Source organism: Centropristis striata, chromosome 3 (assembly GCF_030273125.1).
Source record: "Centropristis striata isolate RG_2023a ecotype Rhode Island chromosome 3, C.striata_1.0, whole genome shotgun sequence".
Lineage (NCBI taxonomy): Eukaryota > Metazoa > Chordata > Actinopteri > Perciformes > Serranidae > Centropristis > Centropristis striata.
This window is the reverse complement of record NC_081519.1, coordinates 20,695,830-20,840,008: the sequence shown is the minus strand read 5'-3', so window position 1 is coordinate 20,840,008 and position 144,179 is coordinate 20,695,830. Positions and strand designations below refer to the sequence as shown.

General features: G+C 39.2%; 1 protein-coding gene across 2 annotated transcripts; it reads left to right on the top strand.

The window, feature by feature from the left end:
• Positions 1–52,387: 52,387 nt before the first annotated feature.
• cntn3b (contactin 3b) lies at positions 52,388–114,914 on the top strand. 2 transcript variants are annotated; one of them, XM_059329024.1, is made up of 23 exons: positions 52,388–52,725; positions 60,786–60,921; positions 64,715–64,850; positions 76,710–76,885; positions 81,768–81,866; positions 84,494–84,697; positions 87,209–87,311; positions 87,690–87,874; positions 88,244–88,380; positions 90,853–90,982; positions 91,628–91,778; positions 94,826–94,953; positions 96,983–97,158; positions 101,875–101,992; positions 102,817–102,975; positions 103,110–103,259; positions 105,251–105,321; positions 105,717–105,951; positions 106,365–106,474; positions 107,735–107,921; positions 109,662–109,768; positions 109,870–110,035; positions 110,558–114,914. In XM_059329024.1, exons 2-23 carry the CDS (start codon positions 60,867–60,869, stop codon positions 110,647–110,649), a joined length of 3,075 nt encoding a protein of 1,024 aa, XP_059185007.1. In that variant the 5' UTR covers positions 52,388–52,725; positions 60,786–60,866; the 3' UTR covers positions 110,650–114,914. The 2 variants fall into 2 exon arrangements, with proteins under 2 accessions (XP_059185007.1, XP_059185006.1); XM_059329023.1 differs by having other exon boundaries at positions 109,656–109,768.
• The last annotated feature ends 29,265 nt before the right edge of the window (positions 114,915–144,179 follow it).

Here is a 144,179-nt window from a genome sequence, read left to right as displayed (position 1 = left end):
GTTCATATCCTTTTGATGTTCACCATTAACTTTAAACAAACCTCAATCAAGCATTTTATTATTTACACATCCAAGAGAATTGGAGCAACATTAGCATTCATTTGGAGTGAGGTTTCATTGTACCCAACTAGTGCAGTACCCATTCAAAATGTGTCTGTTGGAAGGGGTTGATTGCTGGCCTCCAGTTACTGCTCGGGGCTTTCTTGATAACCGCTTTTCCACGGTTACAACTTTAAACTCAACACTGCACTTTCTGTGGTCCTTAGCAATCCAAATGCCATGACATAGTGGTGTGATGCAGGGATTGGCCTTAGGGGGCCTGGCATCCCCACAGAGCTGCAGTTTGCAAATTCTGGCACAGAATAAACAGATACTGTTGTGGGCACCGTATTAGTTTGGATCTGCACACAATAATACGAGTAAAGTATACTTCGAAGAACACAGGGAGTGTGTTGTCCACTGATGCCTTGCTCTTGATTCTCTGGATCTTTCAACGATGTTATTGATTGTAGATGGTGAAATCTCTAAATTCCTTGCAGTTCTGCATTGACAAATGTTCTTAAACTGTAGGATTATTTGCACACGTAGCTATTCACAATGTGGTCAACCTCACTCCATCCTTGCTTGTGAACTATTGAGTCTTATTGAGGATGCCCCTTTCATTCAGTTCAGTCAGTTCAGTCAACTTTATTGTCAAGTATGCCACATGAACACATGACACAGATGAAATTGCTGTCCTCTCAGACCCACGGTGCAAACAACAAAACAACAATACAGACATTCAAATAGTGCAAACAAAGAGGTAGATAGTGCAAAAATATATAATAAATAATTCATAAACAATATAATACTATCACCTGTTACCAATTTATGTTTTACACAGCATTCCAACTTTTTTAAAATCTGGGTTATATTTCAACCCAAACCTGATCTTTTCCTAAACCTAACCAAGTAGTTTTGCTGCCTAAACCTAACTACATTGTGACTGTTTCAAACACGTCATTAAATCTTTTTTACAGTGTTCAACAGAATAGTCATTTACACAGTCGCCCACAAAGTTGGAATATTTTTTGTTTTCAGACACAATCGTCTCTTAATTGTGGTTTCATTTCCATTGTTGTATGTTTGGAAGAGATTTATTAATACAGTTGAGAATGCAAAATAAACAGTCAGTCTATGATTTTAGCAAAATCAGTCATCATGGATATCATCGCAGTATGATGCGTCCCACAAATCACTTCTGGTAGGAGTCTAAATTCTGGTAGGACAGTACTCCTTTGCTGAGAGGCTCAGATCTAGACCCAGGGCATCCTGGGCCGTCTGACAGAATCGGCGGTGCTTATTCAGCACCCAGAGACCAGTAAATCAATGATCCTTTAACTGTTAATCAATCACAACTCACTGCTATTCTCCTAAGACCACTATAGCTTCATTACTGTTCAACAATTAACACTGCCAGGAGAGTGATTGGTACACTGACTGCCATGATTAATGTGACTATAAAATGGGAGGGAGTCCAATGAATTAAAATTTAGATGTTAATTAATTACAGGAGAGTCATTAATTAATTATAGGATAAGGTTATAGTTTGGTTGCTTCCTCATAACACATATCAACATGACTCGGACTGGCAGCAGCAGGATAAAATAAAGGTTATTTGGAATTATGCAAAATTCCCTTGAATTGTGTATCGACAGGTGAAGCTGTGTGTCTTTTTTCTTTTTCTTTTTTTTATCTTCTGCAAAGACTCCAAAATCACAATAGTGCTGGATCTGTCCTTTTTCGCCCTAAATCTTGTTAAAGTCTGTCACAAATCAGTGAGCCTGGTAATTGCTATTTGTACTCTCTCGTGCTGGGTATCAAACTGTTTTCAAGCCGTACACTTTTGGAGGTCTTGGACTGTTGCAATTGATTTTTTAGTAATCAGTTGTTTATAACCAAACCAATGTATGGCTCCAAATGAGATCCTAATTGAAAATAATTACTGAAATGATTAAAGAATAGCAGGTAGCAGGGAAGTTGTGAATTGTGTCCCACAGACGAGATGACTCAAGACAATATCACAGCACCTCCTACACACTGTTGTCCCAGATGGCACATTTACATTTACACACATAGTCCCTAGCACTGTCCCTTGTGCTAGATCTCAACATTTGCTTTGTGCAATGTATGTTTTCTCAGTCTGTATTTATTTGCAGCATGTGTCTTGCTAGTCCCTGGGGTTAGCATTATAGTACCTTGAGACTTGAGATCTGATAACAAAAACAGCCAATAAAAATAAAGCATCTTATCAGCTCAGTCATGTCTTACAGTAATGGGTGAGACTTTATCTGTTTTTGGACAGAAGGCTGTGGAGGACATCACTGTGAAGTCAATAAGTCTGGCTCTGTGTTCATATCCTTTTGCATCCAGCCTCAGTTCATTGGCACATCGAGAACTCAATTTTGCACATTTGCATCGGTTCTATGCCAAAGTGCTAATCACACAGGAACCTGTACCCACATTTCCCAGCAAAACATTGAACGTTGATTACATTTTAATAGAACAACCTGCAACAACACATGTAAAGGCAAATGCCAAACTGAAACAACATCCATCAAACAGAGCGATACATGCCTTGTTTTAAATGAGAGCCGAAAAATGTGTGAGCTGCAGTTTTACCATGCCATAATACTGTAAAATAAACTAAAAATGTTCTTCTTGTTGACTTGCTGATGGCTTGCCTGTTAAAACAAAAAAAATACAAACTGAGGCAGGGAGATGGTGCAACTTCCAAAACAAACTTCATATCCAAAGGTCTATCAGTTTAGTCAGAGACACCTCCAATACAACCCTCAAACCTCAACCTGTTCTGAATGTGTCAGTGATGATGTGTCAGGGATTATGTCTCATGTTCAGGGCTGGACTTGTCATCTAGCATACCAGGCAAATGCCCTGTGGGCCGGTAGGTCTTTTGGGCCGAAGAACATTTTTATAAATATTTTTTAAAATGTATTTATTTATTTTCTGGGTTGACTGATTGCCCACTGGCCCACTCTGCTGTCAATCAATCAAACAATGAGTCACGCCAAGGCCAAACAGGTCTATCAGGCCTAACAACTGTTTGCTTTTTGGTTGACTGATTGGCCATTGGTAAAAAAAAAAAAAGAAGAAAAAAGAAAAACAAAACAGGAAAAATGGCCAAGAGCTGCAGCAGAAAATAAGAAAGGGGAAGAAATGTATAGGAGTTGTGGAAAAATTACAAGAAAAAAACAAAAACAACCCCTTCAGGCAGATGCTGCCAAATGTGCTGAACTCAGTGACATGTTTAGCAGCAGCAGCTGGACCTTTCCCGGCACCTGCAGCAGCACTGGCTGCAGCTGTGAATTACTTCCTGTTGCTTAAAACGTGTAGCTTTAAAATAAGCGCACATTTAACAGAATCCACCACAAAATTTATAAGAAGACTTTCAAAATATGATCCTACTCATCAGTTAGGCAAACTCATTATTTTAAGATCAGTGATTTTTTTTTGTCCCAGTCCAGCCCTGCTCATGTTACCCTATTTACATGCAAAGTGGCTTTTCAAAATAAACTTCCATGTTCACAAGAAATGCTTAATCTTGAGCAATAAAACCCCTTGACATTACATTACATGTCATTTAGCAGACGCTTTTGTCCAAAGCGACTTACAATAAGTGCATTCAACCTGAAGGTACTAGACATAGACCATAGGAATCAAGTAAGTACATAACTTTAAGAGCTAACTGTCATTGCTACAGGAGTGCTATATGTTAAAGAAGAAAAGAATAGAAAAGAAGAAGAAGAGCAATTTTTTTTTTTTTTTTAAAATATATATATGTGTTAGGTGACCATGGCTTAACCGAGGTATTGTTGGAAGAGGAAGTTTACATGTACAGGCTGTCTGAGGTCCTGATGTCGGTGGGGAGCTCGTTCCACCATTTGGGAGCCAGGACAGAGAAAAGTCTGGAAGTGGTTCTGAGGGAAGTTGACCCACGCAGGGTGGGAGTCGTCAGCTGTTTGGCTGATACAGAGCGGAGAGGACGGGCAGGGGTGTAGGGTTTGACAAGGTCCTGGATGTAAGTAGGACCTGAACCGTTAGCAGCAGAGTACGCCAGAGCTAGAGTCTTGAAGCATATCCGCGCAGCCACAGGTAGCCAGTGGAGGGAGCGGAGGAGGGGTGTTGTGTGTGAAAATTTTGGAAGATTGAAGACCAATCGAGCAGCTGCATTCTGGATGAGTTGTAGAGGTCGGATGGCTTTGGCAGCAGACCTGCCATGAGGGAGTTGCAGTAGTCCAGTTGCCTTCTGAGTGAGAAATGGGCGGATTATCCTGATGTTATGCAGCAAGAATCTGCAAGATCTGGTGGTGGCGGTGATGTTTGTGGAGAGGGACAGTTGGTTGTCAAGAGTCACGCCAAGGTTTTTGGCGGTTTCTGTGGAGACAACCACTGTGTTCTGGACAGTGATGTGGAGGTCAGTGGTGGGGGAGCCCTTCCCTGGGAGGTAAAGTGGCTCAGTCTTTCCCTTGACTAAGGTAAGGGTAAAAGGACAGGGTTGGGCTTAAAAAAACTTCTCCACTGAACTACCAGATGCAGGTACACTGATTGAATTCAAATGACAAAATTGTCTTTTGGTTTCACATGGGAGTTGAACAGCAGTTGCCTACGTCAAAGTCTTTGGTTTGTTTGATTTTACGGAAAGAGAAGAGACAAAATAAGACAGGTCATTAAAAGAGGAAAAATGTAATTTCGTATTACTGGGACTTTAAAGACCCCTGATAACTTTTAAAACACCCTGGATGTAATTGTTTCGAGTAAAACACTCAAAATTCAGTTAACTGCTCCACCAGTCAATAATATAAACAAGCAACCCACAGCTGTCATTAAATATCCTAAAATCAGTGTAACAGCACAAATACAGAAACATTCTTGCATCCCTTAATCCCCACACTCCCAGGTTGTATGTAATCTTTAATATTATTACTTTAAGTATAAGTCTTTAGAGGTAGTCCAGAGGACTCCTGTCACTAAAACCTACTTACAATCAGTCAGCTGTTGTTGGTAATGGATGGATTCAGCCAATTCAGCAACATATCACAATGGAGATGATGGTTTGCACAACTCTTCTTGACAATATGGAGCACTGATGATCTATGCCTCAGCTGTCTATCTGATTTACCCATACAACCAAAATTGCTCTCTTCAGATGCTAATTTGTATGAGAGCTTATCAAGTGCATACCAAATTATCACCAACTAAAATAGATAGGGTTGTCCAGCAAAACTGTTGCTATTTGTATAATTACTACATCAAAGTCTAATGTTTTGTCAGCATTATCTTATTTTAGGTTGTCTAGTCCATTCTTGTGAGCGCAATATCTTATCTTATGCCCCATGGATAAGGTCATTCAATTATTGTGCTAACATTTTGCACAAATGTTTGATAGGATAAAACATTTAATTGTCAAAGGTTAAAGGATGAGGTCGTTGTGACTTCAAGAGACAAGATGAACAGATTGGAATTATGACAAAATTTCACACAATCTATCTAGCATGATACAAAGATTTTGACGTTGTTATATCCAAAATGGTCAATACGACATAATCGTTTTCTGCAAAAACTGCTGATTGTGCAGATCTTCTGTGCTGCCTGGATGGAGATGTGTGTGAAGCATCCAATTTTTGCAATTTGTAGCTTCTTTACCCCATTATCCATTTCAGTGTCATGGCTTCATATGATTCTTGACAGACATGATGTGAACTGAAACTTGACGATTTGGCGGAGTCACACAAATGCCAGGTGGTAATTTTACTGCATTCTTTATCTACTTAGACCAGACCAGACCAAACTGGTCACCTGTGAAATACCAATCCATATGGCCATAATGAGAAAGTTCGTTCATGAAATATATTGCCATCCATAGCAATGGGGTCAACCCGGCCTCTTCTGTCCTTATTCTTTCTTTTAGCTGAGGAGTGCTCTTTGTCCCTTACTAAGAGTTGCTCTGCTTTGTCAAGAGGAAATTCTTTGCTCGGAACTTTTAGAACCATTTAAAGTGGCAAGATAAGATCATTTCTGAATACAGCCCCTGATTTTCATTTGAGTCCCACTTTAAAGTCCTTTGATGGACCAATAATTTAAAAGTCACCAACACTACATTAGGAGGGAAAAAGACTTTCTCTTCTTGTAGAGGAAAATCATTGGCTGTGTACTTTGAGAATGGATTTAGAGCCTCTCCTATTGACCTTCATAAAGAAAAAGTATTTTTTGGAGCCAGCACCCAGCTGTTTATAACAAATTACTGGTCATTCTCAGTGTTTATCAGTGATATTCCGCAACAATATGAATGCTATGCATTGTGCATTGCCTCTGCGGGCAGAAAGTCTGTTCCTGGTGTTGCTTCACAACAGGCCTCTGTGGAGATTGAACACCCTTTTATCCCTTAGCCTCAAGTCGCAATCAGATAATTGTTTCTCAGAGCAACCATTTGAGACTGCAAAACCATGTAATCCCCAGAGCTGCTCTGATGGCGCTACAATAGCAGGAGAGAAACTCTAAGGGTCTCATTGTGAGCTTGTTTCTGAGAAGGAACGCTTTTCAGAATTGCTTAGGTTCAGGTAGGAACCACAAACACTTAATTCATAGCCAACTTCCACAAAAGACAAGATAGTTTTTCTAAAGGTTGCACTTCCTTTCGATTTTGGTGTTTCTGTGGAAGGAAGGAATTGTGTCTGTCAGCTTTTGTTGTAGCTTGAAATGGCGGAAAAGCAGAATTTCTTCTTCACTTAGGACCCAATATCTGCTTCTGCTACTATTTGAAATCCTGCTTTTGCATCATGCACATTTCAGTCCTACACGGAGAGTCCCTCTGGCATTCATCATTACTATATTACCTGTCAGCTCTCTACCTCTGTCATGTTCCTTCTGTGTCATATGGGAATTTCTGCATGCATGCTCTCAACCAAGACAATGTTGTCCTGTGTGGGCTGCCTTAAAGATATACTGCTGCAGGTAGAGCTACATGATCCCCAGTAATATGGTGGCCTTTCTCTAGGAGGAGTATGTGTCACAATGTGAAAAAAGTGGAAAGACAAACAAACAAAAACCCTGCAAGTACATTGGATGTTGTCACCTATCGGTCACCAAAAGAGCTAAAATGAAGCTTAGTATGCTGGCTTAGACCATCGCCATTTTGGCATTGCCTAACACCCGGCTAATCCAAAAATGCACTTACAGCTTAAAGTTTGCACAACTTTAAGCCTAAATTGAACCTTATAGTGCCACCGTCATGATTACATTACTTTGTTAGCTAGAGGCAAAACATAGGAATAACTTGAGGCAAACACGAGTAGAGTAGTAAACTACATAACCTTCTAAAAAATGACATAGTGCTGTGTTGTTGGCGGCCAAAACTGAAGTAGTCGGGGCTCAGCTTCAAATTTTATGGCTCACGTCACCCTCGTAACTACTTCACTGCCAGCATTTACATCCATTTATTTCCTCTTTGAAAATGCTTATATGGGTCATTTTGACAAACGCTCATATGTGTAGCTATGGGTTGTATTGACAAACGGTCTACTCTGTTGTTTAGGTTGGAGATCTTGTTGATTTTATCTCATGCTTCCACTGGAAAAATAAATTGTAGACAACTACATATAAACGTGATTAAAGGACTGGTCTGTCATCATTCGGTTAATGGTGTCTCGTCGTTGTCTTCACACTTGGTTTTCCAGGCAGGTGTTTACTGTCACTATAGGTAACGATCATACCTACAGAGCGAGTTACAGAACACATTCAGAGAAACCCTGTTTTCTTCAGCGACAGGCTGATGTGTTCAGGGAATTATTCTGCCTCCAGCTAAGCTCCACACCCCAAAAAACCCTCATAATGATTACTTACTGAAAAATTATTATTTATTTAATTATTATTTATAATTATCATTATTTTTAACAGATGACTTGCATAACAATCCACCCCCTCATAATTGTCATGAAGGAGGAAATTGACCACAAAGACCTAAACCGTACGTTGTACCAGGCTGTAAACGTGTTTGTTTCTGCTGTACAGTTGGGCATTTTAAAATGGGGGTCTATGGGGATCAACTCCCTTTTGGAGCCAGCCTCAAGTGCCCATTTTTGGAACTGCAGCTTTTGGCACATCCGCCTTGGCTTCATTCTTCAGTCCCATAGGTTGCTGCTTGGAAAACAAAGAAAGGAAGAGAAGTGAGGAGGAGAGAGAAGAAGGGAGAAGAACCTTTAGATTGACCTTTGGAGACAGACACTGTGAAATCAAAGCCATGGCATTTCAACTAAGCCAAATTATATTTAGAATTGAAATGACTAATTGCAATAGAGAGCTCCAATTCCCAGCTCTCATTATTTATTTCAGCTAAATCATTACTCAGGGTAAAGAATTGATTGAAATGTATCAAGGATTTTTTTTTTCTTTTTCTTCTCCAAGAAACAGCCTCAGCAATACAGATGTATACACAATGTTTCGTAGCAGGTTATTGCTCACTGAATGGCTCTATTGTATGACTTTGGAGAAAAAAGGAACAGAGGGAGTTTGCATTCAGGTGTAATTTTCCATCGGTTTTCTGTTCTGGTGTAAAAGCTATTTATAAACCCAGCGAACATGGCTACTTTTCAGTTTTTTCTGTTTAAAGTGTTGTTATTCCCCATGGGCATTTGTTCACGAGAGCTTTTGGTTGCAGCTCTTAATGCTTTTGAAAGCATAGTGCGACAAAAAGCTTTCCCGCAGATTGCTTTTGTTTTTCCTATTTAAAATTTAATTTTAAAGAGTAAATTTGCTGACTGCTTGTGGAACAAATGTTTCAAATGGTGAGAAGTGTTAGCAATGGAATGTAAACAGCACTCTTGTACAAACCCTTTTTAAATCAGCATCTATTTCGTTGAAGTTTACAAAGTAAAAAGTTACATTGTGTCCTCAGCGCAGCACATTCATTTTATCATTTGTGCCCAGCTTTTGTGTTGCTAATAAGTCATATTCTTTTCAGATTTTTCTGCTGCAGAAAAATAAATCCTTCATGTCAAACTGGAGGAAAATGATTTCAAAGTCACTGCTTTCTGTAGATATCAGCCAAGGCCACCGCCTGCAGGTGTTGGTCTGTCTAACAGCAATGATGAGACACACAGTGCTGTGTGCGTGTCTCCAAGGTGCCAGTCAAGTTAGAAAAGAACCAGTGTCTAGGTGAGTCCCATTCCAAGCCTGGAAGCCTTGGGCCCTGCTTCTGCAAAGCTGACAGACAGGTGCTCTGCACATGAGCCAACTCTAAAGGATGCTACGGAATCAGACAGAAGATAGGATTCTTCTAGGGGAGATGCAATGGCCTCTAAATTTGTCATACACTAAAGAAGCCCTCTGGATCATTTAGACCTCAACAAAAAATAAATATTTATCAATAGGAATTAAGGCATTTTAAAATTAAGAGCTAAGACAAAGTGGAATTATTAATGAAATATGGTTGGGCGCATTGGAAACAACATTGTTCTGTTATGAATCAATAAGATATAGGCTGTTGTCTCTAGTTAATTATTGTGAGGGAAAACAATGTGTAACAGTTTAAAAAAAAAATCTATATGAACGTTTCCACCTAAAAAAGTAGAAACTATGAGGTTAAAAATCAATATCCATGTGAATGTGTTCACCTCAAACGAATGCTTGGTTTGACACTGATGAGGTTAAAAATAAATATCCATATGATGGACCACAGTTGAGCCTTCTAGCTGTTCAAAGGAGCAAATACAGCAAGAATGAGGATAAACAGTGGAGAGCTGGATAGGTGGTTAGGGTTAGGGTTAGGCTTCATTTTTGGGGAGCTGTCATGCCGTCCATCCTTATTTCTGTGGGTCAGTTGGACCAACACAATATGTCTTAACTTCAATCTATACAGTGCAGATCCAAACACCCAGAATAACATGCTATACTATACATGTCCTATATAGTCATATGTCTTATGTATCTCATTTATCTTTTCATTGTGTGGAAAACCGATGTGGGTGTGTCCTGTAGCAGGTGGCAGGTCAAAATGAGTTGGCACGCAACATCTTATGCTGTGAAATGCTCAGAAGCAGAAACGGCTGGAGAAAGTAGAGAGAACAGACTCACTCTAAAACTGCTCTCACATATCCATCCCTGTGCACTCTCAGAGGTTGCGCTCAAATTTTGTTTTGAGCTCTCAATTCTTTTGTCTTTAATCTACTTCCATATTATTCATGTCTCTTTTTGAAAGATTAGCGTGGTACCATTCCTCTGCATCTTTCATGATGCACACTAATCACAGCTGACTGTGCTGTATTAATCATTTGACAGTGTTCTTCAGATATGAATTGTATTATCAGGCACAGCCTATGTAATATACATACTGTAGACCTGACACCATTCCTGAAAAATTAAACACCTGTGAATCTTTTTTCCTGCAGCTGAATCTCTTTCACTGACATGTTCATGATGGTTACATGCTGTGTTGTGTTATCAAGGAAGATTTATTTTAGCATTTGAATATGCCTCAATAGGCCTATTTGAATAAAAATGCCTGCCTGGAATGATTCACAAGCACGACACAAAACTCATTTTTGCAGTGGGATTTTCAAATATCACACCCACTCGAAACTCCAAATAAACATTTCAGAGCCTCCACACTTGTGATCAAATGTTGGTATCTCACAATGCAGTGTCGTTGGTGTTACTGCCGCTTTCTTCGCAAGATGTTTCTGTGATATAAATCACAGGCTGCTATGGTGCTGTTGCCATTTTTTAGTGATACAAATCCTGGCCCACTCAAAGTGGGTCACAGTATAAATTAGAGACTAGAGTTCCTGTTAAGCAACAACTTGTAGAGCCAGCTGGTTAAAGAAAAACTTGGATTTCTTACTGAATTTCTACATTTTCTATTCTACTTTCAGTTTATATTTTTTTTACAAGCTAGACAATAAGACAATAAGAAGGAGGAGGTTAGGGGAATGCACTGAACAATATTTCAGTTCGCTCACAGCACCCTGTGCTGTAGTAGGCCAGAGTGAGTCTGGACAGTTTTTATACTGCTGTGTTTGTGCAGGCTACACAAAGTCCACAGCTTACCTTACAGGAAAAGAAATGGGGCTAGCAGGTGAAGAGACCGACCTTTATTGCTGCACCTATAACTTGGTCATGTGCACCACTCAGGAAACTCCCTCTGTCTCATTTATCTCTCTCTCCCAGTCAGTCTCTCTTTCCCTGCAGTACAACACTATAATTGTAGTGTGGAGTTTTGTCTGGTAGTGTGAAATGTGACTGACCTGGCAAACTTATCCTCACACATTAGTTCGTGTAAAAAGTATCATTACTCCTGCGAGTTCAGCCCTGTCTCTGAGAAATTACCTTTATATACAGTACTATAATGCAGTGGGCTTGAGAGCTCAATGCATTGAAAATTAAGAATAGTCTTCATTTGATCTCAGTTTCCAACACCATGGCAACAAAGGTATTTCCAATACCTACACTACCATACTGTTTAGTATGCCAGAGAAACATTTAGTATGTCCCCAATACACATGCAGTATGCCAGAGTACCAGGGTGTTATACTGCATCTAGTCACATTTTGAAGTATCCATTAGTATTAGCATTTCTGAGCTAACAAACAAACGGCAGGCTTTCACCCAGGAGAAAGGGGTTTGTGTTGCTTTTGAAAACAAAAGACAACTTTTTACATAACTTCCTTTTTTTATAATGTAACTTCCGTGGCTCAGTTTGTAAATCCCCTTTATTATATAACTTTCGTTCTTTATGTAACTTCTATTGTTTACTTCTGTGGCATCACCCTAGTAACTACTTAACTTCTGGCATTTACGTACATTTACTTAATGTTTGATCTGTCTTTTATAACGACAAACCAGGTCTTTTGCCCTAAACCTAAGTCAGTAGTTTTTGTAGCCTAAATTCACAGAGAGCCTTTTTAACCGCGAGCCATATGTGTATGTATAATGATGTGTGTGCTATATTTAGAACGTTCCACATAAGCGCAAGCCACGATACGCTCATATGTGTCATTATGGGTGGTGTTGAAAAACGGTATATTTTGTCATTTAGGTTAGAAATCTTGTTGACGGTGGTATTTTAAAGTTTTTATGTCGCCAACATTACTATGTCATGAAATCTTTTCCTAAGCCCAACCCTGTATTTTCCCCCCAAATTAAACCCAAACCCTGATCTTTTTTGTACACTTAACCAAATGATTTTGTTGCCTAAACTTAACCAAGTACTTTTGTTTCCTCAACATGACCAAGTAGTTCAGTTTCACAATGTTTATAGTCACGTGACATGTATGTGTTTAAAACAACAGATGTGGGACTGCTCTTGACAAGCCACAGACATGATGCACAAAGAGCTTAAAATGTGTAGACATGACACAAGAAATGTCCTTGAAGTGGCGTACTATTTGTATGCTTTCCCATGAGATCACATTGAACACTTAGCTAACAGGTAGTGTTGGGACAATAAAGCTTCGTGAAGCACTTGCTTTATTTACGGAGTTTAACAAAGGGCTGAAAACACAATCAATTACCATTGTTGAAGCCTTTTTTTTAAGCCAAGACCGCCACCAAGTGGGGTCAGAAAATAAGGCAAATGCTTTACGAAGCTTTGTTATCCCAACACTACTTACAGGGTCACTATCCTAGAGACACCAAAGAACCCAAATATTTTTCTCCATTTGATGATTAAATAACGCCACTGTCCCAGCATTTATTTTGAAAGTAGGAGGAAGGTAGCCTGGGTATACCCAGACTGCCTTGCGCGCTCGATTTAATTTCAAACTGCCAAGGGGTCTGGCAACCAGAGAGGTTTCTTAGCCCTGTTTTAGGGATCCAATCACAGAGCGGGGAGGGACGGCAAGACCATGACGCGTACTACCCGGCAGACGGAAGCTTGTAGTTTTCTTGCGGATCCAACATGGCTGCAGCAGACGCGAAACTCTCTTTAGCTGTAGATGGTGTTTTAAATAGTTTAGAGCGAAAGTTGAAAGGCAAAAGGTCTCTCGGCGGCTCCGCTGTCCCCTGGCTCGTAGCGAGATCACCGATAGCGGGGCTAATAGCGGTAGCGTTACGCTACCGTTACGGTGGCTATTAGCTATTAGCCCCGCTACCGTAACGCCGGTGATCTCGCTACGAGCCGGGGGACAGCGGAGCTGCGAATCAGTGGATGTGTGTGGCTGAATGACATGAGGGGGAATAAAGCGTGAAAATAAATAATCTTGCAGAAAGCGAGAACTGGAGAAGCAAAGCAGCAAGCAACACTCTCACAGACACACACACACACACACACAACAAACATCCATTTGTGTCACTCTACTACGTCATCTGGTATACCTGATACGATTGGCTAAGAGCTACCTACAGACGCTTTTGATAGATATTCTAAGCGCCCAATAAATGGCTCTGGAGGATCGTAAACCACGCCTCCTCTACAGAGAAATGAACGGCTGGTTCCCAGACTAGATCTAATTTGAGATTAGTCTGGTGTTAGCCAGGCTAGGAGGAAGGGTAAAAAATGACGACCCTTCACTTTGAGGTCAAATTTAACAGGTGACGCTCTCTCAGCTTGAGTTTGAGTCCACATGTTTCAGATGAAGTGAGCACAAGCACCTTTGATCAGTACAAGCATGAAAATCCTTGTTGCTGGCTAAAACGTCTGTTTTGAATCACATGTTGCGCTCACGATTCTTTCCTCCCTCACGCACAAATCTAATTCTGCTCTTACTAATCTGTGCCTGTGTGCTTTCAAAGGTTCACATGCTGAGTAGCGCTCAAATTTGTTTTGTTCTCGCTCAAATCTTTTGTCATCAGTATACCTCAGTAGAGGAATGACAAAGCAATGTGCTGTAAGTAGGCACGGTATGTGGTTTCATTTGCTTTCAAGTGCTTATATATTTGTATCATTTCATTCTATTGTCTGTTCCCTCCATCTCCACACTTTTACCTTGAAAAGAAAGAAAGCTCTGCAGCAGAGGCAGTAAACCAGCGTGTGCTACCAAAATGCTTATTTTCCTGCCATCCAGATGAAATTGCAGAGCTGTTTCTCTATTTCACTGTAAATTCATGTGCATAGATCAGAAGGCTATCTGGCCCCGGCTCTGTGGGCTAAGATTGTTGTCCAGGCCTGCCGATCTAATCCGGGCCACACTACTTGTTGTATGGGAAGAGTAATGAGCAAATTCTTGGCTGATGCTGTGAGCATGCCAGAGGCAGATCTGCCCTCCATGTGTCTTTCCAAGCATGAACACTGTGAACAGGGAGACCCCAGAAGTTTCCCAAGTGCACTGAAGGGTCATGGACATAAGGGAATATGATTGAATATAGTTTGAGACATTTTTGAATACAGTAAGAGGCTTTTACTGGTATATTGCTGCATTATGAGATTCTCTGGGGTGAAATATACTGAGGAATTACTGTATGTAAATGTGCCTTTGAAAGCTGAAGCCAATACTGATTTATTTTGTATTGTGGCAGATATGTTGTGGTAATATTTAATATATTATGAAATACCAATAAATAGTATTTTTTATTCCAACACCTTCACAGCCCATTTTTCCAGAGACTGCATTGAGATATGGACCATCCTGGAGCATTAAAACCCACATGTTACGTATCGATTGGCCCTAACTTTCACAGTTTTAACAGCTCTCCCTGAAGGTACCCTGTGGATGGTTTTCCCACTACTGACAGTCTGATGCAATGTTGTAATGATAGGCCTCCTGTTTTATTCGTGATGCAACATACATTCCTGCTGCTGCCGGTTTCAAGCAATTGTCAGTCACTGACCGAATCCCACCTACCCAACCATTTTTTTTATTCCAAACCACAACTTAGCTTATGGCATTCTGCAGAATCCGTGTCTTTTCTATACACAGGACATTAAATTCCTAAATATTGGCGCTGTCAAATCATAATTCTTAAGATTTGACCTGTTTAAAAAACAATAAATAATAATAGTATATATATATATATATATATATATATATATATATATAAATTATTATTATTAAAGTTTGGGGCTGTAAGGGGCTACGTTTCAGAGATACAGTGAAGGCAATATTATCATAAGAAACCAGAATACCGAATAAATTCATTGGTTTTTGGGGCTAAACAACGCCCCAAAGTTAGGCTCAAGTTATCTGAATCACAATGGGTTCTATGGGTACCCACAGCAGTGCAGCAGCACAAACGCTGTCTGTGGAGACAGCACTTTGTTGCGGGCAGCAGCAGTTTAGCGAGGTAGCCGTCACATGCTGCTCACACAGGTTCTGTGGCCTGGGCCAGCAGATGAAGAAAAGATTCAAATAAAAAAATAAGATTAATCACAATACATTTTACATTTTTTTTATTGATTGACAGCCCTAGCCTATATGCATGAAAATTAGCTTCACAATACAATATATCATCAAGCAATATGTCTTGCACTTTGTTCTATTGCAATATAAAAGATACATCACATCAAGCCTCAATCACAACTATTGAGAACAAATAAAAACCCGGACATATTCTCCCCTCTGAACATTTGGGACATTCCACAAGTAGCATGGTCAACAGTTGCATCATTTGGGTCTCCTGAAGGCCATGGGGAAACAAAAAGTAACTTCACTCACTCTGTTTTCTGTATTTTGGATCAAATTGGCCCTCATTTATCAAACGAGCATACGAAACAAAGTGAGCGTAAAGTGGGCGTACGATAATTTCTACGCAAGCCTCGGCATTTATCAATATGGATGTGAGGGGAGGGTACGATCAGATCTCATGTCTGCTCTCAGCTCGTGTACGCAAATTTGAGTCAGCGTGAAGTCCACACGTCTGAGACGCAAAATTGAGCTAAGACTATTGTATCGATGTCTGGAGCTGATAAAACTCTGCCGTGTTTTTTTTTTTTAAATGGTGACAAACAAAAGCATGTTTAGGTTATATTATTTACCTGATTAAAAATAAATACACTCTGCGGCCGTGAAATTCTTTAAACAGAATACTAGTCGAGGCTATTAAATGTTGTTCTGCTATTTTCCCGTTATCCGTCTCGGACACCGGAGCGTCAGCGTCTCCTTCACCACCAGTGCTGCCTGAATAGAAACAAAATCCAATCAGCGCTGCCACACGCTGCTCTGACTGGGACATAATTCTTACTAAATGTAAAGAAGTGAATAATATCTCTCCATAATAATAACAATTATAATAATAATAATATTTGCATATTATATATGCTATTAAGCGTTATATATCACGATGTATAAATTAAACATTCCAACCTCACCGGGAGTTTCATGGTCCACTACTACTCTGATGACAGCACTTCTGATTTCCTCCCTTTTCACTTTTTATGCTGCTAAACAAAACCAGTTTGTTGTGTTGCAGCTGTTGGACGTCAGCGTTTCATTTTCTGCCTCTGAGAAATTCCTCCTCTTTTGGAATTAAAACTTACTTTAAAACATTGTTTACCTCCTTCCACCAAAAAGCTGTGAAAGTCCGTGCTCTGAATGTAAAATATTCACCGATCTTGTTTGAGTTTATAACTATAAGTATTTTTATTTCATAAACCTCCGTCGCTGCATATTTCTGTAATATGTCTATTTTGCTCCTGTTGTTATTTGTAACGGTGCACTTTGCTAATAAAGTTGACTTTAGGGGGAAAAAATCCTCTTTTTGGCCGTTTGGAGCCTTTTGGTATGGTAAACTCTGGAGGCGAGCCATCTAAATCGGGTATATATTAGGGCGTAGTATTTAAATTACGCTTGTTTCCAGCCTCCACATTTATCAACAGCCGATCATTCATTGGCGAGATAGGTTAGTTTGATAAATCACACGTGAACCCTGTCATAAGACGAAATATAAGCTCAGATCTGCGCTTGTTTGATAAATGAGGGCCATTGTGTTAATAACTGAAAAGGTCAATGTCAAGGTACAGTCCTGTTATTTAAATTATTTCTAAGATTTTGCAACCTTACGTGGAACAATGTTAAACATCATAACTCATTACTCTGTTTGCATACACGATTGCCCATGAAGTTGGAATCAAATGTTGTTTTTATGTCTTTCCATGAAATGATTGTGACAATGTGATTTATTATTATAAGACAAAGTGTATAGGCCTTCTTCTCTGAACTTTATTAATCAATCTCTTCCAAACATATCACAATGAAAATGAAACCACAGTTAACAGTGGATTCTGTCGAAAAAACTAAATTATTTGAACTTTTTATGCGCGACCGTGTATTAACAACATTCTGAGGAACATAAAGAATTTAAGAGACATAACAGAAAACATGCCAACCTATACCCCATAAAAGTCTCTGCTTAATCCACCCAAGATTTTACTGACACTGATCCAGCAGGAAATGACGACACACCTCAAGTGTAGTAGGACAAATTAATTAAAATAAACTTTATTGAGCATTCAAATAAATAAAAAACATAAAATAAACAGCATTGACTGGCAGTCACATGAAACATAACTACATAACAGCTTGTTCTTGAATAACCCCAGGATTGATGGACACTGCAGATAGATATTAACATAAAGAGATTGCAGGGCTGTATATGGGCTAACCTCACACATATAATAAAAGCTGCGGCTCCCGCAGTACAATATGATGACAGAGCTGCAATCATGTGAACGTGGGAATATGTTTTGAATGCACTGCTGGGGAGCCTGAGGTTGGATTTGACGTGCGCTGGATGTGATTGATTGTGTTGTTATTGCTAAGGACTCTCTTCCGGCTGCCTCCGGGACCCTTTTCGATCCATCCACTGTCTGTTTGTACTGCTGCTCATAAATTTTACAGCCCATGCTGGAACCTACTGGGAGCTTAAACAATTGCTTTATTGATGAATTTCTCTCATACGCGGAAGAGCACCACACGAGGCTGGCATGGGACTTTTCAACCCACCAAAATTAATACTGCTGCTTTTTTCGCCCCATTTGTATTTAAATCTGATAAGTGCGCGTGGTTGTGTAGGTGCAGACTACCCTTGAAAATATTTTACCGGTGTTTTTTTTATTTACTGTGTTTTTTACTTGGTCTCTAAAAATGAAATGTATCTTTAGATGGAGAGGTGAAATCATGGTTTATGTTGTTTGCAAGGTCTAAGTTGTTTCACTACCTTCCCTGCGGAGAAATAAATGTAAAACTGTGCTATTAAACAAAGAGAGCCTTTGGAATTAGCATTAGAGGCTCAAGATTGTTCATTATAAAAGGACCTCAGACGAATTAATTACAGGGAGCGGTGTTACTCTGACGTAGGTGTTGTACGTGAGTGAAAAAGGGAGAGAGAGAGAGAGAGAGAGAGAGGCACAGTTTATGGTGTGTGTGATACTATTTATAGGTGCAGAAAGGCAGTGGGGGGATATTATGTTAGTGGGAGGATTATTGGTGTTATTAGTCTTGTTCTACTAACCTATATGAGAGAGAGCTGGGGAGATATATTGTGTCATTAAAGAGAGCATCTTTAAATGGACACCAGATCAAGCCCAGGTGCAGTAACCTCTCGGAATCAACCAATCAGCAAGGTGCTGGCTGTTTTTAAAGAATAAATATTGCAAAGAAAACATGTTTAATTCTCGCCAGGATCAGCTCCAGGTTCCTGGTGAGTCAACTGGGGTTTGGGGAAATGGAGTACTGAAATATTTATCAGAGTGTTGCATATTCAGCTGAGGGTCCTTTGTGCGTGCTCGTGTGATCTTTCACAACACGTTCACAAATTAAATATTTATCGCATTTAAATAAAAAGGCGAGTGCCGGGTCTCGGCGAGTCGTAGTGTGTGTGTGTGCCTGAGTGCATGAGGGGAGAAGGGAGTCGTGTGCTATCAGGGATGATTGGTGTGGAGTCCCGGGAGGTGGGGGTGTGTTGAGCCTGTCAGGATGGAGATATGAGACTCACCTCCCTATCTACTCATTCACAGAGACTGGAATCAGCCTCAGCTTAACCAGTGCGCTGTGGCTACTGAGGGGGCTGCAGCAGACAAAGAGAGCACTGTGTCTGACCCGATGCTGCAGTATGCCACTACATGCACATTTATATATGGAAATATGGCTTCCCAACTGCAAAATACATACACGCTATCACATTTTATTTACTTTTAATTTGTGATTCTCTGATAAACTGATTACTCCTTAATACACATCTTTTCCCCCCTTTTTTTTCTACTTGAGTCTCTCCATCATTGTATTACAGTGAAAAAAGGTAGCATCCCTAAATTTAACGGCTATTTTTAAAAATTTCGAAACAGTTTCCAAGCAACGTCAAGGGTGAGACGGGTGCACACAATGGGGGGTAGAAGACAAACGGGAACGGCTCAGAGCTTATGAGTATGGATGAGCTGAATGTTCCCAAGAAATGAGTGTTTGGTGCAGATATTGGACTTTTTTTTATGAGCAGTATCATTGGATTAAATGTGTCAATCAATCTGTACTCCTAATGAAGGGGAATTCTCATTGGGTATCTGTGCTCAATGAATAGTTCTCTTACTTCTGATCAACCAATGTAAGCTTCAATTAACGACTTCTGGTTGGGTCCCACCCACTTTAAGTTTAAACTCCACCCATCCCTAGTATTAGCCTGGGTATATCCATACTGCCTTGCGCGCTCGAATTTCATTTCGAACCTCCAGACAGTCTGGAAACCAGAGAGGTTTCTTAGCCCTGTTTTAGGGATCCAATCACAGAACAGGGAGGGACGGCAAGACGATGACGCGTACTACCCGGCAGACGGAAGCTTGTAGTTTTCTTACGGATCCAACATGGCTGCAGCAGACGCGAAACTCTCTTTAGCTGTAGATGGTGTTTTAAATAGTTTAGAGCAAAAGTTGATTTTAAAAGAAGAACAATGTTTGACTTTACACTGCTGTTTCACCACGAAAAAGGATGTTTTAGCCTTGCTTCCGACAGGATTTGGGAAAAGTCTAATCTACTAATCTACCTACTAGCCCTGCTAGTAGCGGGGCGCCACTAATAGCCCTGCTACTAGCGCCGCTAATAGCCCCGCAACCGTAACCCCGGTGATCTCGCTACGAGTCGGGGGACAGCGGAGCCGAGAGATCCGCAGCAGCTTGTTTATTGCCCATAAAATCAGTGGATGTGTGTGGCTGAATGACATGAGGGGGAATAAAGCGTGAAAATAAATAATCTTGCAGAAAGCGAGAACTGGAGAAGCAAAGCAGCAAGCAACACTCTCTCACACACACACACACACACAACAAACATCAGTTTCTGTCGCTCTACTACGTCATCTGGTATAACTGATACGATTGGCTAAGAGCTACCTACAGACGCTTTTGATAGACATTCTAAGCGCCCAATAAACGGCTCCGGAGGATTGTAAACCACACCTCCTCTACGGAGAAGTGAACGGCTGGTTTCCAGACTAATCTCATTTGTGATTAGTCTGGTGTTAGCCAAGCTACCCTAGTATAGTAGTAGTAGATAATTTACTTTGTTGAACAGAGGTCACAGCAGATCAGGGAACAGCAGATCTTTTAAGAGTCTGCTGCCCGGCGTCAATTCACACCGGGTGCGTTACAGCAGCAGCACGTCAGCTTAGCGAGCCGGTCGTATACACGCAAGATAACGAGATCACGCGATAATTCTGACCATACGGGAGACCGCAAGATTGCGTGATAAACTCTAAACTCTATTTATACAGTCTATGGATAAACTGTGTGTATAAAGTAAACAACAACAACAACCAACAGCTTACTTTGCTTCTCTGACGTGAAAGATCTGTTGATCTGACCATCTATCCTTATAAAAACGATATGTTATGTCATAAATGATTGTATGATGTTCCACTTCAACAATCAGTCTCTTGTCGTCCGTGTCGCCGATCCTCTGAGACCCTTTGAATGATTGATTGCTGATCTGGTGCCCCGGTCATAACATAATATTGATGTGAAGTAGTTTTAGGCTGCATGAACTGCGTATTGTGTTTTATTTTGAAAGGGGCGGAAGTGTTTTACGCTGATTCTGAGTCGGACTTCCTGTCTGGTGCGATCTGCTCTGTTGAGATTCACGCGATTTGGCAGCGTCTCGCGGAGAAATAGAAGTCCTACCTAATGCTCGCGTAGAGACGCTGACGTGACGCTGCTGTAACGCGGCCAGTGGAAATCAGGCTTAAGTCCCACAACAGGAAAATTCAACCTCTGCATTTGACCGCTTACATTTTCTGCACACCCGGGGAGCTGTGTGGGTGGGTTAGGTGCTTTGCTCGAGGGCACTTCAGTCCATGACCTGTCAGTCCTGTGAATCAAACCAGCGACCCCGCGGTTACATGCCTGATTCCTTACCTCTAGGCCAATCTGAATCACTAGAATCCTTGCATTAAAAAGATAAGTACAAAAGAATTGTTCATTGAATCATTCAGGGCTTAACCGGAGCTATAACAGTGTATCAGAACTCACTGAACTGAAATATGGCCAGGCGTTCAGTTCTGCTTGCTAAGTGAATTGAGAACAGCCTTATGTGAGTAAGCCAATGAGCTGAGAATTAAGTTGGATAAAGCTACAGTTTGCAAACTGAAAGCTGCTATAACAATCATATATTTTTGCAAAAACTAATTATTAAATACAGTAGTTGGCAGTACTTCCTACTTTGAGACATCAGAGAGGGAGAGAGGGGGTAAGCCTGAGCGACGGCGACTGTCTCCTGTACTTGTACTTGTACTTTCAGTGAACATATCACTGACTGACCATGCCTACAGGGAATGGCAGAGGGCGAGAGGGAGCTCTGGGGCAAAAGGGGGTAGTAGTGCGTCTTTGGCTGGTTGCGACCTGCCGGTAAAAAAGAGAAGATGAAAAAGAAGAAGTCTGGAGTGAGGGGCAGATTTGAGCAACTCTGTGCTCACACTACTTGGCACTTAAAGTCGAGAGAGAGAGAGAGAGAGAGAGAGAGAGAGAAACTATGGGACGGGAGTTCATCTGAACTTTTCATGAAGTGATTCAGTACGGTTTGTTCACCTAAGGGTTTCGTTCTTTGAATGAATCATTCGAATGAGACATTACTATCTTGGAAATTAAAATGAACTGAGAGGTTCCCTAATACTTTGTATTTGGCATTTAGCGATGCCAGACTACACTGTCACTTTTACCTTTATTGTTTATCCTTTGGTCAGTTCTTTTCTTTTTCTCTTCGCTGATTCTCCCCCACTATCTACCACAATTAAATATAGAAATAAAAGTTAAAAAAAAAAAAAAAATCCTTCTACTTCCCTAACTAATTGGCTAACATACTACTCACTGCAACACTGCCTTGGAAAATGTTAACGTAAGCTCATTTGGCCTTATATTGCTGGGAATCTGACCCAGGGATAGGCAATAAGAATGACTAGAATAAAACAGAAATATTTCTAATATATCTTCTCGTTGATGGTCCTGTTTGCTTATGTGGGGCATATATACCTTTATACCCCATTCCACCAAGATGGAACAGATTCTGGTTGAGGCAACTTATTTTGAACAGTTTTGTAGCATTTCAACCAAAATTGTATCGTTTTGGAACCTGAAAAGTATTTTTTTGCAGCTGGAATAAAAAAATAGAGTTTTCTTTCACCTTAAGTGCCATATAAGTGGGCCTGCCATATACCAAAGGCTTAAAAAAAGCAACCCGCCTGCAGGTGTAACTACTGCTACTCCTAACTTTACTTCCATAGTGCAAAGCCCTCTGTTCCACTCAAAACAGTTGATAATGCAGACAGGTTTGCTAGCTAATACCAAGGTTTCCAGAATACTGAACGGAACTGGTTCAAGAACCAGACATCCATATTAAATTAGGACTGTTATGCAGTTAAAAAACTTCCTTTAAGACAGATCCCACTGTAACTGTGTGTTTTATGAAGAGTGCCTGCATTTGTCAGGCTCTGTGATCAGTGTTTTGCTGATCAGTTTGATGTGTGTTCAGAGTTTCAGAGTGGGACTTGGTGACAGCTTATGACGTGCAGACTGATGGCTTCAGATGGAAAATGCATCATGTTGTTATACTTCAAAATTTTCAGAAAAAAAAAAGTGAGCAGAGTTTCCTATGATCCTGCATGTCTCATAAATAATATTTATTAAATCCTGTTGACACAATTTCTTATGAGTGAAGCTTTGCCTGTTTACACTGCAGTCATCTGAAATGAATTTCTACACTAATACATCTGGCATATACGGAGCGTCTGCTTATGCTGAGGTACAGTAACAACAGGATTTTTTATACATGCACATGTTACGAATATAATAACCGTGCCTCTGCGCTCCTCTTGTGCAGCAGTCAGAAAGCAGGAACTTCTTGCTCAGGTTAGGTCTTTTTTATACTAAAAATACATGTGTGAGAGGGTTCTGTGCTTTTAACCTATGCTGCCAGATGATGTCTTGGGGCATTCACTGTTCATTTCTCACTACCTGTAGAGCTTACTGTGATCGCTGTTAGAGGTATCACTGCTGCTAGCTGCCATTTCTCACTAGGGTTGCCAACTTTCGACTCCCAACCGAGAGATTTCTTCCTATCACTTTCAACAGATCTCACTGTGGACGGTTTCATGCGGACTGTTTCTTCAGCAGAAAATACTTCCTTGAAGAAGTTTCATTCTGGGGATTGTTTATTCAGCTCCGTTTTATTGAGCACTGATTCTGAAAATATTTAAAAAAAAAATTCTTTTAACTGGATAAATACCATAAGAGGTTGTTGACAAAAGCTATTTTAGTAGTCATACGTCCTTTAAAAGGCCGACATACTGTGAATAAAAGTAGCAAAACTTTTATATAATATATATGGTCTTCCAGAGGAAACATTTCAGACTTTTAAATAAAAATGGAGTTCTGGACTCAACCTGAGGATGGCCATTGTGTAATCTTGCATAACCAGACCTTTCTCCACAGCGCAGCACTGGACAATAAACTGACTGCATCCATTATAATTGCATGCTATGGGGAACAAAACTCTGGGTTGTTTGTGTTTTAACCAATCACAGTTTTCTTTGGTGTCAAATTCTGGGCCTAAACAATGAAGCCAATGCAGAAGTACCTAAAACCTGCATTCTTTCTAATGGCCAGTAGGGGGTGACACTGTCATTTGCAAAAAGAAGCCTGTCTCTATATGTAAGTCAATAAGAAAAGTTAGTGTCAAGTATCCCTCAATACAGCAAGATGTTAATTTTGAACATTATGGTCCCGTAAAATAGACGATAAAGCAGGGTATGCTTGGGCATCACTACCACGGTGTACTGTGTGTTTTCCTCTTTCACTTCATCAATTAAACCGTAAGATTTTGGTCTAATTAAAAGACACTGGGGAATCAGTTTTTCATTCAGAAGAACAATCAGTTTCCGATCAGTTCTGCACATGTACCAGTTACAAACAAACAATATGGTAACGGTCAAGATTGCAATGGCTAAAATGCCAAACTCGAGGCTTCACAGCAGCAGTCCACGAACCAATGGGTGACCTTACAATGACCATGTCCACTATTATGATACAATCTATGTGCAGCGCTAAACAGAGTGCATGCTGCAAAATGGACAGCAGAAGGGTAGGAGAAAGCTTCATGATAGACATGAGTGATGGCAGGCTTATAGCAAAGTCTACATCCTGTCAGGCCGGCCATAGTGATTTAACTGTAGCCTATAGACATTATGAATATAAACAGCCTTTAGATCCTGGCCAATCCAGTTTCTGTGTAATGTTGTCTGTCTAAGTTTTAGAAATGTTAGAGTGTTGCATACATACAGTATTCGTCTCTGAAGAGTAATTTTACTGTTTTTTTGCATGTGGCTTTGTTTCTAAAGACTGCCATTTTTAAAAGAATATTTTTATTGCTTTTTATTGTTGTTTGTGTACTATGCTTTTGCATCTTTTCTCTTCTTGTTTGAATTCTTACCTACATTATTTCTGTTGCTATATAGCCTTCTGAGTATCCTGTTTTTGCTCTGCTTTGTCTTCCCAAAACATTATGTAAATGCTGTTTTTAAATGTGCTATATACATATAAATCATTAGTATTATATAAAATTGTTGGTTAATGTAAAACCTGTTTATATGGCAAACATGCCAACTTCACGTTGTAGCCAATGCAAACTTGTTCATTCCTCACACAGCTACTTTTATCACTTCTCGTGGACACAAACATCATTAAAGCCTTAGAGAGGAGACTGAAAGAGTGTGTTGTTGTATTCACCCTACCTTCAAGTGCTTGGGTCTATTGTGTTCCAACCATGTCTCAAGGCAAAAACCATTGTAGCTTTCCCACTCTGTCTCAAGCCTTTCATAGCTTTAACTTGTGTTAGCATATATAGCTGTGCTATTAGTGAGTCACTTTAGTGACTTCATGGCTCTTGTTCTTGTGCCACTGTACCTCACTAGCATTATATTTTCACTTTCTTCCTAAATTCATGCTATTTTCATTTACCTATATCAGTGTCAATAGACTCCAAACAAACATGGGAAATCCATAATGATAACTAGATACTTAACTGGTCAATTTTGAGGTGACAAGACTAAAACTGCATTAATATGGAAACATTTTGGACAAAAGATGAGCCTCACACTCTTTTTTCTCTTATTCTAGTTCTTTTCAGTCAGTTGGCAAACCAGCTCAGATGTGCATTACCGCCACCAAGTGGACTGGGGTCGCTACATTATAATTCAAACATCTTCTGAGTGAAGTGCGACACAACTAGTGGTAAAATGTGGCATTCCAGTTTAGTCCAGTGTTTGGCTTAGGTCGTTTAGATGGAGATGATCTGGACAGAAAACGCAAAAGTGGCGTTGTGTTCTCACTTTTTATTCCGCGTTTAGACAAGCATCTTTAGGGGGAAATCTGCGTGACATACGGTGACAAAAACATCAATGTCAAACGTGAAATTCGATGGAGTATGCACGCCAGGTGGCTAGGTGGTACTATGATGCACTGCCACACAACACCACCAAGAGCTTGCACATGTGTAGACACTTCTCTTCTCTCCTACTTCTACTTCTCTTCCTGGTTCTCCCGAGTCTGGTCAAGCTTTCTATTTCGCCTCTGCCAAATTGGTGCATAAAAAAATTGCCTTAGGTAATTAATGTGCCTTCTCTGTTCTGTTATATTATGTGTGATAATTCTGCCTAACTGCTGAAATGACTAGTTATCAGAGCTGCTAGGGCAACTTGAATGTCTGACAGAAGGAAATAGTCCGACATGTTTGTTGTCATTTGTCTGGACTGCACATGGATGTTACGTAAACACGTAGGAGACGAGAGCATGCGTGAGCTGATCGGAGCACACTCTTGCGTTTTCAATCCTTTAGACAGAAATGCAACGGTGGAGCGTTTTTAAGATTTCCACTCACGAGGGTGGTTTCATTTTTTTTTTTTGCGTTTTTGAGCCCCAAAAACGATCTTGCCGTCCAAGCGAAAGACACATCTCATAAAATATTTTGTCGTTTTCACCCGAGAGTGTTGTTGTGTGAACAGGTCTTCAATGACAAACCAGTGTGAACATTACTACACAGGCAAAACCCTTTTTGGTTGCATTTAGGTCTTATATTCAGTGCTTAATTCCTAATCAGTAGGTCCAGGAGCACAAAGGACAGTGCCTCATGCTAGCAATTAAAAACAAACAATGCTATCATTACAATTAATTATTTACAGCACATTTAATAATCAGAGTAGCTCTTGTCGCTGTTGGGTCATAAACACCAAGATGAAAATAATTTGGTGGTTTACGACTTAAAAAGGTTGTCAACGACAAAGGCTAACAAAATAGTCTAGCTCACACATGCCAGTTGATAAACTTACCTCCATCTGCAAGCCAACCCTTAGCTACTGAGTCAACACAGTCTTGAGACATCAACGGAAATTCAATGTGCCATTAAGCTGTAATTGCCAAAGTCAGTGGGCAGAAGCTATAAAAATATTAAATGATACAAATATTGGATCTAAATCCTGTTTACAGCCAATGAGAATCCACAGTACTGTAGGTAAATAAGGTTTGTGCACACTGGGTTGGTTCTCCCCAGCTTGCTGCTAATTTCTAAAGGCCAAATGTCAGTGTGCTACCTCCTCGCTAATGACAGAACCAGGAATCAGTTTAATCGCTTTCAAACACATTCAAAAGTTCAACAGCAGCAGGGACATTTTAATCACAGCATGTTCAGATCACATCCTTTCTAATGTGGCAGATAGATTATTTAGTTTGCACACAGTCAAGTCAGGTCTTGAAGTTTCCTTCAAAGCATAACACGCATGAATATGGCTTTTTATTGTTCCTGGGGTGAACTTGAAGTATGGGTCAGCACGTGCTGTGAGGAGACCAGCTGGATAGAAAAAGGCCCAGGTTCTGCTTTAACAATGGCAACCATGAGCGGAGCCGACCCACGGCGGCAGAGACATCAAAAATGAGCCAAACATAATTAGCATTGAAATAGTCAGCATGTGGGGGTGTTTTATGTGCAAAATAATACCTCATCAACATCAACAACAGCTATTACGACATGACGGAATGCCTCTATTGATGAGCGCGGCCCAGCACGGAGCACACCGTAAATCTCTGTATGATCCCTTTGAGGCTTAAATTGGCCTCTTTTTTTCTGAGAAAACTGCATGGTTATGAATACAACTTAACAAATAAAGCTCAGGTACATTTCTTTTTTGTATCCGAGAGCAGCTCTTTAACTCTATTACTGATGCAGCGTCAGACAAAATTCTTGTTGACAAGGACAGCCTAGTGAGAGAAAATTGACCTCCTGGGAAGGGGAGTTTCAGAACAGCTTTGTCTTGAAAATGTAGCACTAGTTCATTAAAGGTTAATGGTGCATTGGTGATAAGTTTTATCCACCTCCTGTCTTTTGGACTAATGGTGCTCTGCTCGCATGCTGACATCTTTCAGATAGGATGGATGTTTGAGTCTTTTGAAGAAGGTGCAAAGGGGTTTGCAGGTGGCCGATGCAGCAATACAGTTCTTTGCAGGGAAACAGCTAAAGTTCTCAGAGACAGGATTTACAACTCAGGCACCTGTACTCTCGTCTCGACAGACACGTCAGTAAATCTTTTGGTATTGCAAGGATAAATCCAGACACTATGATATGTTTATAACCTTGTGTCTGAGCTTGCTCTAGGCACTGGCACTGGGTGTCATATAATGTTGCAGCACTGTAGACATTCTTGATCTGAGACATATGTCTAAAATATGCAAAAGTAATATTACAAACTTAAAATTTAGCTCTCCCACTGGGCATTTGACATGTGGTGGGAGGACGTACCTTTCATATTTCAACAACTGCATTGGCAATGATTACTGAGAAAAATTATAAGAACTTGGATGGATGTAATGCATAAGTTATAGAAGCATTATGTTAACTGGAAGTAGCTGGGGCCACTGCACCATTTATTTTCAAGCGTTTTAAAATGGAAAGTGGTGGCTGATAGGAGTTTATAGTGCTTATATATTAGCTCCAGAGGGAAGTGACTGCAGTTAACATTCCTGGCCACCAGCCATTGTGATCTAGCTTCTTTATAAAGGGAGAGTTTGGAGTTTTTGTTATATAGGGTAGAAATATATATGCACAGATATTAACTCCAAAGACATGTTAAACAATAGATGCTCTATTAAAATGTGTCAGCCAATTAAAGTATATTCTCGGTGCAATATACTGAAACATATTCTCCTACTTCCCACTCATTAACATACATTATCGTTTTTTTTAATTTCATTTCTTCAAAGTTCACTACACATTAATTGCACAAAAATAATACCTTGATTTGCCTCATCAGGCACAATACCAAGCGGAGATGTATAATGAGTCTGGAACCAAGCTAGAACACATAGACTGTATAAAGAAGTGGATGTAGCCTAAGATGTTTGATTGTATAGAAATCTATGACAAAACGACCCCACTTCTCACTTGATTTATGACCTCAGAAAACATTTTTCTCATGGGTTTATTGTCTCAATGGCTAGTTTTAAGTCTTCTGTAATACAGCATGATCTTCATTTGATAAATTATGAGTAAAATAGATAATTAAGTAGGGTATGCTTTAGGGGCGTGTTTACTTTGTGAGTGAGTCTTACAATCACGATACAGTCGTAGCAATGTGAATCGATGGCATTGTGTATATAAATAACTGTGAACTTGTTTTTGGTTAACCTTGAATTATGGAAGCTAACCATTATTTTCAAAATGTATATCATAATGTGTTTAAGAAAACTTCATAAGATCATAGACTCATTTTGAGAACATACAAACTGACTTCTTCTTGCACCCGGTGGTGGCACCCCCTACTGGCCAATAGAAAGAATGCAGGTTAAGGCATTTTAGGATTGGTTTCACTGTTCAGGCCCAGAAGTTGCAGCTTGGCTATGACTTGTGCCTGATCTTGCCCCATATAGGAGTCTCATCCAGTCCGTTGGAGACAACCTCGGATAGTTTTATTGAATAGCTCAAGGAAGCTGATGTGTGCTGCTCTTTATAGAGGGTGGGGAAGCTCAAAATAGATTGACTGGTCTCCGCCTAACCAGCCCACGGCCTGACTTGCAATGTGGCAGCAGTTAATTTCACTTATACGTGTGCGTTGGTGGCTATTTTTCATATTATTGTTTGGTAAAAAATATATTAAGGTGATATTGAATACAGTATATTAAAATCGTATGTGAGTTATTAACAGAGAAACAGATTGCGTATGCTACCTACGATTATTTACTTGCTTCATTATGATTTTATAACATACTGCAGATCTCACTCTGTGTCAGCAGTAAGCTATTTCAGATTGCTGTTGCCTGCCCATGCAGTCTGCACTTTAACTTCTGGTAGTGCACCCCCACGTTTCAGAAGCCCCCTCAGTGATGTTGCTGTGTACCTGGGCCTGCTGTGAACTACAGTCAGGTGTTTCAAATAAAAAAATTTTAAAAAAAGCATATTATATCCTGCAGCAAAATAAATTCAACCTGTATACACCTGTCCTTACCTTACCTTTAATCTGACACAGCTCAGCCACCGGACTACTGAACAGATACTGCTGAATTTAACATTTTAAGGTGTAACAACGCTGTGGTTAAGGTCTGGTTACTTTTAGGCACAAAAAACCCATGGTTAGGGTCAAGAAAAGATTATGGTTTAGGTTAAAATTATCACTTCACTTCTACATCAAAATACACTAATATAAAAAGGTAATTAATGTGTTTTTTTTAACGGAGCAATGAAGCTATGAGCAATAGGTTTTTGTTTTTGGGGTAATCAGCCGTTGGAATAATAGGACTTTGATCCCATTTTTTGGACTATTTGGCCATTGAAACAATGTGAGATCAGGACAATGGCATGGGGCACAATCATCTTTGACTCATCAAATCTCAGCAATAAAACCAACATGATCTCCAACCTAAACAACAGAATAGGCTGTTTGTCACTACCACCCATAACGATACATATGAGTATTTGTCAAAATGAACATTTTGCGGCTCACAATACAGAGCGGAGCATTCTAAAGAAAGCACACACGTCATTATTCATATACGTAGCGTTTGCAGTTGTAAAAAAAGCTGCAGTTTCTGTGAATTTAGGCTACAAAACCACTGACCTAGGTTAAGGGCAAAAAACCTCCTGGTTAGGCGTTATGAAAGACAGTCTAAAAATTAAAAATGTATGTAAATGCCGGTAGTGAAGTAGTAACAGTAAGTTGTAACATGAAAACATGATTCACAAAACTTGAGCCACAGAAGTTTCATAAAAAATGTAAATTACTAATTAAATTACTAATTAATTATTATTATTATTTTACTGTTAAATGATGATTCTCAATTACTTTTTAAGTTTTCTCTTTTTAAGTTTTCTCAGAGAAGATTGTTGTTTCTAGGTTTGACAGCAGCAAAGAAAATGTTAATACAAAGATGGAAACCGCCACATGCACTCAATATACCTCAGTGGCTGGCCCTATTACATGACATTATTATTTTAGAATTATCTATTGCTCGATCAAATGGGGCTATAGCAGATAATATTGAGATCCTCTCTAGAGCAATGGAGAAGGTTAGGCTTAAGCTACATAGGTGAAACTGATTGGCCAACAAGGTTTGGCTCTCCAAATGGGTTGGAAGATATAAATGTTCATGTAAAATTGTATTTTTTATTGTTCTTTACGGAATATATGAACAGATATTTACATGTATTTAGTATGTATGTACACCCATTTGGAAAGTTAATTCTGGCAGTGGGAATTAATTGGATCCTCCTTGTTTTTTCTTTTTACCCTTTTTGTTTATGTTTGGGTCTTGAATATTTCATTATGTAAAGAGGAGAGGTACAACTCTTTTTTCTTTATTTTTTTTTTTTCCACATATTTCTTATCTGTAGTAATTAACTAAATTGCTTGTGTAATTACTGTTATTTTTACTATTTATTTATATTCGTTATATTTAAAAAATATATATTACTATTATTATTATTATTATTATTACTATTATTATTTATTTATTATTATTATGTTTTTAGTTATTTTTTAATTTTAATTTTTTTTTATTATTATTATTATTATTTTTTATATATGACTGATTCCAGCAAAGGGAGGGGGAGGGAGTAAGCCAGAGGGATGAGGGAGGTATGGGGGGAAGAGGGGTGGGAAGGTAGTTCAGATTCTTGTTTGTTGTTCTTCTCACATGCTGCCCACAGTGGTTTTTGATATGCTGTACAGTTGGATGTGGGGTGGGATGTGGCTGTGTGTGGTTTGAAAGGAGAAGAAAATAATAAAAATTTGATCACAAAAAAAAAATGTAAATTACGTAAAAAAATGGTTTACTTTTGTTTGACATAGGACACGAACCCCGTTCTCCTGGGTGAAAGTCCCACGTTTGTTCGACCTAATCAACCTCCACTCCCTCCACTCCGCCCTGAGTGTGACATCTGCCATTTAAACTCTGAATCAGTCAATCATTACTACTACTTCAGCAAGATGGCGGTGAAGGACAGTCTATAATGTATATATGACTTGTATTTTGTGACCTATATTGTGGTTTTTGAGGGTAGACCAGTCTCAAATAAACTCCAGCACCTACTGGCAGATCCACAACATTTAGGCACATTAACAACTTTTTCCAGGATAGTTTTTCCACCAAACATCAACAGACTAAAGGACTTCTCCTTGTCTGTTATGCAGCATGGAGTAAAGTAAAGATGATAGGGGTAAACCGTTCCTCTTTGATGGCCTGATACATGGTTCACCTCCTGTTTCACACCTCCAATAAGAACTTACAATTTCCACTTTCACACTACTTATCTCCACTTACTAAGTGCGATAGCTAACTGTGCAATCATTTATGCAGTTACAAATAGTTTATAATATGTGTGACATTATGTGCACTGTACCTTATTGTACTTTAAATAGCCACTTATGGCACAGACTGTAATCTGTCAAACTCTAATACTGTTCACACTTGGATTTATTCTACACTTTTTTTTAACACTTCTCTGGAGCCAGGTTTTTTTTATATGTGTGTATTTGTGGGAAGCTCTGCACAGTTTGCTGTGCCAGAAGTTCAAATGTTGTGAACTTTAAACCCACCCTGGGCTAACCCTACTGCTGCTATCAATAATGTGCTACTGTCAATAATGGAATAGAAATAAGTAGTCTATATTTACAGAACTCAAATTTGTTGAATCAGACATGAATCAAGTGTGATACCTATTTGCATAAATGTTTTTGAACGTATTTGGGTAAAATGAAGCCATGCAGATGCACAGTTTATGCCATGCTACTTCAGAGCAGCTACTAGGAGTTTTTTTTTATTGGTTATGTAACAATCTTGATTTAATACTGATGCCTCTATATTGCCTAAGCAAACAAGGCAATCACTGAGAAGATTGGTTATTTCTCTATAGTTAACTTGTCATTAGGTCCAATCCCTATTACATCACACTAAGCTACAGCATGCAGGAAAGAATGCAATATTTTATTTTTATTATATTTTATTTATTTCAAGACATACAAGAACAGTTCAACTTGGAGATGCAGATGCATATATCACTATACTTGTTTAAAATTATATATGTAAATATGCAACATATGTGGTATTGACAAAGTAGTATTCAAAATAAATACAGTATTCAATACAAAAAACAAAACACAAGACATGCGTAATAAGAAACAATTAGAAAAATGAGGAAGAAATAACAGCAATAGTCGTAATATTAATAAAATAAAAATAATAAACTAAATTGAAAGCGGTGACTAGAGCTTGGGGCATTGCATGCATTAGTGGTGCTTATCGTTCTACAAACCCGCCGGTTCTTATATACTGGGAAGCTGCAGCTTCAACCAGAAAACTGTTACCATTTTCCTTTCCATTAAAAGCAAACTTTTCAGTAAAAAAACATGAATCTTTATCTGTCATGTTATCAGGAAGTATGCTCAATATGAAAAGTGCTGGATCAAGGTTAAAATTGATACCCAACACCTGTTTAATGTGTGAAGTCTCCCACCAATCCGCGACCCCTCCATCAGTTCACATGTATTACTGTATTTCTAAGTGACAGTGGAGTGATAAAATGCCACATTTTCACCTTCCAGTCAAATTCCCTCCACATGGACTGTTAGTTAGTTTGTGTCCTGCCTGGAATGTTTCCTCCCATTTTTCATCTGTTATTTTAATATTTGTTTGCAACTCCCACTTTTCTTAATTGTCCATATAATTATCATTAGATTCATGCTGTAGAGCTTTGTAGATTTTTGATATAAACCTTTTTTTTGTAGCCTACTTGACATCAATAGATCTTTTTGGATGCTGTTTTCTGAATATTCTCCCATTCGTTCTCAAGGTAATGTCTCAGTTGTAAGATTCATAAAAGTCATCCGCTGATTGATTGAATTCCTGTGAGAGTTGTTAGAAAGACCGTTGTGTGTGTGTATACATGACGATTGCAAGGCCTCCAGTATTGCTGCTTGCAGCTTTCTCAAGAACTGCTCATCCAAACAATTAGAAATGCACCTGCCAAGTGTGTAGTCAATCAATAGGAAAGTTGAGAAATTCAAAGGACAAAGGACTAACACAGACTCCTTCCATTTGAGTTAGATTAAATCAAAGCTGATGACACTAACAGCTGAAACTACTTCTACAACTACCACCAAAGAATACTGTTGTGTACACTAGTTTGTGTATGGGCAGTGGTATTTTGTGATCTTGTTGTCATTTTTGTTTGGCTGGAGCTTTTTAGCATCAAACACCCGACTGTCCCTGATATAATCTCTCTATAAAGCAAGAAGCGCGTGTGTGTGTGTGTCTGTGTGTGTGTGTGTCTAGGGCATCTCTCTCTGACCGTTAGTAAGACTGACCTACGATTTTGTATGTGGCTTGGCACGAAGCTGTGCATCCTCGATTTTGAAGATTTTTGAATTCATTTTTCAAAATATCATTATTTACGTAGGAGGTGTTGCAGCATTGCACTGTTTCTGATCGGACGCCTTTTAGGGGAGCTCCGCCCCATTGTGTGATAGGCCTACACCTGGTCAGTAACACAATTCGCTCTGGATTTACACGCCTGACAAGTGTGCTACAAGGTTCAATTTTCCAATAATATTCAAATAGTTTCCAGTGAATATCAATGTTCAATGTGGATGTGCTGTATGGTGTGCGTACCTTATGTAAAGTAAGTGTTTTATGGAGTTACAGACGTTGTAGTGTGGCATGTAATGTACAAATACATACTTCCTACAGGCACTACACTAGTACATTATAATTCCTTTGTGGCAGCATCTGATAAACCCCAAAAGCTAATCACTACATCAGGGTGCTGAATGTTCTGGCTGCGATCTGGCTCAGCCACAGCTCCATCACAGTTTCAGTGTCCACCTGAAACGTTTCATAAGCTGAGCATCTGTTCTTCAGCGGCACTTCTAATATAGCTTAGTGTTGTTTTGCCAACATTTTTTCATATTTTACAAGCATTAATACACATTTGCAGGTCATTTTGATGTGGTAACAGATTTGTAACAGATGGTTTGTTGCTTCTAACCTTGTCTGTCATCATCTTAAATGTCAGATTAGCCGATGCAGAACAGCTGCTTTCATTAACCTGTTTTTCGTTGTATTTTTCTCATAGTGTTCTTATTGTAACCAACTGGTTTAGTACAAGAGTGAGAAATAATGATTACAGGACTGATAAGTAAAAGTTGTGGCACAAGATGTGGAAAAAACAAGGACAAATGAGTAAAAAACGTGTTGCCTCATGAGAAGAGAGAACAATGAAAGCATGTTGATATTGTTACAGCACCTTTGGAGGCCCAAACCTCTCCTGAGTGACTTTATCTCTCTGAAATTGTGTAACCTTGGAAACCAACAAGAAGGCAAGTTGTTTGGCAGCTAATTGAGGAGCTCTGAGCTTGTGCCAGAGTTGTGTTGAGAAGCTCGTTCTGGTTTTAATTAATACCAGTGGACCTCCAAAGGCCTCTGAGTGAGAAGTCATGGAAGACAGGCGCTCACTCAACCATAGAGTTACAGAGGTCTGCACACAGTAGATAATTGTATTGATGTTTTGGTAAATGCACAGGGCTGCATTCATGTTGTTGGTGGAGGTTTTTTAGCGTCGTTACACTGTCCTCTGTCAAACACTCGTTTGTTATCTTTTGATAAATTGTATAATGGAACACTCTTATTTCAGTAATTACTGCAGAGCCCAAAGCATTTAGCAGTTGAGCTCTGCTTTGGTCCTTGTTGGATCCATGTGGTTTCTTAACTGACAAATGTGCTGTTTCCTGCACATTCCATTAGCCCACTGTTATTGAGATTAATGTTGTTGTGATTATTACCTGTACCATTGTTACAGGCTGGAAGTGGAGGACAGAGGAGTCAGGAGAGCAATGCTACATTTACTGCGGGAGGTGTTGTGAGACTTAAAGGGACAGTTCACCCTGAAATCAAAAATACAGTGTTGGCTATAGAGATGTCTGCCTTCTCTCTAATATAATAAAACTATACGGCACTTTGCACACAACAGCAATGTTCCTATCCAGAAATCATGACCAGGCTACTTAAGATAATCCACATACCTTGTTGTGAGCAGTTTCATGATAAAACTATTTTCTTTTCCACTGAACTACACGTACAAACCGTATCATGGTAAAGAATTCGATAGTGCTAGCTCACCTGTGCAAGCTAACTTTACAGCTCAGCCGAGGAAGCACCATTAATATTTACATCTCACGCTGTCATGAGCATGAGCCTCTCATGCATGAGTTAATGCACTTTTTTCTTCTGCACAGTGAGATGGATAGGAAATAGTTCCTACATGAAACAGCTCGCAAAAAGGTCTGTGGATTATCTTGAGTAGCTGGGCCATGATTTCTGGAAAAAGACATTGCTTTTGAGTAAAAAAAAAAAATGTATTTGAGCACCACAAGCTGAGTGCCAAATAGTTCCATTATATTTGAGACAAAGGCAGCGATCTCCAACTCTCAGGACCTCATACCCAGACAATCTGGATTCATAAATAGCATCACAGGTAAGAGGAAATATGTATTTTTGAGACTCTCTCCTCAGAAATGACAATATGGGGCATTTGTACAGGCAGCAAAATATGAATTAAATTTTCATTTTAGACTGTCCTCCACTACCATCTTGCTGAGGTAGTAGTAATGATTGAAGGCGAAAAGGCGGAAGTCACACTTGGGGAGGGAGGTGGGTCGAACAAACAGCTTCACCCAGGAGAACGGGGTTTGTGTCCCTTGTGAAAACAAATGTAAATGGAGTGCACTTATATAGCGCTTTTATCCAAATCGCTTTACACTACACACTACGCTCATTCACCCATTCACACACACATTCATACTGGTGGCCGAGGCTACCAGGACACACTGGTGCCACCTGCCACCATTGGGAATTAATTCACACACTGATGAACGCAGCATCGGGAGCAATTTGGGGTTCCGTTTTTTTCTTAAGGATACTTTGACATACATGTCATGGTCAGGGAACCACCAACCTTCCAATCAGTATGTGGCCGATCTACCCACAGAGCCACAGCTGCCAAATGTAAATTACTTTTTACATAACGTCCTAAACCTGGGTCAGTGATTTTGTGTCTTTTTTTTTCACAACCCTGAACCGTAGGTATAGGTATAATGACGAGTGTGCGATTTTTAGAACAATCCACTGTACCGAGAGCAGCGAAACGATCATATGGGTCATTTTGACAAACACTCATATGTGTCATTATGGGTGGTATTGACAAATGTTCTATTCTGGGTTGGAGATCTTGTTGGTATTTTATTTTTTTAAATTGAAACTGTCCCTTTTTACCATCACTGCTGACCCTGACAACCCCCTTTGTGCCTTCCAACCTGCAGGCTAGATTTCTACATTTCTACATCACTGTAAGCCCAGTGGCAGAAGGAATAATTAGTTAGATTGCTCTTTTTTGTCCAGCTGTGCAATATTATCCTGGCTGGATTTGGCCTAGATCAGCCGGCTTTGCTGCAGGAAACTGTTTCAGAGTCAGTATAGTGACTGTCTGATCAATTTTTCTTTTTCTCTTCTTCTACAGTTGGACACCCAAATTTTACTTCTGATTAGAAATTTTTCAGTGACTGATTAGAAACAAGATAACTTAATTGCCACTATGTTAGAAGGCTGCATCCTGCTTCTCTGTACAGGAGAGTGATGTATTAGATTCTTACAAGTTAGTCTTTAAATTCTTGTTTTTCAAACTTTCTTGCTGAAGCTACATATACGGAGCCGAGTAGAGATTGTGGATGAATAGCTATTCTCAGCTTACAGAGAGCAGTGAGGCCCGGGGGTGAGCATGTGCCTTAATAGATGGGTAGTGATATACATAATATTTCAGTTTTGACAGCAAATCTGTTCTTAAGTTGCCGTGACAGCCACTCAAATTCATGCCAGAAAGCTATCAAATGGAATGGATTATTCCCTGCGTTCCCTGTCTACAAACCAAACTGAGCAGGGCATGACACAGTTCCTCTGGCAGTGGTTTGTGGGGTGGCATGCTGCCAAGGAACAAAGGCCCAAGCTTGGCAGGGCCATGTGACGGAACAACAGGAACATCTTCATAGCCCCGGCTTAACTTTCAAAATCGCACAGGTAAAGAAAAACAGCTGTGCACAGCCATGGCCGCAGTCTCACTCCGATGTGAAAACACAGCTGCTTATTGTGCTCGGCGCTGGTGTGAATCATACCAATTAATGTCCTCATGATCCTTCCTTCCTGGCAAATCTGGATGAATGCCGCCATCAGTTATCTCGCTGAATCACATACAGTACATCTCCGTACATCAGTGTATCAACATCTGCAGAAAAGGCCATGTGTGATCACTGAGAGGCTCTCAGCTTCATGCACTATTTAGATTTCTCCCTAAGAGGTCTCTGCTCTTCCTCACCATTCAAGGAAATAAACATCCAATTCAATCACTGGTATACTTTGCTGTGCTGTAGTCATGATTTGACTATCAGCGCCTGTACAAGACAATTTCATTTACATGTGATAAGACTGTGGATGTACGACAAGACTTCTATTCAGTTCATCTCAAAGTTAATTGTGTGCAAAAGAAATTTAGTTTGCAGACAGGATTTACTGCGCACATAAGCAGAAAAAAACAACATAACTAGAACTGCCTCCTTACAATTTTATGCCTCTGCCAACCAGACAATTTGCAGTTTACATTCAGACTTTGTAATGTAGTGAAGACTGAGGGAATTTATTAAATGGTATTAAGTGGATGCTTCACACACATTTTCAACCTGTCAGCACAAAAGATCCATACAATCACTAGTTTTGAGGTGGGCACCAAAGATAAGCAATTTACTAACCAAATACTGACAAATACTTCCTCCTGTGTTCCTGAGTCAGTTCATCCTTGAGTCCATGTTTGTTCCAGGTTTTTAAAAAATCCCGAAAGGTTTTCCCGAGATGCTGCCTTCTTGAGAATTTCACAGATGTGAGGTCATAGTGGTGTTGACCATTGATCAACAAAATCTAATCAATTCATCCTTGAGTTCAAGTGAAAGTTTGTGCCAAAACCTAATCATTTCATCCTTGGGTCCAAGTGAACGTTTAAGCCAATTAGAAAAAATACCCTCCAGGTTTCCCTGAGATATCACGCTCAATAGAATGGGATGGATGTGAGGTCACAAGGACCTTAAACTTTCGCCACCAAAATTAAAAAAAATGTATCCTTGAGTCCAAATGAACATTTGTGCCAAATTTAAAGAAATGTCCTCAAGGTTTTCATTGTACATCATATTCATGAAAAGGAGACAACCATTGTGTTTTCATTTGAGTGACTGGCATTGTTCATCCCTCACTCAAAAGAAACCACACCCGTCTGATTGCTTGTGAAAACTTCAATCATAATCTGGTGCAGACCAGAACTACTGGGCCGAGAACACTTGCAGAGAGGGTCTTGGTCCGTTTCCAAACTGACCCTGGTGTGGTTCAGTTGCACTGTGAACGTAATCCGAGCAGAATCCGACTCCAATTAAAGGAAATTAACCAAAACGCAGTGGATTGTGGGGTACCTGCACTGGCATTTTGTGAGTTGTACACGAATAGTATTATAAAGTATTAAATTATTGTCCTTCAGTTTCACTCTGTAGGCTACCACTGAGCTAAAGCTATTTTGTCACTGCAGAATAATCAACATCTTGCTCAAAATAACTTCATATTTACCTTTGTGGTAGAAGCAGATCATGGTAGGAGCTTCAAGGCTCAACCTCTCTGATTATACAGGTGTCTGATCACAGAACATCGTCTGTGGAAATAATGGATCAACACATTGTTGACAACCGTCAACAGGTGCTCCTTCTGAGCGTTTCTCTCCAAATTAAATTGGTCGGAACGCCAGAGCAGGATCACGGTCGGTATAATCAAGCATATTCGGTTTGCACCTCAGTTCAATGTTGTTTATTTCCGTGTTTATTTTTTACTGCCAACTTTTCAACCAATAAGAAATAGCGAGTAGATTTCCAGCCCTCCACCTTCGTACACGCCCCTCTTCAAATCTTTTTATTTTATTTGGTCTGCTTACATTTCTGCAATGTGAAAGCAAACCAAACTAAATACAAAACAAACCAAATGTATCAATTTTACTCTGATTCAGACTAACCAAACCGACTTGGTTTGTAAAAAGCGACCTTAGTCCTGTATTAACACCTAAATTGGCAGCCAGAGGCTGTTGAGGCAAAATAAGAAAAGCATTAGCATCATGCTCCTCCAAGACTTCCTCACACCAGTAAACATAACTGACTGTTTTGACCAAGCTTCCCAATCTGTTTATTAGTGCCTCTAAGAGAAAGCAGCCAAAACAGAAGACACCACTGCATAGCAAAAACAAATAAAACTTATTTATCCGTGGCCATCTAGTGCAAGGGTGCAGAAATGGCAACATTAGCCACAAATGAGATAAAATGTCTATCTAAATATTAAAATATGCAAGCATGTGGAAAGAGCATAACCCAGGGGATAGGAAGTAGATGAAACGAGCCACTATGAGAGGACACCACTGACCCAGATACAGTGAAATCTGTCAGTACAGACACCAAATATGCTGTCCATAATGATCACATCTAACTTGACATGTGTGATTTATTGTTGTAAGCACTACGTGGTGGACATCTGATTCTGATATTATATAAGTTGAAACACTTTATTTGTCCCTCAGTATTTTCTCAGCACTGCAATGCGTCTGCTCTTGTAAATCGCCAACTCTCCAAATTAAAAGTTCTTTTCCAAACTTGTGTGATATTTTTTGCTACATTCCATCTTTGCAATCTCCCTCCTCTAATTCCAGTGTCTGCCTGCAGTGAATTAGTTTGTCGAAGGATGCTTGGAGGTGTATAATGGCTAATGTTTTCCAGACAGTCTAATTTGTTCACATTTTATCTCCGTCTTTATGCCTCCCTAACCTCCCTCTATAACCTCCCAGCCCTTTCCTTTTACTTTTTGCTCTTTTTGCACCTAATAGGGATGCAACGTTTGATCGGCCTAGCTATGCAGTACTTCAGTTCAGTGGTCGTAAGATGTCACTGAAGTTCATGTACAGGTCAGTGAAAGCTGCAATATTACTGAATCACAGTTGAACATATTTTAGCCTCGAGGTTGAGATTGAGAAACACTGCTTATTGTCTCTGCAGTACTGCCTGTGCGATGCCGTAGTTGGAACATTGTAAAATGAGGATGCATCCCTTCGAAAAAATGAAAACATAACTTAACAATGATGTATATTTTTAACATTACTTACGCAACATTCAGTGTTCATTATATTTGGGCCACTGTCAAACTTACTGCATTGTTTCATAGTTTGTTACTGAAAGAGAGTCAAGAATGCTGTATTGCTAGCTAGCTGTAAGATAACCAAAGCTAGCCTTAGCTTAAGACAGACCAAATTCACCAAAGGGTTTTTCCCTAGCCGCTCTCTGTAACTGAATAAACAGACATCTTGGTAATTCACTTTCTTATTACACATACGCAGAAAAATCCAACCCAAACTCCTGCTAAAGCTAACTAGCAGAGTAATAGTAGCCTATGTTCAGTTAAACTGAAATGAAAAAAGCTACAAAAACAAATTGTGTTAGCATATAGGACAGGTCAAAAAGTTGTTTTTATTAAAGTAGCCAACTGAACCTTTAAATAAGTGTTTGCTACATATAAGCATTGTGCACAGTAATTTAAAAAAAAGTCTTTCAGGAGCATAAATAATGTAATATAATATGAATTAACAAACAAAATGGTCAATGTCAGTGCAGCCAAATCAGCCTATAAATGTATATCTTTCCGCATTTTTAATGTTGTGATTCTGTAGCTTCATAGATTGTGGTTAACTTTATATATTGTATGTAGATATTCAGAATATCTAAGGCCAAGCACTGTATAATTGATGTTAGATAATTAAATTTGCATGACTAGGACATGTTCCAGCATCTATTGTGGGCAATTGTTGGTTTAGTAGTCATGAATAATTAATCATAATTAAGCTGTTTGTACAGCACAGTGTTATTTTTCACTTTGTCATAGCTTGTTTTTCAAATCAGTGAAGATGAGGTTGACACACGGTTTCTTCTGTTGTTTTGACTTGGTCATATTTTTAACAGAGGTCGTGATGAGTAGTAAAAAAGAAAAAACTTGCAATAATCACATGATCAGCTCTTGGGACTGTGGTGTCCCAGATATCCCAGTTGTTTCTATTTTAAAAGGCTGGTAGGTCATACGCCTCTGTCAAGGCACTTTTAAGTCATGTACAGAGGAAAATATAAGTTTATTTCTTCCGGGGTATTTAAGACTCCACTGAAATGTAACAACAAGGAAGTCAAAATTCTGCATGAAACTACAAATTAGACATTAGGCTTACAAGATACAGCATGTGGATTAGTGAGCTTTAGGGGGTGTTCACACCTCAGCTGTTTGGTCCGCTTGAAACAAACTGTGGTACATTTCGTCAGATAGTTCGTTGGGTTTTCGCTGGTGTGAATGCTCAAATGAACTCTGGTGTCGACTAAAGAATTGAATTCTGGTCGGCTAAAAAACATGGGTCCCTGTTCTCGTCCAAGTGCACCAGAGATCAGTTCGATGCAGGTGAGAATGCATACCAAAAAGGAGGGAATGAACCAAAACACAAAGCATTCTGGGTTGAATTTAGGTGGAAATCAGGCAAGGTAGTAGCAGGCTTGAAAAATGTCTTGTAGACAGATGTGGTCTAATGATGAAGTGAAGGCCCTTATCAAAATATCATCAGACAATGCGACAGAATGGTGGCTCATGGAGTCAATCACACAACAGATCAATGCCACATAAAAGTGAAAAAACTCATTACAATGCGATTTGCTTAGAAAACTGGCAGTTCTTTCCCTCACATGTTCTGTCCAATAGACGAAACCAAATAAAAAATGCAACTTCACCACTGAATCATGTCCACCAGATTTTAAATGTGAAAGCGACCTTAAACCTGATTTCCACCGGGCGCGGAATGGGCCGCGGTCCCCATTGCTGATCGCTGCCACTCTAATCAATGAGACCATTTACACCGGTCGGCCGCGTATCGTCTCAGCAGCGTCCCAGCCACGGCTTTCCGCTCTGCAGCGTGATCATTCCATAGCACTTCTATTTTGCTTAACCATGTTTAGCTCAACAGAGCAGATTGCACCAGACAGGAAATGTGACACAGAATCAACGTATTACACTGGAGGCACCAGATCAGCAATCAGTCAATCAAAGGGTCTCAGAGGGTCGGAGACATGGACAACAAGAGTCTGATTGTTGAAGTGGAACAGCATACAATCATTTATGACATAACACATAAAAAGATAGATGATCAGATCAACAGATCTTCCACGATGGAGAAGCAAAGTAAGCTGTTTGTTGTTGTTGTTTACTTTATACACACAGTTTATCATGGGATCATGTGGTCTCCCATATGTTCAGGATTGTAGCGTGATCTCTTTATCTCGTGTGTATATGGCTGGCTCGCTGCCCTGCCTTTACGTGCCCATTACGCGGCCAGTGGGAATTGACGCCAGGCAGAGGACGGAGCAAAACCGTGGTGGAGCCATTCTGTGGTCGTTCCACACCCGGCTGAAATCCCCAGTAAGAAGTGGTAGTATGCATCCTTATGATAAGCTACGCTAATTTTCTGATTGTTGTTGCTTCCCTTTAAGCATACGTAAAGTAGTGTGGTGCCATTATCTCAGGAAGAAACCAGATAAATGTACTTTTTTAAATGTCAAACTATTCCTTGAACATGATCTTGGGTCTTCCATTGTCTCCCAAAGCATTAGGGAATGTGTTTCCTCTATACCTGCTTGCTTATGAAATGATGAATCTAATCGAAACCTCCACCAAAATACATGAGAGACCACTGTATTAAGTACAACTGTTTAACTGCTCGTTAACACAAATATATAATCAGCCAATCACATGGTAGCAACTCAATGCATTTAGACATGTAGGCGTGGTCAAGACAACTTGCTTCCTGAAGTTGGAACCGAGCATCAGTCCCACCTACAGAGTGTGAACACGTGCTCAAGCAACAGGACGTTGACTACAGATCACTTAACACCCACTGGTGTCCTTAATAAAATGGATTTTAGGAAAAATCTACATTAGACCTTTAAAACTAATGAAAAAAGTAACAAATTGTGCATGTGATGCTGTGAGTCGCCTTCACTTTTCTGTTTGAATAAATAATATAATAATGATTCAGCTGTTGTCAAAGAACACATAAATATGCAATAGTTCAGTGAGAACTAAGAATGTCCATCAAGGTTTAACAGAAAGTGACTTCATAAATTGACTCAGTGATTGAATTGTCAGTGTATATGCTTTGTTTCCACATACTGTGTGGAAACACAATGTGAGTATTCAGGCTATTGCAACACCCAATGGACTGGATTTTCTACTAAAGATGAGAGAAACTGCGAAATGTGATGAAACAGCTGTCAGACTGTTTTGCACTCAAGAGGCCTCACATCACTACAGTATGTACTGTATAGAACTACAGTATGGTACACAACCTGACACCTTTTGATGCTTTACAGTATATTGCATGCATGTAAGAGAGTACATGTAGTGCAGACATCTCAACAAAAGACATTTCAGATTAATTATAAAAGACAACGCATTAGTGAGTAGTATATTGCCAGTTGTGGGGTATTAATGACAAATGATTGGGACAAATCATTCGGGTTTCAGGTTAACTGTGGGCTAATTGGCAATATTATTATATTGTAACAGCCTGAGTTGATAGAACTGTGCATGACTATCTCTGTCTTCACATTACAAACACATACATTTGGGAATACATTTGGGGCCCACTCCCGAACATAGATGTTCCAGATCAAGTAATCAAGTTTGCCAGCATTCTATGCATGGTGGTGGAAAGTGCTGTATTATAACAGATAGAATTCCATGCAAGTGGGCAGTACTTTGCCAAATGTCCATTTTAAGATGCCAAGATGCTGTCTTAGCTTGTGTTGGTTTGAACAATAGTTCAGGTCAGGAATGCACACATCACTCATCATTTGAAACCAACAGCTGTTAGCTGTCTCTCACAATATAAGTGAAAAAACAAAACAGTGCCAAATGAATGTATACTTGTTCCAAAATGTTGGAACCAAAAAGGTGGAAATTACCAATTGTTAGCCAATATAGATTTTAAATTATGGATGTAATCACTGTGATGTCACTGATTGGTTTGTGGACTTTCAAGTCACCGTCACCATCTTGGATTTGGCAGTCACCAAACTTTAATTTATGAGCTAACGCAAACGGTAGCTTGCTAGCTTGGTTAGCAAGCTGCATCTGTTCATGTCAAAATAAACAGCCTATTGAGCAGACTGTTTTAACTTTGATTAACTGAAAACACACTGATATGTGCCAGATGTGCCATTGTAGCAACATGATGATTACAAGGTCGTCTAACAAAGCATATTCTCCAAAAATGGTCTGTTTTACTCTTAATGGGACCAAAATTTACTTTATCATACTGTATTAAAATAGACTTGAAAGCAGTTGAGATGGTGAAACCATTAGGAAAATGGTTACTGAGGTAAAAAAAATCTGTTGAGAAATAGGGTCATTTTGCTATTGACTTTCACACAGTTGGACTTCTTTCTGCGACCATTTGAGTTGCCTCCTGCTGGCCGTTAGTAAGAATGCAGGTTCAACTGATCTCTGCATTGTCTTCGCAGTTTTCCTCTGTACATCTGGACATTGCAGGTCCAGCTTCCGGTTACCAGACTAGGACTTGACCTGAATGTTCAATTGGGATTTTGATTTTTTTTTTGTTTTTCATAGAACAGAATCCTTAAAAATAAATGGCTCTTATTAAAGCAAAAGACACACGTTTCAGCCCAGTTGTTCCATTTCAGCTCAGTGTGAGAGATTCTACTGCGTTTAGGGTAGTTTCTCTCCTCACCTTGTATTTAACAGGATCTACGTTTCCCTTTTTTCTTTTTTTTTTTTTTTTACCTTTCTTGACACTTCTTCGCAATGTGAATTCCAAGCCTGTTTACAGTTTTATACATTTAGAACAATCTATTTTTCTAGCTGACTTTTAATTAGCTGTACATGGTTGCTGTGTTGAACCTAAACTTGAATGTTGTCATGTCAACAGATAAACTCCAAAAGTACTACATTTAAGTAAGTCTGTTCTTTTCTTTTTTTTTTCTCATTCAGAAACATCTAATGTAGATATTTCAAAAAAATACATAATAAATATAATATTAGCAATTATATGGCCAATGTGTCTCTCATGCTGTTAAATAAAAGCCCTATTGCCAAGTAGATTGTATTATGTTTGTACCGTACGTCTACATCTACTGTATATATTTATATGTATATAGTGTATTGCACCTCTGTTGAAATGTATTATACATATTGATTTTCTTCCTTAGCATCCTCTGCACTCCATTGGAAACATCATACAGAATGTAACAATGTTGGTTTCTGTTTCTTAGTGTTTTTCCTTTTTTTCCCTCTACTTTCTCCACTTGTTCCACCTTTGACAAGTTCACTGTGAGGTGTTACCCACATCTCTTGGCTTTTCTTTGCAGCAGAGACCCAAAGTGCACCAATAAAACATAAAGTGTTATTCTCGCCAGTGGATGTTGTTATACCTCCAACTTTAGAGAACTGGCAGTAACAACAATGAAAGCAGTACTGTTTGCTGCCAAGCCGGGAGCTTAAAAAACTCACCAAAATCTCAGTCAAAGCTGTATATCTCACTGGGAAGCACTGCACTCCTTCAGGTGAATTTCATCTTTCTGATCACTTTCCACTTGTTTTCTTTTTCTAACTTCTCTCCTCATGCTGTGTCCCTTCAGAAAAACAAGTTCAATCCCGAGCAAGAAAAGAGACAGAATAATGATAATTAGACATGTAACATTTTAGTTCCAAGTGCACTCCCTGCTCATGGGGGTCAGAGGAGCCAGTCGGCTACACAGCTGCATGGGATTCAGTGCTGTGTTTAAGAGCAGCGATCTTAAAGCATGCCAGCCTTGTGACCTCTTTTTAAGATTTTTTTTTTTATCTGATTTGCATATGTTTGTGCCCACATATGGCTTCTTAAAGAATCTCTCAATTTGGTGCAGCAGCTCCTATCAAGCCAACGTTTTATACAGACATTAGAAACACAGAGTAGGTCTTGGCAATGCACAGCGGAGGAACCCAGATAATGCAATTTGCATCAAAAATCTTAGTCCTTTTTGTATTGAATCATAACTCAGACAAATCAGAACATGCAGCCTGTGGCCTAGAGGTTAGCAAGGCACCTAACCTCCCACATTTCTGGTCCCGGGGTGCAGAAATGTGCTGGCCACTGCTTCTAGCATGGTGTGTTCACTGGCGTGTAAAGGGTGGGTTAAATGCAGAGGACAAATCAAAAAATAATCATACATTTGGAATCAGGGACTTCAGTGATCCCTGTTTCCCCTATGTCTACAGTAGTGTTGAGACAGTGAAGCTTTGTGAAGCATTTGCTTTATTAACGGGGCCCAAGAGATGGCGCTCTTTGTTTAACAAATGGCTGAAAACCAACTCAATTACTATTGCTGAAGCCTTTTGGTTTTAAGCCAAGACCGCCATCTTGTGGGGTCAAAAAATAAAGCAAATGCTTCACGAAGCTTTGTTGTCCCAACACTAGTCTACAGCATCCTCATACTATCTGTCCATGTGATATCTTACAAAATATGATGACAGCTCTATTTAACATTTTGAAACAGACACATGGTTGCTGTTTAAAAATGTGGTTGATGTTGTCAAACTAACTGCTTAGGTTTAGGCACAAAAATGCTTTGTTAAGTTTAGAGAAGAGATCAGAGTAATGTAACTACTTCCCCTTGTCATGTTCTACGCCACATAGTTACGTTAGGATGTTAACTAAGAAGTTAACTTGCACACGTAACTTAAAATAACAAAACTGACTTTTGGTTTGATGATGTCCAAATGAAGCTTCATGAATGATTAGTTGTATTTTGTGGATCCCACTAGATGGCGCTTTTGCTTTTAAGAAAAAAGCTTGGGGAATGGGATTCTATATGCTTTCAACTCTTTATTTGAACAAAGAGCGCCATCTAGCCAGCTCAGAAAACAAAGAAAATAATTCATGAAGCTTAATTTGGACACTCGTTTCACAACATTTCACAACAGCTGTTTCCTGGGTGAAAGTCCTGTGTTCTTTCCATTGCCTGCCATGAAACATTACCCTCTTCCGTTTTTTAATGCCTAGGCTGTATTTCTTCTATCTTTATTCAAAGTAACGCTAAACTAGTGTAACACATTACTTTAAAATTAGTTACTAATAATGTACAATATATTGCATTTTGAAAGTAACCTGCCCAACACTGATAATATGATTCATCATTAGGATGAAAATGTGTCTATGGTATTTTCCACAATACCCACACACGGTATTTGCCAATGGTCAAGTGTGTGATGTATTTTTGTTCCCTGCCAGCAATGCTCAAGAGATTTATCGGAGCACACTGGGACAGCTTGGTTAATGAGGACATCCTGTCACACACGCAAACACAAATATATGGTCCACTTGAGCTCAGATGATGTGTTGGTTTTGTGTATTTCTACAAACAGAAAAAGAAGTAATTAAAGCAATCAAATGGATAAGAAGATACTGAACATAGCAAGGACATAAGTCAGTTTACTTTTAAATGGTTTCTGGAATTTAAACTCCTTCATATCTGTTGATTATTCTCAGTCCTGAAGCAGCTAATAGATGAGTTATCTTGAAAAGCTGAGCTGGTGATTAATTGTGGGACACACTTGGCTCTGAATACTATGATATTACAATACAGTAAAGATGTACAAGTGTGAGCTCAAGGGTGCTGTGCCTCGCCATTTTTCAGACGTGGGCCACACTTGCCTACAACTGAGAAGGTGCATGAAACTGCACTTATGCTGTTAAGATGGACTTCTCCCTGAAACCTTGATATTCTCCTCTAACTCTTCATATACAGATCTCTGCTGGGTTTGAAATCATGTGTTCATACAGGTATAAACAAAAGATTAATTTCACTTTGTGTTAAAGTGTTTGTTTTTTTTAAATAAAAAATTATCCTGGCACATGTGCAGTACTGACATGCCAGATTGTGACATTTTTGGGTAGCCCCAATTATTTCGAAAATAGCAACATGTCACATAATACACATGTGATAGTGACTTTTCTATGAGTCTGTGAATAAAAGGGGGAATACAGGCAAAAACAATTTAGGGGTAAATCGGTTAATAACAAACCAAATTTTTTTTAACCTTCAACAAAAGGTGAAATCTGACACCTTAAATATGTTAAAAGGGAAAACATTGGCATACTCTGTAAAATGTACTCAGATCCTGTGACCAAATGTTCATTTTAAGGCTTATTAAGTTTCTAAGTAGGTTCTGAAACTTTCGATGTAACCACAGATTGCTTTGTAATGTACAGTGTCACCTCAACATTTAAAAGTAAGAGAGCATTAATTTCTCTTTTGTCTTCCTCCACGGGGAGGTCAGAGTTCAGATTCAGCCATAAAGCAGTCCCAGACCTGGCTGACCTACAGTGTCTTCCTGCAGGACACTTCAGCAGGACCTGTGCTCTCGGGTGTGGATGCTTGTGCGTGCAGAATGGTCTCATTACTCATTTCACCACCTTAGTTACCCGTGGGTGAAGGTGGATTATCTGCAGTGGCAGTGCATGTGGCAGCCTCATATCTCCGCTGACCTTGAACTGTCATTTTTTCAAACACAAACCCCCACACCTAGCCACAACCAATCAGATACCAAATGACCTTAATTAATGGCATTTCACCTCCTCTGTATTTTCCATCAGTCCCACTGAAAACCCCCTGGAGTTCTCCTGTGCCCAGAAACATTAAATATTCATATCTCCATCATTTTAATATTTAAGTCAATCAAATGGATTGCACAAGATAAAACTAACAGCAATTATCTATGCAGTGATAGGGAGATTTATTTAGTGTGATGAGTGACAGTTGGTGAAACATGAGGCTGAATGTCTGCTGCTCTCCCTCTCCTTTGCCTATTTCAACTTTTTTTTTTTTTTTGACGACACTGCGTCTTCCAAGGCTTCCCTTAACTTGAAAGAGAATCGCTGGCACAGCTTATGAAGAGTTTTGAAAAAGAAATATCCACTTTTAACAAAAAGTGACACAGACCCTTTCACAGTGGCTGACAGCAGAAGAATTTCAAACTCTAGTGCCATCCACTAGATTATGGTGGATAAAATGGCTGAAAGAGCTAAAGTGGCAGCTCAATTTATATTGAGATTTAATAACAATGAGCTTCAAATGTTGGACTCCACTATTGTTCAGTTACTTGGATACAGTTTTCACTGTATTAACCTCAGAAAAGGCTGTAATGCTGCATTACCATTGTCCACATATCAGAAATCAAAACCAGGCTTTTCAATTGTATGCTCCTTCTCCTGTGAGAGGATGGAAGATATCTCCATGGGGAGGAAATATTGGTCAATTTTGTCAATTGACCCCATAAAGAATGGCCTCTATCAATTATTCAGAATAATGATGAATAGTATTATCAGTATCAGATGTATTTCAGTATCTGTAGTCAGGGTGAAAAGTCTGATACACTTCCTATGGTTATAAATCAAGGATACACATGACGTGATGGATTAAGTAATTTACTGTACATGATAATTCTTCCAGCCATTTTGTTATTGGAGATTAGTGGCAACTATTTTCACAATTTTAGATACACTAAACACAAAATATATATTTTGGCCACTTGGGGCAGCACACTCTAAGAAATAATGTGCTGAATTTGTACCTTTAGGGTTACAACGGCCTGTCACTGGTGCAGTACCCTCTAAGGTACATACCTCCAGGTGCAATAATTAACCCTATCAGGAACAGGGGCAGAGTAAGAGTCAATTGCTGTCCCCCAAAGTACAATCTACATTAATGAACCCCCAAAGGCTAATAATGGACTTCAACTAACTATGGGTACTTTTTTGAGGGCCAAAAACATGCATACAGTATATTTCAAACTGTTAATAGGAAAATATTGAACAATGCTGCCTGCAGCTTAAAACATAAGAGGACCTAATGACAGTTTAAAGGTCACAGTATGGGAAAAATACCTCATAGAAGTTATTTTGACTGATATTTCAATTGATTCACAATATTGGAGGAAATTATCAATTTTGCATCATTATTCTCATTTTCATTTTAATGTAATAACATAATGTTTTGTTTTGTTTTCAAGGATCTGTGCCATACAAAGACCTAGAATACCATTTGCAGGCTGGGACATCTCTGCAGCACCACAATACTTTAATCAGAATGGTATTTTTACATATTTTCTCTTTAATAAATATTGCACATTTTGCAATTTGGATATTGCACTAGTTCATATTGCAGTTTTGATAAAATATGGTACTGATGCAAAGGGCACCCTTTAGCTTTTGTATGAGAGGCTTTCCATTTACTGTAATTCAAACCCATCCGTGGCAATATAAGATGCTTAGAGAGAGTAATTGACATAATGTAAACAGTGCAAAAGTGCACTTTGGCAGGCAGGCAGGAGGGGAGGTGGATGGGTCAAACAAACACCCCACTTTGACAGTGAAGACCGGAGTTCATGGGGTTACATCGGTATCACAGACTGAGGAGCGAGAGTGCAAAGCATTGAATGTGTTGGAAGCCCTTATTATCACTTTAAAATGAAAAAAAAAACTATAAATTTTGCTATAGCTGCATCATCCCCAAATTAATTTCGACATCCTATATGCAGGCCGAAACCCTCCAGTGTCTGTGTGGTCCTCTACAGCACATCTCTCTAGCTGCTGTTCTTTAAAGTGCAGCTTCCGGATGAAACCCTCTCACACGCTACAAAGGCTCTGGCTGAAGAATACACCATGTGGGCTTATTTCATATCTAATAAAGATGACTCTTGATGTTTTTATTTGATGTATAAAAACCTCTTGTGGGTCAGATTCACTAATGCACACTTTTTTTTATTCTCCTCTCCTCCTTTTTCAATTGATCAACAGCAGCTGCAATTTACTACATTTACTGTACTGCATCAATTTACAACCAAAACAGTAAAAAAAAGTAAAAAAAGAAAGAAAAAACAACGGTTTACTCAGAAGAGAGACAGTTTGGTAATTGTGATAAATGATCATTTTTTTGCTAATTTTTTTTAGAATATCTGTCTTTTTTATACCAAAATATACATGTTAATTCTCCTTCTCTCTGCTCTTCATATATATCCTGAGATTAAATGTGCACTCACTTGAGCAGAGGAATGGCAGGTGCCCATAGGCTGGTGGCGCATTACTGTGCTGCGATGGGTGTTTTCACGCGTCACCAGTGGGCGCTTCTTCCTGCGTACAAAGAGAGCAGAGCCCGGGGATGCGCACAATGTGAGTCTGCGCTCAGAGGCACCGCTGTCCTCTCTGCTTCTTGGCAACATCTTGTGGAGTGTAATACGAGGAGGTCGAGGAGCATCCCGGTGCAGCGCGTAGCCTATCATCCTCAGCCAGCAAAAAAAAAAAAAAAAAACTCACTGATTGTGGAATTTACCGAGGTAGAGGCGACTGCTAGTTTCATCCTTAATAATAAGAAAGGAGCGAGAGACGCACTTAGACGGAGCAGAAATAAGTGCTGGAGCAGAGAGCAGCCTCTTCCTCGGCTTCTGCGAGGACAAGAGTTGCAGTGAGAAATGTAACATCTAACGGACACTGGAATTACAAAGCAGTTTAATGAAGAGGAAAAAATTGCGTCCTAGAACAAGTAAGTATCCGAGCAGAAATCACCCCTGCCATGGTTGCACGTTATTTTTCCACATTTTTATTTGAATATGTAATGATCTGTGTCCTGCTAAGTTTGCCGCGTTAGAAAAATAGTAGCAAATACAAGTTATATTGAATCAGCGCAAAATAAAATAAGATAAAAACCCTGTGGCGAGATTTGTTCATGCAAAAATCTGAGAAAAAAAAGAGGCACGGAGACACAGTGTGCATGCCGATCGTGGGCACACATGCATGATGCTGATGATTGCGTTTCTAGACGAGTCTCAAATGGTTTTGGATGGCCCTGGTGGGATTTCTACTGCTGGGGCTCATTTCCCTCATCTAGGACAAAGTCCATATGGTGCAGCTCAGCTCAGTCACACAGAGAAACAGCAGCAGGACTGTGGAAAAGCCTGGAGAAAAGCTCGCTTTCTAACTTGTTTAAGGCAATTATTGCAGTTTCTGCAGAGAAAGAGCGTGTGAGCTTGTGGATTTTTTTGAAATAGTGATTTTTAACAGCATATTATTCTCATATTTTTTGCATTTTTTGAAATCTCACAGCATTATTATAATTGCAGCCCACACAGGAGTTATATTAGAGAAATTAAGGCTCAGCTTCTATATTATTTTCTGGAAAAGCTAATATTTGGCCACCAGTCGGTTTTTTTTTTAGGGGAAAGATAGACTCAACAGTGAGAGAAAAATGCTGCTCCATTTTCAAAGTATCCTACTATTCAGCCGGGATTGTAATCATTCTCCTTTCAATTCATGTGTATTTATAGGTCCTTTGCACACAATTTGAGCAGTAGCCAAATGAGAGGTGAAACATGTCTTTGAATCATGCACTGATTTATATAACATGAGTTTGTAGCACCATTTGCTTGTGAAAAAATCTCATTTGATTAAACCAGAGTGGCAATTACATGTGCGGCCAGTTTCCTTTCCGGAAAGGCTGTGAAATGGATTGAAAAGAAAAAAACAACAAATGTAAAAGAGGCTGAGTGTCTCCTGCTCCTCATCCTTGACCTCCAGTCATGTGTTTGTGGGCTGTATCTAGGATGAGGATCTGGGGATGTGCCTGGCTGATGATGGGGTTGAGAAATGGATCGCTGCTCCCCCTCTCTTTTAAGTGCACTTACTCTCCTGCCCCTGCGTTAGGCAGCAGCTGAGGGATGCAGCCGTGTTTAACATAGGAGAGAGTCACTGGGGGCGTCCTGCCGTCTTCCAGGGATTCAGTGATTTTTCGCATGAAAATACACAGCTGGATAACTGCATTCTGCCCAGATGTTTACTTCTACTGTTCTAAACAGATATTTAATATGTAAATTAAAACATCAGAAGTGAATTTAAAACACACACACTCACAGTTTTTTAATTTATTTTGTGTGAAAACTCATATTTTGTGTGACATTCCAAAATCTCCCTGCATATTCATTCCCTCATTGTGATATGCTGTCCTCCAGCACTTAAACATGACCTTAGTCACAGCTCCAATCACGCTGTCTTATTTATACATGCATCATGTGTGAAGTGGCTACTTTTTTATATAGCCTGCAAGGCTGCTTGAAATAAAATAGAAGATCTCAGGAGAGAATCAACGAATCCATTCATGAATGTTAATGCAACAGCTGTTGAGACTGGTTTGTTGGGGCCAATTAACGAGAAGCCTTTTTATAACGAAACCTTAATACATAATTTGCCACGAGAAGTGTTACTCACTCATCTAAGTAATGCAGAGTTATGACGCAATCAATGCCGAACAATTAATCCTACTTTGCTTCTTCTTTTCATTCCACAAGTATCCTAAGCCCTGAAATACAGACATTAAGCTCTGCCTTTATTTCTTAATCACTTCGCTTATTTATTTTTTTCATCCTCCCTGGCTCGTCTGAAATAGAGTTTTGCAGGTCTTCAGTTAGTCAGAGTAAATGAGGAGGCATCAGTGCACAGTTGATTGTGAATTCTTCATTCATTGGCGAAAGCACAGAGCAGCTGTGTATTCAGATTGAGTCCGTCCCTGGTGGCGCATCCTCGTCTCCCAGGTTCTCTTGCTGAGTGATTTAATGGAGATAGCAGTAGATCGACATAAAGACAATAACTTAGTGGAAATGAATGAATCATAAACTGTAGTGAATTCTTACCCATTGTGCCACTGATGTTCCTTTCTGAGTGAGGAAGGGTTTGATACCATCTGATGTAGGATATGATGGTATATACAGTATCACGGCAGGAATGTGCCCACCCGTGGAGATTCTGACCTTAATCTCCATATCCATCCTCTTCTCCTTGATCACTTGACCTGGAAATCCATTGAGACTCGCCATCCTAAGGGACGTCCAGATTTCTTCAATGCGCTCCGAGATGTCAATGATAGAGGGAAGAAATATGAATGCAGCCCATGTGGAAGTATTCATACATCAAACCCATATGAACCATTCATGAGAACAGCCTCAGCAAATACCACTTGGCAAATGTAAGTGGTTTCAGGCCTGGGACATTTATTATCAGCAATTTATTGCGTATGAGAACTAATTGTTTAAGGCATAACATGTACATTTTAGACATGGAAACATATATACAGAAACTAAAATAGTCCATTAATCCTATAAAATTAAATTAAGATTAATAAATTCTTGCATCTCTTAATTTCTACGTGATCTGTCAATGTGAAGGCGTTTGTATGATTTTCTACAAAATGTGACAAGCGCTGTTTTCAACAAGATGAAGCGTGACAACTGCTCTAGCACAGTACATCACAATCAATGTGATCACCATCACTGTTTTAACATGTTACTAATTATCTAAAATGGCTAGGATTTGGCAACAAAACCACTTTTGTAAAAAGAACAGGGATAGCTTATAAAACTCTGCTTCAGGACATGACTTCTAACAACGGGTTACAGCACTTGTCTTCTGTTTGCAAGACTGGGTTTTTCCTTTCTATTATATAACTCAAGTGTTGTCTGATAAAGTCAGGTGTGATTATTTTAAACCACTTCTTAGTTTAATTAACATAACAATTACTGTATAGTGATATCTACCGTTGCTGTAATATAAAAGTGTACATGCTGTGTTAGAAGATTTTTGTCATGTCGCGCACCCCTAATGTTGGCTGAGTGATATAACGATTTGTATTGTTTCTATTGCCGTGTCAAAAAAACAAAAAACAGCAGATTGACTGAGTTAAAGCAGTTTTATGTCATTTAGATTACGCCTTATATTCTGATCTTTGCTCATGAGTGCAAAGCTGTAGCGAATGATAGAGGCACTGTTTTACAATATGGATTATACAAAAATAGTCTCCATATCGCCCAGCCCTACCTAATCTGATCTTGATTTCCCAGCTCTGTGTACTGCTTCTGATGTGAATACAGACCTTAAGCATACACACCCTTCAGATAGAAACTCTCCCTCCCTCCCTTATTAGATTCTTCTGAAATTATGCTGCCACATGGGGGTGTGATGCCTTAACCACCTTTCCTATCAATTATGTGCCAAACAACAGCCCCACTAACCAAGAAGTCATCTCATTTACTCTGGAATGCGTTTAGCCAATGACTTCCATTAGGTTTAGCTTCTGTGGAGGTGAAAGTGTGAAGCCTCATTACATTTGGCAGAGCAATCTTCTGCTCATCATTTCAGCAGAGAAAGACGAAGAAAGAAAATGCCATCTAACCTCCATCGCCATAAAGCCCACGAGGAGTTGTTTTCAGTTTTCTCTGTGTCCAGTTTGTTTTTGTTCTTTTTGTTTTAGATTTGCTAAACCTTCAGCTCATATGCAGCTCCTCAAGGTTTGACACTGGTGCAGCTTTTTGAAGGTCAAAAGTGATACAATTCTTTCTTCAATTTTAGCAGCTCTGAAATGGCTTTTGGAGTATCATGAGGCACTTAAGCTCTTCTCTGAGAGCCACCGAAAAGCTGTGCACTGAAAATGAAATTCTTCAAGGCCGGGTGACACACCCTGCTTACACAATGGCTTTGAAATCTGGCATAAATTGGACATTTTAATGAACTATTCAGACACGAATCAACTAAAAAGAAAAGTGGTTTTAAAAGAAAATGTCACTGCAGGTTTTAGAGACTGCAGAATGAAGCTGTGCTCAGGGGCAAACATCCATCATATCAGTAGAGACACAGTGCCATGAACTGTGTAACACCCAACTTGCAAAGAAAGTCTTTTCGAGGAGATTTTCCTCTCAGGATCTTGAGGCTTTTTGGACTGATGGGTTAGGATGACGAGGTCGGATTCTCCAGAAAGCGGATGGCAGTTAATACTGCACTCAAACTGAAAAATGCAGCACGCATTTTTTTTTCCTTTTTTGCTCCAGTAGAATCTCAAACCGTGTAATCCAATGTGATGGGTTTTTAGAGTGGCAAAACGCCCCCTAAATTTTGAAAGACACCAGGAAATCCACTCTGAATCTCACTGTGCCTGCAATTACACCAGATGAGGAACAATTACTGGCACCAGGACTGTCGAGTTAAGCCAACACTGGCCATTAAGTTGTGATCAGGCAAATGGGATGATTCCCACTGTGTCTGCTCAGCACCACGATGCTGCTTCATACTCCTCTGTAAGATTATGTAGCCATGCTTTTCATGTCAAACGCCAGCCACAATCCTACAGTTACAAGTCGGTGAAACAAGTGAGTGGTTGGTATGTTTCAAGAATTCCAAAGATAGCCCTGGGTTAATCCGCATAACAGGGTTGTGTTGTAAGGATGAGGGGTTGGGTTGAATTCTTAATCCTGAGAGGCGTATCAGTTTCCACTTACTGTGATGTAGGTCAGGGCTTGAGCAAAGCCCCTCCTGTGCCACTGATACTACAATTACAGTCTTCGTTCCAGCCTCTCATAAGAGAAGTTGAATGGCCATTTAGGTCATTGATCACTGGTCAAATGGGATACCTAATGCAGAAATTTGTGGTGTCAGCCTTTGAGTGTAACGGATAGGTGGGACATACTTGTAAGGCCAGAATCTTCTATTAATTTATATTTTATATCAAGATTAATTGATTCTGAAGTTTGCTGCAGCAGTCTAATGCCATAAAGCACTGTTATTAATTTATTTGCAATATTGCCAGCAGTGGCCTACAACAAACAAAGATATTAAATGTGTTCTCAAACAATTACACTAAGTATAATGTTTCCAAAATGTTCAGGAACTCAGATTTTAAAAAGAATAGTCAAAATCAGTGCATTATCTTTTTCAAGTTCCAAAACCATTGGATCCTACTGTTTCCATAATACAATAAGGTTGTAAAAAATATATTAGTATTGCGATATTATGTTTTGTGATGTATCAATAATGTGATAGGCTACTGTATCTGTAGGCTACTGTAAACCCTGTACTGATTTTGTAATTAATAGTTTACATGCAAGGTTTCATAGCAGACAGATTGCAAAAAAGTAGAGCGATGGTGTTGTCGTTGTTAAGTGAGAAATGCAAATGCAGATCTCACTGTTCTGACATAAAGTAAACTGTTTTTAGTAAGATATTATGCATATGGTGGTGTGTTCTTTGTACAATGACAGTTTTCCATAAAACTCGATTGAAAAATGGAAATATATTGCCTTGCCCTTTAATGCAACCATAAGCATATTTTTATTGGACACCAGAGGCATGTAACAAAGGACATTTTGTTTTAGACATAGTTGCTTAATTGTTGCTTATTACTTATTGATAAAGTTTCTAAATCACTTTACCAACTACACTCAGCACAGCTTCTTCAGCAGCTCAAAGCCACTACATGCACAGATTTTTTTTTTTTTTGTCCCAACTGGAGCTGGAGTGTGGCACCTTCCCTATAAATGAACATCCATGAGATTCAAGCCCCTGCCGAACAACTACACACAGTCCTGATAAAAGGGCCATTTATACCAAATCTGGCTATGCCATCACTGCACCTACCCACCAATGTTATGTTTGTGGTAACATTTGTGACACCTGAAGAACCCGGATCAGACAAAAATTGTGACATTGTCTAAAATGTTCATAAAACATTACAGTATGTGATTATTTGCTAATGTTGTGACATATTTTCAGTTGAACAATTAACTATTTTTTAATTGATAAACTTGTTTTAATAAATATAGATTACATTCTGAATTTTGAATATGATGCATTCTGTTTTTAGTGACATTTAACACAATGTACCATTTTTGGGGAAATTGGGGTCAAATGAGTAGTTTATTTACTCCACAACAACCTTGTTACATGAGCAGCACAGGAACTTGCTCACTCACTTACAGGTTTCCACAGTGGAGGTGCTTATTGTGGCTCTCTGATTGGTTATTTGATATATCAGTCTACCTGTATTACCCAATAGAGACAGAGCACACTTAAGCCTTACCCCCCACCGCAGGGGAAAACAATCCGTCGCTCTCCATTGACTTTGTATTGAATGAAGGAGCTCCTTTACAATTCCGTCTCTCAGCAAACAACAGAAAACAGTCTTAAACCTGCTGTGTGGTGAAATGCACTACCAATGAGTTAAAGAAGCATAATTAAGTTTTTAAAATCTGATGAACCAACAACTTTAAAGACGACAAAAGTAGATACAGTGGAAACAATGGGAAAAACTGTGCAATCCTGAAACTCAGTTTAACGTTAGCTTATGTATACAGCACATTTTGTCAATAAGTTATATATCCAGTCAGTTTTAGGCTAATCACATTTCTGTAAGTTAAGCTAAAGCATTTGACACGATGTAACTAGTAGAATGTGGATTATTCGGAAAGCTAAGCAGTTTTAATGCCTTGGCTTGCTAACATATAGCTAATATTAGCTTGCTATTATATAGCTAACATTAGCTTAACAGCCAACTTGTCCCCTCTGGCAGACATAGAGTGCTAAAATAATAACAGTATGTCTTATATCTAATGCATTTAGCTAGAAACAGACATTTTGTTAGCGTTTCAGCCCGTGGTTTTGTATTGTGGCAGCGATAATTTTCCTCCCTGGTGGACGTGGTTTGTATGACGAGTGACGCTCTGTCTCTACCAGAGTCTACCTTTACAGGCAGGAAGGGGCTCAAAACCATAACCATGGAGCTGCAGCTGCTACGTTTAGTGTTCCGCACTCCAGCTGTAATAGCCATTTTATAATTGATCTTGTTCCATTTATTTTCTGTGCCTCGGCTGCCTTCCCTGAGTGACAAGCTAACGTTGATGTAAGACAGCTTTACAGAATCAACAAACAGCCTTACCTTTATCAACGATTTTCCGCCTGTAGTGTTGAATTAAAAATGCTCTTTGTTAAACAACAAACCAGTCCAAACTGTCAAAGTAACAGCATTACTGGGTTTAATAACTGCTATGTAATTGCAGAATAGCCTACTCTACTTATTAAAGTTATCACAGGGCTGTAATGATTTGTTATGGAGCAGTGCCGGAATGCGTTGGAATGGCCCTTTAAAGGGATAAATACCTCGATAGAAAAGGTTACAGTAGATAATGTTGCATCAGTCAACATTAATAGCTGACAATGAAATGTACCATTGATATTGTTTTTGTATGTGTCCTTGTTGAATTTTCTGTGTATCTTAGGGAATGATGCATCTATATAGACAGAAAAAAACGTCAGTTTGCTTACATTGAGTCGGCCACCAAAGCTTTTGTTAAAGTATGAAGTGGCATTTTGTGGATTGCTGGTACACAGTCTGCCGGCTCCTATTAATAGTCAAATAGGAAGAGAGAAGTATCTTTTGAGGTCAATCATTTCCTTCCTCACTTATCTTTAAAGCTGCAGAATTGAGCTTGTTAGCTGCGATGAAAACACACCCATTTAGCAGCTGTTTCTTCTTCTGTGCCACCTGAAAATTGCACCGCCGGGTTAGTATCTTCAGGTTTCTGTCTGCTGCTGTTTCCCCCTCCCCACCCTCCAATCACTTCTTACTTCCTCAAGATTCACTTTCTCTTCACTTACAGCATCTTTCCCAAATAATAAGGAGTCATTATGTAACGCTGCAGCGCTATAATCATGTTTTTTGCTGATGAATGCTTGTCGTATTTGGATCAAAATGTCATATTTTAATCACATCCATAATTACTTTCCCTTCAGATTAAAATTCTCGTATTCAAGGGAGAGCATTCCATTCACAAGCAATTGGATGAGAGTCTTATTAGCCCTCGGCAACTAAAGATGATGTTACCATGGAAACAAATTGTTCTGCTATCAATCACTGGATGCCTTGCAGGTAAGATATTTTAACACGTATTATATTTGAGTCTCACTGCACTTGTTTATGTCACAAACAACTCTTCTAACATTTGTTTTCTGATTCATATTCATTACAGGATAATGTGCTTTTTGTGCATTGTCACACACTCTATGCATGTCTGTAATGTGAGAGGCTATAAATAGTGTTTCATCCTTATATGAAATATGGAGTTTCATCCATTAGCGAGGAAGAGACAGAATCAGAACAGTCCTCTCGCTCTTCTTCTTCTCCACCAAAAAGGTTACACTGATTAAGTTGCAGTCATTACATGTACAGTGTTCCAGCATGATGTCCTTCACCGCTCCCTAGAGCAGTGTCCTGCTGCACATTTACAATACACTGTCAGGGCCGACTGGGAGTCCGATCCCATTCCTGTTTATGGCCCTGTCCAGATCATTATCAGGATCCCATGCAATGAATCCAGCCCCGCATTTTAGCACAATCTACTTGCCACTGTGCCTTATTCTGCCCTTGTGTGGCCACCTGGGATTTGAGCAGGAGAAGCACAGACACTCTACCAGAATGTCAACCCTTGTTCAAATGACATTGTAAATCCCAATGAATGTTATTCAAATTGGCTCATGGGTAATTCACGCCCGGTACTCTAGGGAGACAGATCCAAGCGGTCTCACCTTCCTAGCGGACAAGTGTTTTTTAACAGCGCCTATAGATGCTGCTTCTTATTCAGTGTTGTGATGGAAACACTTGAAAATCACTACAGCTGATAACCATCATTATGACATCTGAAGTGACATTTTGTCTCGCTTGGGATTCGAGGGCCTCACAAAATACACTGACACCTTAGATGTTTTTTCATCCAAATTCACACAAGGCACAGCTTGTTAAGGTAAAAATAAATGGGTTTTTTTCATGCACTGATCGGTTTTGAGATTCTGGGTAGGGCTGCACGATTTGGAAAAATCATATCGAACTGAGATTATTTTGATTTTGATCTTACAATTTGGATATGATTTACAATATTAGGAATTATATATTCTTTCACCATTGTTCTCATTTCCATAAATAGATTATTCAAATGATCATGGCATGATTTTTTATAACAGCCCCTATAGATGCTGCTTCTTATTCAGTGTTGTGATAGAAACACTTGATAATCACTACAGCTGATAACCATCATGAATATGACATCTGAAGTGACATTTCCAGAGCCTCACAAAATACACCTTAGATGTTTTTTCATTCAAATTCACACACCTTGTTAAAGTAAAAATTCTTTGCTTTTTTCATGCACTGATTGGTTTTGAGATTCTGGGTAGGGTTGCACCAATTGGAAAAAACTATGGGCAAGTAGGGTCCAATGATAACAACCTACTAGACCTACTAGACCTACTAGACGGTAGAGTAGGCCCCTACTTGCCCATACTTAAAGGATGATTACCACTGATAAATGCCCATTCAATAGTGTTCTAAAGACCGCTGACTTTGCTTCCATGTCTTCTTTCAGACGACTGAAAAAACATGCAAAATCCACATTTGGATATTTATTGTACTACACTTTGACTATTAGCTTATGTAGATTTCTTCTAATTCACCAAAAGTTAGCATTAGACAATGCCACAATAAAATAGTACAAAAAAAGAATTGTGCTACTGTAAGTTATCAACTGGAGAAGTTTAATGGTGATAACTATTAGGCAAAAATGTTTACTCCATTCAACTGTAGTGTCTTGTGTAATGAAATGAAACTTACAATACAAATCTTCAAAGGCTGTTTTCTCAATATACATAAACTCTGAGGCAGAATTCTGCTCTTCAGTTGCACTTACATACACCACACATTCCAGTTTCATTCCTATCTGTTTTCTGAAGGTTTTTACAGAGGGCTTTTTTCATATATCATTCATAACCTGACTTTTATAACATTTCATTCCTAAAATGGTGATGTTTCTAGGAATGAAATGGCTAAACTGATCTATGGAGTGACAAAAAGAATGTTCCAAATTCCCTGATTTGTAAAAACATTTGACTCCAACATGTCAAGAAAATATCTGAATATATATGCAAATAAGCACAACTTTAATAAATAATGTCTCATTTGCATATTTAAACATAATATTTCAGAAAACTAAAAAAAAGTAAATGTCTTAATGAAAGTAAACAGCTGGGGAAGTTACATGGTGATATCTATTAGTTATTTAATGCTATTTGTTTGACCATTTATAAATCATAACATTTTTTCCCGCTATTCGGTATGAAGGTAACTTCAACTTGTCCATACTAATGATCAACCATCAAGCATTGCAGTGATTTATTGTCATGTCTTATTTCTCCAATGAAATATGTGTCTCTTCCGTGACATATCATCACCAGTTCAAAACCACGTGTAGAACTGCTAGCCACATGCTGCAATCTGTTAGCAGTAGGATATTAATTAGGCCTACTCCGGCCGTCTGTTGACTCTGCTTTCATTTAGTACCAGATTGTGTTCCACATCCTTTCCTTTTAAGCTGCTGGCAGATGAGTGCATCCTTATGGCCTCAATTAACCAGTGCATGCATGGTATGACATAGATGTTCTGAAAATAGATCACTCTGCTTTATTTATCAACCCTGTCACTTACAGGAAATCATTAATTACTGAGTAAATATGTAAAAACTGGCTTTCTTCATTCATAGTCAACTAGATATAAATGCTAACGTCCTCAACTAATATTATTGTTGACATGGTAATGTCAATAATGTCAAACATATGACATGTTTGCAGTATTTTCATTTACCTGTGTTAAAGCTTGGAGATTCATTGTATTGGACGGTCGCAAAAATATGATGATTTGTCATTATTATAAAGAGACACCATGTTCAGTGTTTTTCATTTCACTCTTCCAAGTGTCAGGTTCATCTAAAAAGAGAGATATCAGTATTAGCAGTTAATGCAAAACAAGGGTAAGTGGGATTTGTGCTTCAAAGGGCGTAAACAATGCAACTTGGGGACTGTCCTAATTACGGATGCACAAAAATATGTATCAGCCAACAATGGGATATTTATATTATTATGTGTTATGCCGATAATGACAATAAGTTGAGAAATAGAGTTGATGATACAAAGACAAATTAAAGTCATTGACTCAGCAAAGCTGTCGTCCAGCCCTATTCCATTTCTTTATAAAGCACACTCTCTATATACGCTTCTTTATGCCTTTTGTCATTGTGTTTTATCTGCTGACGAAGCAGCCATAAGCTTTTGGTTCTATTAATCCTTTATTTTTGTATTGAATATCGCAATGAATGGCATTTTTTTTATTTTCTACTTTAGTATTTAAAGGAAGCTTTGAATGTCTTTCGCCATATTCTATGATGTGATCACCCTAAAAAAATCCTCAAACAAAATCCTCTATTTGAATTAATTGATTTGTCATATTTATTCTCATTATTCTTCCTCTCAGGTGTACATTAACTCGAAGATAGGAACTTCTTTTAAATGTAAAAGTTACCTTATTGGTATGAACCATGAGAAAAAGATAATAATTGTTATTGGCTGAAAAAACATATTGTACATCCTACTGTGTGTCTTTGCTTTCCTTTGGAAAGAGCAGCACTACCCAGAGATACAGTGTATAAATATATATACAGTATAATGAAAAAGTAATATACACTGAATGTCAGAAAGTTGCTGCTGTATTTCAGTAAGATTTACTATTTGCCCTCACAGTATCTGTGCTTTCACTATATTTTTTCAGTATTTTCTCTTAAGGTCAAACAGACAATTTCTCTGGCTTGTACTACTATAGACTTTCTCCCCTTTCTCCCCAGCCTGTACAGAGGATGTCATATTTCAAGGGCCAAGATGGAGGACAGAGCCAAGTGACCTCATTTTACCGATCAACTCCCCAGACCAGCAGGCTACCATCACGTGCGAGGCAGAAGGGAGCCCTCCTCCGCAGTACAGGTAAATTACCACATCAAAGTTACATTCCCCCATAAACCTCGGCTCAGCCGTCTACCTGCTTTGGCTCCGCATCCACATTGCGTGGTGAAAATCCATTGCTGCTTAATTGCTTGTGAATCTTCATTGCTGCTTCCACAGAAATCAAAGAGAGTACCGATAGCGTTGATTGCTATTGATTTGTTAAAGAACAGCGTTTTCTGGACATAAATGCTCAAGAGAGATTACGCACCATCCAACAAAAAGACGGGCTTCAAAGAGCAACTGCTTAATTGAGCATCCGTTTCTAATTGAAAAAAGCTTATCTATCTGAGCCGAGGCTATGATGTAGAGTTAGAGTGAGGGAGCCGCCACTGTGGTTGATGAATATGCCAACATCTCCGATATGAGTGAGGTTAACTTTATTAATGATAAGATTTAAGCCACAGTACGGCTAAAGCTGATGATTTATAATATGGTGCAAGGCTTAAGAAATCATTAGGAGAGAAAAGGAGATTCCAGCGACTCATTTGCACCACAGATCCTTTGATATCTCTCCGACTATTCCCTCGCGGTGCAGGAAGCCTCCCTGAAAATGGCAGCTGGCGGTGTTTTTTGCGGTAGATTGTGTTTCGGAGCTTGGTCAGCACCATGTAGATGCACAGCAAGCAGGGGAGAGAGGCAATAACCTTGTGAGTGACATTCTGTTAAAATGCTTACATTTCCTATAATGTGTCTGCACTGAAAACATGGTCCAGGCACAGCAGCAGGGGGTATCATTATACTTGTTGTGCAACCTGAGCAGGATAGTCAGTTGAAAATAGAAACCATCACTTGCATTATTTCACCTGCAACTTAAAGTATTCTGACGTTCACTTGTGTTGAGGAGGAGATTTTCTCTTTCAGGTTCTTTGTGAAGCTGAAGGCAAGCTGTTTTAGCAAAAAAAAAAAAAGAAAAGCAAAAGCTCTGATAAAAGAACTTTAGGCTACTTGCCCTGCACAAAATGGCAAACAAAGAACATTAGCGACGAGCAAGTGAGCATAGTGATCCCCTCTTCCATCACTGTTGCTCTTCCTATTTCAAGGAGGGGGAGGGTTTATCGGTGTCTCCTTATCTAAATCAAGGATAGAGGCAATGAATGTTGAACATTTTCCACACCAAAATGTCTAAAAGTTTCTAGACCTGTGTATTTTGTTGAGTTGTGTACATACAGTATCCTATCCAGCCATTGGGTGCCTGTCAATGGCGTCATACAACTTTTACCTACCTTAGGTAGTTTAGGTATAGGTAGCTACTCCATATCCGACTCATCTAATGGTAAGAAAGCAAGTTAATTGTATGTTAGCTAACGCCATTTACAGTAGCTCTATGGGTCGTTCAGTCATCTAATGGTAAATTAGCAGCTAGTTAAGATTACATTAGCTAACGTTACCTACGGCTATTTTGTTGGAATTAAATTTCTGCCGGTGTTAGGTCATATTGATTTTTCTCAGAAATGGTTGTTGTTTCACAGTACAAACATCAACTGCCCTGATCCTGTGCCAATTAACAGTGCAATCAAAATCTGATTGAGAGATCCCTAGTGGTAGAAATCACATGGAGACCAAAACAAAGCTAAAAGGAGGGCTAATTACCCTTCCATATGTGTAGGTCACAGGTACACAGTCCCAAATGAGTATAAATCACAATAGTTTGTTAATTCATTAGCCAGATCAACTCTACAAGGTTATCATTTCTTATTTATTGCTTGACCCCAAGTTGAGCCCAAGTGGCCAAAAACAAACGGAAACAATATGATGCAGCTTTAATTTCTCTGAAAATAAATTCTAAGTAATGTAATGTTTACCAGTATATGGCTGTTTATTACATCCATAATGTTTTGTTTTTTTCCACGATTTTAATTAAAACACACTATGAAATATATTCCACCCCCTCTTAGAGAGACCTGGTGATAAAATACATTGTATTACCCTTTCTATTGCTCTTGTTTTATATAGGCTAAAGCTGCTGTTTAACTTCATCTTGCCTCTTGTGAACCTCGTGTGGCTCCACTCTTATTTATTTCCACTTTAAATGTATCCTCAGAACTGTAGTACTTGGAGTTCACTAACTTCCCACCATTTCAGAACACTCAGTTTCTGTTTGGAGTGCAAAACAACACACATATCTCACTCTGGTGATATTCATCTAGGTCAGTAGATCCCCCCTTTGGAGTCAGTACCCTCACTTATGAATAAAAAAATCTGAAACCAGGTTTAAAAGAAAAAAAATGATGTTTCAGAGAGCAAACTCTCACTACTATAGATTGACATTTTTGGTAATGCTTTTAAAGACACTAGATTTCTACCCTTAATCTTACTTTGAGGAAAGAGTCATTTTTTGAGCTTTATTTAGGTTGCATCAGTTTTTCTGACACTGATCGCCCTTGACTTGTTTCCCTTCGGGCAAGGAGAGGACTTTTTTGTCCTGATGATAACATACAAAGCTTAAATTCGTGGCAATTTATTTCATCAACACTTAAATTAGAACCTCAAAATGTCCTGAGCAGACTGGAAAAAAATGCCTTTAGGAAGTGGTCACGCTGTGACTTTCACTGCAGTCTGCAAACTACAGGCCTAGACCCTGCAAATGAACAGTATTTGTATAATTAGATATGCCAAGCGAGAGGGTATTACATTCCAAGCTCCACACTTAATTTCCTCAGTTACTGCAGCTATTAGGAAAAATTCATCCATTTGGTTTAATATCCATAGAAAAAATTAGGTCACACAATATTGAATTTGTCAGAGAAGATGAAGTTAACCCTTGTCAGGGCGCCACTGTAGCATTGAGGATAACAGTTCTTTTGCAATAGTGTGTTTCAGCTGTCCTGTATATCTTACAGAGATAAAAATGTAGGTACAATATTGAAATGATAAGTCAGATATAACCTGAATCCAGTGGACAGTGGCCAAATATCCCCAATGTATTGAAATTCCTGCCCAGCTACGATAAACTAACGAATATTAAGTAGCAAAACCAGGTACAATAGATAAAATAGTTGGTTATCTGTGTCATAAACATACAGCTGCCCAGCCCATATCAACTAATTTGTTATTCAGACAATAATGTAGGTCACCCTTGTCAAACAGACTATACTGAGAGACATTCAATATTACACAGTGCTTCTTGTTTTGAAAATGAAAGTCTTCATTTTCTTTTCTTCATTTTTATAGAAATTTAAAAAAAAATTATGAGTAGTCAATGCAGATGGCCATGCCCAAATCCCAATTTAAGCTCTTTACAGTAAAACTGTAGACAGTATAGTGTGTCTTAAAAGCAGTATATTGCATTCATAAATGAAAAAAAAAGAAAGCCTAAAGGATAAAGCTGGTGTTATTCTATATTTTTTTCATTGTCATGAACCTATAATATTAGATGAACAGGACATTTGTCTAACCCTGCAGACCTTCCTTACCAAATCAAAAATGGCATATCAACAGTGCAAGCAGCTTTTTAGAATACATAGCCAGACCTTTTCTCAGGGTTGTTTGTATTCCTCTTAATCAATCAGAATCGTAAAAGCACAGGATGCAGCAACAGGGCCCATGTAAAACAGTTGTAGCGGAAGAAGAAAGACTTGGCCAATGGCAGGTTTATCCCAACAGTATACATGCTGAGAGTCAGAAGAATAATGATACATATTAATGTTGTTAGGCAGAGATCTCTAGTGGCCCAGTAATTATGACAGGAGCAAAGAAGGAAGTTTGGTGATTTAGTATAAAGAGTGACAAAGTCCATTAAGGGATGGTGCAAGGAGGCTGCTGCTCCAAACTCACTGTTGGGTTATTTAAACTTTTGTACATAACCATATCAGGTACGTAACTGCATCATGTGCTTACATAAGTAACAAATGTACTTTTTAACCCAAACAATAAGCTTTTCTAAACATAACCAGGTAGCTCAGTTTCCCAGTGTTAACCACATGTTTGAAACTGTAGCATTTTTTTCTCAATGTTAAATGAAATGGTCATATATAAAATGATCTGACTGCTAGCTGATTCCCCTTTCTTGCATGACTCTTGCCTCCGAAATCATTGGTTCCTTCTTGTACAAATTGGTTTACAAATCTACAATTTTATTTGGGAAAAAAATATAATTAAACGGCTGGACATGTAGTTTTTAGCAAACTTATCTCAAACAGGAGTAAATGAGTCTTTGGGATTTTTTTTCAGCAGCGATTTAATGCTGCAGTGTAGCTGATGCATCTGCAAAGGGCCGGTGTGGCCACAGGTTTTCATTCCAACCAAGCAGGAGCACACCTGACTAAACTCATTCAATCACCTGAACTGTCTTCAAACAGCTGATTAGTTGTATCAGATGTGCTGTGGCCTGGTTGGAACGAATAGCTGCAGCCACATTGGGTCTTCCATGGATCAGTTTGACACCCCTGCTCTGGTGAGTATTTATTAGCAGGAGGACGGTGGATGGGGGTTCAGTGAAAATAAACTGCAGTGTTTGTGTTCAAAGTAATGAAGGAACATGTCACCCAGTGTAACAGCGTGACTCATTGATGTGTTTTTAACAATGTAGCCTGAGCACAGGGGGATTTAGATGCATCAGGATCTGGCTACACAAAACATACTTGTTAGTGGCACCACTTGATTGTTGTTTTTGGTCTTTTTAATAGGATTGATTGACAGGGAAAAAATAATCCATATCACCAGCCATATCCTTTTAATCATCACTAGTAACTGTGACTGTCAAGTGCTTTATAGGCTTTGCAGACACATCACTGATGCTCAACAGTCACACATGGGAAAATCCATCATAGAAAGAAAAAACCCAGCAGATCGGAATGTGATGCGGACTGGCATTTTGGAAAAATGTCGAGAAACCACCAAGTGAATAAAGGGAGGACAAAGGCGAGTGGAAACTGAAATGTAAACTAGGAAATTCCTCACATAATTGCTCCTGTAATACTGAAAATATGCTGATATTTAAGTGTGGTATGGAGGTAGATAAGTCATATAATAGGCCTGTTTGAGAGTACTGCCTGGTTGGTTTAAATATAAGAGTAGAGAGTAGAGGTGTACAGAGACATCACCATTTTGATTGGACAGAAGACAAGAAGTTGGTGTGATTTTTAATCAGAACTCATTTTACCTCAGACAAGTGTTGTATTTTTTAACCTCATTGGAAATGCAATTGTTGTGCCTTCAAAGCATCAATTTAATATAATATTGGCATATAATTCTCTCTCTCTCTCTCTCTCTCTCTCTCAATTCATTTTTATTTTTAACTAAACTTAGTTTTATAGACCCACTAAGACCACTGCACTCACCCACCACCTTTAGCTGGGGGGCATTGAATGACTGGTAGTTTAAAAATACATATTCAAGTCAAAAGTTTTTGGTATGCATTGGAAATATGAACTATTATATATTTATATTTATATTATCTGACATAGAAAGAAAAATATTGTTCAATCAAACTAAATAATTTTAAATGTCAATGATGAAGCAGTTGCATTTATTTATATTTCTACTGTTTTTTAATGAACAGAGGTTATAGCTAAACACTATTGAGCTTCATTTTGGTGTATAGGTTGCAGGAGTTTGAAAGAAATCCAGCTGTCACATCAGGCTTTTGTCTCACTACTTCCGCACATGATGCTTCCTTCTTTATGCAAGAGTTTTGACTCAGAACCAGCGGGTCCGGCGGTTCCAGAGGGGCTGGAGGATCCCACAGGCGAGTCAAAAAGTGACGAAGCAATGATTCAATTACCGTATTAATAACTTACAAAAACTCTGCACACAACCGTCCACCTTCTCTCTCCCTTTTTATTAACCAGGCTCTCTCAAACAACTCCGAGGTACATTGGACAGCGCCACGTCGCTCAGCAAAAAAAGAAAATAAGCAAAAGCAGGTTGTCTTTTGCATGTGTTCTGTTAATAACTCTTTCATATAGTTTCATATCATCTGATTTAGCTTCCAACACTTGGATGCTCCCCTCCACCTCGCCCACTCGATGGCACGGTGAATATATGAACGGGAACCCTGACAGTTCTTCAGTTGACAAATTGTCCAGTGTAGCGCCAGAGCAGACTCCAGGGCTCAGAGCTATGCTTTATGAATACACCTGTCACTGTGTTTACTATGAATCTGCTGTAACACAGGATCAAGGGCACAGCAGTGATTGGAAAGGGGGAATAAAAAAGTACTCTGCCTGGTGTCTGCTATCATGTAATGTGACTTCAGGCAGATGTATGACTCTACCTTTGTTTACGGGTCGGTTCAGGGTAACGGGCACATAAATAGAACTGGGAGGCTGTGATTAGAAGATGTTAGTTTTTGTTATGAATTCCGTTGCAGCGTAGAGTCAGATAACAGAGCTGAATCTTTTGAGTCGATTTTTATCTTTTGGAGGGCTACTTGTCCTTTTAGAGGTGAGAAAATTATTTGACCCTTGGGCTTATGAGATCATTTCATAAACACAGGGATAAACAGAAAGAAGGCAGGCATGTGGTCCATTCTGCACCTTCTTTTATAATGGTGGGAGAGGGGATTTTAAGGGGGAGATAGCAGGTCAACAATCTATGCCACATATAAGTGGTGTACATAATCTGAACCTGAAGATAAATTTTAGACAGAGCTCAGCACTGTGTGTCAAGGTGTTGTAGTCATGAACTAGAAATACAAATGTATTTTTACTAATTAAGCACAAGCATATTATTAGATATTAAAATAAATTGTGAAAGTGTATAGATCATTTTGATATCAGTATGTGAAGGCCATTCTCATGCTCGGTTGTGTCTGTTAAATTGTTGCAGCAATTTTTGGGTTAATATTATTTGTCACACAGATTTGATGCAAACTTTAATAATTTTTGACAACTCAAAAATTGAAAAGAAATGGTAAAAGTCCCTCCAAAATACCACTTAGCTTTTTTAGCAATTGGCTGATGGGCACTTCTGTTCTGCTGAGAGAACCCAGCGTTTCTTCATACAATAAGGGCCTTTATTCTTAATATATCTAGGAAAGCCATCCATCACACATGAACAACACACATGAGTCTCAGCTTTCCAGTCATACCAAATGTATACAGTTCCAAGACTGTTTAAGGAACCCAGTATGTAGAAATATTCAAATTGGTGAAAATAACACATTTGTACTGCATGACAAAAACTGCATGGTTTCTGCCCCAATCTGCATGAGATTAGCATAAAGTGCGCATGTCTTTAAAGGGGAGACTCGTGGGCACCCATATAACCCATTTTCATTCAGATATCAGTTTTTCCCTTGTTAAAATATAGCCTGAAACATTATTAACCTGACAAGAAGACAAAACAGCAGGTGGTCAGATCGTCAAGGGTTAAGTAAAGGCACATACACTATATGGGCTTTGAATTATTTAATCTGTTGGCGCTTGATGAATATGCTTTTATTTATTTATTTGTGTTTCACTTTGAATAAAAGCATCCTATATCCATAAATTGAAATTGTAAATGCTATTGTATCTGTTGGCAAGTCTTTGACTGTGTGTGTGTATATGTGTGCAAATACACAATATTACTGTTAATATTCCAATATTTTAATATGATTTTTAAAGCTGACACACACACAGATACACAAGCCTACACACATACACACAAAAACACTCAGGGTGGTTTTAGGAATATTTATCGTGTTACATTTGGCTTGAACGCCAAATGAACATCAATTTATTAAAAAGCAGCAGCAATAACCTACTAAACATAATTGTAGAGAGTACCTTGGTCAGCAGTTGAATTTCCATTATCAGCTCTAAGCTGTGTGTTTGTGCATGTGTGTGAGTGTGTGTGCATGTGTGTGTGTGTGTGTGTGTGTGCATGAACAGTATGTGGTCTGTGTGGTCACCGCCGTCTCTGTGGGTGTCTGGCCTAAAGGAAAGCCAGGTGAGCCAGTGCTGCAGTACAATCCCCAGTCTATTTGATGAGGAGACCTCATGCAAAATTGATGTGAACCTCAAGGTCACAGGGAGTTCATTCAGAGCATGCTCAGATCAGACCGCGCCTGCAGCACACCGCAGTAAATAGGACTGTTCTCCTGGACTGTGTTGGACTTACTGTAAGCTCCTAACCACCTGACTTGCTGTTAGATCCAGTTTGGGCAGTGCTGACATGAAGACCTCTGCTCTGCCTGAGTCACCTCTTTGTGTTATTGATGCAGTTTGTGTTTAAGCGGGAACTGTAAAGGAGGATTCAAACAGAGAACATATATTGCTATGATTTTTGCTCATTAGCACTACGCCGACACACGTAGAAAACTGCTAATGCAATTTCGTTAAAGCTGTTTAAGTTGAATTTACACTCTCAGCACCTCTCCTTGTGAGGCATGTGCAGATGCGACTATAATGCATAGTGCTAGTTCTAACCTTGCTAACAGGGCTTTTTACGTATATACTTTAGTGAGGAACAGAGGTGTCCAAATGTGAAGCAACACACATCACACTGCATAATCCAACACCATCTAATGTATCGTCGCTTGTTGGCATGCTCTGAAAACAGAATGGAGCTTTTGCATTTTCATTTCAAAAGAGATTATTTAGAAATGCTTGTGTAGATTTTTTTTGTTTTGTTTTCCAAAAATACCTATATGAGCGTGGACAAGGCCTGAATGTCTAATAAAAATGATTATATGCTACACAGTGAACTCAAACTGAAGCTAAAAGTGGTGAATGATGAATACTGTCCCCCTGTTATTAAATCATTAATTAGTAAAACATTTGCCAGGTTTTCGAAAATTCGTCTTTCGCGAGACAGTTTAAAATTCGTCATAAATTCATCGGACTCCTCTAAATCAATGTATGAACAACTTATAAACATTTACAGGTCAGGGTATCTTAAGAAGCCTTTATGAATCACTTGCATACATTTATAACTGCAGACATGATGTTTACTACCCTACATTACTGACTTATTAACAGTTACATTCACAGATGACTTACCAACCTAATGAGGTTGGAGATGAGTCACACAGTCGGGCTGCAGTAGAAGTCATGATTCTGTATTTTAGTGGGAACACATTTCCACCTGTTTAAGCAAAAAAAACAAACAGCAGTGAAAAAGCACTGCCTTAAGAAAAGGCTGCATTTCTTTTTAGTGTTTTCTGTTTTGTCCCTTTGGTATTAAGAGATTACAGGCCAGCTGGGTTAGGAAATATGCTGTGTACAGTGCGTTTGCTGATGTTTCTTCACATTTTCTGAGTGTGAAGGTTTCCATTTTATCACCATGTGGGTAATTGCTCCTGCAAGTTGGCTAGTAAAGAAGAAGAGTGACATACTGTATGATTTTAATAGTAATTGATCTCCCCCTGCACCTTTAAATCCCATCCACTTTTTCCTGGGTTTACGGAAAGTTAAGGTTCCCCATGCAGAGAAATTCATTAGCAAAAACTGTCTCAGGTGTTTTTGCAGAAAGAGTAGGTAGGTGACATACTGGCAACATCACACCGGACCAGCTGTCTGCTCTGGGGGTGTGTGATCTGTCCAGGCTGCCCACCTTTTTTCTCTCCCATTAAGTTCAATCATGCTGGGTGACTGCAAGTCTAACTAGCTCTCCATCCTTTTCCATTTAACCTCCTCCCGACTTGCACATACTTTTATAATCCTCCCTTTTGGCACAAACAAGTCATTGGGGGATCTGAAAATGGAGAAATAGGGCTTGAAAGGACTTCATCATAAAAACACTTAAAATGCAATCGTGAAGTGTTTTATTCAAAATGTTCATGTCAGAGTTTGTGTTTTCATATATATTCTTGGAAATGTAAGCTTTGTCATGACAAGTCGTGTGCATAAGTAATATCATTGTTGGAATAGTGACAAAATCAGTCAGATTAAGTGACTGGCACAGACTGTTAGATGAATAATGCAAGCTACAAGATGAAAGACAGCTTCGTCTTTTGTAGTCTGTCAGGCAGGAGACTGGGGAGAGCCATGACTGGCTTTAAGACTGCATGAAGCATCATCCTAACAGCTTGTTAGTTTGCCTAGGACGGAAGAAAGAATGATATTGATTTTTCTTCTCTTTATCGTTGGAATTCCATAGTCCTTTCACAAAGGCGGTCTCATAATTACTCTTTGTTTCCGATATTCTATATGGGAAATGTTATTTTTCATATGTGGTAATGTCCTGAGATAAAGCCCCGTTACCCTCCACGCTGTTAAAGGTATCACTGAGTATGCATCTCCTTCAAATACGTGCTGTCAGGCCGACAGACTGTAGATTTCAGTGAATAACGTATAAAGTGTTTTCATTGTTTAGCCAGAACATTATTCACTGTTTTGTCTCTGTTGGTAGTTGTGATTAATAGCTGTCACTTCCTGAACTGAGCTTGCATGACAAAGTATCTCGTGACCTTTCTTCGAAGGAAATGGTCTGTAGACAATGCAATATGAAGGTGTCAGAAAGCAATAAGTCAGAAACACAAAAGCACAAACATGAACTAATTAGAAAGCACTCAGACAGCGCATAACTCTGCCAAGGCAGCACAGTACTTTACATTTCTAATTTTAATAATAGAAAATGTTAACATATTTTTAATCTGAATCCAATTCTCTGTCAAAATGTGCATAGAGATATACAATCATGGGATGCTTATGCATCATTCATTCATATTTGTAATTCAAGTTAGTGCAGCAAATCATGAATAAATAGTAACAAGACTGAGAGTCTACAGCCATGTTTACAGCTCCATGTTTCCACCAACTTGGAATGGGTTTCAATTTTGATTTTTTTTTGAGCATTTCAAGCAAAAACAAATTGGTTTGGAATGTGATAATTTAGTTCCCAGCTGGAACAAAAACAAACAGGTTTTCCACCTGAAGTGGGAACCAAAGTAGGCATGTCATATCCTAAAGATTAAAAGGGGAACATGGAGTCTTGGATGTAACAGTCTTTGTGTTCTTCTTTATTGTTGGTCCATGCTTGTTTTTTGGAAAAACCTTGGTTGGCAGCTTGGTTATCAATGTTATCCGCCATCTTGCTGCTACTCTTTACTTCCATTGTGCAACCTAATCCGTTGATGACACATCCTTGAATAAATCAATCTATGTTTAGTTTTGACTGGATAAGCAAAACATTTGACACATTTTTGTGGTGCTATATAAACGTCTCACGGATCAATTTTCATCTCATGGTGGCAATTAAAGAAAAGCCACGGTACACCAAAGTCTGTGGGATTCATCTTCTAATGAATACGAATTTCTGTAAGAATGTTTATGTTAATCGATTATTATAACAATGTTAAATTGTGACTTGTGACAACTATTAAATAAATAGTTGTCACAAGTCACAATTTAACATTGTTATAATAATACAATACTCTAGCATGGCTAAAGTTGACACAATATTTTGTCCTTCTGAAACCAAACTTGTTTTTAGGTCATGGCCTAAATTTCCACCAAATGTCAATGGAATCTGTTAACATATTCTGCTAGATTTCATAACTTAAAAAAATCAGACTTGCAAACTGGACCAAAGACATGACCTCTTTAGTGGAAGTAATTAAAAATGAGATGAAATAAAACCCACTTCACCATGCAAGTGAAAGAAAAATCAATACTCACCACAGCAGATTTGCTCAGTTTGGAATTTTGCCTACATACGTTGAAAACAAAAGACTTTGATGAAGTGAAATGGTTTAAAAATTGTTGGCTGTCTTTAATGTCAAAAAAATGTTTACAATGTGTTACTGTAAGGGATATTCACAACATTATCTGTTAACAATGCAGAAACCTACTCTTATTACTCACCTTTTATCTTCTCAGCATGATGTGACCGATCACATCGATCTCTGTGATAAACACTGTGAGTGTGCATCTCCAGGGGACTGAGCCACTGATTGTGTTTGCGTTTTTCCAGATGGTCACTAAACGGAACACTCATTGATCTGGGGAATGACTACCGGCGTCACATGTCTGGGGGCAGCCTGATCATTAGCAACCTGGACAAGGACCAAGACACCGGGGTATACCAGTGCACGGCCTTCAACGCGCGGGGGTCCATCCTCAGCCGCAGAGCCAGCCTCCAATTTGCATGTAAGTGATCCTACAATTGCTAACGCGTTTCTGGCACAACTCTAACACAGCTATGACATCCTGGCATTTCTTTGTATCTGCTGTATATCAGTCTGACATGTGTGTAATATGGTTGTGGCCCAGACCTTCCTTTTTTTCCATTCACTATTCCGATTTCTCATTTAGATTGCCTGAGAATAGATTTTTGAGAGGGGAAATGGTAATCGAATGAAATGTCAGATTCAACAAACACAGTGGGTGAGGCTGCCTCTGACTGCCTCTGAACTCCATCGATTCTCATTAGTGCTTCCAACTCTGACAGCATCTATGCTCAGTCCGAATTGACTCATATTTTGCCAAGTGATACGACAGCCCCTGTGATCCAGACTTTAAAGGAGGCAAACATTAATAATGCTAAAGAAGTGTTTGCATCTTTGTAATCACCAGCCACTTCTTTATGCGTAATATATACAGCAGATTGTGAGTGGATCAGACTGTGACAGGCTCTGTGCTGCTCTGTCAGCCTACTGCTCAAATGACAAAAGGCTGGGCTGGAAAGTGATGCTGTGGAGTGGGGTCCTACCTTCCAGACAGGCACTGTAGAGGCACCTCTCCTCTCTTGATCAAGCCTGCTGACTATTGATCATGTCCCAAGGATAGAGAGCATTTCACTTCCTCTCAGGAGATGGACTGCCATTATCCCTACAGCCAGTAATGAATCTCACTTGTGGGGACCGGGTGAAGAGCAGAGCTGCTTGACATTTATTGTCTTGCCTAATGCGCAGTGAGGGAGGTCTAGGAGATCAGCATGGCTGATACTCTGCTTTTCCGTGTAATGAGGCCACTGCCCTAAGATAGAAATGTCATGCCTTCTTTGCTTGCCTTCAAAATTCTGCTGCAACCACTATAAGCTTACATGTCCTCCCACAGTTCACATTTGTATTGAGGACAACTGAAATAATGCATAGAGTGAAACACAAAATTGCAGTTTATCTTCTTCATACTGCCTTAAAGAGCATCTAGTTTTATACAGTCTGGGTCTTATTTTCATAGCTTTGGCAAAATACAGACGAAAACTTGCAGTCCATGGTGCTGACTCGCAACTCTGAATGAGCTTCTCATAGTGCATAAACAAAACCTTTCACTTTGCGCTGTGTCGTCCTGTCCAGAAAGAGCCTATGTAGTTGTTCAATAACCTATAAGCAGAACCATTTGTCTTAATGCTTCCTTTAGAATCTAACTTTTGGAACCGGTTATCTGTGCCCAACCTGATGAGCCACAACATTCAGCTCCATTTCTATGCTGACGATACACATCTCTACCGGCAAATAAAACCTAGAGAATACAACCAGCTAAAAGGCCTTCATAATTGTTAAGCAAAAATTGCTGGATGTTTGACAGCTTTCTTTAGCTAACTGACACCAAATCTGACATTATCCTCTTTCCAACCCCTCTCCCATGTAATGGCTCAGATTGGTTAAAAAAAAAAAAAACAACAGCTTACTAAACCAACGAAAGCTCTCTTTCCGAAATCTTGGTGTATAATACAGGTGTTAATCCTGTTTTTATCAATTACAGAAACTCACCAAAAACCTTATTGTTTGTGTCATTCCCTTATCATGGAAGGTTACAATCATGTCTCAACTATTGCAACTTCCTGTACACATCTCTCCCAAAAGTCTCTCCATTGCCTCCAACTCATACAAAATGACGCTCTGAATTTGTTTTTTTTAACATGTGACCATGTTTAACCTATTTTAACTTCATTACATTTGGCAACCTGTTTATCTTGGAGTATAACAAAAAGCCACTGGGTAAAATAAGATGCAAGTTGCTACGCAGTATGCAGCTCTTTTAATACATCCATGCAGTTTTAATACTGATTACCTGGTTCAGCTCTGATCTACAATGTACAGTTTGTTAATGTAGTGAGGAATTATAAGCAGCATTTTGGGTACATTCCCTTTTAATTTTACTTCCAAATAAATGGGCTGAAAGCTGCACTAATATTTTTTTAAATTATTATTACGATACAAATGTGTGTGGCGTGAAATGTGTGTGGCGTGAAATGTGTCATTCACTTTATGGAGCTTCTTTCAACTCACTATTTAGTTTGGTTTTATAGCGCTCGACTGTTTGCTTCAGTCTCAGTACTGTCATCAGTGTCATCTCCAGCCACAGCTAGCAGCTGTGTTTAGTGATGATAAAGCCACCGTACACTAAACACCAAACAACAGACGGACAGTCTGTCACCAGCAGGTAAACATAGTGGAACATTTTAGGAGCCAAAGAGCTACATATTTCCTAGGAGAGGAAAAAAGACAGCTAAAAAGACGGTGAATATTGGACATAGATTCATCAGGTGGCCAGGAACATGACACCAAATAAATAAAAGTGTTACTATGTGTACTCGGAGGGATGCACTGATCTAACTTTTTCAGTCTCTATACCAATACAATAGTACCTGGGCTTTGAGTACCAATCCAGTACCAGTGATCTAATAGATTGGCCGCATTTTCAGCAACAAGCAGAGCTAAATTGGAAGTGCCAAAAACTGCAATTCTTCTACTGGCCAGCTGACACCGTGAGTGAATCCTCATTGACCTCCATGTTAAAATGGTTAAATTTACAGCAAAAATAAACAAGTTTACAGGCCTAGTATAAAAACTGTTTTGGTCTCCATAGCAAAAATGACTCCTTCATGACAGCTCTGATGGGCTGGAGTTTAATATATCTTAGCCATTCAAATTATATTAAGGTTGGTATTATGGTAATAAAGTTATGCATCATTAAGGCCATAGCTGCTTTGAGTGACAGGTGGCTGCCCTTTACAGGTGGCTTGCCGCTACATTCAGCCCACCTCAGTCCGACCCCGCTGCAGTTAGGAGGCAGGCACTGCCAAGATGGCAATGGCTGGAGCAATGGGAGCTTCCCACTTTGAGCTTCATTTCAGCTGGGTGACGTGGAAGACTTCATCCATATATCATACAGACACCAATGCCCCATCCAGCTATTTTATTAAGTATCGACCAAATATCCAACAGCACTACCGACATTGGTGAACTAACATGTGCAGCTGGATGTGTAAATGAACAGTTAGCAAACACCATCTCACCTAACACCGTAATGAATGCCGTATCAGCTTTTCAAGGTGATAATATGTCGGTGTTGTGTTAACAGCCTGTACTGCTGCTCATTAGTAGCTAAAAAATAAATGACTACTGCTTTAAATAGTCCTTTGGTTTGTTTACACCCTGTCTGGTCCTATGACTGCTCAATTTTCTTCTAATGATGCCATCCAGTTCCCACTTCTCAGCAAGTGCTTCATTGAGTACAGTGTTATCATAAGTGATAGAAACAATAGCCAAAGAAAAAAATAAATAAATAAAATAGATCCACGATGTAATGAACCACACTGTTTTGTTTTAAATGTCTTCCGGAGCAGGTAAAAATAGCTTTGCATCAGAACACCGTTGGTCACAGAATATAACTGGGAGTGTCTATATGGCGGCGCCATTGCCCAGACCAATCATCTCTGAGTTATCTCAAGGCCAGCCATTCTTTTATGGCAGAGACGGATTCTGCTTACAAAGGAATCACTGCAGCTACAGTGAGTTTGGCCTCTAGCTCTCAGAGTTACAGTGTGTGGTCAGTTCACTCCAGTGAAGCCCATTATTCTTCAGCTCAGAGGCCAGTGAAGACAGAAGTGTATCCCCTCCAGCGCTGAGCCCAAGCCACGTTTCTGCCCTCTTCTGTGGCATTTTGCACGATCTCGTTGAAGTAGTCGTCCTTTCCTCATCCAATAAGTAATTATAAGTAGCTCTTAGATTCACCTCCCGCTGTTTCCAAAAGCATGGCTGTTATAATTATCAACTGCTGTTATGCCCCTGCTTTTTCAATCACCCGTGTATATGAACCTCGCTCTAAATGTCTGTAGGAGATGGACTCTGTATTTACTAAGGCAGCCTGGGGAGATCAGAAGGACATTGCCTCTGTCTGTATTTCAAGTCAGCCATCTCCTCCTGTGGCCTCCTTGGTGTCCTGCCGTGACTTGGCTCTGTTTGATTCCACTGCGGTCATCAGAGAGCTCCTCATTAATCTTACCAACACTCTGTCCCACTTCTCTCCATAATCTTCCTTCTCCTAATTTCCCTTATCGGTCACACTGACTTTCTTTTGTTTGTGTTTGGAAGGCTTACTCTAGGCTGTTAGCCAGAGGGTGCAGACAGAGTACAGAGCGGACTGCGGCAGCTTCCCTCCATCAGTCATGAAGCCAGGGGTGGTTTATCATCCCAGGTTTAGGTTTTGTCTGCCAGCAAGTGCTCATTCATTTGCAAGGGATAGATTGTGCTGAGAGTATTGATGGGGAAGCTAATGCTTTTAAGTGCAAGATTACACCACATTTAATAATGATGTTACTTATTGCTGCTGGCACTGCAAACTGTCATTTGTCATGCACACTCCCCCGTGTTTGCTCAGTCCACGCGCCACGTTTCCTTCCCTCCTGCTCATTTTATCCCATTTCAGCGTAATCTGTTCCCTGTGCTAAAGTGTAGTGTTGCAGGGTAAACATCACCAAGTCAGGTCCATCTATTTCATCAGCACCCCAGATGCCTTTGAAAGTGTAGGAGGCTGTCAGGAGGTGTCCCAGGGCAATCAATGATGCCCTATTAAAGTCCTAAGGCTCCAAATGTAACATCAAAAACATGCCTCAGTGAATCAGTGAAGGGAGTTTGGGAAAACTTATGTCTTATGTCTATTCGTTTCAAAGAAACTTGAGAATTTATAGACTACATAAAAACATACTTTCTGGCTGTCTGATATTAAGCTCAGTGCTGTTGATGATTTTACTTCTTTTTTCATCTGCAGTCTAATTCGATTTCAATCTTACTTGACTCATCAGATCTTGAGAACTTCAAAAGTCAAACGGTGAGGAGTGCTGTTAATGTCCGCGAGGGCCAGGGAGTAGTTCTTCTGTGTGGACCACCTGCACATTCTGGAGGTAAGTTTGCTCTGTGTGGGTATGCTGCATTTGTGACTCATAACAAGTGTAATTCTCTCCACTCATTTCACATGGAAAACTTTGATAAAGGATTACTGCCTTTTTACTAACTTAATCTGTTTTTACACTCATTCATGTACACATGCTCATAAAAATCATCCCCTTATGTATTTCATCCTGAATATTACTACTAAGCAAATACAGAGTTGGTTCCTTCCTTTCAAGTATAGCAATGTGTTTCTCAGATTTGTCTTAAAGTAATAGTTTTGGAATATATATGCTTCTTTGATTTGAGATTGATACCTCTCTCATGTCTGTACAAATATGAAGCTACAGTCAGAAGCCAGTTAGCTTAGCGTAGCACAAACTGTAAACAAGTAAACTAATTAATCTATATCACTTTTGTTTAACTCATGCAAAAACTGAAGCATGAAAAAACAAGTTATCTTTGATCCATCATGTGAGATCAGTCTTGTACTACCTTTTGGTCAGTAAGAGGAACTTCCTCACTAATCTCTTTAAACAGATATCTGCAAATGAATGCACAATCTGTAAGCGTGTGGACCATATTTTGGTATTCTCAAAGTCATCTTCTACGACAATTTAGCTTTTGTTTTTTGCATGGCTTATTTAGCGAGACTGGCTACTTTTTGTAGATGTCACCTCTCAACTCCAACTCCATTCTTAGTCTCAAATTGCTAATTTAATTTTAAACAACAACCGGAGGCATGAAAGCGGAAGTTTATCCCAGATATCTGTTATCTGTATATTAGGTGGCTACCCCAGAAATATTGACTCTTTTCCGCAGAGGCTAAATAAATAAGAGTCAATAAGTTCTGAGATTGCTTCTACACAACCCACCTAACTGTATAACCTGTTCTTTGACATGTTTTCTCTGAGGGTAAAACAAAGGGGACATAGTGTGTTGATTAGTGAGTTTTAAAAGGTGCTTATAGAGGATTTTGTTACCTTTGGATGTAGCCAGGCTAGCTTTCTCTTTTTCAGAGCTAACCAGCTGCTGGCTATAGCCTTATAAGTATGCTTCTTCACACTTTCAAAAAAAGATGCTTTAATTGTTCAATTGAGAGGCTAAAAATGTATTCTTTAAATAAGAGGCCACACATAGGAGATAAAGACGCAGACTGCTCAGCCCCACCTCTCTGAGGATATGGACAATGGCTGCTGCCTAGCTTGTCTCCCTCTTGATACAGTAGCTTGCACATTGGAACAACCAATTTCTTTCACAAGAGAACAGTTTGTAGCGCAGTGCATTGTACAGCTGGTCTATGGGATAATGGGTCAGAGTACTCTGTGTGAAATACAGTTTGACAGCTTTCCTCTGACATAGGCTTATACGCGGTTGGCTGCTGTAACCGTAGCGCCATTGTATTTTTTGCCCACATTTTCAGAAGTGAATGAAAGTAAAGCAGGGCGAGCCTGCTGTCCCTTTCTTCTTTTTCTCGCCCTGTTGCTCCCTCTCTGGCTTGCCCTTTTTCTCTCCTTTCCTGCCACCTTTTTCCTTTTTTTCGCTTTCTTGAATTTTAAAAGCATCCATTTGCTTCATAACCTTGAACTCCACTGAACTTTATGTAACACCTACTGTATGAAGCCTTTTAATTCTACAAAAGCTTTATCCTTCACACCCACATTCTTTATCACATAACCCAAAAATGATAAATTACAGAATATTATTTCTTTGGTGTCACTTTTGCGCTCCACAGCAGACATTTGTTTACACAAAGGGCTGTTGTAGCACATATCTCACTGTTTCTTTTGCGTAAAAGACCTTGTGTTGTATTTCCACTCCTCACTTGACTTACAATGGCTTACAATTCTATCACTGCTCATTACAGCCATATAGTTCAGATCGAGGTTATGCTGACTCTGAACTTTGTAGCTCCTGCTTGGCTAATCAGAAGGAGCTTTGTATCTGCATCGCTGCACCCAGCTCGGACGATTGATCCCATCTGAAGCCGTGAGGCCTGCTGCCTGGGGGGGCACCAGATATGATTGACAGTGTTTGCGTACACCTTTTGACTCTGAGCCCCTCACCTCTGAAGTGGTAGATTACACAGAGCATTTCCTCGCTCTTGCAAATCTGTGCAGTGTGCGCTTCTCAAAATGACACGGTAATTCATCATGACAGGTCTCTCTTTTCTTATGGTAGACCTGCAGTTTGTGAAGGGGCATCACAACATGTTCCTACCTCCATACAAGTCAATCCATCCATCCCTCAATCCATCCGTTCATTCATTCGTGCCACCCATGAGCCAACCAAGCCACCCAGGGACCCGGGGAATGGAGGCCATGTGTCAGGGGAGGGCCACTGACGCGCTGTAATCCATTTTGTTTCGCTCCCTTTCCTTGGGTCTCCCATTGCTTCTGCACTGATAGCTATTACATTTGCCATGTCTTTGTATCTCTTCCCAAGGAAACTGAGATAAGGGAAGGAAAATGACATGATATGCTAACATTTTTAGGCCACAGTGGAGTATCTTCTTTTGGTTCAGCCGTCCCAGTTATAGAGGTCAATGTATCTAATTTGTGAGGAATCTGTCATGCTTTGAGCGAACAATGTCAGCATACCAACGCTGCTCTAAGTTTAACTGTTTTCCTTTCCATTCCAGAGATGACATTTGCATGGATCTTCAATGAATACCCGTACTTTGTCCAACAAGACAGTCGTCGATTCATCTCTCAGGAGACTGGGAGTCTGTACATCGCAAAAGTGGAGCCCTCAGATGTTGGCAACTACACCTGTGTGGTTAACAACACCGTGACCAAGGAGAAGGTGCTCAGCTCTCCCACACCACTGGTCCTTAGAAGTGATGGTAAATGCCTTAAACTATGGGATACTTTATGTAAATACATGTTAGATATTGGAAGTAATGCATATTTATTTTTTACATTCTTATTTCAGCATCATCTGTGGTGTGAGTTTTTGGTCTTACGTCACAATTAAAAGTGCGGTTGAAAATTTGGTTGAAAACATTTTTTTTTTTTTAGACCGCTTACATAGCTTATTGTAGTGTTGGTACAACAAAGCTTTATGAAGCATTTGCTTTAGTAACGGGGCCAAGAGATGGCGCTCTTTGTTTAACAAAGGGCTGAAAACACACTCAATTACCATTGCTGAAGCCTTTTTTTTAGCCAAGACAAGCAAACGCTTCACAAAGCTTTGTTGTCCCAACACTAGCTTATTGTTATAATCACATTAGAATTGTGATTTCCAATATTGCTTATTTAAAATGTGATTCTTTTCCATAAATGAATGTGCTCGCCATTATTTGCATTCTATTAAACAATATGTGACTGTACTAAACAACGTATCTTATTTTACATGAATAGAGCTGATTAATTAATGCAATTGCTTTTTGTTGAAACCAGTCAGTCAGAGCAAAGACATCACCTTGAACCAACCTAATGTTTTATTTATTCCCCTTTGTTAAAAATGATATACTAGTTATTTAATAATATTCAAATATAATATAATAAGTCGTACCTGACAATGCTTGGATATCAGACTGATGACACCTAATAATAGTGGTGTCAGCTCTGCACTTAAACTGCTTGAGCTAAAGTTACCGTTAGCTTAACATGCTGACAGGACAGACTGCTTCAGAGGTCTGAATATTGGACGTCTTAATTTGAGCAGCAGCATTTCACTTTATTGAATATATTTCAACAAGATGGTAGGACCTGCTTCACATACTGTATCCACTGATTTAAATTCTGTTGGAAAGTTGTTAGAAAAATAACTTCCAACAGCCAAATATAGCCTAATTTGAACCCAGATGTATTTTTCACCTTGAAATCACCATATTATTACTTATTATGGAGGATACCTAATTTCCCAGGGCCCTTAGTTCAGCAGGTGAATACACACATTAAAGGTATAACATCCTTGACGCTTGCATCAGCTGCGTGGTTGTCTACCAGAAGCTTTCATTAATTACATTTTTATCCAGTTTTAAGCTACACATTTTTTCATTTGTTTTTAACTATTTACTACTATAAACTATATTTTAACAAGATGGAGATTTTAGTCATCAGACGTCTGGATCTTAAGTTACTAGAGAAACAAGCTGAGCAAACGTTAGCTGCAACTTTGCTTGCAGCTCCTCCAGGACATCCTGTGTATTATTCGCCATATAAATCTGGGGAACCTAGGACCCAGGGGCATAGTACCCTGGGAACCTAGAACCCTTTTCATGTACCCATTATGTGCCATATAAATATGGGGAATATAGGACCCTGGCAACATAGAATCCTTTTCAGGAGCATAGGACCCTGGGGTGATGGAAATGACCCTGCTTAGTACATTTTATTAAACCCTTCAAAAGAACAACTTGTGGTCTACCAGGAGGGCTCGTCTTCATCCTCTCCCCTCCAGAAGGACATTTTTTATAATATCATTTGATTATTAACTGCAGGCAATGGCTTGATGGCTTATTTAGAACTCCCGAACCATTTACAGTGTCCATGTATTGGCAACAATTATAAGTACATAATTACACATTTTAACAGGCAACCCAGATGTTGCTGTTCATAATGGTGTATTATTAATTAATAAAGGACTAATAAATAATTTGTTAACCCTTAATAAAATCATTGATTACACAAGATGCCTTATTAGAATATGGTACATTTTTTTACCTTCGTCCTTTGGATGTGCATGTTTATTTACCCAGTAAGTTAATTGGTCTAAAGCACAAAATGCAAAACTGTCAACGCTTTCATGAGCTGAGTTTTAGATTGAATTACTGTTGGCACTTCTATAAGGGAAAATGTCAAACATGATTACTAACTAAACACTGAGATGATTAGAGTATGGATTGTGTTTTGAAGGAGATGCACTTCCACACTCTGCATGTTTTCCACGTTGCGTGTAAGATGCTAACACTTATCACAGCTTTTCAAAGTCTTTAGTGACCTTTAATCTGAAAACATGCACAGGACCCCAAATCAGCTCTTGCTGCCAGACTGTGGGGTTGTACTTGGTAATAGTAAAGGGCATACTACTATCTCTGCGAAGGAGTCTTTGACCTGTTCCAGTGATGTGAATATAAATAAAGTCATAAATGAAGTCACATTGCCACAGGTGATAAATCTCTACTAAGCAAGTCTGTTCCCTGATGTGTTCTCTGAATCTTTTATAAGCCACCTCTGATTTCCCTCCTCCTCACCAGCCCTTCAGTGGTCACTTTTGCTCTGTATGCATAAAGACTTTTGTGTTAGCTGTCCCACTGTGTTACTGCTCTCTCTTTGATCCACCACGTGTATAATGTGTGCTGTTAATCATTGATGTAAAAAGCTTGTCATCTGTTGTCTCCCTTTTGTAGGAGTAATGGGTGAATACGAACCCAAAATAGAAGTTCATTTCCCTGATTCAGTTCCAGCCGCAAAGGAGTCCGTGGTGAAACTAGAATGTTTCGCTCTGGGAAAGTAAGTCAGCCTCCTTCTGTGTGTGTGTGTGTGTGTGTGTGTGTGTGTGTGTGTGTGACATAAGCTGTAGGCTCATTCGTGCATGAATTAGAGCTACTCCAAATGATTTAGAGATGCACAAGCGTAACATTACTCATTCTCAGATTCATCAATCCGTAGGAGAGCAAGGGCCGCAGCATGACAAGACAAGGGAACAGAAATCAAAGTTCTTTTTAGAGCTTCTGAAATCAGAACAAGCACAGTTTGATTTGTAGGGAACAATAACTCACAAGGCTTTCGCTTCAACTACTTTTTCTTCCATGCTTAACCACGCTTTGATCACTGCAACTGACAGTTGCCATCATGGGAAACTTTTTTTTTTTGTTCGTCTTTTCGCAGCCCCGTCCCAGAAATAAGCTGGAGGAGAACCAGCGGCATCCCTTTCCCCAGCAAAGTGAAAATGAAGAATTCAAACGCTGTCCTTGAAATCCCCAATTTCCAACAGGAAGACGCCGGGACGTACGAATGTATGGCAGAGAATCGGCGAGGCAAGAATGCTGCACGGGGTCGCATTTCATTCCATGGTTAGTGAACCGTTTCAAATTGGCAGCGAAATGCAGGAACGTGTGTGTGTGTACGTGTGGAAACAGGCATGTGACCGGCAGCTTTAATCTCATTTGTTTGACAGAAAACCTATTTGTCGACAACATGCGGGGCATAATGTTGCCATGAAATTACAAAACACGCAATGGATCCTCGAAAAGAAAAAAGTGAATGTTACTTTAGAGTTTTCAGACAGTATCCAAATCTGTTTACCAGTCTCTTTGGTGATAATGCACTCAAAATGTTGATGATTTAATGCAAGGCTGCTTTCTGATACCACTCTTTACTAATCCACTGCTTCTATAATTAAAACACATGTTTGAAAAGGTAATCCTCTCATTTATTCCAAGCTAAACCTCACTGGCTCCAGACAATGACGGACACTGCTCCGTCCATCGAAGAAAACCTCTTCTGGGAGTGTAAGGCCAGTGGAAAGCCTAAACCATCCTACAGCTGGCTGAAGAATGGGGAGCAACTGATGCCTGAGGTATGGAGATATGTTAGACTTCTCACTATATTACAGATGAAAAAAAAAATCAGAAAAGGGAGGAGGAGGAGGATCATAATATTTCCATAAAATCCAACCGGACACTGATAAATCTGTTAATTAATTCAACTGGATCAAAAAAGATTAAATTTGAACTCACCCTGTACTTGATGAATGCATGTTCTGTATCAGAACTGGCTTTTGATGGCTAGAATCAACCTCTCATACATTTTCCACTCGCCAGGTAAAGCTACTGTTCAGGAAATTCAAGGGGTACTCCAGAGATTTAGCACTGTGGTTTCATAATGTTGCAGACAGATTTAGAAACCAGGCAGAGGTATCAGGACTCTTAGGGCCCATTCACACCTGGTGCCTGTTATCTGTATGTATTATATAATGACATCTGAGTCTTTGCACTTTGTATTAAAAAGGACAGGTTTGTTATTTTATTTTTATTTTTTTTAGGTTTTTATATCATTCTGTAGCATCCCACCAGTTTTTCTCATGTATTTAAATCCACACATTCACATCTTGGTTGATGTATTGTTTCGTGACAAAATGTTATTTTCACAATCCCTTCTAAAAACATTTTCTCATGTGGTTTTTGGATGACTGCAATGCTAAATATATCTTTAGCCACGGATCGTGTATTACGATCTGGTCCGAGATCAAAAGCCGTTAAATAGCCCAAACATGTTAACAGATCGAGGCATCATTGGCCCAACAATTCAACAACTGTCGGGATTGCTGGTCCATTGACAACAACCCGCACAGTTGCTGCAGCAAAGCATATTGAAACTACCTAAAAAAGGAACACCTAAAATAATAAGACTGTCCTCCGCTTAAAAACACCCCCATAGGTAGTTTCTACAAGAAGCTTAATACGACCCATAGTTATGTTTGAGGCTGTCCTCCCCAAAATACAATGTGTTATTTATACAACACCTTACGATTCATGTTTACGTTAGGAGTTAGTGGTGTCCTCTAGCAGCCCTAGTAATTTTGAATGATGCTGAGGTGGCGTATAATGCACAAAAAATTCTGTTACGGTGGCGGGAGGAGAGGTGGATCGGTCATAAAATCCAGGACTTTCACCCAGGAGAACGGCGTTAGTGTCTCATGTGAAAACAAAAGTAAATTATGTTATTTGAAGTAACTTAAATTAAGTAAAAACGTGATAAACGTAACTATGTCACTTCCAGTGGTCACATGGTCCTTGTAACTGCATTACTTCTGGCATTTATGTGCATTTATTGTTCTCTTTAAGCTGTCTTTTTTAACGCTTAACCAGGAATGTTTTTGCCCTAACCTTAGAGAAGTAGTTTTGTAACCAAAACCGAAAATGAAATATCAACCTTTTTACAACATCGATTGGTATGCATATGTATAATGACGTGTCTATCTCCTGCAACCTGTAGGGTCTCCCGTGGGCCGAAACAACACATGTGATCGTATGGTTCGGAGGGCTTGAAAATAATATCAGTTTAAGATATTTAAGCTATATTTGGAATATTTTCACTGCTTTGCCAAGCTGTAAGACTGCTCCTTCCGCTGGGGAACTGATGCTCTCTTCAAAGCCACCTCAATCAGTTGACAAAAACAGCAATTTTACCTCAAAGAAAACAAGAGTTGCTGGTCTAATGTTACTGCTGCTTCATTACGTCAGTTGTTAGTTGTTAGAAATTAGATTAAAATTTGCTTCCTTTCTAAACACACCTGTCAAAGTCAACAATCTCCTATTCCTAATTCCTAACAGCCCGAGATTACATCCTCAAGCTTTTCACAAACTCTCCATGTCCCTTCAGACAGGAAACATGTGACTGTTTTAACCCCTGATAACCGCTAAACATAGCAATATTTGTAAATTGGTGGAGTGCCCCTTTAAATAAAAAAATTATAATTATCTCTAGAAACAAACAAGCTACAAAGTTAGATTTGGTTCACTCTGAAGTAACATCATTGTGAATGTGTTAAGGTGACTTCGTACTTACACAAATATGTTCCATTTTCACTAATCTCCAGCTTTCTATAATTTTCTATGAGTCTATAATAAAGATAGCACTGTCAGAAGCCACTCCCCCTGCAGCGGTTAGTATCAGATGAGCTCATTGGGTTAGAAATCATTCCAAGTCATCATCCGATATGTCATTATAGTTTTTCCAACTGAACAGCCACAGAAAATAAATGACTTTTTTAATATGCTGCTGGTGCTATTGTCAACACTGCTTCTTTCCTGTGTATCTAAGATGCAGGTTAGCAGTTTCCACCACTGTGCCTCCTCATCTCTTTCCCCATTCCAAGCTGAACATACGTAGAATGCCACAAGGCTCTTTAAGCTTTTTTTTTATTTCTCTTTCTCCTCTCCTGCTGTCCTCCTCCCTTCATGGTGCACCAGTAATTGCTGCTGCGCTTTTGGACATAATAGGCTGGCCTTGCAATGGATATGCAGAACTGTTTCTCTTTCCTCCTCAGGGCCGGGTACAAATCGAAAACGGGGCCCTGTCTATAGCTACGTTAAACCTGTCAGACTCCGGGATGTATCAGTGTGTGGCTGAAAACAAACATGGCATTATTTATTCTGGTGCCCAACTAATGGTGTTAGGTAAGATTGCATCCCTCCCTCTGCTTTTATCCTGCTTATCTGTGTGTGCGTTTGATCATCTCCTAAGATAAAAAAATAAAAAATAAAAAAAAACACAGCAGCCTGCTATAGCTCTCCTCAGCAATCAGTCTACAGACTCATTTGATGTCACTATGGGCTCTGCCAGCAAAAATATGAATCTAAAAGAGCGTCTCATTTTACTTTCGGTCGTTTCATCATATTGATTTGGATACTACAAACGCATTGCTTTGTGGCATTGTGCAGGCTTTCTCATGTAGATGGGGTATTGATTTATTTGCAAAGCTTTGATGACTTCCATCTGACTGCTCGATGAGAAATTCAATTGGGTCTTGATACATGTGATGACACTTGGGGGTCCAAGTAATGGCTTACAAAATGTGATGATGAGTGTGGACAACAGCTGAAAGCTGCAGGTTGGAAGCTTGTGAGGGTGGATAATGTGTGTGGTGTTGACGGGTGGGATAGCAGGTGGGTCTATAGCCTTGGGCCAAGTAGGTATTTCTGCTGCTCGCACTGGAAACTGAAGGGTGAGTCGATCTCGATATGACGCGGCTGATCTGCAGAAGGTACAGGTATGCCTATATTTTTTAATCTCACGCCTTTTCTCTGCTCCCCAACACACAGCATCACCTCCCACTTTCTCCAAAAGTCCATTAAGGGCCTTGCTAAAAGCCCGCTCAGGCAGCGAAGTCACTCTTGAATGCAAGCCCGAGGCCTCGCCCCCAGCAATTAGCCTGTGGAAGAAAGGGAACGAGATCCTGCAGAGAAACGAAAGGTAGGATAAAAGTCCAAGTGCATATTCTGAGCCTGTTTTTATTCACATTCACTGCGAGCCAGCTTGTTTGAATTATGTATTTGGGATTTTTGTGCAGATGCATAGAAGGAAAGGCTAATGAGGAGAATGAGAGCAGGGCACCCACCAGGAAAATTGCACATGGCTAATATACTGCGTGCACCCTCATGTGCAAATAGCTTAGTGTGAGGGATGAAGATGCCAGCTGGTCATACAGTATCATCACTGCATGCATGAAATATTTAAGATGATAAAAGATTAGCGAACGGAGCCATGCTCAAGTATATCTACTTATAGACAGGAGAGGTAAAATTGAAGCTGTTGCATCTGCAATTATTCGAGGTAAAAGTGCTTCACTACATAATGACATACAAATAGAGTTTGATTCATGTAATCACTGCAGTGACAAAGACAAAAGCCTTGTTGCTGCTATGAGAGTAGAGACATCTTACAAGACTAGGAACTCCGATGCAGACATGATGCAGACAATTAGCAAACTTCAGACTCCACTTAAAGCACTATAAAGCGCTCCTTAATTTAGTTTGCTGTTTGATTTCTTATTGAATGCACCAGAAGCTGTATTTCAGCTACGGAAAAGATTTCACACAATACGAAAGGACCAATTAAAAGGTGGAGAAATCCAAAAATGCAAACCAAAAGAGACACATTCGAGCAATCCATCTGCAGACTTTTCATCATCGGAGGAGGGAGAAGAAAAGCGGTGACTAAACCCAGCTGCAACAGAGCACGCACGCACACCGAGGCTTCGTAACACACACACACAAACAGGCGGGACAAGTACAGTGAAGAAATGCTTAACTTTGTGCTGTTTGAATCACTCCCATGCTGCTTATTCAAAAGGAGGTCTGAAAGCGAACAATACAAGCAAAAGCATCTTGTCAAAACAGCACAGAGGCTCTTTAGTTGGCTCCAGATGGGAAGCTGCATCTATAGCTGCAGAAAATTGGTGAAATTCCCCAGCTGACTGACATTTAGCACACTGTATGTGAAACCCACACAGTCTTTCAAGGTGCACAACACTGGATGTATGCAGACACTGGATGGGAAGTGTTGTCTTATACACAGTATGCAGTCATGCTGCAAATTGGAGCATGGTTGAAGAAAGTGTGTGCACATTTTGTCACTAGGTACAAGTTAGTGTCACCTAAATTATGAAAAAAACCACTTACACAGTACATATTTTTCTAGTGGTGTCCAGTCATGCAGATAGATTCAGCTTAATTTAACCAGGTTTTACCCAAACCTCAGAAAGTATCTGCCTCTGTTCCTCTGAAGAATCTACTGAACACACTTTCCACAGTTTCAACTATTTCTTTGGTAGAAGGTAGCTCCAATAACAATTGTTTACAGTGAGGTTTGTGATTTATACACACATTGTTCCTGGAAAGACACAATGCTATTGAATTTTTTTCCATGCATTTTTCATTTTCTGCAGCACCACAAGCACAATTGTACTCACCTTCATTGCACTGGGAGGTACTACTCTCAGAAGCAGATATCTTAGTTCAAAATAGGGCTGTGAAGATGTGGATTTTTTCATCTGAAAAAATGTATTTTATTTATGTCATAACTATAACCACAGAAACATTTGACTGAAAGTTACCAGTTAACAGGGTCACTCATTAATTCACAATAACGGCAAATAACTATGATTTTTGCTGTTTACAGCTGTTACAATCAATCAAATCTGGGGTTAATTTTGAGTTCCTAAAATAGCAGCACATAAAGAGGAAAAGTAGAAAAAACTTAGAAACTAGGCAGATATGGATTAATAAAGTCTGGGGGAGCCTAGTGCCTACATTAGTATTTTTGCTTATGGTGATGTCATTTCTTGGAACATCTTCAAATACTTAATATTCCTAAAATCCGTACAACCTAAGCTAATAGGGTAAGTAAGTGAATAAACCATAACAATTTATTGGAATTATTACAATTGTACGATAAATAAATAAAATTATACAAAAATCTCACATTTTTTTTCATCTAATTTTACTAAATGAATGCACAAAACTAAATTATCCAAAAGATATCTAAATGTAGAAACAAAATAATACAATAGAAATATTCCCCCAGTGCCAACATTGGTATTTATGCTTATTGTCATGACATTTCTAGGATGATATTCAAATGCTTCATACCAATAAAATCAGTATAGCCTGAGCTAAAAGGTTATGTAAGTTAATAAACCATAAAATAGACTAATCCTATCTTTTCTATCCTATCTACCTGCTTCTCTGCTCCTCTCTCTGGTGTGACTGTGCTTATAGCACTGCACACAGTGTGACGTAATGACATCATCAAAAGCAGACAATGAGATGACAGAAAAAGAAAGAAACCTTACCTTTTGCTGCAAATTGAATTCTCCAGCTATTGTGTGTCTTTCTTTTTTCTTTTTTTAAGATCGATTCTTTTAACTTTTTGATGAATTGTCTTTGGCACTTTTTGCTGGTTATTATGAACATTGCTGTGCACTATTTTGTGTGGGAACACCTTTGCTTATATATCACTGTATTCTATCATATCATGCAGAGACATATTGGTTTCCCAGCATGATATTTTGCTCACTGACCTTAGCAACAAAAAGCCTGTAAAGCACATTTTATTTATTCATTGAGTTATTCAGTGTTACGGTTTGTAAAATATTTTTCTTCATTTAGAAATGTGTCCTGGTGTTTAGCCTCCCACTGAGTCAGGGTGATGGGTCATCCTGCCTGCTGCTAACCAGTCTCCAAGAATTTCATTTCTCTGGGCTTTAGTGGGGAGCTTTAAAGTACCAGAAGGGTCAAAAAGCTTCAGAGGCTTTTCCATTCTGACAAGAATACGGTTCAGTAGGAACGCCATGCAGTAGACTTACTACAAGACGACTGTATTAAAAACAACTGTGACATGGAAAGAAGTTTAGTATCAGCACACACTAATGCAGATGCAATACAAAGCTCAGCACTTCAGTCTCAGTATTCACTCTCCACCTTCGTCAATACAATGAAAAGCTGCTCTGCTTCCTGCAGGATAATGCTGCTTCCCAATGGGACTTTAAAGATCGCCAATGTAACCAGACGCGATGCAGCGAGCTACACATGTGTCGCTAAGAATCAGTTTGGGACGGCAAGCACTACTGGAAGGCTGCTCATCACAGGTGAGTCCTGTTTTTCTGCATCAGCAGTTCCTAATCCTGTATTGACCCTTCGCTGCACATTGTCCTCCTGTTTCCCTCCTGTTGGAAATTAAATGTAAATGTTAACCCCTGCCTTTTCTGAATTTCATACAGAGAGGGCAAAAACCGACTCTCATTTTTAACTTGCAATCATCAACTTCGACAGCTCTTGTCACTAGATTGTGTTATCTGTAGCCAGCCAAGTAAAATTGAAACGGAGTAGGTTAAACACTCCCTTTGACTCTTTTGAAAATAAGAAACTTGCTTGAGTGTCTTAAAGGGAGTTTGACATCTTGCCAAATGTACTTAGGTGTTTTTGTGCTGAGCAAGACAATACCACTTGATTGATACCACTTACATATCTCGAAGCTAAATATGAAACTACAACCTGCATTGGGCGAACTTTGATTAGCACAGGACTGAAAACAGGGAAACAGCTAGCTTGGATCTGTCCAACACAAGCAACATCTACATACCAGAACCAATGAAGCTCACATTACACATGGAATCTTATTACTGTGTGAGCCAAGATAAGAGATTTCCTGTTTTCAATCTTTGTGCTAAACTAAGTTAGCCCAATGCAGACCATAGCTACATATTTAGTTAGCTTTATATTTTGCCTACAGACATGAGAGTGGTATAGATCTTCTAATCTAACTCAAATTCCAATGAAAATAGGTAGCACTAGCTCCAAAAGTTGCTAAAATGACAGCATGCTCATTTGCTTATCGACAGAAAGCCCTTTGACTGTGATTACTATAAGAGCAATGCATGGGAATGAACTACAATAATTATTTTCCCCTTATAGTCTGAGTAAGTCGATAAATTCGTCATTTTCCAATTTTTAGAAATAAAGTCGCTGAGAGGGTGTCAAATCAATAAATCTATGGAGAAAGTCACCAATTTGGTAACACTGCATCAAACTCTTAAGTATGGATTTGAAGGCTACATGAATGATATCATGCTAATTCAGTGCTCAAATGATTCAAATAAGAATGAGGCTAGAGTTACAGCTTACAGGTCTGGTTAAAAACTCAGCATTTAATATTAGATGACATGGAAATTAAACAGCAGTATTTTTGTAAGGCAGAGTAGAGCCAGTCAAACCTAATACTAAAGTACACTATGATAAATAAAATAAATAAAAAAATACACAATTCAGTTCAGATGTTTAGACTCTTTAGATGCCAAATAATGCTCTTCCTCCAGCCTCATGCATGTGAAGAAATGCAAAGCCTTGACCACTGCTGTGCCAAGTACTTGTTGCAGGGCTATGATTGATCATTTATTTTAGAGGGAGGGGCATATGCTCAACTTCCTTTCAGTTCCTCCAAAATAAAGGTCAAACAGTCCTTGTCAATCTGACTTGAGAATACCCTCATTTACATTAATTTATATTCAAGCTATATTGTATGATGTAACCAAGGTTATTATCAAATTAATATAGCTGGTATACATTATGCAAAACAGACATTAAATAAGCAACAAAACATTATCCTTGATTTAGTTAAAGGTCATTATTTATGAATGCAGTGACATAACACGTACGAGTAGTCCTCCAGTTTAATCTGTTGTGTGTGTAGCCACCTGACCTATTTTTCTCATTAGCTTCTATTCTTCTCTTACACTGACAGCTGAACCATTTAATGTCATAGAATTTAATTACTGTGACCTTTCCTCAACATACTCCGAGGCCTCCAATCCACCACAGTCACCAGTGGGAATGTGCTCCCATCTCTGTAATCCTGCTTCAAACATTTTCTCCCAAATTGATCCCCGAACATAAAGTGCGAACCTGAGATGTCATTAAATGTTGCTAATGGACAGGCTTGGAATTTAAGTGCTTATTAAAATCAGGAAAAGCACACATCCATGGGTAATTTAATGATGGAGACTTGATTTTAGCCGTGAATTGAAGTGAGATGGCAGTTGCAGAAGGGTCACGGTGGTGTTAAAGGTTCCCGTGGCAGCGATATTAACATGCGTACGCTGTCGTCTGTTGTCTGGCCAGAGCCCACCAGGATCACCATGAGGCCTACTAACATGGAGATTATTGTTGGCGAGAGCATCGTGTTACCCTGCCAGATTGCCTGCGATCCAGCTCTGGATGTTTCTTTCTCGTGGGCATTCAACGGACAGCTCATCGACTTCCAGCGAGACAGCAATCATTTCGAAAGAGTGGGTGGGGTGAGTCATCTCAAGCATTAAACTCAGCTACATTCTGGCTATTCTCGGATTAATTGGGACATACTGTGTGATGTGCAAGGGTATGCTCCACTGCCCTGCTGAGGTCTTCTTAGATACCAAGCAGAGAAATTATGCCAATGCTCGCCCATTTGAAAGTTTCATAGTGGTCAGTGGTGGATGGAATACCAAAAAAGATAAAAATATCTGTTAAGAATCGGTTACATTCTGCCATTCATTTGCTATTAAAGCCTCAATAAACGGCACTGTCAGGTCAGTAATCGGGATCCTTACCTTTTGAATTGGCTCTGTGAGCTGCCATGTGTTAACACTTCTAAAGATATATTGGTGAAATGCCATTTCAGTCATTCACAAGTCTTCTTTAATAAAGTCTTTATACTTTTTCATCCTTCAACTTCGAGTTCTCTTACCTCAAGGGAGAACATTTTCTTATCATCTCCCTCTGCCATAATTGAATTTGCATACCTATTTATGAATCTTGAGCCCTGAAATAATTAAGTAATGAGCCGGCTGGCATTCACGAAGGGCAGGCATGGCACCAGTAAATGTCCATTTGAAATCCTTATGCCCTGATGTAACAATAAGTGAAGACACTTTGTTGAATATTTGTTCCTTTTGATGAAGGGCAAGGTCAATTGTTCAGATCTTGTCAGTATGAAATTACTTTACACATGCTTTTCATACTGCCGTTTATCATCCAAGGTCAGGCTGATCACTGCTATTCAAAAAGCTTGCAGGCAGTTCTCAAGAACAGCACTGTGATGCACTGAGAGTTCATCGTTTTCATCCAAAATGTTGAAGCTTTTCTATGCAATTTTGTCTGGTGACGTAGTATAAAGCAATGTAGTTCCCTATAGGTTTGGTGGGAGAGGCAGTGAACAAACCCTGACTTTGAACCAGAAGACCAGGGGACTGGTGTTTCTGTCCAATTTGTGTCCAGTTGAAGTACGGAAGTATCATTTTTATAACCCTAAACCTGTCCTTTTTCCCTAACCATAACCAAGTACTTTTGTTTCAAAACAAAAACATTGCATTTAAAACAGCAACTGGTCATATAGCATGGGATATGATATGTGCATTAATTTTCATAGGAAATCATACTAATATACAGAAGAGAATTCGGGCCAGGTAGGAGAAAAAAATAATAACTGACAAAAAAAAATGCACTTGGAGAAAAAAAGCCAAAATGTTGAGGAAAAAGATAAAATGTCGAGAATAAAGTCAACATTTTGAGTTTGGTAAAGTAGACTGCAAGCTACAACCACAACAACGTCTAATTTATGCCTTAAGAAAATCACATGAATAACATAAAAGCAGATTTTCCCAAAACAATAGTTGTAGTAGCTACTACCAAGCATAGCTCATTCATGTGTAGGGGGATTTTAGTACTACTACACCCTTAAATATTGTGGTTATTGCTCATTTTATGACATTGATGAAAATCAGGTGGTCGCTTGCAGTCTACCTAACTGTTCAGATAGATGTTCCATTTCTCTAAAACTTTACCAAACTCAAAAAATTGTCTTTATCCTCGACATTTCAGCATTTTTTCTGGTCATTTTGACTTTTTTCTCGAACTGCATAATGAAAAGAAATATCCTCCTTTTTTTGGCCCTAATCCTCTTCCGTATGAGTCCGGTCATGAGAATATGTTGAAGCCTAACCTTATATCTGAATGCCCTCACAGTTTTGTGGACATGCCAAATTTATATCTTCATGAAGGCAAATGGCAAATACTAATGACATTGAACTGTGCGTAGGAATATAATTAGATATAGTTTTCACAGAATCTGTTTCCCCTGTCCAGAGAGATTACCAGCCCCCTGCTCAACAGCTTCTGATGAATTAATTAACATAATTAAAGCAAATCTGCCTCATCACTTCCTTCCTGCCAAGGCAGGACGCCTTGCTCTCGAGCGCAAGCTCCCAGGTTGGCCAGGTGGCAACTGACATTAGAGGGAGAATCAGACATGGCAGAGCCACGCATACAAAACTGTCAGGCGATAAAGAGAGGAGATGAAAGGAAGAAGGTAAAAGAGAAACGAAAGCAGGAGAGGGAGTCTCTTTAGCCCGTGGCCGCATAGAAGTGCCATTCAGCTCGGCTCTGCTTTGTCAAGTGCTTCAGAGAGGTGGAGATCAACGGGCGTCCCTGCCCAGTTGCTGCAGAGCAGAGCTATGATCACTAGCCGCTGGGGGTGATGAAATCTGCTATGACTGCAGCAAGTCCTACCTAGCTCGCCCCCAGGTGACTCGTTTCTAAAGCAACACACTACTTTTCACAGGCTGACATGCTTTGTGACAGACCTCTTCAAGAGGTGACTTTGAGAAGGTGGATTTGCATGCACACTCAAAATGAGAACAGAATCATAGTGCCTGGATAAAATGTGTAGTTACAACAGTGTAAATTACTTTTTGCCTCAGAATCATGTCATTTTCAAGAAATAGGCTGAAGATGCCACCAGAAACACAAAACCATCAAATTAAAACTGAATCTGTCACTAAATCTAACGCCCCTCTACAGCAAACAGCAATCTTACAGGTTCAGCACACCACACAAGATGGGTCGAGTAACTCCTTGCCAATTTTAAGACGTGTCAGGATGTGTGAAAAATGTCTGATGAATTGTTATATTAGATGCCTCATGTTTTGAAAATGTGTTCAAGCTATAGGGCTGGCAATGCATATCGGCCAATGTAGTATCCATATGTTTCCATGGGCACTTGCAGTGTCGTATTGGTCAATGTATTCTGTGTCAGTTAATACTGCATTCTGATTAGCAGAGTGCTGGACAGATGGTGATGGTGATATAGTAATGTATAATAATGTTACAAAAATACTTTGTAAGTAAGAAAAGTTATTTGTTTTAAAAAAGCAGCCTCCTGGATACCTTTGCAGAGTTGTATCAGTGCAATCCACATAAAAAAGGTCTATTTTCAAACCAGTTAAAAAATTCATTATATCAGCTGACATATCAGTAATCAGATTCATATCGGTCGGGTGCTAGTAGGAACTCAGTACTAGATTTTGGACACTGTTTGAATTTTTTGCATATTGTGTTTGTTAAGCATGGCATCGTCAGACTAATTTGCAAAAGTGAATTAGTAGTAGACCTACAACCAATCAGAGCAACAAAATGAAACCCCCAACCAATCAAAGCATCACACGTGAGTGACAGATGCAGTTTTGGGCAGAGTTTTGGTCCGTTTTCAAGCAGGAAAAACATGGCAGCCTACTTTACAAACATAATTAAAACATTTGGGATGAAAAATTGTCAACGCAGTAACAGAATCTTTCATATTGGATCAGTGCTGCCTAGTTTGACAGTTTGATCTGTATTGTATCTGAACTTCGTGAGTTGCACTGCAAGTCACTCTATCAAACCCAACCTATATAAGAGAAATGGCTGTGATTGGCTCGTCCACAGGCCATCTGGCAATCTGAATGGGAGAGTCACCAGATGCATCTTCCAGAGCAAATAAAACATGAGCTTGGCGGTTGTGACTGGTTTCCACTCTAGTCTTTGGTAGCCAAAGCTCAAAAAAAGCCTTTAGTGGGCCTGTCTCACAATGTCATTTTGATACTCCACTTTAGATTGACTATGAAAGATTAATTTCTCACTTTTCAACTTTTGTATAGGACAACCCAAAGGTGTTGTGTAGAAGGTTAATAACAAGTATTATATCCAAAGCCTGATATAGCTTATTCCTCTGAGCGGTTGAGCTCCATTGTTGTCCAAAAACTATTAAATGAGTCACACTGGATGACCTGTTCTTTCATTGCAATGAACATGGATACAGTAGTTTATTTTGAGTCAGTCCTGCTGCTTCGGATACTGGAGTCGACATGATATCACAACATGTTTTTTCCACAGCAGAAAATAGTCTACAACAAATAAACTGTTTATTCCTGTTTAAGCATTATTTGCAAAAAAATGTTTTACAGTGTCCAGCTGTTATAGGACATTATTCAGCCTTTCTATAAAAAAAAGAAGAAAAGAAACATGCAGTGATGGGTATTAAGTTTTTGAAAAAAAAAAGTACATGTATTCCTTCAATAGGAGCCAATGGGCTTGAACGCTAAGAAACACAAATGATGCAGGGCAGAAATAAGAATTTAGAGACGGACGATGGCATTGTTGTATTGGTCTTTTCATGAAATGTGTTGACAATAAGAAAAATATAGAAAAAAAATCTCCTCCACACAGCCACAAATAATACAACTGTCCTTTTACAGATGAGAAAGTTAACAATATTTGCTGTGATGTTTGTTGTGTTCCCTCATAGAGACCACATGCATCCAGCTTATGTAAGATAATATTTGCTCTTTACACTGGGAGTTATACTCATATCTTGCTTGAGCTTATGTAATTACAGAATAATTAGGATTGTCTTGCCAATTAACGAGACTATGTTTGTTTTGTGTGTCCTGTGTATAGCTGGTAGCTGTTTGTAGGGGGTTGGGAGGGGGCCTGGTTGGTCGGGTAGTGCCTGAAGGACAGCCAAAAGCATTATTTGTGCAGAGTACATCTGCCATGTCTGTTGTTGGTGTTTGAAGAGATGCAAAAATCAGTGGCCTGGAGACGCTGTGATTGTGCAAAGCATTATAAATGTTTCAAACATCCTAGAGCCAAAAGTGATGAAATAAGACTGCATCTCTTACTTAGCCTTATTTTTTTTCAACAATTATATTTCTTTCTAGACCATATCAGGCGATCTGATGATTCGTAACATCCAGCTGAGCCATGGAGGGAAATATGTCTGTGTTATTGACACTGATGTGGAGAGCCTGTCCACCTCTGCCATCTTGGTTGTCAAAGGTAAGTGAACCAATTGATTTCAAGAGCTTGTTTTCATATGCAGTGCATGAATACCCTGGTATATTTACTGTAAACATAATGTGGCATTGAAGCATCTGTGCAAAGGGAAAAAGTTTGAGAGTGAGATGTAGAAAAATCCTTGAGGCTTACTGTAAATATACAGTTCGTCAAACGGATAGATGCTACCTCAGTCAGAGTTACGTTAGCTTCTGTTACATTATATGTCTATGTGTATGTGTGAGTAGCTTTGTTGGTATGTGCTCCGTGTATGTGGCACACTGTACGGGCTTATCTCTGGTGATTTACATTGGTATTCATGCCCTTAACAAACTGCAATAGCGGTCCCAGGTGCTTTGAGGAGGCAATGTTTATCACAGAAAGTGACTATAATTGGTTCATTTACACATCAGCAAAATATCATGGATAGCATTTAAATAATTGAGCAGCAGAGCAAACAACGGCAACATGGTAAAGCCAGAGCGTGTAACAGTCACAGACACTCGCTTTTCTCTTCCTCTCACTTCTTTTATTCCTTTCTCTAGTGTCTGCTCCCGACTAGCCCCTATTTCCTTTCCTCATAAATGATCCCATCCAGTGTCTCTTCCCACTGCTGCTGATCCCATGTTCCGTAATCACTTTGTAGACCTGCACATCACACATGCAGTGAATGAAAAGTCCCTGCATGCACTCGCCAAGGACGAAGCCCTTAATTGAAGGGGAGCACGATGGCCTTGATATGAAGTCTTAATGAGTTTGATGAGGGGAGGCTTCTTGGAATGGGTGATCACCTCAGGTTCACCCTCCTCATTGTCTGATTAATTTAGGTCCGCCAGGTCCTCCGGACAAAGTAGCTGTGGAGGAGATCACAGACAGCACGGCCCAGCTTTCCTGGACTCCTGGAAGGGACAATGGCAGCCCCATCACCGGCTATATCATCCAGGCCAGGACACCTTTCACTGTGGGCTGGCAGGCTGTTGACACAGGTACCATGAAACACTCCCACTGTTCCCCTGTCGTATTAATCTGGATACTTATGAGGGTTTAACTTATTTATCTTTCAATTTGAGTCCAGTTGTCGCCAATCTTGTTGTCTAAAGAACTCATTTCCACAATGCAGTGCCGGAGGTGGTCAACGGGAACATGCTGACAGCTACAGTGGTGGGTCTGAACGCCTGGGTGGAGTACGAGTTCAGGGTGGTTGCCCGCAATACCGTAGGCCTGGGAGAGCCCAGTCCAGCCTCGGCCAAGACCAGGACAGAGGATGCCAGTATGTGAAACTAAACACTTCACTGCACATATGGACAAATTTTAAGTTATGCAGTGACTTATTACTTACTGGGGCCATCACATGGCTCCTGAGATTTCTCACCATAATTTAATTCATACTTTAACCACAGTACTGTGGTAAATTTACTATAAAGAGCACTTGTTTTTTGATGGTTTTCTTTTTTTTATAATCATTCATTTATATGGAAGCAGAACAACAACTCCCTTACACTATCTTTGATTTGGAAAAAACACTGCTGAATCATGTTCCGACATGTCATCCCGACAGCTGTGGAGCTCAGTACTCATCTCAAGGATGTTAAAAATAGTTTTAACATTAGATACTGAGCAATGCTTTCTTAGGAAATTTTCCCAAACCCCTGATTTAAGTTATTATTATATTCAGTGACATGTGAACAACATCATTGGTAAAGTCCACCTGAGACCAAAGATTCACAAAGATTAATGTTGAAACTTGAAACCCAAATTGACTGGTCTGAACTTTCTGAAACCTGCCAGTTGGAACAATGCGACTAGACTGTGCTTCTGTTCAAACTTACTGCCTTCTGGCCTTTTTGTAGAAGGATATAATTTGTAGCATCTTAAAATACCATATTTAAGTACATTTTAAAGCTTTCTCCTTTCTCCCCTTCATCAAATATGACAGTTAGTTAGTTAGCTAGCTAGCTTGCTAATTCTGTCATTCTTTCAGGCTAAACAAAGTTGTCACCTATCTGGCATTAGAAATGCACTCCCCTACACTTTGACAAGAGCGTGTGTATCAAATTTTATTAATTTAGCAGCTGGTTACTTAGTTTGCTTGCTCATTCTACCATGCTTTCATGCTACACTGGTTTAAAAGACTGCTGGTGGCCAGCAATAGCGCCTTCCACCCAGCCACTTGGAGACTGCTTTGCTGGGAGAAGAGCGGACGAAACAATGGACGCATTTCGACCAGAAGACAGTTTGTTATTGACTTAACCAGCTGGTACCGCTATGAGCTCAGTGGCTGTAGAAACGGTTGACATGCCTTATGTTCTAAAACCAGCCACTGGCAACTTGACATGGTCGTAGGCGACACCATCCAGTTCACACAAGTGAAGCTTTTTCCTGCAATGTTCTAAAATGCTTAAATCTCATCACAAATCTTTAGTCTGAAACTGGCTTAAGACTGCATAATACTTGACATATTCATTTCAAACTGTAATAGATTCCTCTTTCTTGGCGACACATTTGTCTTGGTAAATGTGTAATACACTATGAAGCACTTTAATACCTTAATGGGGGAAAAAACACTTTACAATTGGCCTCCACCCATACACAAACACTCCGACACACAGACGATGACGGAGATGCCTGCCCAGCTGGGGCAAAATTGGGGTTTTGTCCAAGGACACTTCAACATGTGGATAGGAGGACCCAGGGATCAAACCACCAACCCTGTGATTAGTGAACCTTAGCCACAGCTGGGCTTTAGCATGAGATCATAAGACAGAGTGCTTTTGCTCCCCTGGAAGTACCCCCGTTCCCAACATTCAACCCTAATAGACAACCATGCATGGGCATCAGATATAAATGCTGCATCAACCATTTGCTGATATGACACATTAAATGTGATGCTCCACTTACTATAGGATACTATAAGGACGTGCACGAGTGCTCCTCAACCTACACTATCAGCTTTGCCATCACACTGCAGTGCACAAACAGCTGAGTGGGAGCAGGAATGAAGTGGGCTGAGTTGTGCGTGCCATTTGCAAAATACTACCAATCTTGGCTTGGTGTTTATGCATGGTGACATTTGGGCAATATCAGTAATTCACTATTCTGAAATGTTTGTGTTTGCACAGACTGAGGGATTTGTGGGCTGTAAAATAGAAGGCGTAATCTGCAGCAGGCAGCCTTGTCATAAGGCTACAAGTATAGTTGAGGCTTGTCATTGAGCTTTGTAAACTGTGTTCTAATTGCTCCCCTCTGGGCTTTACCTCTCAGTTCCTGATACAGCTCCCACTGATGTCGGAGGTGGAGGCGGCACAAAGTCTGAATTAGTGATAACATGGGAGGTAAGTCATCTGTCACATTTTACTGTTCTATCCATCGCCGAGTAATGGTTTTGCTTAATTGTGCAGAATTGAACGGAGCAATTTTATGGCCCACATTAGAGCGAGACACCTCTCCTCTGGGCTCAGCCTCCGAGTGCCATTTCTCCCTCCAGAAGCAGGGACAAAGAGCACTTACTCTGAAGAGTTTTGCACTTTAGCCACAATTACATAGCCATGCAGGAGAAAAAGATAAGGCAAAAAGGTGATTGCTGAGTGTTCTGGGTGGTAACTGCAAAGAAAGGGGGCTGTGTCTAATCACAGAAGTCCTTGTCGGGGGTACAGCGCAGAGACGGGCCTGTCTGTTTCTTTGTCTGTATGCGTTTTAATATCACTATAGTTTTGTGTTTTGCTCCCAGCCTGTTCCCGAAGAACTGCAGAATGGAGAGGGCTTTGGCTACATCATCGCCTTCAGGCCAGTGAGCACGGTCACATGGACGCGAGCGGTTATCTCCACACCCGGCGTGGCACGATACGTCTTCCGCAACGACACCATCCCACCATTCTCGCCTTTTGATGTGAAAGTGGGGGCGTACAACAACCGCGGGGAGGGGCCCTTCAGCTCCATTGCCACCGTGTACTCGGCAGAGGAAGGTATGTACTGACATCACAGCGGAGAGTGATGCTTAAATAAGCTATAATCTATCTCCTTACAACTATGACCTTGAATAGTAATGATGAAATGAGTTTTTTTTCAGTGCTGTTATTTCCCTCCCCTCTCAAGCTGGGAATGTCAACTTGATATTAGTTATCGTGCTGGTAGATTACAGGAAATCCTAGCAGACACTTACCACACCGCACTGTCAGGGAGGTATTCTGTTAATTGAATTTGCTGGGCAGATAGTCTTCCCTTATGTCAGTCACAGATCCCATTAAAAGAGAGCGGGGGAAATAGCTTTTCAGTGAAACTACAGGTCTATTCTGTGCCTTTCCTCTTATTGCTATTAGTGTGTGTGATGGTGTTGGATGAGTCTCTGGGATTCTCACCAGCGCTCTATTTTCTGCAGTCCCCAGTGTGGCTCCTAAGAGGGTTAGGACTAGAAGTGTGTCTGCAGTGCAAATTGAAGTGATCTGGGAAGCTCTGCCTGCCATCCCTGAAAGAGTGCTTGGGTATGAGGTACGTTATGAATCACTGCAAAATCTTTTTTTTTCTTCTCTCAAATAACAGGATAATTGAGCATTTCCCTGTGGCTTGTTTATCAGATTATAAACATCCTTTCATTGTTTCTTAAAATTAGTTTTCTCTTTTTTTGTACACTTGTAATATTCTACTATATTGTCGTATATCTGTGCAGAAATTTTGTTTTAAGTGTAATAATATCATCTAATGACCCCTAACACTTTGCAAAAGCAAACCCACAAGAGAAAAATAAAATCCCTCATCCTTTCAAGAATGCAAAGAAGGCTTTGCTGTTTTTTTTCCCCCTTCCCGGTGCTCTTTCAATATCTGTCACCTCTGGCCCTCAGCGCAAAGCTCTCCAGTTGCCATGGCGGTGGCCACATTGTCCTTTCAGAACAGAGCTTGTTTCTCCAAACGCAGTCTTGAAGTGGATTTAAGCTGCTGAATCTCAATGGGCCACCAACAGTATGGATCCGGAGCTGTGGACTGCACATATATATGGCACCCAGACTTTAATTAAACTCTGTTAGGACTGCAAATGTAAATTCCGGTATAATGTAATCACCATTATTACTGATCAAATGATTACATTACTGTAAACAGAATCTCAGTGCTTTAATATACAACTTTAATTGATAACAAATTTAAAAATGCAATAATAATTAACGCGATGTGATATCCCTGAGGGATGACTTCACATTTCAATTTAATTATTTATTGACTTAATTCTGATGTCAGTTAATACCAGACACATGAATATTGAAGATGACCCAAAGCAAGTGGGAAATTAGTTTGTTTAGTTTATCAAATATCACTTAACCTGCACCCCTAATTGGAGGCTATTAGCCTGAAGGAAAGCAAACTCTGCACAGAACAGAACACATTATTTGGTATAAAAAATGGTCATTTTGTTGCATGCAAAGCCTTTTGAAATATTTATCTAGATAACTTCCTCCACAAAATAAAGCTGTTTTATGGACAAAACACTCAATAATCATGAACTTTCTACTGGGTCACTTATCATATGACCCACTGCCGCTATGTTCGTTTGGCCTGGGTGGTTGAGAGGGTGTGCATTAGTAATTGAGACTCTTCTAGTGAAAGATTTATTACTCATCATCGCTCCCTCCTATCCCTTCTGTAATACACCCAGCATTTCAGATTTCATGATGAAATATGAATTTTAATAATGCAGTGCAATGCACCAATAGAATCTGACCGTTTGTGCCCATAATTATATTTTTTCCCATCCAACAGGTCGTGTACTGGGAAGACGACACCAAGCCTGACACTATTGGCAAAGTGCGCATATCTGGGAACTACACGCTGGTTAACATCACCGGGCTGAAAGCGAACACAGTCTACTACCTCTGTGTGGCTGCATTCAATACAGCTGGCCCAGGGCCACAGTCGGCGCCCATCAACACCACCACAAAGAAACCACGTGAGTCCGTCCCCGTGGGGCATTGAAATCATTTCCAAGTGGTCCTCGTTCATGAACCATATAAGCCCTTTTCTGATGACGTCGTACTGTCCTCAACATGACAGGCGTAGCATTTCTTCAGCTTTGCCAGTTGTGCACATAAAATTCATTGTGACAAGGGAACTTTCCATTTACCTTGGGGAAAAAAAGAGAAGAAATGGAACGAAGCTGCAGAGACAATTTAGGGATTTAAAATGGACAAGCGGTGTTGAAGCTCATCTGCACAACTGCTGCACAAACTAGATTTTTAAATTTTATTGATTCAACCTTTACATACGGTTTATATTCTTAACTTTTACAGTATGGTCTGGGTTAATTTTGACCCCTCATAACAATTATCTTACCAAATTTTGAACCACAGGTCTATTAAGAATGTATGAATAGCCTATCTGACATTATTAAATGGCTGATTGATCCTTAATTAATGTGTGAGAGAGCAGGGAGAGTGTATTTTTTAAGGGTTCACACCACTCATTTATGAAGAAAAAATATATATAATCACACAATATCATGTCCTTTTTTTACATTCGACATAAAAATTCAACATCCATGACGATTTCATCATGTTTTATTAAGACTGAAAATGGCGATCTGTGGTAACTTTGTAACATTGCAGAAGCTTCTGCTTGCAGGTGCAGATCTCACACCAGTGTCAATGTTTCTTATATTTCTGATGTGCATGTTCAAATGCCAGCATGTGCCTGTCTCATTGAGGCAGTTCTCATGCAGTGTTCAGGTCCTTTGAACTCAGTCAGTACTGTCCCACAATTAATACACACAGACATTGCGTTTACAGTTTCAATATTCCCTAAAACCACCCTTTTTCCTTATCCACACTGGTGGATCTTTAATCCTTTGAATATGGGTCAAATTTGACACAGAACAATGTAGCTGCTCACTGTACAAAAATGTGTTTCACCTGTATAAAAATGAACTTTGTTTGAGAACTGTCTCTGTCTCAGAAACAAATCCTTGCAACAACTGGCAACACAGAAGCATTAGCCAAACTATGACAAAATGTTAAACTAACATCGACTGACGTTAGTGAACTAATTTACGAATGCTAAATCTGCTATTCACTGTATAAACTGTGTAAATGCGTTATGCTTGACACCTCCAACACGCCCACTTAGGGGACATATTGTTTCCCACTTCACACCAGCGGAGCAGCTTGTCTCGTCTTCTTTTGTTATACAGTATCTTTGAAAAAACACAGGCTAATGAAGGCAAGGGCCATTAGCCTGTTTGACAAAAATATGTGCAGCAGGAAAAGGTTTTACGAAAAGGTTGCAAAGTGAGTAAAAACTGGAATACAAAATGACACTGTAATTACAGTGCAACAAAAAAACACATTTAACTAATATAATACACTGCTGACTTGCTGTGGTGTTTGTATTTGGTTGTGTTTTCTCACTTTGCTGCACTTGCTTTCGTTTGCATCTATTTGCGTGTGTTTTCCAAGTTGCAGTGTTTTGAGCTCTCAGGGCCACCATAGAATTCACTCCTAACTTAATCAGTGAGGCTGTTCTGCTGCATTCTGCTTCATTTTATTATTCAGGTCGATAAGTCGAGTTTTTTAATATCAACATCTTTCCAAGTGGAGCTAATGCATAAAGCAGGAATCTAAATTATTCCCAATCAGCGCATTTAGAAAATTAACCAAGGAAATATCTTTACATCTGTTTCTTTTCCTAGCACCAGATCGGGCTCCGCTCAACATACAATGGACCATGATTGGCTCCACACTCACAATGCACTGGGATCCTGTAGTAGCTATGGAGACAGAGTCAAAGGTCACTGGATATTTGGTAGGTCCCAATTCACTGCAAAGCTCCGATTTATCTTCAGAATCAGGGATGACGCTTTTTTGCATCAACCCATTCTTCTATGTCACCCTTTCTTGCCTCAGGTGCTGCTGAAGAGACATCGCTACAATGACATCAACGCTATCTCGACCAACAAAACCACTGTGGAGCTCAGCCTCTCCGCCAATGACAACTATCTCATTCAGATCAAGGCCATGAGTGAGGGCGGAGAAGGTGTGGGCAGTGAACCCATCCACATCCATAAATTAAGTGAGTTTACTGTTGTCTTTTCTGTTTCACATCATTCCCTTTTTGACCGCGGATAAAACCGAGGATTCAATAATTCAGAGAGAACATTTAATTTGGCTTCATTGCATCCTTTTCCAACCATGTGTAATAGACTTATTTCGAGTGCGAGAAAAGCGACCTTTTTAGAAATGCGTGCGCGGTATCATCCATCTCTGCCATTGGGTTATTATTCCTTGTTGACTGGCTGCACAGCGCTGCAGCATATAAAGCAGTTCTGTGCTCCCATCCCGCTGCTGTGCAAAATTGTGAGGCAGCTCAGTTTGCCGCTCTCCTCTTTGATGTGATACGAACTTTATCTTCCCAGGATACTTAAATAGCCTCTCCTGTAGAAAGCCAGTAATAATGTAGATATGGAAAAAATTCACAGTTGGCTTTTGATTTATGATGACTTGTCAGAAATTTAGGGGATATCACAGCAGAGTGCAGGTTTTGTTCTTTTGATTTCTGGTTCTTCACAATCTGCTCTGCTGGTTTTGGTTGCAGGCATGGGAGCGCGGGGCTCGGGAGCGATCCGCCTCAGCCCATTGTATCTCTCCGCAGTTCTCATCAGCGCTCTGCTCTGCTCCGCCTGGTGATGTCTAATCGGAGCCTACGGAGCATCCTCCCTCCCCCTTCCATCCCTTCAGTCAGCCTGTCCACTTGACTGGCACAAGGCCCAGTTTCAGGCTGGACTGGGAAAGACCGGAAAGGACTGGACTTCACCGAACTCTTAAAGGGACCACGCCACCTTCTTTTAAAGGGCCATCAGATAGAGACGTGATGATCTGCGTGCATGATATCTTTCAGTATTTCTTCCAGCGTCATAAGTGCCACCATGCTCTAGGTTTCATTTTAGAAGTTATGATGTCTACATGACTTATCTTCCTAGTATCTTTGGAGATACTAATGCCTTAAAACCCATTTTACACATACAGTCCATACCAAAGTAGGTGACAGGCTGCTTGCTTTATAATTTCTTTAACCTTATATTTAACCCCTATTTTATGGCAAAAAGGAAAAAGTCACAAATCTTCTCAAGATCATCTTCTTAACAGGTGATTAACCTATATTCATTGGTTGCATCCATATTATATTGTCTCAAAAATAAAGCTAAACCAGTTCCATGGACAGACCATTAAATACTTAATTAAATCTTTATCACATTTTTTTGCAGCTTTTGCCAAAAGAAACATCCATTGCAGGCTTAAAATTTTACCAGGCTTTGACAGATATATGAAAGATGCATAGCAAATTGATCAACTGTGCCTCAAACCCACTTATCTCTGCATACTGAAATAATATTAGGTCTATTCGAGAGCCACAGTCTCCTGGGCTTTAGGCCCTCTCTACAATACTCTGATAGATGTTGGCATTTTGCCATCTCTTACTCCACTAAATAATAAATGCCCATCACACTCTAAATTCTCAGTCTAGCTAAAATACCGGGATTGCAGAAGATAGAGACGTGTGGTGTCTCTATGTCAAGCAGATCCCATGTGTACTGTTCCTTCTCTACATTTAGACGACCTGTGTTCTAGATACGTATATCATATCACAGAACGTGTACCATCTACACTCCAGATGACCAGCTGGCCCAGTGCACAATGGACTACAGGATAACAGTGCCTTCACTAGAGCTCACTCAGATTTTTTTCTCTTTCAAATAGCTTAGGGGAAAGATTCATGTGGCAGAAGTTTGCTTTTCTCTCTGAAGAAGTTGATTAGGAAGGACAGGAATCTCAGAATGTAGATGGAGCCCATTATTGGAAATGGTATGTTGATTAAATTTTCATAGAGACAAGTACACCAGGGTTACCTAAGACAAAAAGGGTTGGAAGCTTTAGGAAAGCCGCAATGGATTGAGATATATGGCGGAAATTTTGGTCCCAGTATTTATGGTCTGTGGTATAATAAATGTATGACTCCATCCGAAGCATAATTTATGGGCTATTAAGGCATCAGAATAATTGATGCCAATACCGCGGTGAAAGTGCCCTGACTGGAAATGGAGTGAAAGGCACGGCTGTCATTTTACCCCCCACCCCATCACCGTCTATTGGACACATACCAGACTGAACAGTAACAAAAGAACATTGCTACTCTGCTGTGGGAGCTACTTTTCACGCCCTTTTATCATGTGGATGAGTCTGTCAAAAGCCACCCAAGAAAGAGCCGAGGTGTGATTACTGGGGTCCTGACAACGCTCATGTGGATGTGGAAGGATACAGTCAGCTGAACTGCTACACATTACTGTGCCTTTGCCGAACATGGGGCTGTGTACGGTCATTAGCTCGGAGGCTGTCGTCGTCGTCTGTATTTTGCACTCACTCCCCCCCACTTCCCCAAAGTCAAATGAAAGCACAAGGAATTGATGCAAGGTGACTGGATGTCCTCACTTAGCCGTCTGAACAGGTGTGCAGACCCCAGAGGCCTCGTAAAAAGTCCAAATGGCCGACATAATCAGGCTGTCCTATCTGCTCCTTGACTGGTTTCATAAAGCTCTGCGCTCTTTGATTAGACTGCTGCAGACCAGTCAATGGGATATTGATTTTCCTGCCCCATTATTACAGCTGTCACAATTCAGCTGCTTGATTGACTGATGGCCGCGTTCTTTTTGCACTCGTTCTGTTGTGTTACAGTCGATGTTTCAGAACTCCTTACGCCCTATCAGACAACTTCAAAGGCATCCTTTTTTCTGTTGTGTTTTGGTTTGCTTTTACTAGAAATCTCACTGTATTTGCTCAATTTTTCAAAGATTTTACAAGTATTTTGTAGTGTAGTGGTAGATTGTGATTTTTGAATTGGAGCAGTGGCCTGAAATTATTTGGCTGGTTGATTCCTTTGAGTTACACGTCAGAGTGCTACTGTATCTTTTTTCCAATAGCATAAAAGCCCAGTCACACCAGCATTTAGAACAATAAAACTTATTTGTGTAATTAGTTAATTTCCATGGAATGGCTGTGATCACTTGCGGATGCACTTGTGGGGCGAAGAAAATCTGTGTAAATTTCTACTTTGCTGAACATTTTTTGTGCTGTTAACCATTAGCATTCAATCTAGACAAACCAGATAATCCAAAATAGAGGAAGCTAATTTAGCTTATTAGCTGTGGCAACTTTAATTTAAACCACCTGAGAGTATAACTTTCTCCAGTTTTTAGACAAGTTAGGAGACTGTTTTTGATGTGGTGGCATGCCATTGTTCCTTTGGCCCATTGCTCTGATGGCTCAATAGTCCAAAGAATTTCCCAATGGATCGAAACTCCATTTTTCAATGGCCCAATATCCAGAAAACAAAAACCCATTTCTCTAGAGGTCCATTGTTCTGAAAAAAACATGCTGGAGTTTTTTGCCTGAATTGATATATTTTGACGTACAAATGATCATTTTGGCCCAAGTGTCTTCAACAAATACTTAAGATATTATCGGAAAAAGACAACAGAGGTGGCCCAATTGGTACAACTAACCATACATAATGGAAATGCATTATTAAAGGTTATCCAACATGATTTGGCTATGTTTGTTACCTGACGAAAAATACTTTTTTATATTTGAGTTCTTCTGCTGAATTCAGCATCAGTAAAATCAGTACAAAGAAAATAAGTAAAAAGTCTTTCTTTAGGAGTCAGACAAAGTCATACATTAAGAGTCGAGTATCATCTGCATGGGAACCCAGATCTGTTAAATTGACCAATATGTTAATGGAGTCTGGAAAGTAGTACGGCCTGTAGTCGCTGGACTCTCATAGCTCCAGTATGAATTTCTTTTAGACCATTTGGCCATCTGGCTTTGGTCCTATGGGATTTTTTTTTCAGACTATTGTGCCTTCAGAACAATAGGACATCGTAACAATTAGCTCTTTGAGCGGCCTAATATGTCTACGGAATAACCTGTGTAAACTTAATGTCCTGTTATTTACCAAGCTAATGAGCAACAGTAGGCAAGCTAGCTAGCTTAGAGAGTTTTTTTTAATTATGGAGAACAGAACATGAAAACACTTATTAGCACTAGCATGATCCCAGCTGTCTGGTGCATTTAGCCTTTAGCCCAACAGCTACAGTAGTTCACAAACTAGCCCTGCCAGTATTCACTGTCACCTAGCCTCCAACAATGCCCGTTTCTTAAACACGTGTCGATGAATATCGCTGTGCCACTTTCTGGTGTGACCAGGCCTCCAAGCAGCTTGTGTGTGCAAATACTTGATCCGATTGGTGTTAATATTTCCGTTAATATCCAAATAATGTAACCTCATTGCAAGATGGCAGACTCATAGGTTATTGATTTACAGTGCTTAAATGTGTGGCAGTTTCTCTGAGCTTTCTTAAGTTTTTACATAGATGTAATTCAGCCTAATGTTTCTTACCTCTGCTCATGCTCACATAAAAACAAAATTTGTTTCTGACCTTGTGCTTTAATATATACTACAAAGTACAATCTAAAGGAAGTGAAGGAAGTGATCAGAGCCATCAGCTGTAATGGTTGAAGTGTATTGATCACAGAACAACAACATATCTATTTATATCCACAAGGTCTGTTTGGTTAGATTGGTTTCTGTGGTTGTTGTTGCTAGAAAGGAGTGTACCTGGTGCAGTGTAAATAGCTTGCATATATTTTTTAAACATGGCCATCAAAGACAACCTTACTGCTTTTTATATAGTGTGTTCTCCGACCTTAATACTGGTGTATTAATCAATGATCTCTGTGAGATACTGACATGTAGAATGGCATTTTCATATTGAAAAGTAACTGTTTTGTCTTGTATACTAAAATTGTGCATGTTAATCATTGTTTGTGAATTTGTGTTGGATTTTTTCTAAAACTATAACTTAATAAAAATGTTTATTCCAGCCATTGGGCTGTTTGCCTGCATCTGCCTAACTCTTAGACGCACCAACAACTTTCTTTCACATCCAAATCCCAAAGGGCCTCCCAGGCCCCAATTAAGTTCAGTTGATTTGTGGTTACTTGAGTAATTAAACATTTGTTGGATAATTTGCACCTTACTGTAAAAAATCAACTGATGGCAGTCAACATTATTAGCTAATCTTGCCTTGCCTTTTATTTTGGCTCTGTTTCAAAATGAAGTTTTGAGAGCTACAATTATTGATTTTTTTTATATATTGTTCTGATATAGTGCAAATTCCCTAATTAAGTTGTTTTTAAGCAAAATTACCACAAATTGACTGATAGGAAGGACCAGGAAGCATTATTCCAGATACGAGGGCTGGTTAGTTTCTAGATCTCTGGGCGAATGATGAATTGCACAATTTGCTGGGGGCACTGTAAGTAATTGGAATGACATGGTACATGGAATACACTGTTCAGAGTCATACATTTGTAAAAATAAGATCATTTTAGCAAAAATAATAGCACAATTTAATTGCTAAAATATAAATAGTAATGCGGAATAACCATCCAGCTATAAACTGAAGTCAAATCAAGTCCAAGTCAGTCTCAAGACTGAGCCAGTGACTGTATATAAAGATGTACGATGTTTCCACTTCCTCCCACTGTACAAAAGTAAAGCCAAAGTATCCCTTTTTGTCCTTTATGTCCTTTAAGGTCAGAGGTGGAGCCGTGGTATAGAGGTCCCACCTATACACCTGCATGACTCAATCGCAACTCAGTCACAGCTTTCAATCATGATGTCACACCACCTTTTTAATAGCATTAAATAATTAATATGAAGACAGAAACCATTTTGTAATCTATGAACTATGCTGCAGCCAGACACCAGAGGGGTGATCAAGATTCCCTTTGGGAATGGTAAATGCTAGAATGGCTGGTCCGAAAAGGAACAAAGTTAAGGTCAGTATCGCCTGTTGTTGGATTGATCAGGCAAGCATCCCTCCAGACCATCACTTGGCATCAGCCTTCATGGAGCTGCCACATGTTCCATCATTATATACAGTTTATGGTATCAAAACTGAGACAAACTCAAAACTAAATTTGCTGACATTATTATTATAAAATGTAACAATGATTAAAGGGTTTCTAAAGGCGGTAAATGGAGACATTTATTGCAGCAGCTTTATGCCCTTAAGCATCCCATTGTGCCAATACAAATGACCAATTAATGCATACGAACTCTGAGCAGGATGACATACATGTTTTTCCACAGGTCCAAAAGTGTTTGTGGTTCTGGGTAGAAATTTCACCTAAAAAAATATATCATGACCTGTTTCTAAGCACTGCATACTACATTATAAAGTAGTTCATTAGAGAAACTATAGATCTACAGACCCTGCTGCTGAATAATTCATAACAGTTAATTTCCATGTCTTTAGAGATATCAAGTGAAATCCAATGTGTAAATTAGATGTCTTAACTTTAACATTAATGGTGACATAGCAATGGCTGATTGAAGTAAAGGTGCCACCTTTCATGATCCAGGGCAGGAGCAGTAGCAAACCTCTGCTCCTGGGATTCACACATTAATGGCAAACAGGCCTTTTTAGTCAGTGAGATCCAAACAGGATTACTTTATGCCACAGCAGTTTGTAGAGCAAAAGAGTGTTTCAGAATATAATCACCCGATTCATCAAAGGACAGCTTTGCACTGCCTTCTCTGCTGTGCATTTTACCCATCATTAGCCGCACACAGGCACAGTATCTATGAAGAATAGATGTTTCTTTATTTCTGACCAGAGGTCGTCTCTAAGTAATACACAAGCCGTGTGATTCAAACTTGTGATTATATGTCATCAAAGGTGGCTTATTTGCTTTCACCCCTTGTTGGCCTTCTTGTTCGCTTTTTTATAGCATCTATGAAGAGATCCAATCTATTATGCATGCAAATGATCACCGCCGAATGTCCTCTTGTAATGAGAAATATATGAAAGCCCTTCTTTAAAGCACCAATGTTCAAGCTGTTGTGGTATATTCTAGTTTTTAAAAGTGATACTTTCTTCAATTTGCGGTAAATGTTTTTAGAATATGGTGACAAGCACGACAGGAGGGATGTTTCATTAGTTCTACAAAATAGTCACGTAAAATGATTTGAAGATCAAAGTTCACTTAATGTTTTTCTTACAAAATGTAGCAGCAGTAATTGCTCTGGAGCAGTAATGTAAGCATGACCTCTGCATGGTACAGTAAGTTGTTTGTGGAGTTAAGTACATTCATTACAGTTGAGATGTTTCAGAAAAACTTAAGGTCAATTCACACTTTCTAATTGATTCAAAATAGGCCTATAGAGTGTATCAGGGTTTTATCATTAAAGTCTTCTACAGAACCACTGATGTGCTGCACAAAGTGATGACTAAATTCAATATAAATCTTCATTCAAGTAGAACCATTTTCATTTCTATGTCATCTCAACATGCTATTTTCCTCAGAAATGTTTAATTTTTCATAAAAATTAAAGGACTTTGACCTTCCTCCCATGCAATCACCGCTTTATTTAAAAGGATTAGAGAGACTGATGAAAAAGGAAAAAATATCAAAGCAATCACGCTTTGACACAATCAGTAAAGTCCATCACCTTTCCTCTTACTTGCTGTAAAAACATTGATTTAAAAAATAATATTAAATTTGTATGTTTATTCACCATCTTGCCAAGAGTTAGATGGTCGATTGTGAGGTAAATGGCTACAGCCAGAAGGTGATTATCTTAGCATATAAGCATTGAAAACAGATGAACAAAAAAATCTGTTTTTACATCTTGACTTTTTAATCAATTGAACAAAGAAGGTGAGTCATAAGGGGTCATAGCTCAGTGGCTTTACCTTTGTAAGGCCAATTCCATTGTCTTTGGACAGAGGATCTCATCTGATCATCTGCTGATGCCAGCTTCATATTTAAAAGGGAGGTCCATTATTTCTTTGTTTTCTATATATTTCTTTAATTTCCCAGAACTGGTCCTTTTGTCAATCCAAACATTCACATTTTTGTCAAAGTATGCATGTTTAAGCACTAAAATCCCAAGCCTTTCCAAAACCTTTTCCCAATGTGACCGGTCATAGGTTTCTGGATGGTGACATTGCTCTCTTTATATATAAATGTATTCATAGCCATGTGTATTACCCACAGCAGTTGGCACACTTTAAGTTTGGAGAAGCAAAATACTGGCACAGAGGCTAAGAGGCTCAGCAATGAACTGCTGTGGAAGCCACATTAGCTTGGATCAGAGACGGAAAGTCATAAAGTGACACAAACAAACTAACAGACTGAGGCAGTGGAACACTCGTGTGTTGGGTGAGGTTTGTTTTTGTCAAAGGAGTCTGGTGGCTTTGGCGGAGTGCAATGAACTGCAGTGGATGGGAGCTGAATCAAAACGTATGCTAGCTCCCAAATGGGAGAACCATCCAAAAAATCACCATCAGTTTCAGGATATTTGGATATTTTCAGCTACATTTGGAATATTTTTACAGGCTTTACATTGCCATATTCTGTCTTTAAAGCCACTGGCATTTGACCTTGCAGAACAGGGGAGTTGCTGGTATAATCTCATTGATATCTTCAAAACTCAGCCTGCTAAAGCCTTGAACTTTCATTTTGGTTAATTTATTTTTTACCCATTAAATATTTAAAATGAACTGCAGAATGAATGTGTTAGTTTTGACACTAGTCACTATTAGTGCCACTAGTTATGTCACTATCTAATCCTAACTAACATCCATAGTAGCATATTGCATAGCTTCTGTGCCTTTATTTCCAAACTTAGAACAGCTAGCATTGGCTCAGCTAGTGCTTTCACACTATTCATAACCACTTTGATTAGCTTACTGTTGTAACCTACCTCACTGAGGCTACGTGGGTATTTCCAATTGAAAAACTCTGAAAAAATACACAGATGGAGTCAGCCTTTAATAGACAGACATGTCCGGGAGTGGTATCAATCTTCTCCTCTAATCCTCAGCGAGAAATCGAATAAGCCTAATGTCCCAAAATGTCAATTTATTCCTTTAATACGCTATACTAATACCTCCCTGTGGGTTATTTCAAATGAAATTTACATGGAGGAGGCCTACTTTATCTTTCATTGTAATGGAGTTAAAGTCATAATTTGCTAAAATCATAATCATAATATTTCAAATAAAGTGCAACTAAGCAGAAAATATATGTTCAGGAAGCTCAGCGTAATGGTCATTGTAGTTGCAGGCTGACAGTCAGTACTAATACTACAATTCTTCACAGGAATTACATTTGCAGCTATATTTAGCAATTGTATACTGAGTAATTGAGGATACCATTAAGTGTGAACAATGATTAAAATCTTCACACAGGAAATCTGCATGTTTTTGAGCCTGTATCCGGGGATCAGGTCATTCTTGTCACCAGGCTATTCTTGCACCAAATTAGAGAGGTGAATAACACTGACTGTTTGACTAATTAAAAAATAAAAAGGAAATGTTAACTTCATCACACATTGTTGGTGTGAGCCACTCTAACATATATTTGTATTAAACATAACAATATGATAATGCTTAGCTCGTATATTTCAAATATAATCAGATGTTGTTAGGATTCTTAAGGTGCCACATAACCTGTGACTGTTCAGTCACAAGGCCATTAAAATGTAAATTTGGAGAACAAATGACATGTATACCTTCAGGCATCATCCACTAGACAGATGAAAGGTTCTGCTATTCATAGATTTCTTTTCAACAGCAGCACTGCTTCTTAGCTTTGTCATCAGTGTTCACTAATTGGGAGGGCGCCTTTTTCTTACAGAAGACAAGGGAGGGGACACAAGAGGGAGGTTTGGAAATTAATCACTGGGGTTTATTAATGAGCGGGTATCTGCCCTGTGTGGCCAGAGAACAATGTGAGAAGGAGCGGTCCGATGTGGGCTCCATCCATCACTCTGGAAACTGCGACGAGACACCAACTGAGCAAAGCTTTTAGAGAAAATCTTTAATGTAAGCACAAGAGAAGAAAGAAAATTATCATCTCAAATAGAACGTGATTATTTCACCCAGGTATGGACCTAAAATACTAACATTTTTCTATTGTTAGAAGACAAATCTACTGCATACATTTAATTCGAATGGACTTGGATGAATTTCTCTTCAAAGAGCTTCTGAATGTCATCCTGTGAGCCTCCTGGTGATGTTTCCACCCCCGCTAAGCATTCAGTCTCAGAATTATTCCCAAATATTTTACATTAGTGATGGTTGATTCCAGCTTGTCCTGTCTGCTTTATCACCACAGCCGGACCTAATCATTAAGCGATGTAAGCATTTGCTTAGGGCATCTGTTGTCTAGGCCACCCCAAGAAAATATTTTTTAATTAACAAAATCAAACTTCTTTAAACCTACTAAACAGAAACTGACAACAAAAAATACACAATTTAGGTCAGCAAATTAAGTAATAGACTTTTCCCTATAAAACAAGGACTCCCAAAGAAGGACCAACACATGGTTTGGAGTAACTCAGGCTTTCTCATGAACGGTTTGTGTGATTTGCTATGAAAAGTAATGCACTGGAGTTTGTAGGTATGCCATGAAATTTTGTTCAATAAAAAAGCAGGGTTTTATTTTGGTGCCTAACCATGCATTAATAATGTGTTTAAAACTGCGATTGTAACGTATGGTACAACTGTGAGCCTTACGTGTCAACAATGTATTGTGGTCACGCGTTAAAAGCAATGTTATTCCCATATCACATATTATAGGATATCATACAAATCAAGCTGAAAAGCTAATTGGTAAGGGTATAGTAAATATCAATAAACTTGAGTTTTGTGATATGTCTTGTCATACTGTATCATAATTTTCGAAATGAATTCATGATTTACACGGAAAATATTTGTAGAACACAGTTTGTTAAAAAAGTTGTGTTTTGGTACTGGTACAGACACTGCGATACAGTCAAATATACATCCGTTCTGATTGCAGAAAAAAGTTTTAAAAACAAAATTACTCAAACTTTATGAATATCATGGTCTGTTGTTCATATTAAAGTTTTCCCAAAATTAGATTTAAAAATACATATATATTGAATTGTAACCCTTGTATCATGATCCACATCATATCGCCAGATTCTTACCACTACACAGCTCCAGTTATAGGTCCCACTTTAGTCTTTACTTGCCTTTTTTGCATTGTGTGTTTACACAAATATTTAAAATGCACAAATTGGTTCATTTTCATGTAAAGTGGCAACAAGTTACAATAAAAGGGGCCTCTATACCAAATCCTTCTTAGGACCCTCAAAAGCCTAGGGCCGGCCCTGTTAATCACTATATAATGTAGTTGGCACACCATCAGCAGGGTCTGCAGGAGCAACTAGATACAAAATAAGCGATCCAAGCTCAGTCTGTGAGCCAGTATAAAACAATGTCTTCCAGAGTCTACAGCCATGCTAGCAGCTCTGTGAGGCTGTACTTATGACACAGCTGGGCTTTGTGCAGTGTCAGCATGCTAACATAGTCACAATGACTATATTAGCATGCTGATATTTAGCAGGCAATGTTTATCATGTTCATCAAATTAGTTTAGCCTGTTATCTTGCAATTGCTAATTAGCAGAAAACGAAATTGATCCTGATAAAATTAATGAAAAGTGTTAGTTGTGGTGATACATTGTAAAAGGCAAACAAGTAAATATTATGTCAGTTGCTGTTGCTATTTTGATTTAGTTAAGGGAAAAATTGTGAAATTTGTACTTGACTATGCCAAAGACTAAATATTCTGTTTTATTTACATTTGTGGCTCATATCTCAAATTTGAATATAACCATGAGTGGAAAATTCAAATGTAAAAAAAGATGCTGACATAAGTGGGACAAACTGGGACAAGGTCCTCCCTTCCACTTCAGTAAGGTCAAAGAGAACCTCACATGGGAGCTTTGATTCACTGGGGGGTCCAGCCAATCTACATCAAACAGCTCCCAGATCTCACTAAGCTTTGGAGGATACATCCAAGGCTCCTTCCAGGAGGCAGCTGGTCAGGCGTGGAGGGCCAGGAGACAGTGGCTGTGTGCTGGCAGTTTCTGCGGGTGACTTCATAACCACTGTCAAGTCCAGCGGAGACACACAGGGCCACCTCGGCAAAGTAGGACATTGCTTATTGTCTTAAAAAAAACAGTGCTTTCAGAATGTATATATTATTGATGTAGGATGGAGTTGACCATGAAGTGTAAAAGGATTTCCTTTTCTTTTACAGATCGAGATTGATTAAAGTGCAACAGAAAACGGCTGATTCTCAATACTAGTCTTTCTCTACTTATTCTATCCGTGAGAGTCAGGCTATACTGGCAGGTTTCTAACAGGAAGGTTTCTGCTTCAGATCCCTAGACCAGCAGGGGAAATCTAAGCAGGGAAAGTGAATGAGGAATGTTCTTTTTCCTCCCTCAACGACTACCATCGAACTGCCCTTGTTATAGGCACTTAACCCCCATCTGCCCTTGTGGCGCTGCTCTGTGGCCAACAGCAGAGGACTGTTGTGCTGGGCAGCTCCTCGCTGTAAATGTAACTGAGTGAGTGAGAAGTCTGGCATCTACCATCTCTACATAGATAAGGGATAGCAAATTAGAAAAACAAGGTTAGCGTGTGCCTATGAATGCTAACAGCGTTTTAGTTTCAAAGGGTGACCTAGATCAGATAAATTGGGTTTTTCAAGCTCAGAATGTGACCACACAAGGACTTGGATGTTAAAGGGATTAAAAAGAAGCCCCTGTAACCCTCTTCTATGATTTTCTAAAGGTACAGAAATTAAAGAAAAAAATAATCAAAGGTAGACAATAACATTTGCACTCAATTTTAACCTCAGAGGATAGTTCCATTTAATTAAGTTGGATCTTCTGATTGAAAATGTGTTGTTGACCAGGAAACAGCAGTTGACAGAACAATCACACCTGTTTTGACACCTTTAGTTAGATTAGAAATTGTATAAAATCCAGGCGGTAACCTCCGGGTCTGAGCAGTGAGGAAAACCCGGAAGTGCCTCAAGCCTGCATTCTACCAAAAATTTCAAAAGGGGTCGCAGATGGCGGTTGCAGAAGAACTCCGGTCCTATCTATCTCAAAACAAAATAATACAACTTCTAACTTGATTTATTACCCCAGAAAAAAATAGTAAAAGTTATAATGGTCCATTTTAGAAGAAAATCGATGATTACGAATAGTATGATTTGGGGCGTGGCTACCTTTGATTGACAGGTCAATTACATGGCGAGCTGTCATCAGGAGAGAAGAAAAGCAATGCGTATCCATGGCATTGTACTTTTAAATAGCCGTGAACTTTCATTGCCCAGGTTTTGGTTCAGTTTTGTCTCATTACTTGACCCTTTCACACTGTATTTTCACTAAATGACAGTTTATTTGAACATTTTGTTCATTAAAAATGTCTTGCTCATCGTTTGGCTCACAAACCAACGTGTGATGTCACATTGACTACGTCCATTTTTATAAACAGTCCATGATAAAATCCGACAAGAAAATTAGATTGTGTACACAACTAAAACGCACACACACACACACACAAACACACACACACACACACGAAACGCATGTCTATGGAAATGCTGAATATATATATATATATATAGCTGTAAAGCCAACAAGTAAAGGTAAATCAAAGCTGATAACACAAACAATGATTCAGGAGAGAAAATGAAGGGGTCAACAGGTCATCACAGTTTGGCTGTGGTTGGACCTCACCGCAACCTGCTAGGGATGATGCACTAAAACTGGTAATGGAAATGCAGATCAGCTCGGCAAGGTTGGACTTAGTGGAGCCAATGGAACAGCACTATTGGAAAGTAGAAATGATTTGCAAAACTTTTTGTGGCACAACTTGACATGACTTTGGTTGTTTTACAATGAAAAAAGTTAGTGTTATAAAAAGTTGAGCTTACCAGACCTCTGTACTCCTTCTGGTATCTGCTTTCTAGCTAGCACCTTAATAGAGCATAATACAGCTGAATCTCAGACTGAAAGACTGAAAATAAATGAACCTGAAATATTTCCTTGTCCATTGCACAGAAAATCTGTTTATGTGCACAACTAATTTGACTATGGAAGGTCATGATATTAGGACATTGTAAACTGTTTACAATGGATGGTTTGAGTAATTGTTTTATAGTTGTCTGTTTATTTGTGTTTCTTTCCACATTGCAATTCTTTATTTCCAAATCTCAGGAGTTTCCAGCAAACACTGTTCAGATGGTGACCTTGTGTCCCTGGCCGAAAATGGTGCCAGGTTAGATGCCAAAAACTGTAACATGGTTATGAGGCGGACGGCCAGATGGTGAATATGCTTCCTTGTCCAATGATGGTCCGGTCTGACCCTCTCTTACAAACCTGGAAATATTGATCATAATATGGCTACGAAAAAAGCAAGTGTGTGTCATTTTTGTTGAATGTGACATTGGATTGACAATTAATTTGCTTGTGAATTTTTTCAGACAGCCACACTGGGACACCTACTCCACATAGATAGAATAGTATTACTCAATATCCATTTTTACATTCCACATTCACGTATATGTTAATGATATTCTTATTTTTATCGGCATCTTTCAGTTGGTCAGCCTGACTCTGTTGAGGGCTTTTTACATTACTTATTGACAGAGATCTATCAACTCCTACTGTAAACTAAATATGTGTGCATAAAGTAAAAGGGAAAGCTTTCATCTGTGATATGATTTCTCAAATGTATTTAAAGTTACGACGACATGCAGCTGGTCTGTCTGCGAGCAGTCAGAAGCTACTAACATACCTAATGCATGGACCAAATTGCTGTAGACTACAAAAGACCCTGAACCAAATATATCTAAAGTCACTGCCAGCAAAGTTTTCAAGGCAAGGACTCTCAACGAGTTAGACCAGTCAGTTTATGCTTTAAACGGGGCCAGTACTCTTGAAGGATAGGCTTCATTAACAGCAGTACCAGCAGCTTCTTTGTGTAAGTGTTGACATGACTGATGTTATTGATGACAAAGATGACACAGCACTTTGGACACATTGTTGATTCAACAATGGATGTCTATTTTCCAACCTTTCCTGCATACAACATTCATTCACTGAAACACTTGCTCTTTTGAAACAGATGCTCTTTCAAGGACGTGCTCATGCTTTCCATTTGAGAACCATTTGCCAGGCATAAAACCGCTTGTTGGAATTGGAACAGAACCTCTGGAGAGAGACACAAAAATACTGTTTCTAATTACTGAGGAAATGGTATGTGTCCCCATGTGATTCCCCAAAATTTATTGGCATGAACAATATCATATTAATTATTCTAAAAACAGAACTACAATCTATTGTTTGCTCTTCGAAAAAAACATTTTTTTTATCTTCATACCTGAGTACTTCAACTTGAGTACCATTGAAACACACTCAAAGTGGATCTCAGCAATATCATAATGTAATTCCAATGTAAAACTGCTTCATATGTTTTTTCACATCTTCACACAGGAAATTTTATCAGTGGGTCAGTGATTTGGGAGAAGTCAAAGTCCTTGATCTCCTGTGAATCCACAATAAGTAGTTCCTTCATATGAAAAAACATTTTAAACTGTAAAATCTTTTCTTTGTAATTCTTGTCTTTGATAGTGAGAAATTATGTTTCCCATGTTTGGGTCGCTTTGTCATCAATCGGAAAAAAAGAAACTGTCTTGTTTCATGTCTCAAGTGGAATGAGACATGAAACAAGACATAGCAACGTGAGTGACATGGCTGTCATGAAAGTAGTTATTAGAAGTAATTTCTGATCTGCCACTGCTATGGTTAAAGTTTAATTAGATTCAGGCAACTTATGCTACTTGGTTAAGGCTAGGTGAACTGCAGTCACAGTTAAGGTAGTCTGATACTTTGTTCAATACTGCAGGGAGTTTTCAAGCAGCTTGTTTTCCTGTTTTAGTATGGGTGCAAATAATTGTATCATCTGCATACATCTGAATGTGACACTGGGCAAATCATAAGTGAAAAGGAATGCATCTGTCGCAAACCAATGAGTCATGGATCAAGGAACACCAGGTCAAAGTTTAAAAAAAATTTAAAGAAAAAAGATTTATTTATTTATTTATTTTCCAGAAAAATGTTCAACAATAGCAAATGACTAAATGCAAACAGAATGAAAAGTTATATGGCCCTTAAAATATGTCAACAAAACACAACTTGAAAAAATTACTTAACAAAACAATAAGTTAACTCAACTAATAGAGCTGTCACTATAAGACATGAGGGAATATTATTACTGGCTGACCAAACCAATAAAGACACATGGGGGGGAGGATAGCATAAACACCAGGCAGCAACTTCCAGGTCTGAGCAGGGAGGCAAATAGAAGATGAAGAATTGTATGATTTGGGGCGTTATTTGAACATCTTTTTCATTGAAAACGTCTTGTTCAGCGTTTGGTTGGACTAACAGACACTCCATGAGTCGCTGTTCAGCTTTCTGAGGTAAGTAACGAACATTTTGTCTTTGTTTTTTGCTAGCCAAAATTAACATCCAAGTTAATGCTCCAGTTAATGCTAACATGAATTAGCAGCGGCTTCACTCAGTCAGGTTGAGGTGTAGAGAGGCGTGTAGTCAATGTCTTCAGATCCCTCTCGCTCCTCAACAGTCCAAATATGGTGTGCCCCCCTTGCCAAAAACAAGATGGCGACACAAGATGGCGACGAGTGTATCGCTGAACTCGATGCATCTAACGAGCAGATATGATAAACAACTAAAACTTAACACAACAACACTAATTCCCCCTGATACTGTCAGAGCTCTTGGTCTGGTCCTTGACCTGGGCCTCCGCATTAAGTCAGGCTCCACCCTCTTCCCCCATCTTTTGCGCAACCGGGAAGGACCTCAGCAGCAATGTAACCCAGCTGAAAGACTCATCTTTTACCTCCTTTTTTCCTGTTTCTTTTGAACTGAGCTGAAGTGTCGCTGTTTTTAAGTGATGGCCAGAAGAAGCCTCGTGGGGCCTTGAAGCTTTCCATCCAATTGGTTAAAAAAAAGGTTAATTTTTCGAGGCTTCATGTGCACACTAACCCCTCTGTTGGTCAAAACCTATAATTTGAACTATTTGTGATGGCCTCTTGGCTGTCTTGCAAGAGTGTCAGCATGGGAATAATCACTGCCAAGAACAATTTAAATTTAAATTTAGTGTGGTTCATTAATGTATGCATGCTTTCAGTCAATGTTTAAATAAATCCAATAGGACATGAGATGTTTGTTTAAACTGTTGCAGCATTTTCCAAAGAAAATGCTCATCAATGCAGAAATTTGCTTTTGCCTCTCAATTTGTTTATAACTTAATTACATAGATGCTAAAAAGTACTCCTATTATGGACTAACTTAAATTGACCATTGTTTTTTTTAGATTAATCTGTAAATTAACTTCCTGTATGTCATGTCATACGTCATGTACCATGTCATATTTCTATCTCATTGACATAACTGTGTCCAATAGTTACATTCAGAAGTAGTTATTTTAAGAAAAACTCTAATCTGTAGTAGTTTTGTTGCCTAAACCCAATTGTACAATTTCTGTGAACACGGATGTTTATTTTGAAAAGGCCCTAAATGCATTCAACAAAAAACTGTTGCAGCTTACAGTTTTAAATTCCTTTCAAATTCATTGATAAGTCCCTTAGGTATGATGTTTGACACATTTTTACTTTCTTGCCAGTGTATGAATTTTAACTCCATTCAGAACTTCTGGTTCTAAGCAGATTCAGCCTGGCTCAGTAGGAGCTGCTAGTATTAACCAGCTTTCACAAACCAGCAGAGTAATCATTAAGTGAAATGTTATGTCTCCTTTGTGTAAACGTAACACCCAGGGCCTGCAGATAACTGCTACTCAGTTTCTGAGCTGACAAACAGTAGTGTTAACTACAGCAAGGCTATGACTAAATGCTAGCACCCCCACACACACCAGGAGAACCTCTTGTAGTAGAGCCACGAGCAGCCACAACACAGGTACCCGCATAACAACTCTCTCAAATGACATAAACTTGCTCCACTAGACTTTGTGCCTTTTCAGCCGAGACATGAAGAGCTCTAAAGTAGCTGCTCATCATGGCTGATTAGCTCAGTCTACCGACAACAAGGCCATGCTTGCTGATATCCATACACTGAACGATAGTCAGTCAAGGTTCTCTGCATCCCCACACACTGCACAGCCACCAAGTAGTTACCCCCCCGGTCCACTGTTTTAATATACTGGAGGGAAAAGGTCCTCACAGAATTTGAGGGTGGACTCTTCAATATGAGACAGGATGCAGCAGTGGGTCTAAATGTCAAGGTATTGAAACCAATGAGAAATATAGAAAAAACCCACACCCAAAAAGGTGCAGGTCATTGGTTATTAAAAGTAGAGGAAAACATAACGCAAAGTTCCCTGAACTGCAAGAGAGAAGTGTGCCAAGTTTTTTTTCAAAGTGTTGATCCCAGTCATCCCCAATCTCCTCCACTATAACACTACTTTCACTTCTCAGCTCGGCTTGTATGTTTTTGCAAACCACAGTTAAGTTGAAGCTTGACTGCTGCAACTCATTCTCATTTCCTTCCATGGTAGTAATAAAGTTTTGTGAAGAGAAACAAAGGCATGCAAATGCATTGGGTTATGTTTAGGCACCGCATCTCATTGGTAAAGTTTAGGGAACAAAACTATTTGGTTATGATAGGGAAAAAGATCAGGGTTTGATTAAAATAATAACAACACTTACATACCAAGTTCATTACACTTATTTACATACCAAGTTCATTTAGAGGTTTACTCAAAACTTTTTTCTAGCAACCTGGCTGCACAGCCATAACTGATGTTTGTTATGAAAGTGGAAATATTCTTCACTCTGTCTGAAAACTGCTCTCTCCTCATGTATTGGATTTCTTGAGCATTCCCTGTTGGTGAAAATGTAATCATCTATCCGGGTCGTTGTGGTAGAGAGGATGATGTGCCATATATGAAGATCCAGATTCTTCATATATGTTTGCAATTTACCTGGTTTTGTCACTTTGTTTCTTCTTTCCATCTTGCAAAAAGAAACAGAGGGAGAAGTGTTGACCACGATTAGATGAAAAATAGTCGCACACTTAGACATAGACATGATTCAAAAAATGTTTTTTTTTTAAATCACCACCATGCCTTCTTCAGCGTATTGAAAGACAGAGCAGCTGATAGAAAAATAAATAAGGAATGGGAAGGGAATGGGTGTTTTCCCTTGTGTGAAGAAGTGTCCTCAGTCCTAACACACTGAGTAGGAGAAGCAAATAGTCAGCCAATTCATAGAACAAAACCACTGCATGTTGGAAAATGCACTCTGACACCTGTTTTACATTGAATATACACATCTTAATTGTTGAAAAATTGCACCTTAAAAACTGTATACTTTCCAAATGAATTCTGATGTTAACACATATTAGTTTGTGTTAGTTATTGGTACTAGAAACACAAAACTTAACTGCTATTATTAACCTGAGTTGGAAAAACACAGTGATGAACACATTAATTCATACGTAATAATTATAGTAATAGTAATAATTAACGATTATAATGTAAATTGATATATGTGTAAGACAATCAAGGGTTATGGATTGGAATGCAATGTAAAGGTTTATTTTTGTCGTTCAATTGCTGATATTCTGGGTTTTTCCTTGGATTGTATAGGATAGGCAAAAATAAGTCTTGTGTTTCAGCCTTTCTTTTTTTCAGTTTTAAAGTATAATTTAAAGAAATCAGTTTTTTTTAAGATGTACAGTATATAGCCGAAAATAAAGATCATACATTCATACATATATATTCTGAAATTAAATGGGCCATGCTGCATAATGAGGCGACTTTTAGTTGTATTTTTACACTGTAGCATTGCTATTAGTCAAAGAGCTCTCTTCTCACTCACTCTCACTCCTCCTCCTGACTCCTCTGCTGCTACGGCAACAGGAGATAACTCTTCCACCACCTCCTCTAGCATCACCTGCGCATCATGATTTTTCTTTTTGAAAAAGCTCTTATATCTATAGCCTTCAAGTCATGTGCTAGCCTCCGATTCCATCCATTAACATATGCCAACAATGACAAGCCCTGAGAGCATCAGTGCTCTCTCTCTCTCTACCTCTATCTCTCTTTCTGTTGTTCATTTCCAGGGCTTGAATGAATATTCATTTCACATTTTAATTGAAAAGTTTAAAAAACAGTTTTCTTTACAGGTGTCTTGCTCTATTTAAATATCTTTCCTTCTCATATATTACTTGAGATGTTTATTCTGATTTTTTTCACAAGTTGTTATATCTATCCCTTTTGGTCTCCTATTCAAAGCCAGCGTTGTTTTACGTTTTTTTTTTCAGTTTTCTTTCAAAATAATACTGCTTGTGTCTTCCTTATTGTTTTGTTTCTTGTTAATATTGTATAACTTATTGTTTTATCAAAGTTTGTGCTCTTTACTCTTTATTCACTTTTTTAACAGCACATGTTTTGGGTGTCATGGGAGTCTTAAGAAAGTGTCATTATGTACGACCAGTGATGCCGGTAACGCGTTAATTAGTAACGCGTTACTCTAATATGACCACTTTTTTCAGTAACGAGTAATCTAACGCGTTACTATTTCCAAACCAGTAATCAGATTAAAGTTACTTATCCAAGTCACTGTGTGCGTTACTATTTTTTGTCATTTTCCTTAGTAAAACGATATATTTGCTTTCTTCTTGCGACTCGGGGAGCGACGTCGATCGGCGCTTTTGCAATCTATTTTGCGGGTAAAAATGGGTTTGGGTGGGTGGATAAAATTGGGCTGTTTTCGGATCAGTTCTGCGGGTTTTTGAAGCCGAAACACGGGCACTTCAGATCCTTTTTCTGCGACCCTCTGTTCAGCAGGCAGCAGTCTCACTCACTCATTCACTCACACACACACTACAGCTCTGGCTGACGTGCCCCCTAAACTCACAACAGACACTCCCACTACCTTCAGGCTACGTTAAGTCAATCAGTAAGGATGACTATATGGCGCTTTATATCCAACACAATCATGATCTAGTCTGTCCTTAGCCTACAAAATAAAGTTTGAGAAATGTCTGCATGGAGCACAGCTGCTTACAGGTGTGCAGCTGACAGGTGTGCAGCTTACAGTGACAGTTTCCTCATCGCTACCTGAGCCACCATCCGATCCTCCCCCTTCAGTTTTTGCCCGTACGCGCCCGGTATCTCATCTCTTTCTCTCTTGCGATTCACACAGCACAGCTGGACAAAGTGGTCTATAACTGCCGTTTATATGCAGCAGTCAATATGATCGCTATTGGCAGTCCGGGGTATAAATGCTCAGAGTTTGTTTCATTTTAATATATTATTATATATAAGTTGTAAGCTTCAGAAACCATCAAACACATATATTTAGGAAAAGTCGCCGACTGAGAGACATGTAGTTTTAATGTAAGACTGTCTTTATTTTATTTTTTATTTAAAAAAGAGTATTTGTTTTTAAGTGAAGTCAAGAAAGACTGTCTTTATTTTATTTTTTATAAAAACATGTATTTTTTTCAGGAAATTGTTTTTAAGTTTGTACGTTACTGTTAAAAATACACTTCCAATAAAATGAGTATTGGCAATTTAAAACTGGTTGTCATTTTTATGTTGAGGCGGCGAGGGGTTGTTGTCGGCAGCTGCTGAATGTAACTAATAAAGTAACTTGTAATCTAACTTAGTTACTTTTAAAATCAAGTAATCAGTAAAGTAACTAAGTTACTTTTTAAAGGAGTAATCAGTAATCAGATTACTTTTTCAAGGTAACTGTGGCAACACTGTGTACGACAGATTGTAAAGTGTTTTGGGCTAAAATTGTGATTTTGGGATATACAAATACAACAGTCTCAATTGTATTACCAATATACAAAATAAAGAAAGGTTGTAATAAACTTGCACTCACCAGCCACTTTATTAGGTAAACCTGTGCCACAACTGCTCATTAACGTAAATATCTAATCAGATCACATGGCAGCAACATAATGCATTTAGGCATGTAGACATGGTGAAGACGAGCTGCTGAAGTTCAAAGTTCATCAGAATGAGGAAGAAAGGTGATTTAAGTGATTTTGAACATGGCATGATTGTTGGTGGCAGACCTGCAGGAACTGCTGATCTACTGGGACTTTCACACACAACCATCTCTAGGGTTTACAGAGAATGGTCAGAAAGAAAGAAAATATCCAGTGAGCCTTGATGCTTTGTTGATGCCAGAGGTCAGAGGAGAATGGCCAGAGTGGGTCAACAGTAACTCAAATAACCACTCTGGACCTGGTCCAGGTCTGCACAAGACCATCTCTGACAGATAACATGTCCAACCTTGAAGCAGATGAAGACCACACTGTTACTTTATTAGAAACACCTTGCTAGCTAATAATGTGGCCTATGAGTGAATATTTCTATTGTATGTTGAGGTCACATCATGAAAACAAGTATTGTTTGTTTGATCAGTCTGGAAGTGTATTTTTCAGGATCTACCTAAGAAAAAAATAATTCATTGTTGAATTAATTAATCAATTTCATCCGCCATAGTTGCTGTGAGTATTAATCCTCTGAATCTGGATTTCTTATCTCTACAGTGGATAAAGAGAGGCAGCTGTCATTTACAATGTTCAAATAATTGAATCCAACATGGTGGCTTTATATTAAACCAGCAGCTGTACGTTGGATTCTTACAGATTATACTGCATGTGTCACGGAGCTGTATGTCTTCCCAGAGACCTCTCTGCCATCTAAACCTAATGCCAAAGTGGAACCCTAGTGTGCCTTTTTGATAAGAGCAAAGGTAGAAGAAAAAGCAGCTGATATTTATAATGCCGTCTTTTTTTTCTGACTGTCTAATTACATCTTGGTGAATCTTTTTTTATTAATATCACTATTGCCATTTTTATTGCAGAGCAGTACATGGCAGCAAATTATACCAGTACATGCACCTTGGTGATCAAGACAGTGATCGATGATGTTCTTCATGCTTTATAATTTTTCCTATAGCATGAGGAATTTTCTGCTAAAACTACTTCAAATGATTATGCCAAAGCTCAAATAATAAACCTTAATGATAAATCCTTCCCTGGATGCAAGCAATAAGGTGCTGAAACTAAATTATATATAGACTTGATCAACACTAGACACTTTATACTTTTTCTGCATACTATTTTTAACTTTGAAACTCTAAAGAGCTTCTGTGTTCAACATTAATTTAACATCATCACTTTTTATCATAATTTTTTAAATTGTGAGGAGAACAGTTGTTTTAAGTTTTCTGTTCTTTCGCCAATTTACCAGAAACTGCTGCACTGAGGGCCAAGAAGTGCTACTTCAGATTCTGCCAACTTTTAAAGGGTTCTTTAGTCAAATATTAAACAGTAAACATTTGAGCACAAGTTAGCAATACATGCATAAGTCATCATAACCACCGGAGTTTGTCCGTGGGATTACTGAAGTTTCATTTATTATTTTAATTTCTCTCAAACAGTTATTGTAGAACGCCATCATTCAGGTCTAGCAGATTTTTTTATTTTTTCAACAAGTGAAGATGACATGAACACTTATGAATTATGTGTTTTGGTCATGGTGTGTGACAGTCCCACTGCAAGAATCGACCTGATCATGTTAGCCCTTTCGCCTCACAGTAAGAGGGTTGTGGGTTTGAATCCTTCTATGTGGAGTTTGCATGTTCTCCCCGTGTCAGCGTGGGTTCTCACAGGTTCCTCCGGCTTCCTCCCACAGTCCAAAAACATGCAGGTTAGGTTTAATTGGTGACTCTGAATTGCCTGTAGGTGCGAATGAGTGTGATTGTCTGTCTCTATGTGTCAGCCCTGTAATAGTCTGGCGACCTGTCCAGGGTGTAACCGCCTCTCACCCAATGTCAGCTGGGATTGGCTCCAGACCCCCGCAACCCGAGTTCAGATAGGCGGTAAAGGACAATGAATGATTGATGAATGTTCCAAGCTGTATTTCCCCTACTGACAGCACCACCACTAGACATGAGAAAATGTCGAGTGATCAGAATGTATTGTAGTTAAACTATATACACCACAATGACCATGGTAAAGTAGTATTACTTTGTGGTTTGGCCACTTGGGGACGGTGAGACAATCTGGAATCATGAAATCGATTAGCTGATAGAATATAAATCCTGATTTTGTCACTGATTTGCTTATTACTTGCAAATGTATTCATAAACACATTCTCGTGTACAGTTCATCTTTAATTTGATCAAGTTTGTGCTATGTTTGTTCTGCCTGAAAATAGACAACGACCCAACTTACATGTGTCACTCAGCACCATGTAAGAGGAGTTCCTGCTCCGATTAGTTTCGTTGCTCTGATTGGTTGTAACTATTCAAAGAGCATTTTAGTCTGGATTGGAAATAAAAATTGAACTGAAAGATGTCAGACATATACACATTTGCAAATTAGTCTGGAGATGATTTACCACCAATTGACATAATAGCCCTATGAAAACTAAGTAGAAGCTACTAGTAAAAGAAAACAGAAGGTTAAAGCTTAATCACAGTTCTTCGCACTCTTCACATGGTTAATCCATAGGTCCGTAGTATAGTAGTGTAGTGTAGTTATGTTATTGAAGAGATTAGGGGTGCACCGATTGCAATTTTCTGGCCGATCACTGATTTTGAAAAGCCTGATTCCGATAGCGATTTTTTTATAACTCACAGCATACACCTTCAATGTTTGAATTTTATTTTATTGAAAAACAATAACACAGTGGTATTTTTCTTTAACAAATAAAGGAAATCACAATGTCTGAGGTAGTTAATACAATTTTGAACTTAAAATAAATAGCAACAATTTACAGGACAAACTAACAAAATAACTGCGTTTTTGGTTTTGTTATAGTACAACATACATACAACTAGGGATGGGCATCGATTTTCGAATATTCGAAAAGTAATTAAATCATAAAAAAATCGAATAATTCATCATATCTGGAAGAAAAAAAAGTTGTATTACTGGTGCCTTCTGCAGGGGGGCAGCGTAGCATTTGATGATACAGTGTGGCGGGCTAGATGCCAAACTGTAGAAGAAGAAACAAACAGTGGAGAGGGTTTTCCACGGAGGGACAAGTTAGCCCCCAGAGGGATTTAGAGACTCCGGAGGTGACGTTTGGTTTTCGCCGTTGTTAACTGTGCACAACGTCAGCAGCTGAAAACAGCATGGCTAATTATGCACAGAGTCTCCGCTGATCATAAACATAGTGATCGTGAATTAACCAGCATTGCTAACTGTGCACAGAGTGTTCAGTGCTTGTTGTAAACAAACAGAGATCGTTAAGTGAAGACCTCCTGCAGCAGCAGCACATACACACTGTACTGCTACAGAGCTAACTGTAGCCAACGGCGGCTCCTTAGCGGCTTGTTAAGAAGAGTAAGAAAGAGTCGCTGGATTTGCCTCCAGTCACTTTCTTGAATAATAGTTGCTAAGGGGGTCTGAAAAGTTGCTAAATTTAGCAACAAAGTTGGGAGCATTGCTTCGCCAGTGGGGAGTTATTATCGAGGTAGATAAGATCGCTAGATTAGATCGGTTTGACGTAAAAGAAATGGCTGATCGCCGATCCCGCAAAATTAAGGAAATTGGCGATCAATTGGTGCACCCCTAGAAGAGATGCTATGGTCAGCTGTAGTATGGATTACAGCAGCTACATGTAGGCTAATACTCCTTAACCCCTTAATGTAGAAACGGTTTTAAAAACACATCTAAACAAATTAATGAATACAGAAATAACACACTATTTCCTAAAAATCATCTGCACAAGTACTTTTACTATTTCTGGGTCTTCTTGTGAATAGACTGAAAAATGACGACATGCAGCACATAGTGTACTCTGTGAGTTGCTTGCATTGTAGCAAGCCATTTCCACAGTCTGGTAGAAGTGTGACAGCTTTAAAAGACGTGCACGGAGAATTTAAACAGGGATTTAATTGAGCAGCTAGCATAAAACCAGGACTTGGCAGATGACATATGTTAATATGTCAGTTCTTTTTCTGCTCTGTAATTTGTTCTCTTGCACACAAGCCTGAAGCAAATTAAATATGTATTTGAATTATTTGAATTATACATTTGTATCAGCAGCATGCTTAAGCAATAGATGGTGTAGTGATTCACATTCCTAAACTGCTGTAATGTTAAATCAACCCAGGTCTGCACAAGTGCAATTTCATTCATATATTCTTTACTGATCGTACGTGTCCAATGATAAATGTATTCCAGGTATGTATTTTTGTTTTTGGCGACTGGATTTCAGTTTCGACATTTGTGGTTTTCAGTCTTGCTTGTGGAACCTAATTTCTTCAGTCTGTTCCCGGTGTTCATTTTGCCCCGAGGTTTCCTGGAGACTGAGGTGCCAATCATGGAGCCTAGTGGTATAAATGAGTTCTGACACTGGGCACCGTAAATCCCTGAGCTGGGTGCAGCACCCCCACTTCTTAATTACAGCTTAATTAAGCCACTCAAACACAGATGTGGATTCTGTATGCTGATGGTGTTGAAATTCTCGTTTAAATATACTCACAGGGTTTTTTTGCTGTAAGAGGGACATGGGGGCTTTGCAGCTTTTGCATGCATCTGCCAAGATGTGTATATCAGCACAAATATCAGGCTGCTGCTGCTACTGATAATTGTTGTGAGATCAGCCAGCTACACTGGGTCGGATGAACTCACACGCTTCTGTAGGCTGTGGCAAAAGGACACTGCAGTGTGATGTTGCGTATCATTACACTAATTTAATCCCCAACAGCCCCCCAGAGTTTAATTTTGATATCGCTGAAATACAATTTGCACAAGAAAAGCGCAGTGAAGAACTTATTATATGTGTCACACACATCTGCTACATTTCTGAATCAGCCATGAATTGAAAAGATATGTCTTAATTCTCCTTTTACATTGTGAGAATTCATGCACAGGCACATTCTGAACTGCTGTGGAAAGGCGGCATATGAATATTTTGGTGCCAATAACATGTGATGGGGAGACAGGGCGAGTTGATCATTACTAATCTAGTTCGTAGCACAGTGGTCCCTCATGTGGTTTTGACACAGGGCTTCCTTGATCAGACTCCAGCATTTCATGGCAGGACCTGGATTTAGTGAGGCCTGTCGGGGCAGGAGAATGTGAATTACGGCTCAATGTTCCTCGACAGTGCTGAGCCGGTGGCTTCATCTGTTCTGACAGGCTCTTGACTGTGTGTGATGATGAGAGACAGCTCCGGGTTGGCGCTCGGCACCGGCTCTTCAGCTGACAATGTGAATTATGGAGACCCGAAGGAGCGAGAGCATGCATCAGCAGACCCTCACTCCTATTAATCCTTCCCTCAAAGGTTCCACCGCACAGACCCCAGACGTACCTCCCTGCAGCTTGCACGCACTTCAAACACTGGCTGAAACATCACAGAGTCAATGGACCTAAGTGCTCCATTGACTCCGGGTTCAATATTTTAAATTCTCTATGTATTTAAACATAATTCATTGTTTTTATTTGAGATTTCAATATACCTATGATTAATATGTGCTGAAATGATAAATTATTAGATTCAGATATATTATTTGTTCTTTATGAATTTAGATGAATGAGCAATTAAATTGTGGAATAATTTAAGAAAGCATTCAAACTCAACCACATAATTATGAAATTGAGTGTTTTTTTTTCATGATGGCAGTTTTTAAGTCACACTTTTCATATCATTTTTCAAACAGGTCCCCCGACCAACATTATTATACAAGGCGTTTGTTCCTAACCTCTAATATGACCCACAGGAGTGTTTTCTGGCAGGACATCAACACATCCTCATCCTCAAATGTACCTGTGCCATTTTAAACTTTTATATATCAGTTTAGTTTATATCTAATCATGTTTAAAACGTGTGGTTAACATTAGAAAAACTACTTGGTCAAGGTTAAAGTAAGATCACTCAATTAATTTCCATAGGCGACATAGTTACCTGTTTTTGTTTGACCCATCCATACTGATCTCCTCCCTAAGTGGACTTTGTCTCTCTTTATCCTATGTCACCTTACTTTCTACTTTGCTACTGTCATAATAAGTACGGTCACTAACGAAACAATAAACATTATTGTGCCATTAGGTCAGAAAGGTATTTTCCAATAAGATTGTGTGATTTGGGACTGTGAAAGAGATGTCCTTGAATCAGAGAATCTATTTATTCATTCAGAAATATGTACATTTGCCAAACCAAAAAATGAAAAAGCCCTTTTATTCATGTATTTTTTTGTATTAAACTCTAAAATGCTGATGTAAGCACATGTATTTAAAAAGTTTAATGTATTTGTCAACAATAATTAGTATGTCTCTTATAACATGTACCTAGTGTAGCAACAGCAATGAATGGTTGATAACAAACATAGCTGTTATCATATCTAACAATATATGATTAATCTTCACAGTGTGCTAAAAGAAGTATTATCTATTCGTGCATATGTCAGCGTGCTGAGTTTTGTGATAATCCACCCAGTAGATTAAGGTATCAAAATTATCGCAACATTTATATTTAATTTTTTTTGATACCACATGTTAAAAATGATTTTATCTCTGTTAATTATACATTTGATAGTATCAAAAGTAACAAAGCCATAAAACAGATCTACAATCATATTTGCAACTCAAGGCTGCACAGATTAAACAGCAGGGGGGAAATTAGCTGTGGGTTGATATGTCTTCACTGACTTTTTCTGTATAAGCACTGTGTGAAGGTTGTTAATCACATACATATAGGTCTAGTAGTCAATGCATTCATTGCACAGTAGGCTGTTACAACATGTGAAAGGAATTGCAAAGGGATTTTTAATTAACTCTGTAACAACTTACTTTTTAATGACAATAATCTTGTAAAGCGACTTTCAAGAGTAATGTTACCCAACACTGTTTGTAGTAAATATTTTTACAATTAAAAATATGTTAAACATTTTTTTTTCTTAAAATGTATTTCTGTGATTATTTACCACAATTATTTAGTTTCATACCTTTTGCATTTTAATCACAATTTTACTACCTACTAATGTCTCCATAGAGGCAAGCTCACGGCACCAAATTAATAATTCACAAGGTCAAGGACTGAGTGATGGTTTTGTCAGCTAACATCAGAAATCAATGCTCTACCTACTGAGTAATTCAATCATTTCCGCCATTTCATTTCAGTTACATTTCTGAAGGAATCCATTGATATAACAATCTTGCGAACATTCGTTGAACCCTAACTTGAGCCTCTGTTGAAGGAGATATGAAAATTGAGCCATTCCAGAGGAAAAGACAAATCCTGTTGCATGTTCCTCGCTAATCCTCCCTTTGGACGATAAATGCATTGCGGAGCTTAGAAACACACCACCCAGGCTGAACCGTGATGTACAATCTCCAGGAGACAATAGAATTGGTGAGTGTATTTTTCTCATCTCATGTCTCTGCCAAGTTCATATGCCCACACACACACACTCCAGTGCCAACTGCATCCCTCCCCCCCGCCCCCAGCCCTCACAACCCATCCGCCACCGCAAACCACCATAATATGACAGATTTATATGCCGGAAGGCATTGGTAAGAATATATAGAAAACAAGCTAACTTTATATGAAGCATCTTACACTTAGAGGCTGCATTCTACATGCCAAGTGTAAGATCCAATGAGATTGAGCTATTATCTGATGTAAATTAATTGTATCTATTGAAATGAAAATACAAAGCTAATGGATGACTACATTTCAATACTGGGAAGCTATTGGCATCTTGCAACGGTAAATCTGACCAGAATGTGGAGTTGGGGGGGAAAGTGCATTGCAACAGAGACTATCCTGTTGCACATATGCTGTCAGCTAATCTCATTACTTAGAAAGAACAGTCTCCACTGTTGGCATGTTGTCTTAGGTTTACACACCCACTCACCCACACACACACAGACACACACACACTCAGACATGCACACACAGAATGTGTTGTTGTTGAATATATCCATTTCACTTTCAGTACATTTGTATGTGTCGATAGAGATCTTTGCTCGACTCTAATGAAGGTTGCGATTGATTTTACATTCCGGGCATGCTGTGTTTTCCTAGACGTCTGATCGGGATGTTCCAGCATCAAAATGTATATTGTTGCACTAATGCTTGCATTTGTGTTAACAATTTTTCTCTGACTGGAATATATATGAAGAGGATCACATCATGAAATGATTCCTTTATACGGTCTATATGAATTTTTAGGTTGGAATTTAACAGTTCAAGGAGAAGCTAATATCTTGTCTTTCCCTCCAATTCAAACCGGCAAAACACACATTATGAATATGTATCTCCACTCAGTCGACAAAGCAGTAGGCATTTATTCCTTTTATTGTTTTGTTGTATGTCAGTTAGAGGCCGTCTTTCCTGACTGTCAGGAGCAATACGATTTCTGCGGGAGAATTGTCTCGTCATATCATCGGGTTTTAACCTCTGCTGAATAGAATAGGAAGGACACATTATTGAATTGACAGCTCCATACTTGTTCGAGCCAAACCTCCTGCCTTTATACAGGCATATGCATTTGATTCCTCAAAATTAGATTACTTTGATACCAGTCACATTTCTTCCACTCAGTGTTTTCACACAACATCAGCATCATCTTTCATTATATGCTACTACTTTGGAGGTCCTCCACTGCACTCATAAATACTGAGGATTATTCAATTGCTGTCAATCTGTCTGCTGCCTCATAAATTTACTGCCATCACAGAGGGTCATGAGATTCAAGGGGAGAGCTCCTGAGCAGTGTGGTACAGTATATTGTATGTGAGGCACTCTCCAGCTGCAGTTGCTGATACACTGACACAGGATTTTCTTGCCCAGGGCTGTACCTGATCTGCGCAGCACTGGTCACATAGATGCCACCTTAAACATGTAGCTCCGATGAATTATTAATACTAAAGCCGAGGTGTGGGGAGAACAGAGGACATGCAGTCACAACACATCTGGCTAGTGAGCTGCTGTGGTTTGACATTCGAAAAAGGTAACACTTCACTGAAATCTGCCTTGTTGAGCATTACTGAGTGATATATACACACTGATTGAACTGTATTGCTGATTTAAATAAAGTATATCTATCTTAAGCACATGTATTTAAAAGGTTTATTAATGTAGGCTATTTATCAACAATTATAACATTTTCAGGTTGTTGACAGTAATGAATGGTTGATAGCAAAGCATCATAATAGGTTGTTACCATATTTCAACATCATGTCATTAATCCTCAGTGTGTTAAAATAAGAATCAACTGTTCATGCACGTGCAACACTGTTTAACACTGAGTATTTGCAGAGTTTTTTTGCCATCCATCCAGTAGATTAAAGTCATCAAAGGTATTGCTACTTCAATAGTATAACTACTGGAGATATACAGTGCTTAACAAATTCATTACACCACCAGTTTGTGCCACAGCTGTCAAAAATGAACAGCATTAGTCATTTAAAATCATTTTTGATGTTTCTGTAATGGTTAATAAACCTGTATGTAGAAGCTCTTTTACTGAAATTATATTTTTAATGCTAAAATATAATTATTATTGTTATCCATGAATTTTCTTCTTCTTTTTTATTTTTTATTTTTTTTCTATTTACAAAAAATGTACTAGTTTTTTATTTGAATATTCTGCTTGATTTATTTCTGACTTCTTAGAGAATCCCAGTGAGCCGGCTAAAATCTTGGTATAAAAAAGGTAAATTCAGTTTATTTGCCAAACAAATAAATAACACTTTAGTTTTAAACAAGCTTTTGAAATATTTCTAAAATATTTGTTTTCTCATTTTTGACAGGTGGTCTAATACATTTGTTAAACATTATATTTATACACTCTTTTTAGGTAAAGTGTGTACCCAATAAAGTGGCAGTGTGCTCTTTATCTGCTTCAAGGTTGGACGTGTTCAGAGATGTTCTTCTGCAGACCTTGGTTGGTTGGTAGTGATTATTTAAGTTACAATTGAAGTTACATTCTCCTCTGACCTCTCACAAGGCAACAAGGCTCACTGGATATTTTCTCTTTTTCTTTTTCATTCTCTGTAAACCCTAGAGATGGTTGTGTGTGAAAATCCTAGTAGATTAGCAGTTTATGAAATACTCAGACCAGCAATCATGCCACATTCAAAGTCACTAAATCAACTTTCTTCCTCATTCTGATGCTGGTTTGAACTTCAGCAGCTCGTCTTCACCATGTCAACATGCCTAAATGCATTGAGTTGCTGCCCTGTGATTGGCTGAATAGACATTTGCTTTAATGAGCAGTTGGTTTACCTAATAAAGTGGCCAATATACATTAATGAGTGTATATCCTATTTTTTGTGCCTAGGGCTGTTTTTTTGTGCTTTCATGGTATTGATTATTGTTATGTTTTATACATGCAGCAAGGGGACCTTGGGCCAGAATCCAACCTGAATCCGCCACAGCAAGGACTCTACCGGTGATCCACTGGGACGCCCCAAGTATCGCTATTTTAATGATAGTATTGAATCGAAGTCTAAAATTCTGTTATGATGACAACCTTACGGGATTCTGCTGATGTTAGTGATCTTTGACAGTGGAATAAATCCTCTGGGGAATGTAAATGTTTATGGTGATCCATATCATTTTTGTTTAGATGTTTCAGTTTTCAGTGGTAGACCACCAATCGCTTGACATTGCAATCCACAGAGCCGTGTCGCTAGTATGGGAAAAAAAAGAGGAAAAAAAAAAAAGAATCATACATTTAACATACAGTTCATACATGTACATTACATTTACACACATACTCTTACCTTTGCTGTTTACCAATCCAGACTGTATTGGTGTGAGTTGCTGAATGTTGGCTGAGATGTCTCAACAATAAAATGGGACTAGATGTCACTTGTCTTGTGGTGCTCAAAGCACCTGAACAATAAATAAATAATAAAACTCAACAGCAATGACTTTTTCCAGAAATCATGTCTTTGTTGTGCAGCTTCTTGTCAAAACTATTTTCTACAAGAAACTGCTCACAGCAAGGTCTTGACTGATAAATAGAACTACAGGTAAAAGAAAAAAGGATGTAGGAGTGACCTGTCCCTTTAACACAAAGTCTTCTTACCTGGTTCTTTCAGTCACATGTTGTGGCCTTCATCGACAGATGGAATAACTCAGTTTTACTCAGAGTGGAGATGTATTTGTAAATAGGTAGATCCAATAAATATAATTATAATAGGAACCTTATTATTATTAATTCTGGGTTGATCCAGAACAGGCTTGTGAGATTATGTGTCTCTTCTGGCCTGGGAACGCCTCCAGGAGGACCTGGACGCTGTGGCTGGGGAGAAGGATGCTTGAAGTGCTTTGCTGAGCCTGCTGAGCTCGCGACCCTGCCCCGGATAAGCCCGGATGAAAAGGGATGGATGGAAGTTCTTCACTAATGAATATATTAAATAAATAACACATTTCACATGCATGCAAACTGGTATGGCAAGAGGTATTCATTTTATCTTTTCACAGTGACATGCCTAATGTTGTATCACTCAGTGTAATGATAATTCAAATAGCAATAGTAAAGAGTATTGTATATTTAAAAAAGAAGAAATGAAAGAGTTTAGTCTCCAGCAACAGCTCACTTTTTAAGTGACAGACTGAAAACGCTGTGCCATGATAAGACGTTAGAAAAAGAAATGGCCAGGAGCAAGCTGCAGTTTGAGAACTATTTGTGAATATGACTGTGGCAGGTTCTGACAGAGAGAAGAGGATGGTTGTTGACCCCATGAGAGGAAACCTTTTAAACATCAGTTTCTGCCCTCCTGAACAGCTCCATCAATCAATCAATTTTATTTGTCACATGTAATCACATATGGTAGCATTCCAGAGGAAAGAAATCTCATAATGTCTTCCATTTCTGCTTTAAAAAGTAGTTTAAATGGAACAGTAGTAATAAATATATGAGTATGATTGGGGCTGGGGTGGAGCTGTTAGGCACTGACCTCATTTACAATCCCAGTGGCCTGAAGGTAGAAGCTCTCTCTGGGCTGACCTGCTTCCTACCTGACATTGTACGTTCAGCACCACTCTTTGGATGGCCTCATGGTCCTGTGCTGTTTCCATACTAGGCACATGCACGCACATGGCACTATGGACGATTCATAGTGATCCCGATCAGTCCCTCCCACTTTTAGCGACAAACATCGCCGGTAAAACATAGGATTAATGATCCGTTAGTTAGACAATATACATTGCAACGCAC

Excerpts from the sequence above, each read along its gene's own strand:
- cntn3b (XM_059329023.1), top strand. The coding sequence starts at position 60,867 with ATGATGTTACCATGGAAACAAATTGTTCTGCTATCAATCACTGGATGC. Across the intron at positions 64,851-76,709 it reads AGCCCTCCTCCGCAGTACAG|ATGGTCACTAAACGGAACAC; the intron begins GTAAATTACCAC and ends GCGTTTTTCCAG. Across the intron at positions 103,260-105,250 it reads GACCAGGACAGAGGATGCCA|TTCCTGATACAGCTCCCACT; the intron begins GTATGTGAAACT and ends TTTACCTCTCAG.